A 144,179-nucleotide genomic window follows, 5' to 3' on the forward strand; every position below is an offset into this window, starting at 1 on the left:
ATGTCTTTGTCCGACGGCTCATTAGTCTCTGAGCTGGACTGGCCTGAAAGCCTTGTGCTGGGGTGTTTCTGTGAGCAAGTATGGCCAAGTAGGGGTCTGACTTTGCCTGCAGTGCTTTCCCCATCAGCCTTTTAGCAGTCTTGACAGCAGACTCTGCTTTTCCATTGCTTTGAGGATAGGTAGGTGAAGATGTAACGTGTTCGAATTCCCAGGCCTGGCTAAATCTTTTGAATTCCTGTGAGCTATATTGTGGGCCGTTATCAGAGAACACCACGTCAGGCACACCATGGCGAGCGAAATGTGCTTTCAGCTTATGGATAACCGTGGTGGACCTGGTATCAGGTAGATAATCAACTTCCCAAAAATTGGAAAAATAGTCCACTGTCACTAAGTACTCTTTGTTATTGAAGGTGAATATATCTGTGCCCACTTTTGCCCATGGCCTTAGTGGGAAGTCATGGCTCTGTAATGGTTCTTTCTGTTGCCGTGTGTCTTTTTCTCTGCAAACTTGGCAGTTTCCCATCCCACCGCTGCCACCATGTTTTAATGTTAGATATCTTATTAAATGAAGACGCACACACAGAGTTGCCGTTCAGTCATTTTACCGAGTTACTTCCGACTAAAGTAAACATCCTGGTGCACCCCTCAAATCCCACCGGGTGAAACCCATACATTGTAACAAGGGGCAGTACTTTCAACTCCTTTTATTCTCTCCGCCCCTCAACTTCTCCTTGACCTTCTATGCCTTACCTTTGTGTCTTACCTTTGTGTGGTTCGTTGTCCACCTAATCGCCTATTAGGAGCCACATGGAATCTATAGTCTTTGTAAATTAGATCCTCCACGTAATCTAACCTCTAACAACAGACGCTCCGTGCCCTGAACGCACCACGCCTGCAGTTCAATATGTACACTACTTCTTACTACTCGGTCAAATCGACTGTGAGGACGATTACTTTTTTAAATTATTATTAAACCAGCAAAAATGTTGCACCAGTGAAGCTACCAGAGGAATAAAAAACTTTTTTTTTTGCCACGGATAAGGTGAGCATGGAGGTAAGGATTTTCTCCAGATAAAAAAAATATTACATGACAGCTCAGAAGTTAAAAGAGCTTGTCAGCCATGTATCCATAGATATTTATAAGCAGCTTGCCAGATTGTGTGCGTGTGAGCATGTCAATGCTCTCTCTCTCTCTCGCTCTCGCTCTCCCCCCTCCCATCTCTCACTCTTTCTCCCTCCCCCTCTCTCTCTTAGAGATTCACTAGTGTCCAAATATCCCGTCAGACGTGTGCATCCTCTGACTTTCTCTCATCCTGGCAGCCTGCACGCTGCTTCCTGTCACATAGTAGTAGGCTGCTTCTTTTTAAGGGGGGGAAATATTATAAATCAACAAACAATATATTGTGCGGGATTAAAACGTGCGCCGGGTCAATGTATATAGACGCGTTCAAACGGATCCTCTTTGAAAGGCTCACCTGCTTGAAAAGAATGTGTGTGTGTCAGCGCCAAGGCAGGTCAGTATTTCCCTTTCGTGTGAGAAAAGTGTGTGTGCGTGTGTGAAGTGGCATGCACTGAAGTCTTGGGTGTGTGTTTGCTGGTTGTGGATGCTTTTGGCAGATGCTGGGAGTGATACGAGTCACGTGTTTATGGGAAGTTGTTTCAGAGCAGGTGATGAAAAAGTTAAAAGTTAGTCTGCATCAGGCCTGTGTAAAAATCAGAATGGATTTAAGCGTGTCTTCCAAAATTCCAATTCAATACCACTGTATGTGAATTCTGCAATGAGGTAGCGACTTGTCCAGGGTGTACGCCGCCTTCCGCCCGAATGCAGCTGAGACAGGCTCCAGCGACCCTCCAAGACTCCAAAAGGGACCAGCAGTAGAAAATGGATGGATGTGAATTGAGGTTGAAAACATGAATCAGCATTGAAAGTCCATGAACATTCCAACTGATTATTTTGCTGTAATCCAGAATCATGCTTTACACAGTATGCTGTATTCCATACATAAATGGATTATACTTGTATAGCGCTTTTCTACCTTCAAGGTACTTAAAGCGCTTTGACACTATTTCCACATTCACCCATTCACACACATTCACACAATGATGGTGGGAGCTGCCATGCAAGGCCCTAACCACGGCCCATCGGGAGCAATGGTGAAGTGCCTTGCTCAAGGACACAGCATATGTGACTAGGATGGCGGAAGATGGGGATCAAACCAGGAACCCTCACATTGCCGGCATGGACCCTCTAGCAACCGAGCTACGCCACCCTTCATGACTGATTTGCATATTTCACATAGAAATATCATTACTCTGACCCTTGTGTACATACTTTAATTATGGCAAAAACATTTCTTAGATACGTTTTTAATTTGATGTAGCCTATTACATTTCAAATGATGGATAAAAATGGAAAAATACTTAATTTCCCAGAATGCTTTTGTTAATCCAAAATGGAAGGGTTTTGTCTTACATTTTAGTATCAAACATGACACATTCATCCTGTTACTTGGCGATAAATAATTTTTCTGAATTCATTTAATTGCACTTCCTGTGTAATTCCATTTCAAATTCCATTCATTCATGTGAAGTGAATTGAATATCCACATTTCCTAATTCTGCACAATCCTGGTGTGCTCCTTTTTAGAAAAAAGTATGTTGTATTTTTCTTGGGAGAACATGCAAAAAATACTTAAAAGGTACATGTGTGCTTTTCTGATTTGTTTAGGGTGTGTCCCTGTATAATACAACAGCGTGATGGATGAGTATGCATGGTCCTGACTTAACACCAGTCGAGGATGCTGTGATGAATTTGTTAAGAAAGAAGAAGAACACAAAGTTTTGTAAACACTCCCATGTTGCACAATCAAAGCAAATCCTGCTTTTGCCCTCCGATGATACACAGCATTCACTCAATTTTGTATCATTAGTTGGTATATTTATGTGGTTGTGGAACATGACTGTGCTCTTATTGCTAAAAAGAGGGGAGACTGATGTGAGGTGTATTTATCCTCCATTGCAGTAATGCACATGGGAGATGTTGATTGCCTTATTATGTACCTCCGATGTCCTTCGGCTTCATGCATATTCATGCTGCTTTATTAAGGTGAGGCAAAAACAGCGTGTTTGCACGTGTGTGTGCAAGGCATTTTACCCTTGATAGGGCAGGGCTATGCGGGCACATTCTCCCATCTGTGGTCTAAACCTTTGCTCCCAGCCACTGCATTTGGATTCTGCACTTGTAGTCTGCGCTATTCTTAGTCCACTCAACACTTGATGAAATTCCAACAACAACAACAACATTCCTTTGCTCATCTCCATGCCTTCAGTAAGGTTCAATTTGGATTAGATAAGCTGTTGTAAAGTGATTGGAGTCTGACGGAATGAACACATCAATAAGAAATCAATGGCACAGTGTGGAGTTACAATTTACACAGGGCCCTATTTGAAATGTCAAGATGGCTATGAATCTGTGTATCCTCCAGTCGGATGTGAGTTGGATAAGTGGGATCAATATTAGGAGGTGAGACACGCAGCAGGAGGAGGCGAGGGGTCACCTTCAACCATCCCTACTGAATCAGCATGCTGGTTTTACCCACACGACACCCAAAGAGGTCCCCTGTAGGTTGCAAAAGTTCGACATCATGAAACGCTCATGAGCAACCTGCCCATAATTCATAATAAATAACTTTGTGTTTGTCGTGATGTAAGCAATTATTTCCACAAGGTTGCCACACCTTTCTTTTTCTCACATGTGTTGATTACACATTTTCTATCACTAAATTCTCAGCTGTTTAATTAAACTGCTTGTCCTTCCTGATGAGAGCTCCTTTCTGGCCGCAGCAGTGTTTGGTGTTATGTGTCATGGCAGACTGAATGAGAGGACCTGTTGTCTCAGCGGTATTCTTCACACGAGCAGGATGTACACAGCATTGACCTTGATCCTTAAAGATATAGTGTACCCTAAGGGAGCATCACACTGACCCTGGGCTCATATCTCATGTGTGACTTTACTGAAGTCACTTATACTGTAGGGGAAAACAGGGTATATTGTCACACTTTTTACTCTCGTGTGAATTGTTCATCATCAAAACATATTTTAATAATCATCCTTACTGTCAAAGTTATTTAGTGACGAACCCCAAGATGCAGAGATGGAGGCAGGCATGGAATGGGAAAACATGGTTTTAATTTAAAATACTACAACTACAACAAACAAAGGGTACAAACAAAAAGCACGCACGTGGGCGGATAGAACAAACTAAGGGCTATGAACAAACAAATCGGAAGCAGAGAACAAAAAACAGTAAGCTACAAACATTTACCAATTATAAATTACCGCTACGCTGCAATCACAGGACCAGTAGGAATGACAAGTAGAAAATGACATTGACACGACAATACAAATGACAACGATCCAGCACTGACTGGAGGAACAAAGCAGGTGAAATAGGAGCTGGCCGATTGACATCAGGTGTGACCAGATGCCAATCAGCCGCAGCTGAGTGAGAACAGGACACAGGGAGACAAACAGGAAGCTGAACCAAAATAAGAGCACTAGACAGGAACTAAGGACAGGAAATACTAAACACACAGAGGAGAAACTAAAACACAAACAAACTGTCAGTGGCAACTCTGACACTTACATTAAATTAAACTGCACGGGGATGGTTGTCACAATGTTTTTAGTGGGAAAAATATTTTCTAAAAGGAGAAGAAGAAGATGTGTTTATTTGATTAGGGAACGTAAAACCTTTTAACCAAGCATTTGCCTCCTGGTCTGCAGTGTGAAGGACAAAAATTCCCCCCCTAGTCTGTGTAGTGGACATGCCTCGATAATGTGGTCTATTGTGTATGTTTCTCCACAAACACAAAATGGGCTTGGCTTGCTTCCCCATCTGTAAGGGCAGGCCAGGCAGGGGCCTTGTCCAGTCTTGAATCTATTGAGCATTGCCCACTGTCTCCTTGGGTGATTGGTGCCAGGGACCTGTTGGGTAGGGTCTGCGCTGACCAGTTGTTATATCATGCTTTCTTTCACGTATAATCTCATTTGCAGTTATTATATAGCAGACTCTGCATGCATTTACAATTCCAAGATGTTACATGGCAGTCATTGATATATGCTCTTGTGTGTCACTTAATCAAGGGGGTCGTCTTTGCAATTAATCTGAATCAAATATTTAGTTGTGCCCTAAAAAGTGTTTGTACAGTAAGTATTGTTTTATCATACACCAGCTGTTTGTAATGTGCATCTTAGTTGTAGTTTTTTATTACAAAATGTGTAGGCGTCGAAATTAACATGCAAAACACTGTATGCTAATCCAGGATGTCAAACTCCTTTTAGCTCAGGGGCTGTGTGGAGGAAAGTATACTACCACGCGGGCCAGACTGGTAACATCATGGCATTGAAAGTAAAAAATAAAGACAACTTCAGATTGTTTTCTTTGTCTTACTTTGTCCAAAAATAGAAAAAGCATATTATGATAATGTACACATTATAAATAATCCTCTTGGCAAAAGTCAGTTGAAAATTCTGAGGGAAAAGTTGGTGCAGTTTCAAAAACACTGTGAAGAACACAATGAACTTAGATTTTGTCTCAGTGTTTTTACAAAGCCATTAAACTTTCACCATTAAAATGTTTAGAAAAGCAATTGTTTCCTCAAACCACTGCATTGGTAAAATCCACAACTACCGCAACGATTGCAAGTACCGTCATTCAAATATTACAAATATAATATAAACACACCAATTATGAAAATGACATCTTATCTGAAATCAAGGTAAGATAACTACAAATTTAACCAATGTGAACATAGTAGATTTAGCACAAAATAAAATAGAACAAGGAATGCAGAAACACACATTTTTACAATGGAGTTCAGGGTCCGCATCGTGCATTCAACCAATTGCAAGCGCTGCACGGAAACCAAACTACAAAGATGGTGGTCAGGTTTACCTAAGTCTTTGCATTTGACCGTTGGGTGGATAATTTACTATGAAAGGTTTTGTGTGTCGATACTGCCGCCATCTGCTGGCAGCCACAACAGAAGCAGCTGATTACTTGAACCTGTGCTGAAAGTCAGCTGACACTTCATCTTTTAATACTGACATGTGTGAAGTGGGTTACACTTGATTTGCTAGTGCGACATCCAATGGACAAACTGAGAACAGCAGTTTCTTTCATTAGAAAATGCAGCTCATTTTTATGTTTAGCAAACTGATCTCGCGTGCCGCGGGCTGGGTTAAATCTGTTCGCGGGTCGTACGTTTGACACCCCTGTGCTAATCAGTAGCACGTCTATTGCAAATGCAATGTAAATTAGCATCGAGCTGGTGCATTTTAAAAAGGGTAGTGTTACTGTATATTAGATTTTTTTCTACCAGGCATACCTGCTTTGTTGGCATGGAAAATTGCAACATTACCTATGGTGTTAGTTTGACAGAGTCTGCTCTGAGTGCTGCATAAGTGCTTGTTTACCATCCGAGTCTGCAACCAGACACGTCTTTGCATGCTAAATTTTTCAGCTCAAGACCCAAAAATGTATATGTATTTGTGTAACATTGAATATAAATGTAAAATAATGCTGAAATTATATTTATTAATTCCTACTGTGTGAAAAAAATGAGCTTTCAGCATTCTGCCAATTGAAACTGACCAAAAATGTTTGGGAAAGGCTGGTCCATGTATTTATTAAATCATCAATATTTCTGGTACAAAAATACTGGAACAAAAGCTGGATGCTTGTAATGTGCGTAATTTGATTTCAAGTCTCAAATGTTTCTGATGTAGAGTATGTAAGTCGCTCATTGGCATAGATTTTAGATTCTTGGTTGGTGAGCAGAGACCTGCCAATGTACATTTTCATTCCACATATTCTTATCAGCTTTTTGTGTACTCAGGGGTTATTGAGTAGGTAAGATTGCGCCAATGGTTTCACCGAGACATGTTGTTTATGTTTTTCAAGCCACAAGCATTTAATCTTCTATTCTTAAATCGGCCACTGGTGTTCGTTTTGTGCGTGGCACTCATGTGCCCTAGATTTGGAAGTAAGTGAACAGGACAGAGATTTAGTTCACCCCGTGTGGCTTTCACAGTTTGGTAGGAATGTTGCTAGAGAAATGAAGGACAAGTCCAAGGTGTGTGAGGATGATGTTGTGCACCTTCCGTCACTCTATGAGTAGTTCAGATGATCTTAAGGTCACTGCTTATTTAAGATGCTTTACTTGGATGACCTCCAGTCACCCATGAGAGGATGCTGCAGGAAGATTAAAGGCAGCATGTTTTAATACAGTCATAGTGAAAGAGAGTATTTCTGTTTGGATGAGAATGTCTTCAGCTGTCTGATGTTTTGCACTATTTAAATACTGCACATCATGATATGCTTTTCCTACTTCCTGTTTTGTTGTATTCAAAATAGCTTAATTCCAAATATTCTATACATCTAACTTGTCCAGGGTGTACCCCGCCTTCCCCCCGAATGCAGCTGAGATAGGCTACAGCACCCCCCTGTGATCCAAAAGGGACAAGCGGTAGAAAATGGATGGATGGATGTATCGGATTATTCTTGACATGCCCACTGTAATTTATCAGTGTTCATTTACAGCTACTTTCATAGGATTCTATATGCAAAACCAACATTTCTTACCTGTTGGTGCCTGTTTTTGTGTATTTGGGAACCCCATTAGTCCCAAAAATTGTAACTAAAATCTTGGAGACATGGCAGAGATATTTATAAAACAACATTGCTCCAAACAAGCCGTTTAACAATTTGAGGCTTGACTGACGCATTTTGCCTTACCTCAGCAGATATCTCCATACATGGTAGAGGTTTGCCCAAAGAGCTTTGTGCGAGTTCGCCATTTTATCCAGTTTTAGTTCAAAGTTGTAGTCAATGTATTCCTTTTTTTATATCCTCCTGTTGTGGGGCATACTTGCTTATACATCCACATGCATGCTAAAATCCTCTGCTGTAAGCGTATATTTCCAATTCATATCTCTCAGTAGACTCGATATGGAAGCGCTAAAAACTACAACATAGCTGACCAGGTGAAGACAAAGTTGAAGGAGGCTTGGCATGTAAGAGGACTTTGGCATGTAATTTAAGACCACTCATAAAACGTGTTATCCTGAAGAGACGGTCAGAAATTAGCTTCAAGATGGTCTTAAACAAAATCTATGCAACATTTCTGACCAAAGCACCACCATTACATATTATGTAGCCCACAAGGACGTGTTTTAAATGTAGAAAAATTATCATAACAAAACCTCTCGAAGAAATACAGCAGGGTTTCTAAAGGGTAGCACAATTAAATCAATTATGAATAATTATAATCAATTTCAACATCAATCTGCATCACAAAACCTTTTAGACTGTACACAGACACTGTTGTATGTAAAAAAAAAAATCTTAATTCCCTTGTACTCTGTTTGAAAACACATTTCTGGCAAAGTTTTTACTTTTATAGGTAGTATCATAGCATGAGGTGCCGCATGTGCAAAATGGTATTCCACAACTACGGGAGTGCATTGTAATACCTGACATTTGTTATGCCCTGTTGGACCAGTTTTGTATACCACACACCCAGGCACTAACACAGATAGAGCCGGAGAGGTGGTTTGCCCTTTTGCCTTGAGCCCAATTTTCTTCCCATCCATTTACAAATAAAAATTATGCTCTGTCATCAATTCCATCAACCTTTTATTATCTAACGGAGCATATACTTGGGGATTCTTCCCCAAATTGCTGGATCATCCACCCCAAACACTCCCCCTCCTCATATAATGTGAGCACAAATGGCTGCAGACAGGTAATAATGGCTTTTGTTGAATGTCCTGAAGCTGTTTGGTACAACATTAACCACAAGATTAGTGCCGCGGAAAACGTTATGTTGTTACTGGTCCAACACTTCCTATAAATTAAACAAAAACAACTCAAAGCCTTGTCTAGTTGTTACTGACGTTTGTAATGTTCAATATATGTGAAATTTTCCGGAAAAATGGGACCACATTGTTTTTTTAAATTTTCTTCACAAATTGCTTTTCAATCGGCCAAAAAAAAGTCAAGACCTCGCCTGTTCAGAGTTAAAAAAAAAAAGTGCCTCTACCACTGGGAGGAAAGTAGCTGAGCAGGCAAATAATTTAACAATGAATTGTTCTACAAATTAAACACATTCACTAGTTTTGTTTCATTTGGAATTGTAATTGTTAAAACTGAGTTTGCATTGGTTGCTGTGTGAGTCGAAAATATCCTGCTGAGATTTTTATTAAAATTAATAATAATTTTATGAATGATTTTTGCAATGCATCACTTTTCAATTGCACACAACGTCTTGGTAGATTACACGCAATACGCCCAGAAATAGTACACACTATTTTGTTTTTTTTGCACATGCTGTCCAGCGCGTGATATTTGCAATTCGTTAATCAGGCCCATACTGTACAATGTCTGCTTTCACTGATGGGGTGTTTATATCTTTCTGCACTAGGCTTGTACTCCCCGTTAAGGTGATGAATTAATCATAATCATCGCTCCTCAGATTAAAAAAAAGGTGGGAGCATACCAGCATCTTGTCGTGTTTTCTTCGTGAAGCCTCCAGGTCTAAATCAAATGTCTACGATGACTAACTTCTCTGCAAATGACCACAACTTTCTATTATACAAGTGTGAGGCATGATCTTTAATCCACCAAAAACTTTCACCAACTCAATGTCGATGCAGCAGCTCATCGCCTCAGTGTGTCAAGAGTTGCATAAGCTACGGTACCTCTCTGTGATCGAGGTGCCGTGTTACTAACTTTTCCTCTGTGTGAGCTCTTACAATACCAATGTCACCAATACTTGGTTAATATACTGGTCATTACATGTAAATGGAGTATCGTTGGCGGTTTCTATGTGTTTTTTTAAAAGGCTTTATTGGCGGAATAGATGACTCCCATTAGCTGCATTGTTAGATGTCTACTATGAGCCATATATTACACACTAGACTGCATGAAAAGAGGAAGGCATATGTGTGGTTGTCAAACATAGGAATTGTGAATGATAGACGAAATTCCTCGCAAAAAATGCTCTTCGCCAATAAAGAAAATAATAAGTGAATCTTGAAAAAAAATAAGTAAAACTATTATATATATTCAATCAACTCTGTTAATTGTGTTATTTCATACAAAACAAAATATTGAACAATTTGACCCCCCTTCGTATTACTCTAAAACATGCATCTAATCACTTCAAACCACACCCCTTTTATGCAAGCCACTGCTGATATCCAATTTTTTCCACTGGTTGGATGAGATTTGAGCAATGGATGCAAGTGGTAAACACTAGACAAACATTTTCATCAGCTATGAATAATGTGATTGTTAATGCACTTCGGGTGTTGCCTGGCTGACTCACCAATATTATAGATGGCAAAAGTAAGTGATATGGGGGTTCCATGGCAAGCACATATATATTGTTCTCTTCCTAACAAGTCGATATACAATTATATTTTTAACAACAGGAAATGAGGACAAATGGCACTCAGTGGAAGTACAGTATGCTGTGTTATGTTAAAAGACATGTGTTTGCATCTATTCATGACTTTTATACAATATATAGAGAGACATTGGCTGCAAGCACGGATGGAAAAGCTGCATGTCTGTATTTGCAGTTGATCTATGTTATCACCCCTATCTTCTCATGCTCCTTTTCCTTCTGGTAAATGTGGTTTGGAATGATGTCACCTACACAATGATAATCAAATCAGGCTATTTTTAGTACTAAGTAGGTCTGTTTATAAAGATAAGAAATAAAGCCTAAATTATCCTTTTTTTTAATGTACGATCCAAAACCTAATTAACAAAACGACAAGCACTTGTTAGTTTGATTGTCTGTTGATGACCCAATTTGTGGTTTCAGCTCTCATGTGTTTGAAAGATTTGCATTTTTTCGGCTTGCCATTTTTCCTCCTATTAGATGATGTTTCACATTTCCAACAATATATTGTTGTTTCCTGTGTTCACTTCTATGTGATAACTCAGTGACTATGTCAATCATCTAGATGTGTACTGATAACAGCTGTCTTTGTTTACCTCTGAATGTGCAGCAACAGTGGTCTGCAATAATTGTATTATGTAAGCATTGCTCACGCTGACTTTGGTCTGGCTTATTCAGTCATATAAAAAGCCCTCAGTTGTTGGTCGTTTGCAGTGAGTGCACCCATCCAGAGAGACAAAAGGGCTGTTCGACATGCCGGTCACATTCGAGCTGACAAAACACACTGCCAGGCCATCAATATTCGCCGAAGTTCACATTTAGGAATTTAGCGCTATGAACTTCAGGGAAGGAGGCATAAAATATCCAGTAAGCTTACATAAATTAATTGAGCATTTTAGCTGCGCTAATTGAACAGACTAATTTTATTATCATAGGAAACATTTAGAGCGGAAACACAATACGGACAACCACATAAGAAGAACGGGAGGACTTATTTATAAACATGTGCAACTCACGCAGGACAAAAAAAGTGCTAAACTTCATTAGGACCATCAGAGTTAGATCAGACATGTTGAAAGCTGTTTGCGTAAAAGTGTTGGGTCGTTTGCAGAAGTTGAACAACAACTGTGTTGTGGTCCAAAGCGATTATGTCAGAGAGCCATGTACAAGCAAAGGTTGGCTTTGATTAGAATGGAGGATGAAATGTGGACAGACAGGAGTGTGGGGAAAATCAGAGGAGCTGACAGCCGCAGTCCAGACAGCCTCACTCGTGTCATTGATACACAAGGAGCATTACAATAAGTTGTGCTGCTAAATTTGGGAATGTCTTAGTGGTGCACGTGGGAAATGATTACATTCACTGCTTAAGAATGTGTTACGTGTACAGACAGCAGCTCTATATTTATTAAATATAGAGCTATATATTAAATATATAAATGGGGCGGTATTGCTCGGTTGGTAGAGTGGCCGTGCCAGCAACTTGAGGGTTCCAGGTTCGATCCCCGCTTCGGCCAACCTACTCACTGCCGTTGTGTCCTTGGGCAAGACACTTTAGCCACCTGCTCCCAGTGCCACCCACACTGGTTTAAAAATGTAACTTAGATATTGGGTTTCACAATGTAAAGCGCTTTGAGTCACTAAAGAAAAGCGCTATATACAAACCCCGTTTCCATATGAGTTGGGAAATTGTGTTAGATGTAAATATACATGGGATACAATGATTTGCAAATCCTTTTCAACCCATATTCAATTGAATGCACTACTAAAACAAGATATTTGATGTTAAAACTCTTAATTTTTTTTTTTTTTTGCAAATAATAATTAACTTAGAATTTCATGGCTGCAACATGTGCCAAAGTAGTTGGGAAAGGGCATGTTCACCACTGTGTTACATCACCTTTTCTTTTAAAAACACTCAATAAACCTTTGGGAACTGAGGAGAGACATTTTTGAAGCTTTTCAGGTGGAATTCTTTCCCATTCTTGCTTTATGTACAGCTTAAGTTGTTCAACAGTCCGGGGTCTCCGTTGTGTTATATTAGGCTTCATAATGCGCCACACATTCTCAATGGGAGACAGGTCTGGACTACAGGCAAGCCAATCTAGTACCCGCACTCTTTTACTATGAAGCCACGCTGTTGTAACAAGTGACTTGGCATTGTATTGCTGAAATAAGCAAGGGCGTCCATGATAACGTTGCTTGGATGGCAACATATGTTGCTCCAAAACCTGTATGTATTTTTCAGCATTAATGGTGCCTTCACAGATGTGTATGTTACCCATGCTTTGGGCACTAGAACACCCACATACCATCACAGATGCTGGCTTTTCAACTTTGCACCTAGAACAGTTCTGTTGGTTCTTTTCCTCTTTGGTCTGGAGGACACGACGTTCACCGTTTCCAAAAAACAATTTGAAATGTGGACTCGTGAGACCACAGAACACTTTTCCACTTTGCACCAGTCCATCTTAGATGAGCTCGGGCCCAGCGAAGCCAGCGGCAATTCTAGGTATTGTTGATAAATGGCTTTGGCTTTGCATAGTAGAGTTTTAACTTGCACTTACAGATGTAGCGACAAATTGTAGTTACTGACAGTGGTTTTCTGAAGTGTTCCTAAACTCATGTGGTAATATCCTTTACACACTGATGTCGCTTTTTAAAGCAGTACTGCCTGAGGGAACGAAGGTCCGTTATATCATCGCTTACGTGCAGTGATTTCTCGAGATTCTCTGAACCTTTTGATGGTAGTACGGGCCAATGATGATGAAATTCTTAAATTCCTTGCAATAGCCCGTTGAGAAATGTTGTTTTTAAACTCTTTGACATTTTGCTCACGCATTTGTTCACAAAGTGGTGACCGTTTCCCAATCCTTGTTTGTGACTAACTGAGCATTTCACGGAAGCTGCTTTTATAGCCAATCATGGCACCCACGTGTTCCCAATTAGCCTGCACACATGTGGGATGTTCCAAATAAGTGTTTGATGAGAATTCCTCAACTTTATCAGTATTTATTGCCACCTTTCTCAACTTCTTTGTCACGTGTTGTTGGCATCAAATTCTAAAGTTAATGATTATTTGCAAAAAAAAAAAAGTTTATCAGTTTGAACATCAAATATGTTATCTTTGTAGCATATTCAACTGAATATGGGTTGAAAATGATTTGCAAATCATTGTATTCCGTTTATATTTACATCTAACACAATTTCCCAACTCATATGGAAAAGGGGTATGTAAATATAATTCACTTCACTTCAAATATTTACAAGGGAAATGAGACGTGTAATTATTCCAAAATTATGTATGGTGTGCGACTAGTGAGTGTTACCCGGAGTGTTGAGTGAAGTTCGGAAGTCCAAGAGGGGAAAGGCAGGCTTAAAGGTCCGTGAGCAGGCATGAGATCAAGGACAGGAGCGAGGCGTCAAAAGTCTGTGTCCAGGCGGGAGGTTGAAATCCAAAAGGAGCAGCCAGGGAACTGGAGGGGATATGAGGAGCCGAGACACACTTCTCGTAACGTGGGAACAGAAGAAAGGCTGCTGGAACGACAAGGGACACTAGACAAATGAACACGGAGGAGGAGAAACACATAGAGAGAGAGAGAATGCATAGAGCCAGGGTTTGTCGGCTTACTGTACGGGAACAGGTCGTTACGTTCTGGCACGGAACGCAGGTCTGCACTGGCTTAAGAAGCCCAGGGATTTCATACGCGACAGGTGTGCAGATTGCTGATTGATTGCAGCTGTCTGCTGCAGCCGGAGTGGCACGCTTGTGTGCTCTTGAAGGTGCGCCCAGCGCACAGATGAATGCGCACTGAGGTGCGCCCAGGCCGTGACAGAATGCTCTATTTTCACCATGGGATTATCTACGACTCTATTTTCAGAAGTTTTCTTTTTTTAAATGAAATAAATGCAGGGACACACTTTGAATCAGACACCAACCAGATTTAAAAATCTATAAAAAAAATAAATAAATTGGTTATCAAAAATAAAGAAACATACATAAACGTTGTATGTTTTTTACATGTTATGTGTGAATGGGAATGGAGAGACAAGTGTCTCTAAGTAAAGAGTGTCCAAACTTTTTCAACTAAAGGCTGCAGAGAGAAAGATGTTGGGGCCATTTTTATATTATTCACTTCACTTTCAAACCCAGTGCAATATACGGATATTTTAAACAAGAAAATCAGCCTGCAGGTTACTAGCTTTGTGTTATAGCGTCAACATTTAAACTTTTACTAATTACATTACAACTGTTTGCAGTTTTATTCAATTATTTTTTCCCCTAATTGTACTTTTAGAATGTGCCGCGGGTCTGTTAAAAAAATTAACTGTGGGCCGGAAGTGGCTCTTAGGCCGCACTTTGGAAACCCTTGCTCTAGGTGAATGGAAATTCGTACATACATGCATGTTTTAATTGTGTACTGTACTGTACATGTCAACTATAAGATGATGTTTATAAGATGATTTACGCTTCATTCACTTGGTCCGCATTGCCGGCAGTAAGACGGACACGTTTCCAGTGAGGGTTGAACTCCGCCAAGGCTGTCCTTTGTCACCGATTCTGTTCCTAACTTTTATGGACAGAATTTGTAGGCGCAGTCAAGGCGTTGAGGGTATCTGGTTTGGTGGCCGCTGGATTAGGCCTCTGCTTTTTGCAGATGATGTGGTCCTGATGGCTTCATCTGGTTGGGATCTTCAGCTCTCACTGGATCGGTTCGCAGCCGAGTGTGAAGCGACCGGAATGAGAATCAGCACCTCCAAGTCCGAGTCCATGGTTCTTGCCCGGAAAAGGGTGGAATGCCATCCCTGGGTTGGGGAAGAGACCCTGCCCCAAGTGGAGGAGTTCAAGTACCTAGGAGTCTTGTTCACGAGTGAGGGAAGAGTGGATTGTGAGATCGACAGGCGGATCGGTGCCGCATCTTCAGCAATGCGGACGCTGTATCGATCCGTTGTGGTGAAGAAGGAGCTGAGCCGGAAGACAAAGCTCTCAATTTACCGGTCGATCTACGTTCCCATCCGAATAGCTCTTGCTGCTGGAGGCTCACATTATAAACAATGGGAGGATGTCAGGAGCCCTACAACCCGTGACGTCACGCGCACATCGTCTGCTACTTCCGGTAAAGGCAAGGCTTTTTTATTAGCGACCAAAAGTTGCGAACATTATCGTGCATGTTCTTTACTAAATCCTTTCAGCAAAAATATTGCAATATCGCAAAATGATCAAGTACGACACATAGAATGGACCTACTATCCCTGTTTAAATAAGAAAATCTTATTTCAGTAGGCCTTTAACATTAATCCTGAAACACACAGGGAGCCAATGCAGAGATTTAAAAACTGGTGTAAAGTGAGCCCACCTTCCGGTCTTTGTCAGGAAATGTACCACTGAATTTTGTAATAATTGCAAAGGTGTAGTAACCTTTTAATGAACACCAGAAAGCAGGGCTTTACAATATTCTATAGGACTTGTAATAAAAGCATGCATTAGCATTTATATTTTGCCCTGAGAGAGAAAGATTATTTTTTGTCAGCCGCTTTCTGACCATTTCTTCTCTTTTGTTAGCAGTCTTATCTACGTGCCTCCACTTCGACTGCGTCCTCTCCCCGTCAGCCATGTTGTAGTTTTTAGTGCTTCCAAATGGAGTGTGCTGACAGATACAAGTTAGAAATATACCCTACTTTGTATTGGAAATGGCAACAGTGGAGGACACATGTGCATATAGGAGCCAGTCTGCCCCACAACGAGAGGATATAGAACGAGAGGATATAGAAAAAGAAGGAGCTTACTGACTACAACCGTACAATCTTCAGGGAAATCTCTACCATACATTGAGATATCCACTGACATCACATGTGGGAAAAATTTCACAAATTGGGTAAAATTCCAAACAGCTGGTTTGAAGGAAGTATAAAGAAAGGCAATTTGTTTTGTAAATATATCTGACATACTTTCCTGGTTTAATTTTACATTTTTGACATTTTTGCAGATCCCAAATCCAAAAAAAACAGGTACCAATCGGTAAGAAAAGTTTTGCATTATAGGTTCCCTTTAAAAAAACAATACATACAAAGTTGAATAAAAGGGCAAACAGGTGTAATGAATTGAGAAAACGCTAATATGTTGACGCTAATAAGAAAAAACACAAAAAAAAAAACAGCCACACTAGTTTAAATGTAACTTAGATAATGGGTTTCACTATGTGAAGAGCTTTGAGTCACTAGAGCAGGCGTGCCGAAACTTCTTCTGCAGGCGAGCTACTTTTCAATTGACCAAGTCGAGGGGATCTACCTCATTCATATATATCATTTATATGTTTTTATTTATGAAACATACGTTCTTGTTAACATATTAAAGGTTTTTAATGATAATGCAATAAGGTTTAACACATATAGACTCCTTTCTTTCATGAAGACAAGAATATAAATTGGAGTATTACCTGATTCGGATGACTTGCATTGATTGGAATCCGACAGAAGTGCGGATAACAAAATTCCTCCTTTCTGTCCAATACCACATGAAAGTGGTTGGTTTTTGGCATCTTGTTTGTCCAGCTTCCATACTCGTTTTTATACACTTTACAAGAAATCCATTAGCTCCGTAGCTTGCTAGCTTGTGCACGCCAGCTTTTTGAGACTCTTATTCTGTTAGCGTAGGCAAGAGGAACCAGCGCTTTTATTGTGAAGGTAGGAACTATGCAGTCGGTCTTTAGAGTTTTGAAAGCAGGTACGGCGCGAAAGTGTTGAAATAAAAAGTGTTTCTCGCCTTCCTGTCTATCACTTTTTCTTAATAATGAGCTCGCAGCAGCCAGTGTCATCTCACAAGACCCCAGGTGTCGTGAATGTCAATCAAGTGACGAAAGTGACGTTTTGGGGAAGATTGATGATCGCTAATTTTTGGGTCTATTTTTTTAAATGCCTGGCTGGCGATCGACTAACACATCCTCCGCGATCGACTGGTAGCTCGCGATCGACGTAATGGACACCCCTGCACTAGAGAAAAGCGCTTTACAAAAATATAATTCATTTCACTTCAAAGTGGACATTAGTATTGTGCTGGATAAACAATAAAGACAATTTGATGCTTTCTTGCCAGGATGATTTCTCAGCGAGGAACTCGATTATTCATTCAACTTAATTGATGTGTTTGACTTACAACGTTCTGCTACAGGATCTTTCAAGACTCTTGTGTTTGTGGCTATTCCCTCGTGGGCTTGTTTCGGTGCTTTGGCTGGACTTTGAATCAGTGAATACTGCGGTGGCAAAACTCACCTGAAACAGCATTCAACAAATCAACACAATCCAAGTCCAACATCGAAATAACTGCTTGGATAATAAGTCAAACATTTCAGATGATATTGTACACATTTTTGACAATGGGGCAACTGTACAACTCCTCCAGATGTTGTTTTTCCAGGACGACGGTGTTGCAGTAATAATGCGCCATTGGGGGCATAATAGTCCTTTTTCAAACAACTGTGCGTGACACAGCTGTTTTTTCTCCCCTCTGTACTATTACCGCCTTGAGCTTTCTCTCGGAATAAACAGAAATCATGTAAATATATATTTCCAAGAATAGATTCCACATGATGTGTATTTTTCCACCGACTGATTGTTGTGGTCTGAACTTTCACTGTGGTACGTTTGGAAGGGTCTCAGGCCGCAGGGACCCCGGTAGAGAGGAAGTCAGTGAAACGGGATATGTATTGGTCAGCTCTTTCATGAGCTGAAGGTTACGATTTGCTGCACTGCAATGTTTTCATAAGGATAAATAGACTCTGTATTGTCTTCTCTTTTGGACATTTCATTTGAATATGATGCATTATAGTTATGTCACATTGCACATTACAAAATAATAACACAATAATTAATTAATCAATTCATTGATTGTACACACACACACACACACACACACACACACACACACACACACACACACACACAAACACACACACACACACACACACACACACACTATTCCTGTTGTTTCATTACAGCACGTCCGATAAGGAGTAGGAAGTAGCTGAGCTTATTTAATCCTAGCCCTTTTAATACCATAGTCATTTTATCCAAATTCCTCTGTAACAGAACAATGAACAAATAAATGATGAATACATAATATACCAAGGTAAGCATACAAATATTAAATACATAAATAATCTTTGTTTCAATATAAAGAAAAAAAAAAGATTCAATATCCAACCATCCATTTCTACCGCCCGTCCCCTTCGGGGTATGCAGTGTTAGAGCTAGGGATTTTCAAAATGGGGTCCCAAAAGTGGGATCTGAAAAAATTACTGTGGGAACCCATCTATATGACTTGATAGGGTCCCACAGTAAATTTTTGAGGTCCCACGTTTTTGTAACCGTTTTGAAAATAAATGGTAAATGTATGCATTGTCCTGTTATATCTCACAATCTAGATCAGTGGTTCTCAAATGGCGGTACGCATACCCCTGGGGGTACTTTAAAGTATGCCAAAGGGTGTGTGATATTTTTTTTTAAATATTCTAAAAATAGCAACAATTCAAAAATCCTTTATAAATATATATATTGAATAATACTTCAACAAAATATGAATGTAAGTTTATAAACTGTGAAAAGAAATACACAATGCAATATTTAGTGTTGACAGCTAGATTTTTGTGGACATGTTCCATAAATAAATATTGATGTTAAAGATTTATTTTTTGCGAAGAAATGTTTAGAATTAAGTTCATGAATCCAGATGGATCTCTGTTACAATCCCCAAAGAGGGCACTTTAAGTTGATGATTACTTATATGTGAGGAAATCTTTATTTATCATGGAATCACTTGTTTATTTTTCAACATGTTTTTGGTTATTTTTATATCTTTTTTTCCAAATAGTTCAAGAAAGACCACTACAAAAGAGCAATATTTTGCTCTGTTTTACAATTTAATAAATCAGAAACTGATGACATAGTGCTGTATTTTACTTCTTGATTTCTTTTTTCAACCAAAAATGCTTTGCTCTGATTAGGGGGTACTTGAATTAAAAAAATGTTCACAGGGATTACATCGCTGAAAAAAGGTTGAGAACCACTGCTATAGATAATAAAAACATTTTTTATCTGATAAGTCTATCGATAAAAAGTATGTGCATTTATCATAACGCACAGTCAGCATCTCTGCTTCAGTAAACAATGAGGGTGATTACGTCACTGTCGGCGATGCGAGCGACACTTAATAACTTTTCTGCCACTTCTCCTAAAGACTTCCTTTGAACACTCCTCGCACATTAACACTTCAAAAGGCACATTTTGCCCCGTTTGTTGACTTGCAAAGTATGTATTTGGGGTGGAGAAGTCCGGTCTGGTGCTGGTTAGCTTGAAGCTAACAGCTAGCCTGTCTCCATCGTCGAACGATGTCGCTTCAGCGGAAGATAAAAGTAAAGTTTCCATGGACTCACAAAGACTAAAACAACTCATTTACTGGCGCAGGATGAAGTTAAAGGTTGACTTTAAACTCACCTTAGTGCATACTTGACAACCCTCCCGATTTTCCTGGAAGAGTCCCGAGTTTCCGTGCCCCTCCCGAAAATCTCTAGGGGCAACCATTCTCCCAAATTTCTCCTGATTTCCACCCGGACAAAATATTGGGCACTGCCTTCAGCGTCTTCTGCAAGTCGTCACGGCCTGCCTGCCCAGACACATGACATGTGTGGCTTTTTCACATACTTAAGTAAATGCAATGCTTACTTCATCAACAGCCATACATGTCACACTGAGGGTGGCCGTATGAACAACTTTAACACTGTTAAAAATATGCGCCGGCCCTGGGATGAGGTGGCGACTTGTCCAGGATGTACCCCGCCTTACGCCCAAATGCAGCTGAGATAGTCTCCAGCACCCCCCGCAACCCCAAAAGGGACAATCGGTAGAAAAGGATGGATGGACAAATATGCGCCCCACTGTGAACCCACACTAAACAAGAATGACAAACATATTTCACAGTAACACAACATAAACACAGCAGAACAAATACCCAGAACCCTTTGCAGCACTAACTCTTCCGGGACGCTACAGTATACACCACTTAGTGTTTACCATGAAGTCTTTCTTTTGACAGCTCCTACCGGTAAAGTTGTCCGAGTGCCAACTGAGGCAGAAAATATAAACAAAACAAAACACAGGCGGAAAGCAATAATCGATAAAATAAAATAAAAAACAAGCAAACCGGGTAGTAAAAAAAATAAATAAATAAATCTGCGTCCGGGAAACTCACGGGCTTCCGGAAATGCGAGTCCTTTCGGATTTCAATGCGTAAAAAGACGCAAAAAAAACGTTAACGCCAACATTGTGTATATATATATATATGTATATATATATATATATATATATATATATATATATATATATATATATATATATATGAATATATACATACATTTTCCTAATCAATTGCTGTCCTGGTATGCGTGCTGTTTTTAATGGAGAATTTAACTTTTTCCAAGTTACTGTAGCCTTGTACAGTAGTTGGCATATTGGATGAGGTTTTTTTTTCCTGGTACTGCGGCTTCTGCAGCCCCCATACCAGAAAATGTTTATGTTGGGTTAATGAACAATATTAAATCCGGAGTACCTACACTTTTTGCCTACAAGGCCATGAGTGAGGAGTTTAATCCCATACTGTCATACATTATATAAATTGGCGGAGATGATCAAATTTGCTAGATGGCAAATATTTAGCTTTGCCATCTATGATTGTGTGAGTTTGAACAAGATCAGTATGAATCTGTAATAGTTGATTCAACTATTCAACTTAAATAGAAAAATCAGGTGGCGAGTTGTCCAGGGTGTACCCTGCCTTTCGCCTGAATGCAGCAGATAGGCTCCAGCAACCCACTACCTCCAACCCCCCACCCTGTGGCCCCGAATGGGACGAACGGTAGAAATGGATGGATAGAGAGAAAAAAATGATTGAATGAATGAATTGAATTACTTTTTCCCTTTATTGCATGTGTTTGCAGCAGGCTCCTGATATCAAATATATAAAGATCAATCATGTTATTATGACTGACATCCACTGGATTTTGCATCGTATGTCTTCCCACTACTAAGGGCATCCGAGCGCCGTGTTTTTAAGTGCATCCTGGTGAGTGTGGAGAGAGTGGAGCAATGGCATGGTGTGTGTCAGTGTCGGGATGAGTCTGGACTTCAGCGGTCCTGACAGCCTGTGGCTCATTAAAGCGCCATCAGACACACGAGGTCAAGACAACAGCAACTGCTCGTGCGCATGCGTGTAACGTCCACACACAATGTGACTAAGTATGCTCAACAAGATCTGGATATAATGCCACGAACCAATCATTTTTTTTTTTTTTTTAGCATTTTTATAATGACCAGCAACTGCACGGATGTTTAGAGAACTCTAAAGATAAATCATGAAATAAGCAGCGGTTTATGAACATATGACATCACGCACACCGGAATGCTTTAATTGTGATTAATGCATGGAGTTGATAGTTAGTGCAATGTTTTATGTGTGGGTGGACGGCTGGTGAGCTTTAGGGAAGCAGGTCAACAATGTTGCTGCAGAAGCTCTCACAGCAGGGTAGAGCCACTCAGCTTCAAGGTTGAAATGATAAGCATAATTTCAGGTTTGAAGGCGTCACAGTAAACTGTGCAATTTGTTTTTGTTTTTAATGTTTTTTTTTTTATTCTAATGTGCTAAAAGAGTTATCACCCCTGAGTCAACTGAAAAGAGGTTTGTGTATTTGGCTTTTTGAGTAAGCTGCTCCTTATCCTCAAAGTAGTGTTGTAAGGATACCAATATTTTGGTACCGGTACTAAAATGTTTTCGTTACTTTTCTAAATAAAGGGGACCACAATTGCATTATTGGCTTTATCTTAACAAAATATCTTAGGGTACGTTAAACATATGTTTCTTATTGCGGTTATTGCAGGACTGGTACATTTCAGAGACGATATTGTACCGAAAATGATTCAATAGTATCGCGGTACTATACTAATACCGGTATACCGTACAACCCTACCTCAAAGTCTGACCAATGTTGCCAGAACAAAAGTCCCACAAGGTGAAAGAGTAGTTGTCGCCATCTCGCTCTGACCTCTGCACTGCTTCGTTTTCTCTCTTCATCTCTATCTGTATTTCACAGAGCTCATTCGCATTTTCATTTTTTGTCTCCTCAAATGTTTTAAATGATGCAAAGAGAAGAATCTCTATCACCTTTGTCCATTTAGTAGAACATATAAGCTACTGTATATCCTTCTGACTCTTCAATTGAACCTAATTCAGCATGCAGGCCCAGAGGGTCAAGGGGTGCCAATGCAAAGGCTTATCTTGCCAAAAAGTACTGGCCTTGTTATCTTTCTAATAGCTGAGGGTCAGCTGAGTCTAACATTTGCCTAAGAGGATTGGAATGTGGAGAAGTGATGTATAATTACTAATCTTCTGGCTAAAACAGAAGTGGAGTTATGTTAATAAGTGAAGAAACTTAATTACCCTTATACATCAAAATAGTCATTCTTAAAATATTGTTCGGCTTATGTGGGCTTGGGAGGGTAAAAATATGGTCAAAAGGGAACTTAACTCTTGTTTGGGGAACTCAAATGATTTACACTAGTGTTTTAGCAGTGTGACACACACGCTCCATTTTGAATTAATTTGGTCTGCACAGGTGCAACTAATCTTAATCTTTTTCTTATTTTTAAATGTAATTATTTTTATAGCACATTAAAAAACAACTTCAGTAGACCAAACTGCTGTACAGACATGAATGAAATTCCAAAATAGTGCAAAACGGTGTAAAATGTATACATTTTAACACAGCAGGATGAATAAAATTGTTAAAAGTGTGGGTTGGCATTGTTTGGCATGATCCCAAGATGCAGAGAAGGCAGGTGGTGTATGAGTAGAAAGTCCCTTCAGTACAGTGCTCCTCAATTATTGTCTGTTCACCCCTCTAAGCACACCTCTGCATAACATTGTATCCTTATTAACATTAAAGAAAAAAAAGAAATATAGATTAACTTACAACAAAGAACAACGCTAACATAGTTATTTAGTCTGTAACAGAAAATATTTAAAGTGCATCAATTTGCATGAAAGAAAATCCGATAAAACACGTTAACTTACAAATAGGCCATTAGGTGAACCAGGAAAAAGTGTCTAGAAAGTGATTTTTGTTCCCACGTCTGGGCACTACTCTTTTTTTGCATTTTTGCATAGACAATGACATTGTGGACATGAGGTTAAAAGTTCTCCGCAAAATATCCTGTCAGTTTTTTTTTAGAGCCATGAATGTATAAAAATAGGAATGACAAAAAAAACAAAATCTTATGCAGCTGTTTTTTCTTGTAAATGTATTTACCTTCATTCTGGAAACAGAATATCTCTAACAAATTGACATTAATGCATATACCTAACTGTCAGGCTTGCCCCTGACAGTTTGTCTATGTTTTAGTTTTTTCCTCTGCATTTGTCTGTTACCTGTGTTTAGTATTTCCTATCTTTTAGTTCCTGTCAAGTGCTCTTAATTTGTGAGCTTCCTGTCTTGTTCCCTGAGTGCTGTGTTCCTCTCAGTGTGTTTAGTATTTCCTGTCCTTAGTTCCTGTCTAGTGCTCTTATTTTGTCAGCTTCCTGTCTTGTTCCCTGAGTGCTGTGTTCCCTGAGTGCTGTGTTCCCTGAGTGCTGTGTTCCCCTTCAGCTGCGGCTGATTGGTATCTGGCTACACCTGTTGCCAATCAGCCGGTTCCAATTTGTACCTCCTTTGTCTTGTGTCATTTGCTGGATCATTGTATTGTCATTTGTATTGTTGTTGCCTCATTTCACTCTTGTGTCTTTGCTACCTGTCGTGTCTGGCATTATTTCAGCTATTACCTGTCATGCTACATCTTGTCCTGGTCGTCGTAGCGGTAAGCTGTTTTTGATAGCCAGTAGCTATTTCCAGTTTTTCTGTTTGTTATCCTCTGGCTTCCATGCTAAAGTTCCTTTTTGTTTCTTGTTAGCTTCTATGCTAAAGGCCTTTTGTTTTTTATCCGCCCACGTGCGCGCTTTTGGTTTGAACCCTTTGTTTGGTTTTGTCTTAGTCTTTATATTAAAATCATGTTTGCTCACTCCATGCCTGCCTCCATCTCTGCATCTTGGGGTTTGTCAACAAATAACTCCGACACTAACATTTGATACAAGTATTTTAGCATTGGTATACTTTAATTTGAATTTAAACCATGAAACATACAAAACAAATGAAAAAAAAACTCTTCAAAGTAAGTGAATAGCAACCTGTACAATTGAACATAAACATGGTACATTTTGCTTAACAATAATGTTTTATACATTAAAAATTTCAGTAGATACTGTGTTATGAGAGGAAGTAAAAAATAAAATGAAATGAAGAAGACTTTGGCCCAAAATGGCTGACAACAATCAAAATATCGAATAATGCCGAAAAATGGAAATACAACAAAAACGGCATTACAGTTTAGGATCTGTACACAATATGGTATAAAACAATATTTACATGAACAAAACAATGTGTTGATGTCACAGCAGGTCTTGGGTATTTTTATATATATATTTTTTTGTTATTTTGTCTTAACTTAGCACATTGTTAAAGCCATATCTCAAGAATTATTTGATAGATTTTCCTCAAATTTGGCACAAACTCAAACTATGATTATTACATTTTTATGGTCAAGTACACTGTAACCTCACATTCTATTTTGAAAGTATTTAACTTAAGTAACTAAAAAAAGACATAGTGAAATACTCTGAGGGATTTTCTCAAATGTGGAAAAAACTCAAATTTTTATTAGAGAACTAACTGATTAAGTGTGACTTTGCGTATTCTGAAGGAGGGAGACAATTTTCATCTCTTAGCTATCACTATCATCAGAGCCATCTTCCCAGGTTCTTTATCCTCCGTTTCCATGGAAATATTGGCACAATTTTGGCACCAATGCAAATGAGTACAAGACAGTCGTACAGACATACAGGAAATCTTCCTGTCTCACATTTGTTCTGCTTTCAGCTGCAGTGGACTACCTTTAACACACGATCAGGGGCAGGATTTGTAGTCATCCATGTAACTATTAACCATCCATCCACAATGTGCCATCCATTGCCATTGGGTGATTGAGCAGACATTATACCTTTGAGATTCTCATTATTGCAGCCTGGTAGTTTGCCCTTTTGCAATGTTGGTGCAGGGCGTCACTTGTAGGGGACATTGAGAGTTCTGGCAAAGCTGATGATGCCATGCAGAATGCTCTGGACCTTGCAGCGTTGACATTTTCTGCAGATGAATGGCCTTACAGGTGGCACACATATTTCCTTAGCACATCAAATGTTGACTGGTCCAATTCAAAACTGCTTCCCAGATGTGTAAATGCAGACAGGTACAGCATTCGTATGGTGAGTAGTTCCACGACCTGACAGTGTCTCCTCCTCAAAGTCAATATTGTCCCACACCAGTATTGTAGGAGTCTTCTTCGAGAATCCAATTTTGTCTCTGCCCTGTAGTAGTTGTAGTTGGGCAAGGCTAGTGTCTAGACTGACGACTGTGTCCCATGAAGAAAAACACCAGTTGGGAAAGCCCAGAGTCAGTCTTCTCTTCAATTTATCCTGCCTGCAACATAAGAACACAGGGAAATAGGAGCACAAGGGTGTAAATAAAGATATATTCATATTGAAAAGTATTAGTAGTTTAAATATATTATCAAAGCTTTTTTTCAAATTATGTATTATTATTTTGATATTTTCCAGCATAAAAGTGTTTTACATCACTGCCAAAATGCCAAAAAAAGCTTCTGTTGTTACCTGTAATTCGAAGGATCACAATCTTCATGTTTTTGCACCGTATTTAAAAACATTCGTCATAGTTGGTTCATTCTCAGCACCTTCTGATTAACAATTATCTTTTGGCATATGATCCTCTCTCAGAATATGTTGTAGTTGGCATCAAAGGTTGGTTCACTTCTGAAAAGAAAAAGAAAAAGAAACACACACACACACACACACACACACACACACACACACACACACACACACACACACATTTATTTTGTGCCAAAACGTATGCAGTCAAGATTGTAGCTACATACAAACAGCCTTTACAAGTGCATTTAAAACAAATATAATATCATGGAAAAGTCAATTAAAAAAGTGAAACTTGTATTTATTCTATATTCATTTCATTATTATTGACACTGTATCTGTCATGCATCTATAATCCATCCATCCATTTTGTACCCTACCGCTTGTACCGTTCAGGGTCGCTGAAGTCTATCTCAGCTGCATTATGAATTGTAATTTATAGTGTGTATATAATTGATAATGCATTTTAATAACTCACACTTCTTCATCTGCGGTTCAGTAACTGCTACATCAGACTTTGTCACGAACCTGGTGTACTGTCTGGAACAGGACTTGTGGTACCGCACTTCCATGGCCACACAGTCTCTGTCTTCAATATGCAAGAGAATGCTACTGTCTTGCCTTATCCTGGCAGCGTTCATCAACTTGCCTAAAAATAAAATATGATTAAATGGGCAGCATGGTGGAGGAGGGGTTAGTGCGTCTGCCTCACAATACGAAGGTCCTGAGTAGTCCTGACTTCAATCCCGGGCTCAGGATCATTCTGTGTGGAGTTCGCCTGTTTTCCCCGTGACTGAGTGGGTTTCCTCCGGGTACTCCGGCTTCCTCCCACTTCCAAAGACATGCACCTGGGGATAGGTTGATTGGCAACACTAAATTGGCCCTAGTGTGTGAATGTGAGTGTGAATGTTGTCTGTCTATCTGTGTTGGCCCTGCGATGAGATGGTGACTTGTCCGGGGTGTACCCCGCTTTCTGCCCGATTGTAGCTGAGATAGGCTCGAGCGCCCCCGAAAGGAATAAGCGGTAGAAAATGGATGGATAAATGTTTCGTATGTGTGTAAGTGCTACGTGTAGAGTGTGTGTTTACCTGCTGAAAGCGTTTCTGCCTGTGAAAGATGGTCCTTCTGCCGGTTGCCTCCCACGGTAATTCTCTCGTTGGTTTTCTTGCAAATGATAGAAATGGCAGGGAGCACAGGGCCAGCAGAACCGATAGGCAGGCCTGTCTTCGATCTTAGTTTTTTCTTTGGAATGTCACTTGTCGAGACTGAAGCGTTGTCCGATGCCACAAACTCATTTTGACCCACATCCAACCGTTTGGCCAGTTTTTGGCAGAATCCAAACGCTTCTTATCAACGGACCACCGGTAACAAGTCGGGTGAAGCCTAGCGTCATCAGGAATAACTTTAAATTCAACACCGATACAGGATTTCAATATCTTGGCTACTTCATAAGACTCGCCATCACAGCAAAGCCACCGTTTTTAACAATTCCTGTAAGTATCCCACCTTTTGATAGTGAAATCATTCACCTCTTCTTTCCAAACAGACGTAACATCTATGTAGCATATTTTGTTGTTCTTTTTTCGAACTTTTTTAAGGTGTTTTAGCTGATTGAGAGTATTTTCCTCTTCATCGCTCGACGTTGTTGACATCTTGGATCTGCGCGGCTACCCGATTGGTCGAATGTCAAGCACGTGACAATAACGTCACCTCTTGAGACGAAAATATTGTTACGCCAAGCAAGAAATAGTCCCAACCTTAAACACTAATTTAAAAAATGTGCCTGCATATCCAGTAGAGAACTTTTCTTCTCATTGAAAACCAAAATATATTTTTCAAGAACCAAAAATTATTTAGTGCCCCAACATGGGAACGAGGTTAAACGAAAAACAGGTTCACCTTACGGCCTAAAAACAAAAATGAATAATAAAAATTGTGCAGATTTTTTTTTTTTTAATCTATTTGAGGAAGATCACAGTTTTTCCATTTGCTTACACACAATTGTACGAACTGTGTGTCTTTTTTCAAAATATATACAAACTTTTCCAAACACCACATTGAATTTTCTTGATTCCTAGATTACAAACACCGTTTCCATATTGAATTGAATTGAAATATGAGTTGGGAAATTGTGTTAGATGTAAATATAAATGGAATCCAATGATTTGCAAATCATTTTCAACCCATATTCAGTTGAATATGCTACAAATTAAGACAACATATTTGATGTTTAAACTGATGAACATTTTTTTTCTTGCAAATAATCATTAACTTTAGAATTTGATGCCAGTAATATGTGACAAAAAAGTTTGGAAAGGTGGCAATAAATGGTAATAAAGTTGAGAAATGCTCATCAAACACATATTTGGAACATCCCACAGGTGTGCAGGCTAATTGGGAACAGGTGGGTGCCATGATTGGGTATACGAGCAGCTTCCATGAAATGATAAGTACTTCACAAACAAGGATGGGGTGGGGGTCACCAATTTGTAAGCAAATTGTTCAACAATTTTGGAACAACATTTCTCAACGATCTATTGCAAGGAATTTAGGGATTTTACCATCTACGGACTGTAAAACCACCAAAAGGTTCAGAGAATCTGGAGAAATCACTGCACCTAACCCATGATATTACGGACCTTTGATCCCTCAGGCGGTACTGCATCAAAAAACCGACATCAGTGAGTAAAGGATATCACCACATGGGCTCAGGAACACTTCATAAAACCACTTTCAGTAACTACAGTTGGTCGCTACATCTGTAAGTGCAAGTTAAAACTCTACTATGCAAAGCAAAACCCATTTATCAACAACACCCAGGAACGCCACTGGCTTTGCTGGGCCCGAACTCATCTAAGATTGATGGATGCAAAGTGGAAAATTGTTCTGTGGTCTGACGAGTCCAGATTTCAAATTATATTTGGAAACTGTGGACGTGGTGTCCTCCGTAACAAAGAGGAAAATAACCATCCGGATTGTTAGAGGCGCAAAGTTCAAAAGCCAGCTTGTGTGATGGTATGGGGGTGCATTAGTGCCCACGGCATGGGTAACTTACACATCTGTGAAGGCACCAATAATGTGAAGGGTCCAAAAAGGTTTTGGAGCAACATATGCTGTCATCCAAGCAACGTTATCATGGGCGCCCATGCTTATTTCAGCAAGACAATGCCAAGCCACGTGTTACAACAGCGTGGTTTCGTAGTAAAAGAGTGCGGGTACTTTCCTGGCCCGCCTGCAGTCCAGACCTGTCTCCCATCGAAAATGTGTGGCCCATTATGAAGTGTAAAATACGACAGCGGAGACCCCGGACTGTTGAACGACTGATTCTCTACATAAAACAAGAATGAGAAAGAATTCCACTTTCAAAGTTTTAACAATTAGTTTCTTCAGTTCCCAAACGTTTATTGAGTGTTGTTAAAAGAAAAGGTGATGTAACACAGTGGTGAACATGCCCTTTCCCAACTACTTTGGCGCATGTTGCAGCCATGAAATTCTAAGTTCATTATTATTTGCAAAAAAAAAAAAAGTTTATGAGTTTGAACATCAAATATCTTGTCTTTGTAGTGCATTCAATTGAATATTTGTTGAAAAGGATTTGCAATTCATTGTAGTCCGTTTATATTTACATCTAACACAATTTCCCAACTCATATGGAAACGGGGTTGGTATTTGTAAAATGACACACTTCAGTCAAAACATATGCAAATTCATCAAAATAAAGCAAGCATTTGTTAAATTGCAGTTTTATTTTTATCTCACTCACTCAGACTTCAAATTATAATATACTATTGGAGTGAGTTACCCAGAACAGTGATAAATACAAAACATATTTATAAAAAAAAAACAATTTTACTATAAGAAATCACGTTTGGGGCATTTTGCTCGACCTTTGAAGCATATGCATCATCCATAGCAATCTTAATTTTGGTAACACTTTAGTATGGGGTTCATATTCTAATTAACAAAGACTTAATTTACCGTAGAGTTATTTGGTTAGGGTTAGGGTTAGGATTAGGGCACTTTATTTGTTTTAAACTATTTTAGTGGCGTTCTGTACAAGAAGTGCACTTTAATTTAGTGTTGTTTTGAATATGTCATCTTACGGACATCATGCACAAAAGTGCACTAATAATTTGTTTTAAAATGTATCTGACAAACTTGCATTTTCGGTTTTGGAAATGACATGAATGTTTGTGCAATTGCTTAATAGCGGTTTAAAAAATACAGTTTTGGTCAATTGACTTAGTTGTGATTTCCCTCAATGTATGAAAGTTCAAATGAGCATATAGTAATGCAGTATGAAAAATAATTTTTTAAGGCAAATTATCGAGACATACATCGTGTATCGTGACATGACCTAAAAATATAAAAGGCCATATCGTCCAGCCCTACTGTAACTTGACAAAATATAATGAAAAATCCATAGCAATCGTCATTGTTTACTTTGAAGTGGGCCTATACGTAAGTACCTAAAGAGAAAGCAAAAATATCCCGTAATTTTTTCCAGAACTGCTCAACAATGATGCTGCAAACAGAAACTATTTATTTTTACTACAGTTAGGTAAAGTAACATATCACAGTAGTCAACAATGATAGGCAGTACAAATTAAAATGTGAGACGCCCCCCGCGACCCCAAAAGGGAATAAGCGGTAGAAAATGGATGGGATGGATGGACAAATAAAAAGGTTTGAAAAAAAATCTGGGGATAAAAATTTCAAATGGAAAAAAATTGTATAGCTATAGCACCCACTTGAAAGCTGTATTTTCAATGTATCGCCTGTGTGTCTTTACACCTGGTGGATGTGATTATCCAATGTGTTGAATTGTGTGGTTGTTTACAAAGCCATCCCTTTTGAGTGACCAGGAAGTAACTTCACAATCCTTTTCTTTGTGTAAGGTGTAACAATGTGTGTATCACAATCATAGTGTGTGTGTAACACATGAAGATGTTTGTATCACAATCATAGTGTGTGTGTAACATGTGAAGATGTGTGTATAAAAATCCTCATATGTGTGCGAGATGGGAAGGTGTGTGTAAAGCATTGTGTGTAATATTTCGCAAAAACTGTGAAGCAGAGTCTATGCCTAATATTAGGCAAATCTGCACAGTGGTTTTTCTTAATGTGTGTAGACTTTTGTTAACTGTGTGAACATTTCAAATTTTTTGGGTAAGCAATTGGAAAAAACTGTAACGGCAACAATGAGCACAGTTTGTAGGGAACAGCTTTTCGAAGCGGTGTCACATGTGGGAGGTCGGATCGAGGTTTGTTTTCTCGGAATGCAGAACGGACAGCTCCGGACAACAGCGTGAGGTAGGAAATGATTTATAAATCATAAATCATACACGTACCAAAAAGACAGAAACAAGCAAAAGAAAAACATGCCGATCGCACGGGAAGCTAAGGCAACAACTTTGCACAGGAATCAAGAACAGGAATACACCAACGTGACAGTTGCATACCGCAAACAATGAAGCCACACCGACTGTGGCGAGTAACGTGAATAAATAGCTCTCTGATTAGTGCTCAACAGCAGGTGAATGTGCCGAGCACTAATGAGAGGCAGGTGAAACCAATTAGCACCCATGGTAACCAAAACAAACACCCAAAGTGCACAAAACAGGAACTAAGGGAGTCCAAAACTAGCAGAACATAACTAAAAAAAACATGATCCGGACCACGGATCATGACAAGCGGGGTTTGAAGCATGATAGTGCATGACACTGATAAAACATGTCGCTTCCCCCCTGTCCCAAGCATCGCACTGCGCCCCCAGGGGGGGCCTGCACCACTGTTTGATAAGGACTGCTTTAGTAGGCACCAAGAAATAAAACATAACAACTAAAAGCTCGGAGGTGAGAAGAGCTGTCAACTACAGGTGAAAATGCAAAAGGACAACTGTTAGCAGAAGCAAAGTTACAATTTGATTGATTGATTGATTGGACTTTTATTAGTAGATTGCACAGTACATTACATATTCCGCACAATTGACCACTAAATGGTAACTAAATGGTAACACCCGAATAAGTTTTTCAATTTGTTTAAGTCGGGGTCCTCGTTAATCAATTCATGGTAACTTGCAGGTGTGTATTTAGCAATGTACCAAAGCTGTCTGAAACGTGGCGATGGCACGCGAAGCCATCACATTGTGAGTGTCCTAATCACCAAACGGAGGCAGGTGTGTCAATTAGCGCTCCACATCGGCTGTGATGAGGCAGAGGAACCGCACAGGAAGTGGAAAAACCAGGAGGAGGGAGCGCTGACACTGAAACTAACACAAAACACTGGGAAATATACAAAGGTAAAACAGTTGTTAATGATCATAACAAAAGTACTACATTAGCAATTGCATAAAAAAGATTACACATAAAAATACAAAAATAATGAAATATATTTACAAAACAGGAAATTCAACGGTATCTGTACGGAAATTCTACGGTATTCTCTGGAAAAATCTATGAATCTACGGTAACCTAACTGGTTTGCCCATTGTCTTTCTTAAGCATATTACCGGACTATACCTCTTTGGTAGTGTATTCTATGCTTTCATGTGTACACCCCCACTGTCACACTTCCCTGTGTGGCAAGGTGACACAGGAGTGCCGTCTGTTCTCTCCGGACATCACAGCTGTCACGTCACTGTCAGCTTAAAGAAATCCTGTCAGCAACTTTCTCCATGTTTACTCTTGCCACTGTTTAGTATTTGCTCTCCTCACCTTAGCTGTGGAACAAATAGAAGAAAAACATGTTGTGCAGCACTGCATTTGTTAGAATGCAAATGTCTTTATTTTTGATGTGTTTTCAACTCCCCACAATCTTTCTGGTCAGCTTTTTCCCATGTGACCTGGGAAGAACTGCCGTGTGTTGTCATGTAAACACAACGTCAAACCTGCTGCACACATGAGGGATAGATAGCGTCCGTGTGCCAGTCATTGTTCTGGTCTTTGTGTTAAACACACAGGTGAAGACAACATTCCCATATTCCTTTTTGAGTAAGTGTTCATTCAAGATTCTAAATGATCAGCTAACAAAGGTGCATCATCTTGACACTTTTTTTCTTTTTAACCGGATCACACTTTACGCTCAACTTTAATCGGTGTTTCCTTTTTCTTTGCAGCTCATTTGCCATGTCTAAGACGGTGGCAAAAAAGCAGCACTGGCGTTCTAAGATGCAGGACACCTTTGTCCCCTTGATAGGCTCATCTGGGGATCTCGGCATCGCCATTGGAGGAGGAGCAGATTATGGAGAGTTTCCTTTTGTCACAGTGGCTCCTGGGGACACAATCACAGTGGGCGACATCATTCTGGAGATTGGTGGAACACCCGTATTGGGCATGACTTTAGGAGATGTACGAGGTGTCCTCAACTCCTGTCCACACCCTGTCCGCATCAAAACAGCATCACCAGGTATGACTCAGCAAATTGTCAGTTAAATGCGCCAAACAAACGCACAATTCAGCAGTTCGCATTCATTTTAATAAAATGTCTCAATTTTCTGGTAACGCATACAGGCTGAATTTATATGTGATACAGTTCTGCTCATGTATTAATGTTCAGGTATACACCATGGCAGTTTGAACATTGAAAAATATAACCCAGATCAGATCATCAATCATATACCATGTGCATCGAAATACCCAATTTTCCTCAAAACCGTATTTTGTGGACTATAGAGCGGTATACAAGCCGCACTCACAACATTTTAGAAGAAAAAACTTTTTTTCCCACAAATTTGCTGAACCGGACTATGAGCTGCAGATACATTGTGAAATTGGTTAATTGCACATAATATTTTTTAAATATTTATTTGTGGCCCATTTGCAACCTTGAAAACGGCTGATCTAACAAAACAAAAGTCAGTGTCATGGACCCAATAGCTATGGAAGCTAGCTCTCCAATCAGCCAAACAGACTCAATAACTCCACAGTGAAATTTTGGTAAATTTACAGGAGAATTTGTGAAACTGAAACAATACAAAAATAATTTCATTTTAAATTGATATTACTAAAACACACATTTATAAACGTTTTAGCATATTAGCTAACGCTAACGATGTTAGCTTGATTACATTACGATAGCCCTTACAAATGCGCATGAAAACACCACTAAATATGTGAGACTTAGGTAAGTTTGAATGGTTTGCTTGGAGTGATGAGTGAAGAACCTGCGATGAGGTGGCGACTTGTCCAGGGTGTACCCCACCTTCCACCTGATTGTAGTTGAGATAGGCACCATCGCCCACGCGACCCCAAAGGGAATAAGCAGTAGAAAATGGATGGATGAGTGAAGAACGACACTGTTGACAAATAGTAGATGGAACAGCACATTTACTTCTGGTTTAAGGCACTAAACAGAATGAAATACTCTAGACCCGGGGTGTCAAACTAATTTTAGCTCAAGGGCTTCATGAAGGAAAATCTATTCCTACATGGGCTGGACTGGTAAAATCATGCCATAATAACTTAAAAATAAAGAAAACCGTATTTTCTCTGTCTCACTTTGGCCAAAAATAGAACAGGTAGATTCTAAAAATGTATATACTACAAATAATCCTCTTGGCAAAACACTTGACGTTTGAAAACTCTTGGGAAAAAAATGGTGCAGTTTCTAAAACACCATGAAGAACACGATGAACTTGTGTTTTTACAAAGCCATTAAACTTTTAGCACTTCCTGTTTGGCATTCTAATGTTGGCAGTTTATTAAAAATGTTTGGAAAAGCAACCAATTGTTTCCACAAACCGCCGCATTGGGGAAATCGGCATACTGCCACAACACATTCCTTCATCATCATTCAAATATTACAATTATAATTAAACATGTTGTCAGTTATCAAAAGGACACCATAGCTTTGTGATGTAGCTTTTGTGAACAGAGCCTGCCTGGACTTAAAGACCTCGTTTTAGTTCTTTCACCTTCTGTAGCCTTTGGTCCGTGTCTATATTTTTGTCTTTGTCTTTGTGTTTCTTAGAAGCTTCATAGTGCCTTCTTAGATAATATTATTTCATTACAGCCACACTTTGTCCACACAGTCTTGCATTTTACCTCCATGAACATGTACTCTGCCTCCCACCTGGCTTGAAAATCCCCTGTTCTCACCGTCCACCTTCTGTTTAGCCATTATTGGGGAGGGGGTTTGCTGAAAGTTGACATCTTCCCTGAATGCTGATCAATAATGAAGCCGAGTTCGCGGGCTACCATTGCATTGTGGGGAATGGAGTATTGGTGCGTGTAAAACAGCAGCAGGCGGCTGTGGCCTGTGGGCTGGTTCTAATACTAATCAAATATCATCTCGGCCATGGGTTATAAATTTGATAATTCATTCCAGATCCGTCCCTTGACTTTGACACCTAGGCTCTAGACCAGGGGTAGGGAACCTATGGCTCTAGAGCCGAATGTGGCTCTTTTGATGACTGCATCTGGCTCTCAGATAAATCTTAGCTGACATTGCTTAACACGGTAAGTAATGAATAATTCCGCTGGTAATCACAGTGTTAAAAATAACGTTCAAAATATAAAACATTCTCATGCATTTTAAACCATACATCCAGTTTCTACCGCACCTGTTCAAGAAGTTGCATTAATGGTAGGAAGTATTTTATTTATTGTTGGTTAGCTTCAGAATAACAATGTTATTAAAAAGAATAAGAGACTTATTATACTCTAAAAAGGTTGGTCTTACTAAAAATGCACACATTTATATGTATTCAGTCTTTAAAAAAAAATGATATGGCTCTTACGGAAATACTTTTTAAAATGTTTTGCTTGTATGGCTCTCTCAGCCAAAAAGGTTCCCGACCCCTGCTCTAGACCTTCAACCCACAGCACCTACAGTGAGCAAACTCCTCCAAAAGATGGCGGAACAGCATAAACAATTACAGAGATTTCCAGCGTCTCTGTCTGTGTTTTATGAAAGCTATTTGTTGAATATGAAACTTTATGACCATTAGTGAAGAAAAATCCACAAATTAGCTGCACCGTTTCATAAACCGCTGGGTTCAAAGAAACAAGTAGCGGCTTACTATCCAAAAGATACTGTAAATTATAAGTATGCTTTGCGGTGCATAGACCATTAAATATGTAGTGATGAACAGATGGATGATGGCAGCTAGTGGAGTAACACCAAGGTTCACTAAGGTGAATGATTTAGTCCAGGTCAAAGCAAACACTTATCAATCAATCAAATCAATCAATCAAAGTTTATTGATATAGCCCCAAATCACAAGTGTCTCAAAGGGCTGCACAAGCCACAATGACATCCTCGGCTCAGATCCCACATCAGGGCAAGAAACAACTCAAACCCAATTGGATTACAATGAGAAACCTTAACATACTGACAGTGTCACTCTGTCACTTGTTTTTCTTTCTTTGTATGATCTTTTACTACCATCATGGAGTATGTTTGTATGTTGTTTCAGGTGTGCAATAAATGTAAGGCCAACATTTTCAGATAGAGATCATTTGATCATTTCTTAGATTAACAACGTAGAAAATTAACAACTTTTAAGGTCTATGAATGTTCTAAACTTTTATATCCGTGTAGCGTAGTGTTGAGAGTGGATTTATATTGTAGTGGAGGTTTGCCAGAATGTAGCTCAACTTCCCGTAAAGCTTTTTCAAATAGTGGGGCATTGTAAGGTAGAGAGGAGATGGCGTGAGAGACAGTGTCTTATTCACGCTTGAACTATATACACTTCTCCAGCTAGGTGGCAGCAGTGCTCGAATGAATCAATAGGATGACCAGTAAATTTGGCCAAGTATACATAGCCTCTTTACCGTGAGTATGCTAGGTGATGAGTAAATGTAATATATAATATCTTTAGTTAGAATATTATCTTTATTTGGAGCAAGTGTGAGTTAACAACTACCTTGACACATACATATACAAAAAATAAAAGACATCAGATTCTCAATAGTATTTAAATTCAAGTGCAGAGGTGCCAATCAACATTTCTGCCAGTGGGTGCTCCACTAGCATCAAAAAAAAAAAAAAAAATAGACGTTCAGCGAAGTTATATTGCTCAGTGGCTGAGTGGTTTGAGTGTCCGCCATGAGATCGGTAGGTTGTGAGTTCAAACCCCGGCCGAGTCATACCAAAGACTGTAAAAATGGGACCCATTACCTCCCTGCTTGGCACTCAGCATCAAGGGTTGGAATTGGGGATTAAATCACCAAAAATTATTCCCGGGCACGGCCACCGCTGCTGCTCACTGCTCCCGTCACCCCTTGCCCCAACACCCTCACCCCTCACCCTCACCCCTCAGGGGGAGAGGGTGATGGGGCAAATGCAGAGGATAATCTCTCCACACCTAGTGTATGTGTGACAATTAGTGGTACTTCAACTTTAACTTTGTATATGATTTGTGGCTTTATTATTTTGTAAACCAGACACAAACTCGCCACAAAATTAACTACAACCAGATTGATTTTTCAAAAATTATTTTAAAGATTGAAAGTTGCCGTCTTCCATTGTTACCTATGCCACAGCGGATTTAATGTTGTTCTTCTAGGAGTGCAAACTGCAAATAATAGTGCCTCAGGTGGCTACTGCCAATTAGTGCGCTCCCTTTTAGCTTATTTACAAACCCCGTTTCCATATGAGTTGGGAAATTGTGTTAGATGTAAATATAAACGGAATACATAATTTGCAAATCCTTTACAACCCATATTCCATTGAATGCACCACATAGACAAGATATTTGATGTTCAAACTGATAAACTTGATGTTTTTTTGCAAATAATAATTAACTTAGAATTTCATGGCTGCAACACGTGCCAAAAGTAGTTGGGAAAGGGCATGTTCACGACTGTGTTACATCACCTTTTCTTTTAACAACACTCAATAAACGTTTGGAAACTGAGGAAACCAATTGTTGAAGCTTTGAAAGTGGAACGTTTCCCAATTAGCCTGCACACCTGTGGGATGTCCCCTATAAGCGTTTGATGAGCATTCCTCAACTTTTTCAGTATTTATCGCCACCTTTCTGAACTTTTTTGTCACGTGTTGCTGGCATCAAATTCTAAAGTTAATGAGTATTTGCAAAAGAAAAAAAAAGTTTATCAGTTTTAACATCAAATATGTTGTCTTTGTAGCATATTCAACTGAATATGGGTTGAAAATGATTTGCAAATCATTGTATTCCGTTTATATTTACATCTAACACAATTTCCCAACTCATATGGACACGGGGTTTGTACTTTAAAGACAAAAAAGAACAGTAAATTGCACAGAATTGACCAAATTCTCAGTGACTTGATTGCTACGGCTATCCCTAACATAGACCGTCAAAAATAATCAAATACTGGTACTTTGAGATAATTGTTACATTCCCTTGAAAAACGTGTATTGCAGTGTTGCCTAAAATAATTAATTTGTTTTAAATCAATTTAATCGATGCCTATAGGCCCCAACAAAATGCCATAATTTTAATATGTAACAGACCGAATGTCATTGGCCGGACTTACATCGACTCATTCCGCTTCAATATGGTGCAGACGAGCAGTGATGTATGCTCCAACTGCTTTGCAAACATGGTTGGTCATGTTTCTGATGATTTATTTTTTTATTCAATGAATATCATCCACTTTTTCTCTTCAGCACTGTCCTCGACTCTAACTTTCTTCGGTCCCATGGCTGGAAAAACATGGTTTTGTCGATCTCTAGCTAAAAACTAAACGGGGTGTTTTGGTCAGATCTTACAGGTTGGCATTTAATATGGCAACTAACTAGTGGGGAGGCTTGTAACACCCAGCATGACAATTAGATCTTGAAAAACTCAAACCGGGGAACTCGTATTCCAAGGTACTCCTGTGTCGTAGGCGCCGATCCCGTGGGTGCTTCGGGGCTTGAGCACCCACTGAGGGTTGACAGAAACTTTTAATCCACTAATAATTTATGAAAAAAAAAACAGGGACAAGCGGTAGAAAATGGATGGATGGAAGTCTTGTTGTTGTTAAATTTTTGGCGAGTTTAGTCCGGTTTACATAATAATTAAGTCGCAAATCATATAGCCTATATTTCAAAAGCCTTACCGAGAAAATTCATTGTGCCCAATAGTGAATTAATGACACAATCATTTTGACTTTAAACAAAAGGATCACAAGGAATTAAGTGCATACTTACTCAACAGCCATATATGTCACAATAAAGGTTGCAATGCCAAGACTGTCATAAACATGTGCCATATAGTGAAACCACACTAAATAGCAACAACAAACACATTTTGAAAGAATATTTGCACCGCAACTCAACATAAACACTACAGAACAAATTCCCAGAATTCCCTGCAACGCCAACTCTTGCGGGACGCTACAATATAAACAAACGCAATTGGTGGATCTACACCTTACATCCATTGTGATGATACCACGTACAATAGCGTATCTAGTCGATACTACTATGATTAAATTAATATTTTTTAGCATCACAAAATCTTCTTTCGTTTTTTTAATAATGTGTATTATGCTTATAAACTCAGGAAATATGTACCTGGAACACGAGGACATTGAATATGACCAATGTATGATCCTGTAACTCCTTGGTATCGGATTGATACTCAAATTTGTGGTATCATCCAAAACTAATATAAAGTATCAAACAACTGAAGAATATGTGATTATTACATTTTAACAGAAGCGTAGATAGAACATGATGAAACAGAAAATAACCATGCAGATATTAACAGTAAATGAACACGTTGCTTAATAATTCATTTTCCACCACTTGTCCTTAATAATGTTGACAAAATAATAGAATGATAAATGATACAATATGTTACTGCATACGTCAGCAGATTAATTAGGAGCCTATGTTTGTTTACCTACTACTAAAAGACATGTTGTCTAGTATGTTCAGTATTTTATTCAAGCACTAAATTGCAATAACATTGTTTGTTGTTGTTTTCTCCCATTTTATTTATTTATTTCAGGCAATGACATAAAAAAATAATAATAACAAAAAAGTATACAGTATAGTGCAAAAGGTAATGTATAGTATGTAATGCATGTAATGTTTTATGTATTGTAAGATTTTGTTAAAATAAAGCCAATAATGACATTTTTTGTGGTCCCCTTCATTTAGAAAAGTATCGAAAAGTACCAAAATACTTTTGGTACCAGTACCGGTACCAACATATCGGTATCTGGACAACACTAATACACACACACCGAGCACCCACTGGCAGAAATGTAGATCGGCGCCTATGCCCTGTATCGTATAGTACAGTGGTTCTCAACCTTTTTTCAGTGATGTACCCCCTGTGAACATTTTTTTAATTCAAGTACCCCCTAATCAGAACAAAGCATTTTTGGTTGAAAAAAAGAGATGAAGAAGTAAAATACAGCACTGTGTCATCAGTTTCTGATTTATTAAATTGTATAACAGTGCAAAATATTGCTCATTTGTAGTGGTCTTTCTTGAACTATTTGGAAAAAAAGATATGAAAATAACTAAAAACTTGTTGAAAAACAAACAAGTGATTCAATTATAAATCAAGATTTCTACACATAGAAGTAATCATCAACTTAAAGTGCCCTCTTTGGGGATTGTAATAGAGATCCATCTGGATTCATCAACTTCATTCTAAACAGTTCTCCACAAAAAAAGAAATCTTTAACATCAATATTTATTGAACATGTCCACAAAAAATCTGGCTGTCAACACTGAATATTGCATTGTTACATTTCTTTTCTCAGTTTATTAACTTACATTCATTATTCAATAAATATATTCATACAAGATTTTTGATTAGTTGCGATTTTTAAAATATTTTAAAAAAAATCTCATGTACCCCTTGGCATACCTTCGAGTACCCCCAGGGGTACGCGTACCCCCATTTGAGAACCACTGGTATAGTAAATACATCAGAAATGAGGTATAAAGACCTGCAGTGTAAATCCAGCCTTTGTTTTCAAAGCCCTTTACTTTCCTACTCTTGATTGAGTTTTTCTTCATTGCACTTGCTTCACTACACCCAAACAATCACTCCGGTCATTCACAACAATCACTCCGGTCGTTCACAACAATGTGGCACAAACACGCCACAGCTCCCCTGCAGCCACCCCCACCTCAACTCTCACAAACCACATCTGCTTGCTGTAGCATTCAGATGTTGATCTGCACTCGTCGATTAGTGTGGATATGTCAAGGCAATCTTGTCGGGCGCTGCGTGGGGAGGAGGTCAGAATCTAATGACACATGACAAGAGTGTGGCCATATAGTTGTCCGTCAATTGCCGGGGACCTTGATGTTAAGAACACAGGGCAGGGATAACGGATGTCTTGGTTGGTTCAGAGCAAAGTAATATGTCAGTCAAGTGTCACCTGACCACGGTTCCCCATGGCCTTGCCTTCTTGATTGATAGCTGATCTGGCCACGGTGGTGTAAGTGGGGACCTTTGCTCCTGGTCCCACTGCCACTGGTGAATCCATATTATTTGAGAAGCCTCCCCCGTCAGAATGAATGCATGTTACCTTGACGGTGATGGATGAGCTAATGCACCCAGTCGCAGTACAACGCCTCCTTTTCCTACCATGTCATATCCTGCTGTTCACGCCTTGTTGTCTGTCTATCTGTGTTGGCCCTGCGATGAGGTGGCGACTTGTCCAGGGTGTACCCTGCCTTCCGCCCGATTGTAGCTGAGATAGGCGCCAGCGCCCCCCGCGACCCCGAAAGGGAATAAGCGGTAGAAACTGGATGGATGGATGGATGAGTTTTACCCACAACACTTTCCACTTCATGGCAGCATTAAGCCCACATCTTAATACTAATTGAGCCATTGTTCAATAATGGAGCGCTCTCATTCGGAATATTGGTTTAGCATACTTCTTATCATCCCCAGGTGTCACCCTTCTGCACCATCCAACCACATAAATATGCACACAGTGATAAAGTAGAGCAGTTCATTGCGAAAAACCCTTAACTATTTGCTTGAGTAAATCCTTGATGTTGGCAGGAATTAAAAAAGGTTACTCTGTAATAATAAAAAAAGGGCGATGGGATCTATAATGTTGAAATGCTGCACTATATTTTGTTTTATTGGGTGGTGAAAATGCTGCCCAGGGGAAGAGGTGTAGGTAATTGCTTGAAGAGCATTCAACCTAGTTTATTTACGCACAAACAATGATAATTAGTAAAGCAGTAATTGCAATAATACATTACAAATAGACATATGTTATATCTTATTAATCCCATTCTTTATGATAAACTGGTGTATATATGCACACATTTTAATTACAGTATACAGATAATGGAACTTTCTATAGATTAACTGAATTCCTGCTAAATAAGAAATACTGTTTTTTACTTTGAGTAAGACACTACACTTTAGATCAGGGGTCTCCAACTTCCATCACTTTTAAAGCTACTTAGAAAAAAAGAAAATATAATTTTTGATTTATTTATATGACCGGTAACTTTTGAATTGTACTTCATTTACAAAGCTAATCTCCACTCACAGTGAGGTATGTGGTGTGTTTATGCATATAACGAAGTGGCGCAGTAGAAGAGTTGACGTGCGCAACCCGAGGGTCCCTATTTCAATCCCCACCTAGTACCAACCTCGTCACGTCCGCTGTGTCCTGAGCAAGACACTTCACCCTTGCTCCTGATGGGTGCTGGTTAGCGCCTTGCATGGCAGCTCCCTCCATCAGGGTATGAATGTGTGTGTGAATGGGTAAATGTGGAAGTAGTGTCAAAGCGCTATACAAGTACAACCCATTTATCATTTATTTATATGTTTATGTGGTAATTTGTATTTGTATTTGTTATGTCACAAAGGTTTGTGTGTATTAAAACAAGTGCCAACTTGATAGTGCACACAGAGCTGACCTTCTAAGCTTGTGCGCAGAGAACGTGTGCAAAATAGAGAGCGCAATCCATTCAGCGTGTCTGTCCTAAATCACAGTGTGATTTATCAAGGCTAAAACTGTGCTTCTCTATTTAGCATGTTTAAAATGTGCATGCAGACCTACACGGTTACGCACAAGTGACTGTGAGAAAGGAGGCGAATGCGCTGCAAAGACAAACAATTAAGAGAAGATATCTCTGTGTGTGTGTGTGTGTGTGTGTGTGTGTGTGTGTGTGTGTATGTGTGTGTGTGTGTGTGTGTGTGTGTGTGTGTGTGTGTGTGTGTGTGAGTGCGTGAGTGCGTGCGTGCGTGCGTGCGTGCGTGTGTGTGTACATGTCGGCATGTTTGAGTTGCCCAATGAAAATATTAGACATATCGTCTATTTAGCAATATCATTTTATAATTTTAAAGCTGCTGGACGATTGAAAGGGGTTATTAAAACAAAACAGAATTAATTCATTTTGGTGTCTGCTCTTTTGTAAATGCAGTTTGTTTTTTCATATGGGAAATATGTTATTAAAAACTTCTTGCAATATGCATGTTCTTGTGGTTGGATCATTCCATTACTGCAGCGCTTTCTAGAGTGCACTTTTAGCATGCTAAAAAAGTTTATGTTGTCTAGATCAGGGGTTCTTTACCTTTTTGACCTCAGGGCCCAACTTTTCCACTCAAATATTAACACTGAATTAGTAATCACACTCTTGATTTTATTCATATTCAATGAATTCATATAACCGGTACACAGTTTAACAGGATGAACATTGTGAAATTATTTGAAATCAAGTTTTAATCACAAAGATCATTATCACGGCTTATGTAAGGCTGATTGCAAAAATAAATACTTATCAAATATACCGTAAAAGAAAGGACTCATAAAAACTGATGAAAAATATATGTACATACAATTACACAGTGCTAAAATAAATTAAATCGAACTAAATAAATAGAGGGCTTCACGGTGGCAGAGGGGTTAGTGCGTCTGCCTCACAATACGAAGTTCCTGCAGTCGTGGGTTCAAATCCAGGCTCGGGATCTTTCTGTGCGGAGTTTGCATGTTCTCCCCGTGAAAGCGTGGGTTCCCTCCGGGTACTCCGGCTTCCTCCCACTTCCAAAGACATGCACCTGGGGATAGATTGATTGGCAACACTAAAATTGGCCCTAGTGTGTGAAAGTGAGTGTGAATGTTGTCTGTCTATCTGTGTTGGCCCTGCGATGAGGTGGCGACTTGTCCAGGGTGTACCCCGCCTTCCGCCCGATTGTAGCTGAGATAGGCGCCAGCGCCCCCCGCGACCCCAAAAGGGAATAAGCGGTAGAAAATGGATGGATGGATGGATAAATAAATAGAAACATAATGTTATGTATGTTTGTTAGATAAACTGTCAACAAAAATTGGATTTAATGAACAATGTAATATAATTGAAATACAGCTCTCCCACTTTTTTCACCAGTTAAAAAACTTCTCTATGACTTTAGCTCCAGACTTCTTATATTTGTTTGATATTGACCCCAAATGGGACAAGCCGTAGAAAATGGATGGATTGTCATTAATGCCACAAGTGGTGGAAAAGTGACTTACAGGCGAGTAGGGACGGCGTGGCGCAGTGGGAGAGTGGCCGTGCGCAACCCGAGGGTCCCTGGTTCAAATCCCACCTAGTACCAACCTCGTCACGTCCGTTGTGTCCTGAGCAAGACACTTCACCCTTGCTCCTGATGTGTGCTGGTTGGCGCCTTGCATGGCAGCTCCCTCCGTCAGTGTGTGAATGTGTGTGTGAATGGGTAAATGTGGAAGTAATGTCAAAGCGCTTTGAGTACCTTGAAGGTAGAAAAGTGCTATACAAGTACAACCCATTTATCATTTATTTATCATATATTTTTTGGCGGCCGTCTACGGGGCGCTCACAGTCCAACAATGGGCCTCGGCCCTATGGTTAAAAAACCCTGGTCTACATCACGCTTCATTATAGCTTATAAAAAGTTGCTATATATTATATTTGTGCAATATGTATGCTGCATGTTAATAACATGACAAAACACCACTGGTGGTATTTAAGATGCAATTTATGTGGAAGAAGTGTCTATATCAGTGGTGTCCAACTCATTTTAGATCAGGGGTCACATGGAGAATAATCTACTCCCAAGTGGACCGGACTTGTAAAATCAAGGCATGATAACTTAAAAATAAGGACAACTTCAGATTGCTTTCTTTGTTTAAAAATAGAACAAGCACATTTTGAAATTGTACAAATCATAATGTTGTTGTTTTTTTTACAATTACCTGTTGCGGTTAATAGTATTTATACTTTATTTGTCGTTATTTATATTTTCTAAATAAATTATGTGATCTTGTTCATCAGTCAACTCATTGGTGGTCATTTTCAATATATCAAGATAAAAAAATGTATATCAAAATCACAATGCAGTATGTTTTTCTCTATAGTTTGATCATTTTCCTCGACTGATGTACTTACATCATGTGGTTTATTTTGTACATATGTAGCATCATCTACAAAGATACAAAGAATTGCTATTGTTACATCCATTGAACACATTTAGAACAGTTGCTTTTTTCATAAAAACATTTCAGGGTAATTTTTATACTTAGCAAACCTATCCCGCAGGCCGGATAAAACCTGTATGCGGGCCTGATACGGCCCTCGGGCCTCACATTTGACACCCCTGGTCTATATAGTGACAGCCGGTATACATGGAACATCCTCATTTAAATAGGGCGGTCTGCACCATTTCTTATCAATGGTACACGCATTCGAGGGTCACCCACAACACGCCCACTAATCTTACACACAATTTTATAGTTTGCACATGTTGTTTAGCTTGTGGTGATTTGGATCTTCGTAGAGCAGGCCCCTTTTTGTTTCAATTGAACAGTTATAAGAATATCAAGAGTTTAGGAAAATATTAATTAGTGAGCTACCCCAAATCAGGTGTTCACCTACCTCTTAGGTAAGCAACAAACCAGTACAAGTGCATTCACCTTTTTAACATGACTGCCATATGCAGCCACTGCACATATGTATACAGTACAGTATGCAGATGACTTTCTCGACGACTAAACCTATACTACTCTGACATTTCTTTTAATAGCCCAGAGCTTTGAGTCTGCCACCTTTGCGAGCAGACGGCGTAGCCTACAGGGGAATCGTCGAATGGTCGTCTGTCAGAGTGGCAGGCCAGCAATGTGCTCAGTCCATCAATAACAGCAAGTGGCCTGTCAACAGAGCCTGTAAAGCACTGGAAATTATATTAAGAGATCAGAAAGATGAAAGCCAGCTCATGTGATTGGCTCTACCTCTCCGGCAGAAAACCTCACTTGTTAAGTCTGGAGCAATTAACATCAGGAGATTGTTTTGTATGCATGAGGGAGCTGAGAAAAAATGCATGCGATATTCAGGTGTGATGCGAGTTGATAGCGAGAGATTGGCAAATGTGAATATCAAATTGTAGCCAGTAAATTGATAAATCAACACAGGCGAGGTTAAAGATTGGATTAATTTCCGTCTCATCCGTCCAAAATTTTATGAGATGCAAATAAATCCGATCGTAAACATGCAAATCATCACTCTTGTTATACCATACCAAACCAACTGTTTTTAAAAAGCCCTTTAAAAACAACCAGAGTTGTAGAACAAAGGGCTTTACAGCACAAAAAAATAGAGGCAAAGGACAGACTAAAAAATAACATTTTAAAGCAAATGTAAAATAAACAATGAAAAAACAAATACAAATTACCTTAAGAACAGTTTGTTAGAAAAAATAAGTTACAAACAGTTAAAAAAGTTCAAAACAGTTTGTGCTGATTACCATGAATTGATTAACGTGGACCCTGACTTAAACAAGTTGAAAAACGTATTCGGGTGTTACCATTTAGTGGTCAATTGTGCGGAATATGTACTGTACTGTGCAATCTACTAATAAAAGTTTTAATCAATCAAAAAAAATAACTCTATGTGTGCCTTTTGTGCTGCCTTCTCTCCTTTTCATGCTTGCTTTCTGTGCCCTTCCCTCAGGCGCCACATTGTGCAAGGATCTCAGGTTGTATCTCAGTAAGTGCTTCACGCCCGGCTCAGTGGACAGCCAACTTCAGCAGGTCATCCGAGAGAACCTTTACCTCCGAGGTGTACCTTGTAAGTCCACATTTATGCTCCTCGTTGCATCTCTTTATTTACGGCGCCTTTTATTTAAGCCCTCTTTCAACCAAGCAGTTGAATTACTTAAGCTTGCTACTGAATCCCGAGTGTTTAAAAAACAGCCATTCTTTTCACCGTTCCACCTTTGCCCTTTTTCAGCTACAGCATAATGCCTCTCCTCAATTCCACTTAACATTTCCACTGACATAAGCAGACTATCGGGCGCCCATGTATTTTAAACACATTGATTAAAATGCCAGTATATTTACCGGTATATTTTATTGCACTATGGGGGGCCAGTTAGAGCACACAAGCCCAATCAAGCAAAGCCTTTTTTTAACCTCGTTTGGTATGATGCATTAGTGACATTGTAGCTTAACTATGGAACCTATTGTTCATTTACAAAGATAAACATGCTACGCATAAAACTATATTTTTACAGTGATGTACGTAGTCATTTCAATTAGGGAAGCAGACATTATAATAACATGTAGCCTGCATTATAGCTTTATGCCATTGAATAGTGATAAAATAATGCAAATACAGTACTCCCTCAACTTACAAGCTTAACTGGTTCTGTGACAGAGCTCTTAAATCTAGACATTGGTATCTGAAATCAACATCTCCCATTCAGACAAATTTAAATGAATTTAATTGGTGTTTGCTCCCTTCCTACCAACACAATAGCCACCTTTAAACACTCATTCTAAAAAGACAAACTACCTTTTAGATAAAAACATATTGTATACAAACAATACAATAAAATGTACTATGTGTTTTTATCCAATTTGATTTTATTGTTTTGATTTTGTATGGTGTCCTTCAGTGCCCAGAAAGGCGCCTTACAAATAAAATGTATTATTATTATTATTATTATTATTATTATTATTATGCACAACTACTGTATTAGTTTTATGAATTAATTTGATAATATTGTACAGCATTTACCTTGGCGAGTGTAGTCCCTTCTCCGTCAAATACACCGTCAGCAGCTTTTCCATGTTTTCATAGATACAGTACGTTAGCTATTTAGATATTATTTTAACATTATTGGCTGGTGTTAAAGTCATTCCGAATTGCTTTGTGACGTTGGTCACTCGCTTAGTTATGTTTTTGATGGTTTATTTCTTTAAGTCAATTCATATCATCTACTTCTTCTTCTCAGCGCTGTTCTTCACACTCACTTACTTCAAATCCGTAGTTGGAAAACAAAGTTATGTCGATATCTATCTATAAGCTAATGCTAGCAAGTAAGAACAAATGTTTTGGTGGGATCTTACAGGGTTCATTGTGGCATTTGCTGTGCCAACTAATGGCAGGTATGCTTCTAACTCAAATTTTAGCTTGCAACTTAAAGCATAACAATTAGTTGTGAGACAGCTCTTATATCAACACACTCATAAATTGGGGCACTCTTAAGTTAAGGTACCAATTTGTACAAACCTTTGAGGAAATTTTAATTTCGAGCACTGAAGTTGATTTTTCCTTGATTTCTTCTCTGGTCAGGCTCTGGCTCTGGCTCCTACATGTACGTTTGGATGCTAAGTCTGCTGCTGTTGATATTTCAAATTAGGGCTGCAATGATTAATCGAGTACTCTCCGACAGTGTGCATTTCTATTTTAGTTTGATAATGCACACCAAAAGTGCAATTTCAATGTTGATGACTTGCATTTATTAGAACACAAGAATACGTTTTTTGGCAAGCACAATCGTTATGCATTTCAACTATTTCCCCGACTATGCAATTAATCAAACAAACTAATCAGTTACTAAAATAATTGATGGCTGCAGCCCTATTTTCAATAATAAAAAGTAGCTTATAATTCTGATTTATTTAATTTTTCATTACCTTGCAAGAAGCGTGCCTCGAATGTCAGATGGGGCTGAGAAGCAGCCTCAGTCAGCTGCGGAGGGCGGAGCGCGGAGGGGTTCATTTGCATCTGAAATGACCACCCCATAAATTACTTGTTTTCAAGAGACTCCCAGAAAGTGGCTTTAAGATGGTCTGTAAAGCAACATTTTAGCAAAAATGTTGACCAAAGCATTATCATTACATATTATGCAGACCACAGGTGTCAAACTCAAGACTTGTGTGCCATATCTGGCCCGCCACAATATTTGATGTGACCCTCGAAATCTTGGAAATAGTAATACAAAGAGCCAAGCCCAATACACATATCGCTGTACTTTTTAAGCCCTATCCCTACATTTCGCGCATTCCCATCAGGGTAGTGGTGTTCCAATGCATGTAGGTTTAGTGGATATAATGAGGCCTTGGCGTATGAAACTAACTCTTCAAAATGAGGGGATTTCAGATCCTGACTCGCTCAGGTAAAGCCAGAGAAGATTTCCCAATTTTTACATACATTATATTATATATTACACGTTAGTTTGTACTGCGATGAGGAGGCGACTTGTCCAGGGTGTACGCCACCTTCCGCCCGATTGTAGCTGAGATAGACACCAGCGCCCCCCCGCAACCCCAAAAAGGAATAAGCGGTAGAAAATGGATGGAAGGATCGATGTTAGTTTGTAACGTTAGTTTGTAACGTTAGCCAGCTAAGCACACTAGCTAACATTAGGCTAAAATACTTACAAAAAGCTTGCGAATGTGAAAACATTAGTCTTCCATACTTACAAAAAATTCACAAGAGACAACAGTCATGGATGGCAGCTTCTTCTCTGTGTAGTTCTTCGTTTGTTCATTAACTGAAGCATGATGAATGATTTAAAAACAAAACTGTGACGTTTGGGTGGCATCGTGATGCGGAGTCGTTCTCTCAATGATGCAGTCGGGCTTCGAACACAGTGTGAAGGTAAGAAACAATGATTTATTTAAAATTAAATCAGACTATGAAAAAGAAAAACTTGCACAAGGCACAAAAGGCAAACCAAAAGAGCTAGCATGGGAGCTAGAAAAACAACTAGGGCTTAGCATGGACGCCAGCACAAACTGAACAAAACGTCGTCACTTGTTGTGAGAACACAAACTAGGAAGCAACAACCAATGGACAAAGAAGGCAGGCTTAAATCAAGACAGTAATCAAGAGGCAGGTGCGCGTCAAAAGCAAGAGGCAGGTGAATACAATGAGTAACCATGGTGACAAAATAAACAAGGAAGTACAACCAGGAACTAAAGAAGTCAAACACTAACAGAACATAATACAAAAAGACTCAAAAACCTAAACATAATATGATCCGGGCAGCGGATCATAACAAAAACGATCTTAGCCGTTAACTTCATTGCTGCCCAGTTTGTTGTGTACGAGTGGGACTAGGGTTGTACGTTACATTGCTACTCATAAAATACCGTGGTACTAAATCATTAAAAAAAGGTGCTACTGCCTTAGGGAAAAAAAATATCATGTACATATGCTGCCGTGCGGCGGTGACATTGCTGAGCTGGATACAAAAAAGTGCTGAAAGAAATAATGACATCTGTGTGTCAAAATGCACACACAGAGCACATACAAGCAGAACAAGTGTCGTATGGAATATTGACAAAAAAAACGGCAATTCCACTATTTAGTAAAGAGGGTGCGTGAAGTGCAATACGGAGGTATTTGGGCTTAAAAACTATCAACAAACGCAACGCTTTAATCATGGATGTGCTGCATTGCAAAATGATTTAAAAACTGTTCAAACAGCTACCGGCTAGTTGAAAATTATTAGCGCAGTGTAAACTAATGCAAGTGAATTGACTGAATTTCCTAACAATTTCCCACTATTTCATTTAAGTTTTATCTTTAAAAATGTGTGTTTTACTTGCTACATGCATACGTAGCAGTAGTTTTAACCTTACTGTTTTCAGTATATACTAATGAATTTTTTTTCTTAAAGCACAGATCAAAGTTGGCAACCATAAATCATGAAACATTTATTATAATGTCAATAAAACTTTATATTTTATTCTAACGTAATTCTAGATGATGACAGGCTATATCTGATATACTGTATAAAATAATTGTAAACTGTTTTTTGAGTGCAATAGGAAAAACTCCTGTGCTTAATGCGTCTTTCAATTTTAATTCCAATTTGTAAAATCTTTCTTTGAATGCAATAAAAAACATATGTTTAATCATAAGTTGTATCATTAGATTTTCTGTTAAAATTAAGCCAGTGATGACATTTTTTGTGGTACCTTATATTTTGAAAAGTATAAAAAAAAAAAATTAAAAAAAAATCACAACGATATACATTTTGATACCAAAATAAAGCTGTTGAGACAACTCTAGTTGGGACAAATGTGTAAACGTAACTATTCACCGTATTTTTCTGAGTAGAGTTCGCTCCAGAGTATAAGTCACACCTGCCGAAAATGCATAATAAAGAAGGAAAAAAACGTATATAAGCCGCATTTTGGGGGGAAATTTATTTGATAAAACCCAACACCAAGAATAGACATTTGAAAGGCAATTTAAAATAAATAAGGAATAGTGAACAACAGGCTGAATAAGTGTACGTTATATGACGCATAAATAACCAACTGAGAAGGTGCCTGGTATGTTAACGTAACATATTATGGTAAGAGTCATTCAAATAACTATAACATATAGAACATGCTATACGTTTACCAAACAATCTGTCACTCCTAATCGCTAAATCCCATGAAATCTTATACGTTTAGTCTCTTACGTGAATGAGCTAAATAATATAATTTGATATTTTACGGTAATGTGCTAATAATTTCACACATAAGTCGCTCCTGAGTATAAGTCGCACCCCTGGCCAAACTATGAAAAAAACTGCGACTTATAGTCCGAAAAATACAGTAGTCGCTTACATGCCCAAACATGATGTAACAAGTTGTGTCCCAATTCTTAGGGAAGATTACAAAGCTCTACCCCTTGTTGTTTCATTTTGAGGGTGTAATGGTAGTGAGTGAGGGACAACATTTGGATTGGGCCAATTTGTCCTTCTTACTAAATGTATTTAAATTCTCACAGAAAAAAAATGCACTGCATGAAGCTGCCATTCTCCTTAACTGAATATAGTTTCATTTAATTTGATGGAACAAGCTGTTATCTTTTTTGGTCATTATTACGTATTCAGTCCCCTTTAAATGTTTCATTCTTTGTTTCATAGCATCCATTTGTTAAAATCAAAAAAGTTATTTTTATTTCTCATTAATGTGCACTAAACATCCCATCTTGACAGAAAATATTTGGAATGTAAAACATTTAGTAGGTTTATTAAAAATAACAATCTCAAAAATCACATGTACATAAGTAATCAGACCCTTTGCTCAATACAGTACATTGCTGATTCACTTTTGGCAGAAATTACAGCCTCAAGTCTTCTTAACCCTTAGATGCACAACCTACCAATACCTACACTCTTCCACGAGTGAAGTCAAAAATGACCACAGTTAAAATAAATGCGTTTTGCTATAAACTATGCAACTGATAGCTGTGCCAATTTTGTGGCCTCGTATTCAAAAAGACTTGAGGCCTTGACTGCTGCTAAAGAAGCATCAACAAAATATTGAGCAAGGGGTCTGAATACTTGTGCACATTTGATTTTTGAGTTTTTGTATTTTTTTAAAATTTGCAAAAATTTCTACATTTGTTTTTTTCTGTCAAAATTAGGTGCTCACTGTACATTGATGAGAAATAAAATGAAATGTTTTTGATTTTAGAAAATGGCTGCAATGAAAGAAAGAGTGATACATTTAAAGGGGTCTGAATACTTTTTTGACAATTACAAGCGGTCCTCCGAGGACAGCCATAACTGCAATGTGACTTTCAAGGATGGAGACCACAAGGAAGTGTGTTGAGTGTAGATTGAAATCATAATATGACTCCTAATTTGAATATGTCTGAAGATCATGCACACAAACACAACAACCAAGTTTTCAAAAATGTAAATAAGAAATACTCTTTTATAAACAGTGATCATTCTACTAGTAAATATTGTAACCTACAGCCTTTATGTGTACATCACCACACATTGTGCCAACAAAAACAAGCTGAGATCGACTCATCATATACAAAATTAAGATATTAAAAGGGAACAGCACTTTTTACAGAATTTTTTTCAGAATCACTCACTATCTCTATTTGACAACACGTTTTTCTTTTTTTTATGTATTCTTATTTGTACGAAGTGGCTAACAATGTAGCTAAAGGGAGTCATATACTTTTTATTATGCCTATAACGGGGGTCGGCAACCCAAAATGTTGAAAAAGCCATATTGGACCAAAAAAAAAAAAAAACAATCTATCTGGACCTGCAAAAAACTAAAAGCCATATTACATACAGATAGTGTGTCATGAGATATAAATTGAATTAAGAGGCCTTAAAGGAAACTAAATTAGCTCAAATATAGCTACAAATGAGGCATAATGATGCAATATGTACATATAGCTAGCCTAAATAGCATGTTAGCATCGATTAGCTCACAGTCATGCAGTGACCAAATATGTCTGATTAGCACTCCACACAAGTCAATAACATCAACAAAACTCACCTTTGTGCATTCATGCGCAACGTTATAAGTTTGGTGGAAAAATGAGACAGAAAAAGAATTGGCATAAAACATGTCTTAAAAAGTCGGAGAAAGTTATACATCTAAACAAACTACAGTGAGTTCAAGGACCGCCAAAATTAGTAGGACAAAACGGCGCTCACCAAATACTCAAATTAGTGAAGCATGTTTAATATAAACAGTGTGCTTTATAACAATTAGGGAGGTTTGTGTCATGTTTGTCCTCCTACGAAACCAAATTAAAACAAAAAATATGTTTTTTTTCCCTCTTCATTTTCATATATTTTTGAAAAAGCTCCAGAGACCCACTAGGGCGGCGCTAAAGAGCCGCATGCTGCTCCAGAGCCGCGGGTTGCCGACCCCTGGCCTATAAAGTCCTCTAAAAACATCTGAAACCCACCCACCATATTCCATTTACCCAGTATAGTAACCAATTATTAGCAATACGGTTACTACAAGTGGCGGGCCTTGCGTATCCCACCTAGGCCGTCAGTGATGTCCGACTTCAATGACTACCTCTCAAAATACTATAATCTATGTCCCCACATGACCATTGCTGGAGAAATACTATACAAAAACACATTCACGCCTTCAACAGTGTACAATCCGGGTTATTTTCTGGCGCATTTAAGAATCAATAAACCCGCATCAGTAATTAAAACATCTTATGTGGTACTCCCATCCATCCATCCATTTTCTACCGCTTATTCCCTTTGGGGTCGTGGGGGGCGCTGGTGCCTATCTCAGCTACAAACGGGCGGAAGGCTGACTACACCCTGGACAAGTCGCCACTTCATCGCAGTGCCAACACAGATAGACAGACAACAATCACACTCCCATTCACACACTAGGGCCAATTTAGTGTTGCTTATGTGGTACTGTCAAAATTAAAATTGCAAAAAACATATTAAAAATCAAAAAATAAAGAAATCAAATATTTAAACTCACAATTTGTAGCCCCCATTAGACGCCGTATAAGCCAGTGTTGCCACTCGTTGTATGGTGGGCATTTCCCCATTTTATCGCCGGGACAGCTGAGCTTGCTTCCTGGGATGGCCGACATGGTCTCACAAGATGTAGTTTCTCTTTAAATATCCTTCTTGAAAATGGTCTTGCAATTATATGTGTTTTCTTGTCTAATCATAAAATATGATTAGACAAGATGTGTTGGCTGAGTTCTTAAAGTTTACCCCACAGCGTGCTCATCAATAACATTCAGCAGCCGGCGTGGCTACATTCAAAAACCTAAACGGTGCTACTGCACATGCTCTTCACTACTGTGGCATGCTGGGTAAATGAGTTCTTATGTTACATGGCTCATAACATCACTATATAGTAGCTGCCTTAGGCCATCTCGAAGGCCGTACTGACAACAACTCGTGATATGATTGGCTATCGCAGTTATCTATCAACTGTATGTTCCCGTTCGCTTACAGTGCACAGACGTTGTGGATTCTGAATGTCCCGGGCAGGTTTGGTACAGCATGGCAACATAAGCTAGCTGAATTCTGATTGTATAAAAACTCTATAACCTAAAAACAACAGCGCTGGAAGGAGTATAATATGACATGAAGAGAATATATATACTTATAGATATTTAGGGAAAGTAAATAAAAAATACTTTTATCTTCAATTATGATCATGATTTCTGGTTACGTTAGGCCAGCAGAGAAGGCCTTGCTGGCCCTGACGGCACACCACAGCTATAAGTTCTAAACTACTTTTAGCGGCGCATAGAGAGGTAACTAGTTTATGCAGTTATATTGCCATACTGAGCCGGTGAGCTGCTGCATCGCCTCTGAGTTGGTGAAAGTGAATTCTAGATTATAAATCATGTCTCTCACTGATATAGTTGAAGGTTGTGTTCATAAACCAAGAAGTTGGTCAACTTTGCAGCTTGGAGATTGCAAAAAAGACACAAAAAGACGCTCGTTTGTGCCAACTGTTTTTTTGTTTTTTTTAACCTGCATGAAGATTCTGATTAATTCTGTTTATAAAATAAAGTATGAACATACAATCAGTCGGCATCCTAGCGAGAGCATACAGATTGTTTTATTATTTTCATAGTTTGCATTTCTTGTTCAGCAGATCAATACTTGCTGGATCTACTCATCACTCAGCTTGTAAAAGTTGTAGATCACCCTCCATATATTCAGGCTCAAAAATACAAGTTTTTAGAACATCATTTATCCAGTAAAAGTCGTTTTTGGGGCTCATGAAGTCTGCCATGATTAGTAGTAGTTGATGTTACTGTTGAAACGTTGTGTTGCATCTGTTAACTGAATGCGCTGCTGTATACTTAAAATTACCAAAATATGTGAATATTCAATATTATTATGAATGTGCCGGATACTACATTATACATATACTTACTGTGCATATAAAATGTCTGTGGAGGATTTTGGATGTTTTTCAGAGCACTTTTTGGCAGAACAGAGCGAATCCCATTAACTGGTTCAATCCCCACCTAGTACCAACCTCGTCACGTCCGTTTTGTCCTGAGCAAGACACTTCACCCTTGCTCCTGATGGGTGCTTGTTAGCGCCTTGCATGGCAGCTCCCTCCATCAGTGTGTGAATGGGTAGATCTGGAGGTACTGTCAAAGCGCTTTGAGTACCTTGAAGGTAGAAAAGCGCTATACAAGTACAACCCATTTATCATTTATTTAACTGCGTTGTTAGCCAACTAGTACTTGCCGTATGTTACAAATAATAAAAAATAAATACATTTGTATGTGTTCCTGTCTCACATTAGGATTGTGAATGTTAGGCAAAATTCCCAAAAAATACATTTCCTCAATAAGATAAACTGATGCTAAAATACATTAATTTCTGTGGCGACAGTTTATATTTTCACCAAACTGAGTTTATTCTCAGAGGCTGTCTCCCCATTTCAGTCTTCACCCTGCAGTGCTCAAGGCTGTGACTTTTTTGGTCGGATGATTGTAAAGCTGCATGAACTATCTTGTGTATAAGCCCCCTGAGAGAGAGGGCGTGCATGCAGTTTAATTTTGATGCTCATAAATGAAATCATGTACAATGGCAGCCAAAGGCAGCTAGTTGAAGTACATCTGTTGCTATCTTAATCTCCTCTAACATGACGTCACTGGGAACGGCCAGAGGATATAACAGCAGAGTTGGGTTTTATCTCCTTTTTTTCCCACATTTAGCTTGCCAGCCTACACCTGTTTTTTTCCCTCCTCTTTAAGTGGACAAGACAGAACAACTAGTGTGTCAGTGGTCTTAACCTTTCTGTGGTAACGTAGAGTATCTGATAATCCTCGGCGTCAGAACAGGAAGTAGGTCATGTGAAGCAGTCCCCTACACGACGCATCATCTCTGCTGACGTACAACACACACTCTTCTTACTTTCTAAACACATTACTTTGAAGCAACATATTAGGAAGGACCAAACAAAGGTTGGGCCCTCCTCCACATGCTGACCCTTCACCTCTGAATGCTTTTATTTAGTGACAAGGCGGAAAGCTGAGCCCCCGAGTGTGTAATCCTCTGATCTGTTGAGATGACACTGTAAGATTCTGTTGTTGGATGCTCCCCTGATTCCGAGACACCTTGGAAACTTTTGCGTCTTCTTGTAGAACGCTCATAATGATGTAAAATGGACTTAGTTTTTCCCTGAGGATGCTGCTGAAGAGGATTCATCGCTGGCTCATTGTGGCCCCCTTCAGGACCTTCTGTACGTTCTTCCTATTTTAGTACATGTTTAATTCTGTGTTTTTCTAAGACACTGGACTGGACTACGTGGCTTTTTCGGAAAAATAAATACATCCAGGCTTCAGTAATGAGATTCTTCAAATAATGTTTTTTTTTCTGCTAAAACTGTGGTTGTATACCTTTGTGCTATTTTTAAGGAGCATCTCGTTTCTTGAAAGCTTGTCATGACACAATGTTCTTTGATGTCAGAGCTGCCATCGTTACAAAGTCTCTGTGGAGATGTCTGTGCATAAAAATGAAAATGAATGATGGATTTAAGTAAATACATAGTAAACTATCAATAATCGAGAGGGGGGATTAAGATAAAAACACGTGTGAAAATGGGCTGTCTGCACTCTAAAGTGCATCATGATATTGATGGACAAAGGGAGGATGTTAACTGACAAGATACAGCAAAAAGCTGTAATGTACTATCACTTGGCCTGTCGAAAATATTTCATTAATTATACTTAAACACACTTTCATGTTTTGTTTTTTTTTGTCCTGTCCAGCTACTCAGGCAAATCATATTGTTGATGTAGATGCCCATATTTGCTGGACAGACTTAGTTTACGAAAAATAAGTGTGGGATACTTCTCTTGTTGCCTTATTTGTATCTGACTGTATTAAATGGGTTTGTATTGTTGTTTGGTGCTGCCGTAACGCAGCAGGAGGGACTTAGACAAACTTTACTAATCCGCATAGGAAGTTGCTTAAAATGCAGATAAATCCATCATAATTATTAATTTGTTTAAAACTTATAAACGCCACTGACCCACCACAGAATGACTGAAAATCCCCGAAACGTCTATGGCAACACATTTCTGTCGCATATGCACAAATGGGCGGCAGTGACAGACTGTAGAACCAAACAAGTCAATATGGAAGGCAATGATCAGCACCTTGTCTTCTTGATGGAAAATTTGAGTATAGATAAAAACGGAAGAGTTGACCAACATAAAGTTCACTATATTGCCAAAACTATTTGGCCATCTGCCTTGATTCATATGTAAACTTGAAATGCCATCCCATTCCTAACCCATAGGGTTCAATATGATGTTGGTCCACCTTTTGCTGCTATTACAGCTTCAACTCTTCTGGGAAGGCTGTCCACAAGATTGGGGAGTGTGTTTATAGGAATTTTAGATCATTCTTCCAAAAGTGCATTGGTGAGGTCACACACTGATGCTGGTCGAGAAGGCCTGTCTTTGGTCTCTGTTCTAATTCATCCCATAGGTGTTCTATCGGGTTCAGGTCAGGACTTTGTGCAGGCCAGTCAAGTTCATCCACACCAGACTCTGTCATCCATTTTTATGGACCTTATTTTGTGCACTGGTGCACAGTCATGTTGGCAGAGGAAGGGGCCCGCTCCAAACTGTTCCCACAAGGTTGGAAGCATGTTTTGGCATCCTGGAGCATTCAAAATTCTTTTCACTGGAACTAAGGGGCCAAGCCCAACTACTGAAAAACAACTCCACATCATAATTCCTCCTCCACCAAATTTCACACTGGACACAATGCAGTCCAAAATGTAGTGTTCTCCTGGCAACTTCCAAACCCAGACTCATCCATCAGACTCCCAGATGGAAAAACATGATTCATCACTGCTCTAGTCCAGTGGCGACGTGTTTTACACCACTGCATCCAACGCTTTGCATTGGACTTGGTGAAGTATGGCTTAGATTCAGCTGCTCGGCCATAGAAACCCATTCCATGAAGCTCTCTGTGTACTTTGCGTGGGCTACTTGGAAGGTCACATGAAGTTTGGAGCTCTATAGCTACTGACTGTGCAGAAAGTCGGCGACCTCTTTGCACTATTCGCTTCAGCATCCACTGACTCCTCTCTGTCGGTTTACGGGGCCTACCATTTTGTGGCTGAGTTGCTGTTGTTCCCAAACTTTTCCATTTTTATATAATAAAGCCCACAGTTGACTTTGGAATATTTAGGAACGAGGAAATTTCACGACTGGATTTGTGGCACCGGTGGCATCTTATGACGGTTCCACGCTGGAAATCACTGAGCACCTGAGAGCGACCCATTTTTTCACAAATGTTTGTAGACACAGTCTCCATGCCTAAGTGCTTGGTTTTATACACCTGTGGCCGGGACAAGTGATTAGGACACCTAATTGTGATCATTCAGATGGGTGACCAAATACTTTTGGCAATATAGTGTATTTACATAAATAATTTTGTATTCACCAAATCACTTGCATCTATCACACAATATTAACACAAAGGTAGTAACAAATCCACATTTAATATGAATAAATGTTTGATTAGATATTTTTTTGTTAGCATGAACCTGATATGAAAGGTGTTTAATAAACATGCCAAAGTGACAGTTTGCAACTTTCTTTGAATTCGAATTGATCAACACCACATGTTAAAGAAAATTATATATTTTTTATAATGTCTAATTATATCGAATAACTATTGTTTGTCACTGTCACTCACAACTGTTTTGTGCACACATACATTCCCGAATCTTGTCTATATACACAAAAGTAGTCCAAGAGGAGCAAGTAAAATGTTGTTGTTCTGATAGAATATTAAAAGCCTACTGAAATTAGATTTTCTTATTCAAACGGGGATAGCAGGTCCATTCTATGTGTAATACTTGATCTTTCGCGATATTGCCATATTTTTGCTGAAAGGATTAAGTAGAGAACATCCAGAATAAAGTTCACAACTTTTGGTCGCTAATAAAAAAGCCGTGCCTGTACCGGAAGTACAAATGTGCGCGTGACGTAACGGGTTGTGGAGCTCCTCACATCCTCACATTGTTTACAATCATGGCCACCAGCAGCGAGAGCAATTCGGACCGAGAAAGCCACGATTTCCCGATTAATTTGAGCGAGGATGAAAGATTTGTGGATGAGGATAGTGAGACTGAAGGACTAGGAAAAAAAAAAAAGACAGGGCAGTGGGAGCGATTCAGATGTTATTAGACACATTTACTAGGAAAGTTCTGGAAAATCCCTTATCTGCTTATTGTGTTACTAGTGTTTTAGTGAGATCATACAGTCGTACCTGAAAGTCTTAGGGGTGTGGCCACGGGTGTGGTGACCGCCAGTGTCTCTTAGGGAAGCCACGTTTCTGGACGAGGCGAAGCGAAGGCAGCCGATCGGGCCGGGCTGGGCTTTTTTTTTCTCCTCCATGGTGGAAGCATCCCACGTTCTGGGGCGGACGGTCAGAGGAGGCAAGAGAGTCCGCAGCTGCCTCTTTGACAGGTGCACGAGGAACGACGCAAGCTCTACTCATGTCTACGGTAACAGCCGACTTATTACCACAATTTTGTCACCGAAACCTGCCGGTTGACATGTGGTAAAGAACCATGCTCGCTTGACCGCCCTGTTCCATAGTAAAGCTTCACCTATGGGAGTGTAAACAAGGAAACACCGGCTGTGTTTGTGTTGCTAAAGGCAGCTGCAATACACCGCATCCCACCTACATCTTTCTTCTTTGACGTCTCCATTATTAATTGAACACATTGCAAAAGATTCAGCAACACAGATGTCCAGAATACTGTGTAATTATGCGATTAAAGCAGACGACTTATAGCTGGGATCGGGCTGGAGCAAAATGTCTGCTACAATCCGTGACGTCACGCGCACGCGTCATCATACCGCAACGTTTTAACTTTGTGCGAAATTTAAAATTGCGATGTAGTAAACTAAAAAGGCTGTATTGGCATGTGTTGCAATGTTAAGATTTCACCATTGATGTATAAACTATCAGACTGCGTGGTCGGTAGTAGTGGGTTGTAGTCGGCCTTTAAATTAGCGACCTCTAGGCACCGACTTAAAGAAGCCACTATTGGTGTGACGTCATCGACAAGACTTGAAACAATTTCCCAGCAGAGACCGTTTGGATAAAGTCATATAAAACTATTACTTTGATTTATCAATTGCATGTATTTGTCACCCTCAATGATTACTTCAAAACTAATATACTGTACAACCCCTGGAAAATATTATGGTATCACCAGTCTTGAAGGATGTTCATTTAGTGGTTTAGTAGAAAATAGACATGACACACAACGATAGTCATTTCAAATGTCATCTCTCCGGATTTAAGAAACAAATAAATCAAGAATATAAATTGTGGTGGTCAGTTACAGTTTCAATTTTAGATCAAGCAGTGTAAACAACTTGTAAATTCACTCAATTCTGAGCCCAAAAAATTATGGAATTATGAAAAACAAACAAACAAACAAAAAATACTGCAACACAACACGACTATTACTTTGCTGCACTTTTTTGGCTTTTATAACAGCTTGTGGTCTTCTATGCATGGACTTAACGAGTGACAAGCAGTACTCTTCATCAATCTTTCTGTAAATTTCTCTGCTTGCTGTTGTCAGATCAGCTTTGTAGTTTGGAGTCTTTTCGTGGACCGTTTTCTTCAATTTCTACCACAAATTTTCAACTGGATTGAGATCCAGACTATTCGCAGGCTATGATATTGACATCATGTTTCTTTCTTCAAGGAAAGTCAGTTGTTGCTCTATGACAAAATGCATTTTCATCTTGAAAATGATATCATAATCCCCAAACATCCTTTCAATTGAACCTTCCATGTTGTTTGTACCAGATTTCAGTCACAGCTCACTGTGAACAATCAACATCGTTTGCAACATTGCGTGTACCTTCTTGAGGAAGTTTGATAATCTCCTCCTTTGTTTAAGTTAACATCTCTTGCGTTGGAGCCATGATTCATATAAATCAACCTGGTGCAACAGCCCTCCAAGGAGTGAACACTCCTTTTTAACTGCGGACTAACTAACACATTTAATCTAATGCGGATGTTAGCTTTGGAAATAAAAATTAAATGGTTGATTCCATAATTGTTTCCTCAGATTTGAGTGATTCCATAATTTGTTCACTCAGCTTGATCCAAAAATTAAACTGTTACTGACTACCTAATTTATATTCTAATTTAGTTTTATGTTTCTTGAAGGTAGAAAGTGGCCATTTGTAATGACTATGCATTTTTTAAATAGTTTTGTGTCATGTCTGTTATCGGCTCCTTTTCAAAATAAAACAAAAAAAACAGCTGAAAGAACATTTTTCCAGGGGGTCTAGGTAACATTATAAGCGGAAAATAAATATAAAACATCCCCAATTCCAGACTTCCCTGCTCTTCCATAACCTCTTCCATAGACACCCAAGTCATAGTTTCCTCACACTCTTTTAGCCTGTCCTCAAGCATCTTGAAGAAAATACTAGCAGCTTACATTTTTTCCGCTTTTTTTCTCTGTTCTTCCGCAGTTTCTGAATCAGTCTTTCTTCACTCCAAATTGCTACTCATTTTTGGGATCGCATTTGACTCCAATCAATCAATCAATGTTTACTTATATAGCCCTAAATCACTAGTGTCTCAAAGAGCTGCACAAACCACAACACAAACCATTACGACATCCTCGGTAGGCCCACATAAGGGCAAGGAAAACTCACACCCAGTGCGACGTCGGTGAAGATGATGACTATGAGAAATCTTGGAGAGGACGAAAGCAATGGATGTCCAGCGGGTCTAACATGATACTGTGAAAGTTCAATCCATAATGGTATTTAAAATGTTTTCTATAGAAATATCCACTAAAATCCTGGTTTTTGAAGTCAGAATCATTAAAATTATATCTGCAAATTGTACTCCTCTTTGCTAGGGCCGTCCAATTTTTTTGTCAGGGGGGATCCACACGCATAATCCCATCATTTGAAAATGACTGCAGGCTAATCTTTCTTTGCCTGCACTGCTACAACCTGGGACAGTACATCTGTCAGACATATTTGATATTTCCTTCAAATTCTGTATGAAAATAACAAATTCTGGATGAAGATGCTACAATACCAAAATATACTACACAATATGACATTGCGTCCAGTATTTTGTAGGTGACGTCAGCAGGCTTTTAACTCGATGTTTGGAGTTAAAAGTGGGCTTTCCAAAATGTGCTAAATTCAATAAAACACGCCTAAAATCCCTACTGTGTCTAGTTTGGGGGATTCTACCTGTAGACTTATGTTTTAGGTAAATATATGTGAAATAAGTGCCAATGTTATCAGCATTAGAAGGGCCCTTTAATGTTTCAAACAGTCACTTTAAGTGCGTTTATATTCCGTTCTTTTTTTTTAAATTTCTTGTTCATGCAAGTGTTGTGTTTCCCTCTTGTTTTCATGTGTTATTATATTTTTTTGCCTTTTGGTCCGGGACCCTTTGGGACTGTGTGACAAGGGGTGGCACTTTCGTGACCTCTGTGGTGCTTTTTTTGTGGACTTTTGGATCTGCCTCCCGGGAGCCTTTTGGCCATGGAGACCAGCTGCTGGGTGTCTGCCACATCGGAGTCGGTTTGGAGGGACTGGAGGAGATGCGGATGAGGGGACAGGGCTGCGGAGCTGGCACTGAGCGCTGGGACGGAGAGGCTTCGCGGTGTCTTGGCTGAGTGAGCAGGTGTCGGACACGTCAGTCTCCTTGGACGTATCATCGCTCATCCATGCGGACTGGACACTGGCCAAGAGTGGAGTCGGCTGTCTTGGTTGCTTTGATGGGTCTGCTCCTGTCTTTGGCCATGCTCCCTCCACCCTAGCGGATGATGGCGTGGAACACCGCAGAGGCCACCGCAGTGGATATGTTTCTTTTACTTTTTATTCATAGCTGTATGTAGAAGTGTCTGGTTGTATCTTCTGCTTTAATGTCTTTAATGTCCTCTGTGTTCTTTGATGTTTGATGTTTCCCTCTTACACACATGTAAGAGGGATGTGTACTATGGCAATGAATTGTTGTTTTTTTCCCTTGGCCTCAGTCTGCACCCCCTCTCCAGGGCCCAGGCTAAGACTGATTTTTTAAATCTTTTTTTAATCTTCTATTTTTTTTCTCCCATTCCCTCCCCCCCTGTTTACCTGTATCTCATCTTTTTTGTAAGGGGCGCTGGAAGCCGGCCGATCCGTCAGCGATCCTGTTCTGTCTCCCTGTAATGTTTGTTTGATCTTGAATGGGATTGTGCTGAAAAAGTAATTTACCCTGAAGGAACTCTCCTGACAGAATAAATAAAGTACTATCTAATCTAAATGAAATTCGATTACAAAATAGATTAAAAACAAATTATATCTAATAGTGATTATTCAAAATGAATCCACAGCAATTCGGAGATGGATCTGATTAAATATTGTAATCATTGGACAGCACTCATTTTCAGTCAAGCTTGTTTTAGCTTTACTGGTTGTTTCCTTCCCGTGCCTTTCTCCTGTAAAATAGATTCTCAGAAACTCACGTCACTCTCACAGTAGCATTTGTTTGTGTGCCCAGGGCTAATTCAGAAGCAACGTCATCGTTTCAAGGCTCTCGGCGTCTCCCTCTCCCCACAAAAGACTTCAGTAATTGCAGTCACAGATAAGAATCATCATCATTTAGTTATTTTGGTATGCTGGCTCCGTCACTGTGTGTGTGTGTGTGTGTGTGTGTGTGTGTTTGTGTCTGAGAGAGAAAGTATGTGGCCTTTTCAACATCATTAGCGGTTTGTGTGCCGTGATCTTGACAGACAGCTTTGTCTAGCCGTTGATAGGGACTTTTGTTTAATTACATGCTCCATCTTTATCTCACTCCAGTCCAGAGGGGGTTGAGAGTGAGACACCTACAGGGACAGCCAAGGAACAAGGAAGATGTCAATAATCATCTTGCCTCGTCCCCCAACCCCCTGGGCATGTCATCTATATCTCTTTGGAGGCTGCATAGATAATGATTACCAACCTCACGCCGTATCAGCTGGAGACATTTTGAATGCCCGCAGGCGAGGTGCAGAATTACTCACATGTCAGGTGTCATCATGAGATGTGATGTCGGAGCATAAAGGTAGAAGGACACAAACCTCAAATCTCTTCCGTTATTTGTGGAAAGCGCATATGGTTGTCACTTTTGACCAGCAGAAAATAACCTTGCCGCACTCTGTGGGGAACATGCCGATAGACAAGTCAGATTGCAAATATAATTGGCTACATTATCAGCAGGTGGATCAGGCAGAGTGTTAATAAGCCTGAAGGAGAGGTTCAGATTGAGATCATGTACGCTTTGTGTTGCGTCTGTCTCTCCTCCTTCCCTCAGTAACTCCATTCTCTCCTGCTTTCTGACTTCTCCTTGAGTGAGACCTCTGTTACATGGTAACGGAATGCGGCATGCAAATGTGGCTCTATTACAGGGCTGTCAAATATGCGGCCCGGATCAGGCCCACAAACAGGTTCAATCCGGCCCACAAGATGAGTTTGCTAAGTGTAAAATTGAATTGCATTTGTAAATTAAAGAAACAGCTGTTCTAAATGTAGCAGTAGCAAATCTGTTAGGCAAGCTAATGTCACGGACTCGCATGACTGCGGTAGTTTTGACCCCAAGATTCAGGAGACAAGAGACCTGCAGGTAAGCCACAGCTTTAATTATATTCAACCGAGAGACGAGCAGGCATGCACACAGCATGCAGCTAAAAGTCAATCAATCAATCAATCAATAGAATTTAATTTATATAGCCCTAAATCACAAGTGTTTCAAAGGGTTGCACAAACCACAACGACATCCTCGATAGAGCCCACATAAGGGCAAGGAAAAACTCACCCCAGTGGGACGTCAGTGACAGTGACAATAATGACTATGAGAAACCTTGGAGAGGACCGCATATGTGGGCAACCCCCACCCCCTAAGGGACCGAAAGCAATGGATGTTGAGCGGGTCTAACATGATATTGTGAAAGTCCAATCCATAATGGATCTAAAATAACGGTGAGAGTCCAGTCCAAAGTGGATCCAATATAGTAGCGAGAGTCCCGTCCAAAGTGGAGCCAGCAGGAAACCATCCCAAGCGTAGGCGGATCAGCAGCGCAGAGATGTGCCCAACCGATACACAGGCGAGCGGTCCATCCTGGGTCCTGACTCTGGACAGCCAGTACTTCATCCATGGCCAAGGGAGAGGGGGACAGAAGAGAAAAAGAAAAGAAATGGCAAATCAAATGTTCTAAAAAAGGGGTCTATTTAAAGGGTAGAGTATACAAATGAGTTTTAAGATGAGACTTAAATGCTTCTACTGAGGTAGCATCTTGAACTGTTACCGGGAGGGCATTCCAGAGTACTGGAGCCCAAATGGAAAACGCTCTATAGCGCTCAGACTTTTTTTGGGCTTTGGGAATCACTAATAAGCCGGAGTCCTTTGAACGCAGATTTCTTGCCGGGACATATGGTACAATACAATCGGCAAGATAGGCTGGAGCTAGACCGTGTAGTATTTTATACGTAAGTAGTAAAACCTTAAAGTCACATCTTAAGTGCACAGGAAGCCAGTGCAGGTGAGTTAGTATTGGCGTAATATGATCAAACTTTCTTGTTCTTGTCAAGAGTCTTGCAGCCGCATTTTGTACCAACTGTAATCTTTTAATGCTAGACATGGGGAGACAGAAAAATAATATGTTACAGTAATCGAGACGAGACGTAACAAACGCATGGATAATGATCTCGGCGTCGCTAGTGGACAAACTGGAGCAACTTTTAGCGATATTACGGAGATGAAAAAAGGCCGTTTTAGTAACGCTTTTAATGTGTGACTCATCACTGATGTGTGACTCATTACTCAGTAACATTTACAATCCTCGAGCCCTGACTGGAGGGCGAGGCAGGCATAAATAACATCAATCAATCAATCAATTAATCAAAGTTTATTTATATAGCCCTTAATCACAAGTGTCTCAAAGGGCTGAACACGCCACAACAAGATGCTCGGCTCAGATCCCACATCAGGGCAAGAAAAAACTCAACCCAATGGGATTACAATGAGAAACCTTGAAGCCAAACCCACCCCCCTTCCCCCCACCCCCACCACTCCCCCCGTCCTGTTGGAAATGACCAGAATCTCTTTCAATATGATTCTGGTGCATGAAAACTTTTAAAATAGCTTCTGTAGGCAGAATAAAGAATTGATTAAAAAAATGGTATACTGTAGTTAGTGTTTTGATAAATATCACTACGTGCCATGATTGCACATGACAGTTTTGGCTTTGTTTGCTATTTTTCAGAGTTTTCTATCATTTCCTGTCCTGGTGCTTCTATTTTGATTTCTTTGTCTTCTTTGCTCTGCATCCTGTGGTCCAAACCAACAACACCAACACCAGAACATAAGTCTATAATCTGTGTGTCGTTGTGTCCACTGAGCAGTTTTTGTCGCAAAATCCATTTCTTGCATGTGCCAATGCTATTCATGCTCTAGGGAAAGGGTACTCCATTAATCATTTTTATAGGCCACCTGGGTATGACTGGGCATACCAACACAATTCTGACATCACATGTGCCCCCTCCCAGGAACACAGAGAAGCTTCAGGGGGATTTTGTCTTGAGAGACAAATGACTTCAGATGAGGTGCTTGGCAGGTCAGGTTGCAAATCCAAAGGATGTTGACCAAAAGTAAACTTTGCATTGTCAGAAGCCTGGTCAAATTGAATATTCATGAAGTGGATTTTTTGGGCCTTTCTCATGTGGATCTGTAATGATGCTTTATTGTTGTTTCCTTGCTCTTTTGCAGGCCAAGGTCAATGTGAATCAATTATGATGACAGATCATTGATCATCTGAGTGCTCTGTCCTTGCAATGGCAATAGAAAGACTCTCACAGTGCCTCATTAATATTTCATTCATTTTGTATTGATCTGGCCAAAACAAAACAGCTTTGGTAAAATGCTTGCATCATCGTGATATTGCAAAAACAAAGCGTTTTTGGTCATTGACCTGGCATTGCAATAAATCAGGTCCATTCTGAATGCTTGGTGTTTTGATCATCAGTAAGTTAAGTCGGATCATAGACTAACTGTAGGGACAAAAGAAAATCAGTTTGTTTGTTTAATTTATAACGTATACACTCAGTTTGCCAACTGTGAGTGTTAGCCTTCGTGGGTCACACATATTGTCATCTTGACTATTTATAGCTTGCTGAGTTGCTATTTTGTTAAAGACTGAGCTCAGTGTCTCCGTGAAACTAATGATGATTTATGATACCCAGATACAAGCAGACGGCTTTGATTAATTGACATATCATCCACTTAAGAGCTTACAACATTTATAGCCTCCTTACGTTGATGTACGACTCATATTGCATGTGCTTTTCCTTTCCTAGGTACAACAAGACCGCCCAGAGTTGGAGAAATTTCTGGGATCGATTATAACTTTGTCTCCATCGAGGAGTTTTTTTCTCTGGAGGAATCAGGAGCACTGCTTGAGAGTGGGAAGTTTAAAGGTACACACCTACAAGATCTATTCAATTAATCATTGTTGCACATGTTCTCACAAGGATTTAGTTGGTAATCTCATAATTGCACTCAAAATGATTCCCCACTCATAAATGATCACTCTCTTTTTCTAAGTTGCAATAAAACAAAACATACTAGCTAGACTTTGACATATGTCAGAAGTTGTGCATTTTAAGGATAAATAAAATTTACGATGGGGTTTAAATCATACTTGCCAACCTTGAGACCTCCGAATTCGGGAGATCGGGGAGGGTGGGGGGCGGGGTTTGGTGGTAGCGGGAGTGTATATTGTAGCGTCCCGGAAGGGTAAATGCTGCAAGGGGTTTTGGATATTTGGTCTGTTGTGTTTATGTTGTGTTACGGTGCACATGTTCTCCCAAAATGTGTTTGTCATTCTTGTTTGGTGTTGGTTCAGAGTGTGGTGCATATTTGTAACAGTGTTAAAGTTGTTTATACGGCCACCCTCAGTGTGACCTGTATGGCTGTTGATCAAGTATGCCTTGCAATCACTTGTGTGTGTGTAAAAGCCGCATATATTATGTGATTGGGCCAACACGCTGTTTGTTTGAAGGAAAAGCGGACGTGACGACAGGTTGTTGAGGACGCCAAAGCAGTGCCTTTAAGGCACGCCCCCAATATTGTTGTACGGGTGGAAATCGGAAGAAATTCGGGAGAATGCTGGCCCCGGGAGATTTTCGGGAGGGGCGCTGACATTTGGGAGTCTCCCGGAACAATCGGGAGGGTTGGCAAGTATGGGTTGAATAATTTTGAGTGCAATTGTAACATTGGCATTGTGGCATTTTATTTCACAAATTTCATAAGGATTATTGAATAACATTATCTAGTCATTTAATGCTAGGAAATCACCTATTTGTCAATCTGTGTTTTGTAAACAAAACAAAACAAAAAAATCATATCATGCCTATTTAGGGAACAAAACATATACAGTATTCTCTTGATTAGGTGGACTTGAGCTATTTTTTTTAAGCATTAGCTAAACACTGGCAAGTTAAATATCATTCAAATGCCATCCACATCTGTGTAGTGTAGTCTTACATACATTTATGCTCGTATCAAACTGTGATATTTCCCATAAAAAAAAAAAATTACTATTTTAAAATTATGACACTGGGAATGTCTGGCAGAGTCTCCTGTCAGAGAGAGTTTCTATTCCCACCGCGGGAAAAACTTTGAACATGTCACGAGGGAGGTGCTGGATATTGAGTCCGAGTGGACCATGTTCTGCACCTCTATTGTCGAGGCGGCTGACTGGAGCTGTGGCCGCAAGGTAGTTGGTGCCTGTCGTGGCGGTAATCCTCGAACCCGTTGGTGGATACCGGCGGTGAGGGATGCCGTCAAGCTAAAGAAGGAGTCCTATTGGGTTCTTTTGGCTCATAGGACTCCGGAGGCAGTGGACAGGTACCGACAGGCCAAGCGGTGTGCAGCTTCAGCGGTCGCAGAGGCAAAAACTCGGACATGGGAGGAGTTTGGAGAAGCCATGGAAAACGACTTCTGGACGGCTTCGAAGCGATTATGGACCACCAACCGCCGCCTCAGGAAGGGGAAGCAGTGCACTGTCAACACCATGTATGGTGCGGATGGTGTTCTGCTGACCTTGACTGCGGATGTTGTGGATCGGTGGAAGGAATACTTCGAAGACCTCCTCAATCCCACCAACACGTCTTCCTATGACAAAGCACTGCGTGGGGAATCTGTGGTGGGCGCCTATTTCTGGGGCTGATGTTGCAGAGGTAGTTCAAAATCTCCTCGGTGGCAAGGCCCCGGGGTTGGATGAGATCTGCCCGGAGTTCCTTAAGGCTGTGGATGCTGGTCTGGTTGACAAGACTCTGCAGCATGGCATGGACATCGGGGACGGTACCTCTGGATTGGCAGACCGGGGTGGTGGTCCCTCTCTTTAAGAAGGGGGACTGGAGGGTATGTTCCAACTATCGTGGGATCACACTCCTCCCGGTAAGGTCTATTCAGGTGTACTGGAGAGGAGGCTACGCCGGATAGTCGAGCCTCGGATTCAGGAGGAACAGTGTGGTTTTCGTCCTGGTCGTGGAACTCTGGACCAGCTCTATACTCTCGGCGGGGTCCTTGAGGGTGCATGGGAGTTTGCCCAACCAGTCTATATGTGTTTTGTGGACTCGGAGAAGGCATTCGACCGTGTCCCCCGAGAAGTCCTGTGGGGAGTGCTCAGAGAGTATGGGGTATCGGACTGTCTGATGGTGGCGGTTCGCTCCCTGTACGATCAGTGTCAGTGCTTGGTCCGCATTGCCGGCAGTAAGTCGGACATGTTTCCAGTGAAGGTTGGACTCCGCCAAGGCTGCCCTTTGTCACCGCTTCTGTTTATAACTTTTGTGGACAGAATTTCTAGGCGCAGTCAAGGCGTTGAGGGGTTCCAGTTTGGTGGCCACGGGATTAGGTATCTGCTTTTTGCAGATGATGTGGTCCTGATGGCTTCATCTGGCCGGGATCTTCAGCTCTCACTGGATCAGTTCGCAGCCGAGTGTGAAGCGACCGGAATGAGAATAAGCACCTCCAAGTCCGAGTCCATGGTTCTCGCCCGGAAAAGGGTGGAGTGCAATCTCCGGGTTGGGGAGGAGACCCTGCCCCAAGTGGAGGAGTTTAAGTACCTCGAAGTCTTGTTCACGAGTGAGGGAAAAATGGATAGTGAGATTGACAGGCGGATCGGTGCAGCGTCCTCAGTAATGCGGACGTTGTATCCATCCGTTGTGGTGAAGAAGGAGCTGAGTCTGAAGGCAAAGTTCTCAATTTACCGATCGATATACGTTCCCATCCTCACCTATGGTCATGAGCTTTTGGTCATGACCGAAAGGACAAGATAACGGTACAAGCGGCCGAAATGAGTTTCCTCCGCCGGGTGGCGGGGCTCTCCCTTAGAGATAGGGGGAGAAGCTTTGCCATCCGGGAGGAACTCAAAGTAAAGCCGCTGCTCCTCCACATCGAGAGGAGCCAGATGCGGTGGTTCGGGCATCTGGTCAGGATGCCACCTGAACGTCTCCCTAGGGAGGTGTTTAGGGCACATCCAACCGGTAGGAGGCCACGGGGAAGACCCAGGACACGTTGGGAAGAGTATCTCTCCCGGCTGGCCTGGGAACTCTTCGGAATCCCCCGGGAAGAGCTGGACGAAGTGACTGGGGAGAGGAAAGTCTGGGCTTCCCTGCGTAGGCTGCTGCCCCTGCTACCCGACCAAGGATAAGCGGAAGATGATGGATGGATGGATGGATGAATGGATGAACACTGGAAGACTGATCTGTTGAATATGTTTCTTCAACCAGGAAATAGAAAATAGTTTCAATTTGTTTGTCCGAGTTTAGCTTGGTTTGTTTTAGCTTAATTTAGCATAGCATAGCATAGCATAGCATAGTTAACTTTATTTTAGATAAATTTAAAGACTCTTAAAAGGTAAGATACAGTTAAACATTACAGTGCTCAAAAGACTCATTAATAATATTGATCCTAAACAGCAAGTAACCCTGCATACCTTCTAATAGACAATTATATCTTATTTATCAAAAAACATGCTCAATCTACTAAACTAGGCTAATCCGCCCTGGCTTTATATTTAGCATTACACATAATTCAGCATGAGAAGGATTTTATCTCTGCTCACAGAAAGATAAAAAAAATGCTAGATTATTCAAATTGGTTTCTGTTAAAACTTAGATTACAGTCTACTGTACATAACTAAAATTAATGAGACATGCAGCTTGAAAGGCATATCTCAATACACAGACGTCCCATAGGTCCCACTTCCAGTTAGGGTCAGAATGCTGTGTCTGATTAAAACGGCTGCATGCATTAGCATCCATTATTAATGCGAGTTTAATGGGAGCAATATTCTGTGTCCTCGTACCTGCCTCACATGTGACATTGACAGACACACCGCGTCAGCAAAGTAAGATGTGGATGATTATGTTGCCTTGTGCATTAAAATGAGTTTTCTTCATGAGCTGATTGATGTTGCATATACTGTATTTATAAATATTCTGCATGCTGTGCTAGTTAACATGTAAATATCCTATTTCCTGTATTTGCAAAATAAATCAGCATTGGTCGATTATACTCAGTGAATGCAGATCAGGGCGCAACTACATACTTTTTAAGGGGTATGCAAACACATCACAGTGCTGCATAGTGCATACCGTCTCTTTGCACCACTGAAGCAGATGACACTCAATCTTTTCTTTCTTTGTCTCAGGGAATTACTACGGCACACCTCGGCCAGTCCACATCAGCCCAGAGAGCCCCCCCATCACCTACCAGGAACACCGCAACCTGCTCAGAAACTTTCGCACACGCAGCAAGTCGCTCAGCAGCCTGGAGAAAGCTGCGGCGGAAGTAGAAAATGGCGAGGACGACCTGGGCCTCTCAGGCAAGTATCAGCAACTCTCACACTTTAAGTTCAGCCCTGCACTAAAGCCAAGACGTGAACAGCGCATCCGTAGGTTCGATGTGTGTTTTAAATTAAATCAATCAATCATTGGTGTGATTGGTATGCTTCAAAGTCTCAGTGAGGTTGTGGCTTTATTGATTGCTGGACCACTTCCAAAGCAAAGTCAGAATGCCTGTGGGGCAAGTAGGCATGAGGGTAATCATGTGACCACTTACAGAAAAAAGGGCAAGGGGGAAATCAAATGAAAAGTCACCTTAAGAGGTAGCAGATTAGATAAGATCCTTTTCAAACACAGAATATATTGCTGTTTTTTCCCCTGTTTTACAGTTTAGGGCCTATCAGTCATCTCAGTTTCAGTTTTGCAAAATATATATCTCCGGCTTTCTCCCACCCCTGAAAAAATGCACCTGGGGATAGGTTGATTGGCAACAGTAAATTGGCCCTAGTGTGTGAATGTGAGTGTGACTGTTGTCTGTCTATCTGTGTTGGCCCTGCAACGAGATAGGCTCCAGCACCCCCCGCGAACCCGAAAGGGACAAGCGGTATAAAATGGATGGATGGATATCTATGTCGGATGTGGTAAGAGTAAACACACTTTTTTTTTAAGTCCCTTGTTTTGTGCGATGAACAGATTTCCATGAAGCAGGATAATTATGAATGAATCGAGCATAAAAACTGTTTGCAACCTTCAAAATATTTATTTTTACATTATTAAAGCCTTCCACACATAAAATAACACTCGTAAAAAGTAGTCACAGTTACACTCTTTTCACCCAATATAGTAGTCGTCAGTCTCTTCTCTTGGAGGCTACAGTACTCAGTACTCAGTACTATAGTAGCCCGGAGAGTCCTTCAAGTGTCATTGCTATGGCCGTCACCCGGCCACTACAGGACGTGGGAAACACTTTGTCACATCCTGAGTAATTTTGCTCAGTTAGAACTGGACTTCTCTGAGTGAAACCACCAGCGTGTGTTCTGCAAAAACTTGGTTGCCTAGACAGTCGCAACTACGGTTAGTTAGTTAGCTTTGATGTTGGCATTCTGTGTTGTTAGCATCATATGTCTGCATTGTCATTCCACATTGCTCAAGCCAAAGGTGCAATATTGATGCCGAAGAAAGTGAATCAAAAGAGTTAAATTCCACTTTGGACAGCTGTTGATAGCTGATAGCAGTCTCAGTTAGTCTGATATGCCACACCAAATGGCCGATGCTATCTCCAGCTGTGTGAAATCACTCTCGTCAAAAGCTTACCAATGTGGAGATGGGTTGTGTTGAAGATGAAATTCATCAAAAAGTTGTCTTGCCAAAATGTGGTCATCATGAGATTGCCGCGGTGAAGAAAGTGTAGTGCCAAGGTGGAAATAGAAACGGTAGTAATGTTTAGAGAATTTTTGTCAATCGGCGTTACATAACACTAAGAGAAAATAGGACAAATTCTGAATTATAATAGAAATAATACATAAACACAACTTAATTTAGGCCAAAAACTTTAACGGCACGGTGGGAGAAGGAGACGACACGGAGGCAGCGTCCATCCATCCATCCATTTTCTACAGCTTATTCCCTTTGGGGTCGCGGTTGCCTATCTCAGCTACAATCGGGCGGAAGGCGGGGTACACCCTGGACAAGTCGCCACCTCATTGCAGGGCCAACACAGATAGACAGACAACATTCACACCCACATTCACACACTAGGGCAAATTTAGTGTCGCCAATCAACCAATCCCCAGGTGCATGTCTTTGGAAGTGGGAGGAAGCCGGAGTACCCGGAGGGAACCCACACATTCACGGGGAAAACATGCAAACTCCACACAGAAATATCCCGAGCCCGGGATTGAACCCCAGACTACTAAGGACCTTTGTATTGTGAGGCAGATGCACTAACCGCTCTAGCTTGCAGCGTGTTTATTAAAATACATATATATATATATATATATATATATATATATATATATATATATATATATATATATATATATATATATATATGTGTGTGTGTGTGTTTGAAGTGTGTGATTAACCGAAATGTATATGGTGTGACTATGTGTAGCAAGTTTGTGAGTGTTACCAGTTGGTGTTGAAGGTGTGTGTTGAGAATGGTGCGGAAGTCCAGAAAGAGCAATGCAGGCTCGGAGGTCCAGGGACAGGCAGGAGGTCAGGGGCTGGAGCGAGGCGTCAAGGTCCAAAGGCAGGTGTGAGGTCGAGATCCAGGAAGGCAGCGGAGAGTCCAGAGGGGATCCAGGGAGACAAGACACACAGCTTGAAACAAGGGGATGACGAAGGGTTGCTGGATGATGACACAAGACAAGACACAGTGAGCATGAAACAAAGAGCAAGGAAGCACATGAGCAAAGAAACGAGAGACGTGAGAAGCTCACTGAACAAGTACAAACCCCGTTTCCATATGAGTTGGGAAATTGTATTAGATGTAAATATAAACGGAATACAATGATTTGCAAATCATTTTCAACCCATATTCAGTTGAATATGCTACAAAGACAACATATTTGATGTTAAAACTGATAAACATTTTTTTTTTTTTTTTGCAAACAAATCATTTACTTTAGAATTTGATGCCAGCAACACGTGACAAAGAAGTTGGGAAAGGTGGCAATTAGTACTGATAAAGTTGAGGAATGCTCATCAAACACTTATTTGGAACATCCCACGGGTGTGCAGGCTAATTGGGAACAGGTGGGTGCCATGATTGGGTATAAAAGCAGCTTTCATGAAATGCTAAGTAATTCACAAACAAGGATGGGGCGAGGGTCACCAATTTGTAAGCAAATTGTCGAACAGTTTTAGAACAACATTTCTCAACGAGCTATTGCAAGGAATTTAGGGATTTTACCATCTACGGACCGTAAAATTATTTAAAGGTTCAGAGACTCAGAGAAATCACTGCACGTAAGCGATGATGTTACGGACCTTTGATCCCTCAGGTGGTACTGCATCAAAAACCGACATCAGTGTGTAAAGGATATCACCACATGGGCTCAGGAACACTTCATAAAACCACTATCAGTAACTACAGTTGTTCGCTACATCTGTAAGTGCAAGTTAAAACTCTACTATGCAAAGCGAAAGCCATTTATCAACAACACCCAGGAACGCCGCCGGCTTCGCTGGGCCCAAGCTCATCTAAGATGGACTGATGCAAAGTGGAAAAGTGTTCTGTGGTCTGACAAGTCCACATTTCAAATTATATTTGGAAACTGTGGACGTGGTGTCCTACGGAACAAAGAGGAAAATAACCATCTGGATTGTTATAGGCGCAAAGTTCAAAAGCCAGCATCTGTGATGGAATGGGGGTGTATTAGTGCCCAAGGCATGGGTAACTTACACATCTGTGAAGGCACCATTAATGCTGAATGGTCCATACAGGTTTTGGAGCAACATATGACGTCATCCAAGCAACATTATCATGGACGCCCCTGATTATTTCAGCAAAACAATGCCAAGCCACGTGTTACAACAGCGTGGCTTCATAGTAAAAGAGTGCGGGTACTTTCCTGGCCCGCTTGCAGTCCAGACATGTCTCCCATCGAAAATGTGTGGCGCATTATGAAGCGTAAAATACAACAGCAGAGACCCCAGATTGTTGAAAGCTCTACATAAAATAAGAATGGGAAAATAATTCCACTTTCAAAGCTTCAACAATTAGTTTCCTCAGTTCCCAAAGGTTTAGTGAGTGTTGTTAAAAGAAAATGTGATGTAACACAGTGGTGAACAAGCCCTTTCCCAACTACTTTGGCACGTGTTGCGGCCACGACATTCTAAATTAATTATCATTTGCAAAAAAAAAATAAAGTTTTTGAGTTCGAACATCAAACATCTTGTCTTTGTAGTGTATTCAATTGAATATGGGTTGAAAAGGATTTGCAAATCATTTTATTCCGTTCATATTTACGTCTAACACAATTTCCCAACTCATATGGAAACGGGGTTTGAACAAGTAGCTACGTTCTGGCGCTGGAACGCAGGACACGCTGGCTTTTAAAGGCAGGAGACTCATCAGTGTCGAGTGTGTTGATTGCTGAGCGACTGCGCGGCTGCAGCAGGACAGGAACGGTCGTGGGCGTGTCCGGAGGTACGCTCCATGGAGCGCACCGCAGAGTGAGACGCGGCAGGTGTTTGAATCGTTACAAAAACATGTAGCATATGCGTTTTTGATTAAAAAATATATTCATATATTATTATATCTGCGATGTGGTGAAGCTGCGACATTCGAAGTGTGATGTAGCAAGGGATTACCACCTTTAGTACAACTGTATGATAAGCCACCAGAGAGCCAAGTAAAGCTGTAGCAAACAGTAACAGCTCAATCTGTCACATCCTTGTGACTATTTTGGACCTGACTTGTTTCTTACCATTTGTGTGGTGTTTAAGTTACTGTCCAATACTCTTATTTTGTAGTTTCACTTCCACTGTCTGTCCACTGAGTGCTTGTTCCCACACCTGTCATTTAGTTTTCTTGAGAGCGAAGCTATATTGTGTATGAGCATGTGATGTAAACAAAGTTGTGCAAGCACACAGTCATTGTGAGTCTGCTTTTTGGTATAACAAGAGTGACAGCACTTTGATGAGGAAGGTGGATAACACTATTGAATTAAAGAAAAAAGTACAGATGTGGTATACTGTGGATACTTGGTTCATATGATTTGGTTTTCAACAGACCCTTTGAGATGAATTAATAACCACTGTATATCCATGATACCTGAGAGTGGCACAATCATAAAATAATGTGTGATCATTTGGTTGGCCTGAATGAAAGTTTTACAATAGAATGTACTAAACCAGTGTTTTTCAACCACTGTGTGCCGGCAGATACTGTCTGGTGTGCCGCAGGAAATTTTGCAACTTCACCTAATTGGTCCAAAAAATGTTTTTTGCAAATCAATCATTATAATCTACAAATAATGTGCCGTTGTGCTGTATTGAGCTCGGCAGGTTAACCATGTAATACTCCATATCAGTAGGTGGCAGCAGGTAGTTCATTGCTTTGCAGAAGTCGAAATGCGTCGAGGATGGTTTGCCGTGATCCCAATATGCAGAGCACAGCGGGAGACGGCATGCAAGTAAAAATAGTATGTAATGATTAAACCAAAAATGAACAAAAAGGAAAGGAGAAGGCACTGAAGCATAGGGATGACTATGCAAAACAAAAGTAAAACTGATCTAGCTACAAAGTAAACAAAAACAGAATGCTGGACGACAGCAAAGACTTACAGCGTGTGGAGCAGAGATGGCGTCCACACAGTACATCCGTACATGCCATGACAATCAACAATGTGCCCACAAAGAAGGATAGCGTACGGACAACTTAAATAGTCTTGATTGCTAACACGGAGCATACGCACAACATAAATAGTCTTGATTGCTAACACAAAGCAGGTCAGTCAATACCACTCAAAGGAAGGTGTGAAGCCGCTACAGGAAAACACCAACAAAACAGGAAGCGAGGGTCACCAAAATAACTGCGCAAGACAGGCACTAAAGTACTTCACACAGGAAAACAACAACAAACTCAAAATAAGGCACAACAACCTGGAGGAGTTTCGTTTTTTCTAACTTTTGCTGTTGGTGGTGTGCCTCCGTATTTCCTTTATTAAAAAATTGTTCCTTGGCTCAAAAAAGATTGAAAAACACTGTCCTAAACGCTGCATTTGTGTATTTTGAAAGAGTCATCCCTTTTGGCTTCTGCTGAGTCATCTTCTTGAGTAATGCTGTGCAGGATAGTGGAGTGGGTTGGTGTTGACCTGCATCCAACATCACTCAGATCCACCTTGGAGCTCACGGCTGAAAGACATCAAGGACAATTAGTCCCCCCCCCAAAAAAAAATGCTTGCTATTCTTCAGCGTGTGCTACACATGCACAGTCACACTCCTGAGAGGAGGACAAAATCAGCAGAAATGCTGACCTCAGGTCTTTTAACCCAGTGCAGAAATGCCAGCATCAGGTCATTACTGTCCTTTTGCAGCGTAGGCTGCATCTGTTTAATGACATTTCACCTTTCTTCTCATTTTCAACACATCTTCCGTTCAGAGAGACAATGCTCACCAAGTCGGCGGAGGGCATCGAGTGTCATCGAAAATGGGATGGTCTGCAATATGGGCGGAGCCAGAGGTAGAGGGATGCTGCCGGACCACTGGGAGCAGGCGTTTAGTGATCCAGGAGCGTGTCGCTACAAAGAGTGAGTGTTTGGATTTGAATTCTCAGGAAAAAACTGAAAAATACAATGAATCCATTAAAAAACATTGAGTAGCTATATCGGGATTTGTGTGGACACAAAAGCAAAGGTATGGAAACATGTAAAACCAAGGTCTTATAAAGGAGTTAACCTATGGAATAATTTAGAAATGGAACACTCAATAGAATTAAAAACATATCAAAAAATATACTATGATGACACTCACAATAATACTTTGCAGTTTGAAATAACCTTACTGACGGTGCACCTTGCTTTTTTAACGAGAGCAGCTGTTCCTCTTCCCCAAGGCTTGTTGCTGAAGTTTAAGATGAACATTTGCCAGTAGTATAACCGAAAGAGTTATACTACTGGTGGGTCGTGAGTTCCACCGCAGTTTTTTTATTATCTTGTTGTCGTTTGTTGCCGTGGTCCGAGCGTCTGGTTAACATAGCATGCTAGCTCTGTAAAGGACTTCAGCCTAGCTGGGTCAAAAAGTAAGAAATTACTGTGCTCTCTCAGCTTTATCAAGGTCACCCAATAATAATAAACTTTGTCAGAGTATTTTCTTTGAGCTCTGCACAAGAATCCAGGAAAATAAGTAACAATTCACTTGGACAACTCCCCGACTCCCCCCTCAGGAGAGCGCCAACTTGGATATTTTAGCATAAAGTTTACAATCTTCAATTATTTCAAAAGTGCTAAAGCAACTTTATACAAAGTTTGCTGTTCTTAAAGCCAATGTTTTCTTTTGTAGTATCGATAAAATACACAAATTCCCTTTTAAATTGATGTTAAACTGATATTTCTTCTGGAGGGCCAAATAATCAAATCAAACCAAATCAACTTTATTTATAAAGCACATTTAAAATTTACCACAGGGGTAGCCAATGTGCTGTACAATGGGCAGGTTAAAAGATAATACGAGGACCGAGCAAACAAGACAACACAACCAGAACATGATAAAAAAATAAATAAATAAAACATAAAAACAGGTTCACTGTAGGTGTATAATGGGGCGCCATTGCAGGGTGGATATCACTCAGTGTTAAAAGCCAAGGAATAAAAGTATGTTTTTAAGAGAGATTTAAAAACAGGAAGAGAGGAGGCTTGTCTAACACTCAGAGGTAGGTCGTTCCAGAGCACAGATTTTACAGTACGTATTATTCGCAGACGATACAAATTTATACTGTTCAGGAGATGACTTGAACATTATAGCCAATAATATTAAAGAGGAAATGGTTAAACTAAAATTGTAGTTTGATATAAATGAATTATCTTTAAATTTGGAAAAGATTAAATATATGGTATTCGGTAATAAAAGAAAGATAGAAGTTAGTTTATCCATAAACAATGTGAAAATTGAGAAGGTGTCTGAAATCAGATTTCTTTGGGTCATCTTAGATGAAAAGTTGACATGGAAAGCTCATATAATGCATGTGAAAAATAAGGTATCTAAAAGCTTATTTATTTTGAACAAGGTTAAATATAGTTTTCCATACAACACAATGAGAATGTTATATAGCTCAATTATTCTACCTTATTTCAATTATTGTGCAGAAATATGGGGAAATACATATCATAGCAACATAATGCCTTTATTTCTTTCACAGAAAAGAGCAATTCGAATCATTTTTAAAGTAGGATATAGAGACCACACAAATCCACTCTTCATCAGGTCACAATTACTAAAACTAAAAGACATTGTAGAATTTAATACTCTATTAATGACGTTCAAAGCGAGAAATAAAGTTCTTCCGAAGGACATACAAAAGTTATTTGTGTTCACATCTGAAGATGAGAACCACAGAAGGCCGTATGACTTTAAACATCCAAGAGCGCAAACAAATTTGAAACAAATGTGCTTGTCTGTTGTTGGTGTGAAAGCATGGAATTCTCTAAAGAAAGACTTAAAAAGCTTTAAGAATATCTTTGTATTTAAAAAGAGTTATAAAAAGAGAAAACTGGAATTATATCAAACTGAGTTTTGATTTAGATTGGACGTGTCATTGTGAAAATGCTTAAAGGAAAATGGAAAAGTATGTTGGAGTTTGGGTGTTGGTGGAGGGAACAGTTATAAAGTCATCTAAAATACTGTAATTTGTGTTAAAAAGGGGCAGCTAAATATAAGAATATTATTCTTCCATCTGCTCCTTTCTGATCATGGAAATGTATAAGAAAAAAAAACAAAAAAAACAATGAAAGTGTCAATTGTACGTGGCTTGTAAATATGCATTTTCATGAAAGGAATAAAAATAAATGATGATGATGATGAACAGAACATGATAAAAAATAAATAAATAAAACATAAAAACTTAAAAACAGGTTCACAGCAGGTGTATAATGGGGCGCCATTGCAGGATGGATATCACTTAGTGTTAAAAGCCAAGGAATAAAAGTATGTTTTTAAGAGAGATTTAAAAACAGGAAGAGAGGAGGCTTGTCTAACACTCAGAGGTAGGTCGTTCCAGAGCTTGGGAGCAGCAACAGCGAAAGCTCTGTCACCTCTAAACTTCATCCTTGTGTCAGGGACCGTCAGTAGCAGCTGATCGGCTGATCTTAGGGATCGAGTGGGGCAGTAAGGCTGAAGGAGGTCGGAGAGATATGTTGGCGTGAGGTTGTTTAGGCATTTAAAAGCAAATCGAAGGAGTTTAAAATTGATTCTATAACGCACATGGAGCCAGTGAAGGGACGCTAATATAGGGGTGATGTGCTCACGTCTGCGGGTCTGTGTTAGCAGACGAGCAGCAGAGTTCTGTACGGGCTGCAGGTGGGCGAGGGAGGCCTGGCTATTGCCTACATACAGGGCATTGCAGTAGTCTAAACGATTCGAGATAAAGGCGTGAATTAATTTCATGAGATCATGTCCTGACAGAAGCGGTTTCACTTTCGCTATTTGGTGTAGTTGTTGAAAGCTTTTTTGAACGACGATGCTGATTTGTTTTTCGAATTTAAAATCTGAGTCGAACTTTACCCCCAGGTTTGTGACACAGTCGCTGAGATACGGGGTCAGAGTGCCGAGGTCAACGTTGGGGGAGGGGGAGCGACTTGGACCGAACAACATAACTTCTGTTTTGTCTTCATTTAGATTCAGGAAGTAAGCTGAAAGCCAGGCTTTTATGTCGTGCGGGCAGTCAATGAGACCTTTAATTGTGTTATTTTGTGCCATGGGAAAATAGATCTGGCAATCATCGGCATAAAAATGAAATGCAATACTGTACTTCTTAAAAATAGAACCAAGGGGGAGAAGGTAAAGCGCAAATAGGATTGGGGCAAGGATTGGGGCAAGGATTGAGCCCTGGGGGACCCCATGTGGTAGAGGAGCTGTGGAAGACATAAAACTGTCTATATATTTTTACACAAAAACCCCTGTCGTCTAGGTACGACCGGAACCAAAGACAAAAACTTATTGCCCCCTTAGCCACTCAGAATTAAAACCAGTGTGTACTATTTTCTTCCAGTGCAATAGGTCCTATTTAATGTTCTACTGTCATCATCACATTTTCAGCCGTTTTCACATAAAAGGTCAGAGACAAAGCAACACACTTGGGGAGTCAGTCTTTCAGATGCTTCCCGAGTTGAATTATTCTCCTACGTTACATAACAAACATGTATTTGTTCTCCTAAATTATATTTCGTGTTACATTTCTCGAGGTTTGACTGCAAAATTACCTCCCTTCTTGGCACTCAGCATCAAGGGTTGGAATTGGGGGTTAAATCACCAAAATGATTCCCGGGCATGTCCACCGCTGCTGCTCACTACTCCCCTCACGTCCCAGGGGGTGATCAAGGGTGATGGGTCAAATGCAGAGGATAATTTCACCACACCTAGTGTGTGTGTGACAATCATCGGTACTTTAACTTTAACGAGTTTCAATACAGTAAATATTTCTCTTAATTTTTTTGCTTGCAGAATTGTAAACTTTCCATATGCTTATCTCCTACACATATCAGTGTCTTTGTATGCCCCTTTTCTTTTGATTTGCTTTTGTCTCCAAAAGCCACAAGAGAACCAGCTGGCAGAGTCCTCGAGCTCCAAGCAGAGAGTCGATCTACAAAAATGAATGTGAGCCTCTTTGTTTCTTTCTTCCCTCATCCTCATTTTGCATGTTGTCATTATCGGGACATGGGTGGCATGTGAAACTGCTGCCTGGGCCCAAAATAATGCTACATATTTGTCAAGTACGGAAATAACAGCCACAGCCAGCTGGTTAAAGTCAAATGAGATGGAATGAGCTTTTGGCTGAACTGAGACGAGTAAGTGATTAAGGCCTAAAGCTCGGCACCAATGGCACAACGCCATGCTTGTGAGCCGAGGCCGGCGGGCTCGACACATGTATGTCATGTGACTGGCAGTGGTATTTCATGAGTTGATCACATGATTTGCTGCAAAAAGAAGAAATACATGCTCTGGTTTGTTGTAAGTGACTGACATAGCTGATTACTCACCTGAGATTGGTAGGTCGTCAGTTCAAACCCCATCCGAGTCATACCAAAGACTATAAAAATGGGACACCTCCCTGCTTGGCACTCAGCATATAGGGTAGGAATTGACCATTTTTGGTTGCCCCGTTAAACCAAAAATGATTCCCGGGCGCTGCCACCGCTGCTGCTCACTGATCCACTGCTCCACTCACCTCCCAGGGGTGAGGGTGATGGGCCAAATGCAGAGGATAGTCTCGCCACACCTAGTGTGTGTGTGACAGTCATTGCTACTTTAACTGTACGGCAGGCTGCATTACCTTTTTGCAGCCAGCAAGCGGTGCTACAGTTCCCTTAATTTGAAAGCAAAGTACTGTCAAATGTGTACTCAAAAGTTGAAGTTTTTATCAGACTATAAAACAAACAAACAAAAAAAAAAGATAAATATGAATGTTCAAACATTGTTATTAAACCCAAATATGTGAGTAAAAGAAATACATTTTGGGGGTATACTAATAAATGATCAAATGAACTGGAAATCTCATATAAAAATAAACAGAAAGTGATGATGTGTATTCCTGGTCTTGTCATCCTTGTGCGGACCTGATTGTTGAATAAATGTTTTTATTTGGTAAGGCAAGCCCGCACAATTACAGGTGCTGAAGCAAACCTGGCGGAGATGTTAGCCAAATGAAAATCTTTCTCCCTATCCTTATTCACCTTACAGGCAGTCTCTTTCTATTTGTTGTTGTGGTCTTGGAGCCAGCCAGTGTGGACAAAGCCCAGTTTGTAAAGCATCAATGCGTGGTCACTTTGATCCCTTGATTCGACTGACCTCTGATCCCTGATTTATGGGTGGGGCCTCCTGTCAGATGTTGCTAAGATATACTCCCTCCTTAAATCCAAACCCTGCGTACCTTTAAGGTCCCCAATGCCCTTGGGCAAGAGCAGGCACTCTCTGGATGAGCTGTGATTGACATCTGAACCTATCTAAGGACGTCTTCCCTTAATGGAATAGTCCCCTAACAAATTCTCTTACCAAGCTCACAGTATTATAAGAAAAATGTACACACTACAGTTTACAGACACTTCAGTGACAATAAATATTTGAAACGTGAACAAAGCTAAATATGTTCTGCACCAAAATTCACTCCATATTCTCTACTGCTTGCAAGTGTTAAGATGTCTATTTTTTGTGTAGAAATATGGGGAAATAACCAACGAAGTACATTTCATTCCTAAACTGTGTTACAAAAAACTTTGTTAGAATACATAATGTTTTTTTTTTTTTTCAAAAACACTCAAACCCTTTATTTAATAAATCAAAAATATGGAATTTCAAAGACCTAGTGCTTTTGCAAACAGCTGAAATTATGAATGAAGCACATTGTAACCTGCTACCCAAAATGTACAACAGGTCTTCTCAACAAAAGAGGAGAAGTATAAACTTACAGAATATTGAAAGTTAAAATATATGTATGAATGTACAAGACTATCAGTATGTGTAATGCAATCATGTAATGGATTAATCAAAGAAGACAAACAATGTCTGCGATGAGGTGGCGACTTGTCCAGGGTTTAACCCGCCTTCCGCCCGATTGTAGCTGAGATAGGCTCCAGCGACCCCAAAGGGAATAAGCGGTAGAAAATGGATGGATGGACAAACATGTGCTGATATGATTCAGTTTAAGAAATTGTTCGAACTGAAAGTCATGTTTACAAAGTACAAAAAAGGGGAATACTGTTAAAAATATTAAACCTGATCAATGAATGACACATAATCTATCACCTCTTCAGTAAATGATGTGAACCATACAGTAAATTAACGACCTATCCATGTGAACTGTATTGATAATTATGAATATATTCATTCACTCATTGTTGTATTTAAGATCGAAAAATGAAGTGAACAATTGTGTAAGAAATGATCTCCAGACAAAAAAAGGGGTAGCATTAAAATAAGCTCTCCTTTTTTCTTACCCCTTTTCGTGCATGTTAGAATGTGAAACTGTATGTAATCATGTTAAAAATATCACTATTATTACTTTATTACTTGTTATTGTTTTGTTTTGGGTTTCTTTCTTTTCTTGTCCTTTTTGTGTCCGAAATAAATATTCACAAAACAATACAATTATACATTACAGATGGTACTGTAAGTATAATTACATGGGAAGTAGTCTGCTATTGATTCAGCTTTCAGTTTGTGTGCATGTCAACTTAATATAGTGGTAAAGTATTTTTGGGAAGGACCATCTGCCATGTTTTTACTTTATCTCCCTTCTCACTCCTAAAACCTGTCAGCGACCATTAAATCGTACAAACACACACACAACAAACTGTTTCACTGCTCTTTTGCTCCAAATCTAGCCAGGCAGTAATCCTTTCACTCATGCCACTTTGGGCACTTTTATGACTTTCCTCAGAGTGGAATGTCCACACTATCTTATGTTCCTTTTTCTGTTGCTGTATATTTTTTGTCAGGGTTCACCGAGCACCCTGAGGATCTTCGGGGTTTTCTTGTGCGCACACATTTGATCAAGGGCTCCAGGGGCTTTGGTTTTAATATTGTTGGAGGCAGCAAGCCAAGAGAGTTCCTGCAGGTCTACAGTGTGACTTCAAGTGGACCCTCAGCTCTCAAGACAGGTGACAATACACGTTACAGTCGTTTCATTCGCTACAACTGTGTGGATTACTGTACTGAATCATATTTAATAACTGCCTCATAGTGCTATTTACAACACCACAAAATTCACCAACAATCAATACAACTCTATTTATATAAGCTTTTAAAGGCCTACTGAAATGAGATTGTCTTATTTAAACGAAGATAGCAGGTCCATTCTATGTGTCATATTTGATAATTTCGCGATATTGCCATATTTTTGCTGTAAGGATTTAGTAGAGAACATCGATGATAAAGTTTGCAACTTTTGGTCGCTAATAAAAAAGCCTTGCATGTACTGAAAGTAGAAGCCGATGTGCGCGTGACGTCACCGGTGTGAAGGCTCCTCACATCCACACATTGATTACGATCATAGACACCAGCAGCGCGAGCGATTCTGACCGAGAAAGTGACAATTTCCTCATTAATTTGAGCGAGGATGAAAGATTTGTGGATGAGGATAGTGAGAGTGAATGAAGAAAAAAAAAGACGAGGGCAGGAGCGATTCAGATGTTATTAGACACATTAACTAGGATAATTCTGGAAAATCCCTTATATGATTATTGTGTTACTAATGTTTTAGTGAGATTATAAAGTCATACCTGAAAGTCGGAGGAGTGTGGTGACCGCCAGTGTCTCTGAGTGAAGCCATGGAGGAGCCAAGAATGTGGCAGCTGCCTCTTTGACAGCTGCTGCAAGAAGAACGACACAAGCTCCGCTCATGTTTACGGTAAGAGCCAACTTATTACCACAATTTTCTCACCGAAACCTGCCAGTTGACATGTGGTAGAGAAACATGTTCGCTTGACCACTCTGTTCCATATTAAAGCTTCACAACAAACAAAGAAACACCGGCTGTGTTTGTGTTGCTACAGCCGGCCGAAATACACCGCTTTCCACCAAATGCATTCTTCTTTGTAGTATCCATTATTAATTGAACAAACTGCAAAAGATTCAGCAACACAGACGTCCAGAATACTGTGTAATTATGCGATTAAATCGGACCACTTTTAGCCGTGAGTGGTGCTGGGATAAAATGTTCGTTACAACCAAAAACGTCACAAGCACGCGTTGTCACGCCTGTAAGTTTATGTTTTGGTTTTTTGTCAGGTTATGTTTATTTTTTTGGACATTTAAGTTCTGTCTTGGCACTTCCTGGTTTGTTTTCGTCTCCATGCCAACTCATTAGTTTTCACCTGTCATGTCACGTCCCTGTCCTCAGCCGTACACCTGTTTTCACTAATTATCATAGCTACTTAAGTCACTCTTTTTCTTGTCTTCATTCTGGGATCTTCACACACGCACGCACCTTACCCATGCTGCGCTACCTTCATGCCCTCGAACACCTGTCTATCAATGCCCCTTGTTTTGATCCACGTAAGTTTTGTATTTATGTCTTTAGTCTTGCCATTGTGCTAGTTTTGTTTTGATTAGTCTAGTTTATTATCCGCCATTGGGCGCGTTCCTGGTTTGCCTTGTTGTAGTTTGCTTGTTTATTAAATAAATATCATGTACTCATGTCCACGCCTCGCTTGTGCTGATCCTATTCTGCGTTGAAGAAACAATCCAAGTCCAAGCCCAATTGTGTCACGCGTCAACATAAGCGTCATCATTCTGCGACGTTTTCAACAGGACACTTTGCGGGAAATTTAAATTGCAATTTAGTAAACTAAACCGGCCATATTGGCATGTGTTGCAATGTTAATATTTCATCATTGATATATAAACTATCAGACTGCGTGGTCGGTAGTAGTGGGTTTTAGTAGGCCTTTAAAATGCAGGCAAGTGGTAAAACAAAGGGCTTCGCAGCAGTAAAAAAAAGAAGAACAGAAAAAAAACATACATGTACGCACGCACACACAACACTGTTGACAATAAAATAACATGACATGGCACTGAGGATTAAGGAAAAAAGCCATCTTTGAGATGTTCACACTGGAGAATAACTAAAAGTAACGGCATCTAAAAAACAATTTAAAGCCTTTTAAAATATGTGTAAAAGTATAAATAATAAATTGATAAATGAATTAAACAGAAAATAATAAGAATAATAACAATGTTATCAATAAAAATAATATCAACAATAATAATAGGTATTATTTGTAAATAAAAAAACAATAATAAACCATGTCAAATTAATACCCTTTTGTTAGCTCTTCTTTTGGCTGTCAATCTTTTTAATGTTTGGGGTTTGAAAAGGAAACAAAAACAATACAGTAATATTTTAATGGTAAATGTTAATTGCTCGGGTGCTGCTTCACAGAAATCTTAAATAAATAAAAGATAAAGAAGAGAGCAGGTACATTTAAGTGTTGTATGACCATTTAAGTATATTGCGGTATAATGTAAGACCACCACATCGGTGCCATAACAGCAGACGGTGACATATTTTTTATCGCTCTACTTTTCAGTCCAAACTCTTTGGGATTAAACATAAAATTCCTGATTTCCTGCATAGAGTATATTGTAGTCAGTTATTAATCCCCCAGGGTAGCACACTCTAAACTGGCTATGATATGACATGCATATGCAGCTCACCGATGTAAAGACTCCAACAAAAATGTCTATGAGCTGCTATCACCACTGAAGCATATCCTGTTTGTAAGGATTGTTCTAGTTTATATTTTTTATTAGGCTGCTGGTTTTCCGGGATTAGTAATTAGGATTAGTCCATACCCGCACAAAATAAGTATACTCTTGAGCACACTTCAGCATTACGTACATTCAACAAGAGCACTTTAATGCAGCACATGCAAACTCTTGCCAAGGCTCAGACATTCTAAAAGTCTGTCAGTCAAAATATCCTAGACATTTACAATCACATCATATTCAACGTTTATGTAGTAATCTGAAAATATTAACGTTTGTGTACCTGCATGCACATAGCAAATTAGGTTTTTCAAGATTTACTGTACAAAAATGTTGGTCATTTAAAACCAATTTTGAAGATAAATTGAGGCTCTTCTATATCTGTAGCCAGGATGTTGCATGTTAACCAATTGCATTAAAATAATTATAGAGTGCAAATACCAAAGCCTATACTAACAGTGTGCCTCTGTACTTTTAACAGCGGACATCTTGGTATATGTCAATGACATTTGTGTGTTGGGAATGTCTCACAAAGAGGTGGTGGAAATGCTCAAGTCAATACAAGTGGGCCACAGTGTACAAATAGCAGTCAGAAGAGGATACCCCATGCTATACAACCATGAAGGGTGTCTCAAGCAGTCCGCTCAAAGGTTACAAGACAGTGAAGACCCCATCTTATTGCCTACCACCTTCCAGCCTCAGTCTCTTCACCAAATACCTCGACGCCTAACACCAACTCCCCAGACCCATCACTTTAACGGCTTCCACAGCGATTACATGGAACCTGGCATGATCCTTGACGCTAATGGAAATGCCACTTCATTAGCCAGCAGACAATCCCCATTCAAACGCTCCAGTTTGAGCAATACTGCCTCTCCGCCGCCTATGCACCCACCTCGCTCCCTGAAAAGTTTGGCCCGACTGCAGTCACTTGGTCCAACACTGGCAAGCCAGAGTGACAGTGAAGTGGTCTCTGCAATTGGTTCACACAGGTAACACTATACCCGATAAGATAATCGACTGACATTCTTTCCTTTTAGAAGTCAACATTATATTCTATTATACTGTATATAAATAGGATTGGCTTCTTTTTGTGTGTTTAATGATCTTATTTAGTCCTTTATAGGGAAAAAAGTATTTGCATACCTGATGTTGAGACGAAAAAAAACATGTGATTTTGCCCAAATTATTACTTTGCTAATAGTTTGCGCTAAATCACATGGATTATCATGACATCATATTCTGTAGATTAAAACACCAAAGAAAAATGTATAATGATAAAAATAACAAAACATCATTTTGGTGTTAATAATAAAACATGCGTTATGTAGTTTATTTTTCAGGACGTAGAATGTAGTGAAAATTGAACAGTGGCCTGTGGAGGCCAATTGACTTTGCATTCTCCAGTCAAACAACATTGGGCCTGATCTACTAAAATCCAAATAACCACATGCTAAACAGCGTGTGCAAAATAATAAAATAAAATTGTTTGTACTAATAGTGGGCGTGTGGCAGGTGATCTCCTAGGACTGCGTGTTCAATTATTAAGTGCTAAAATGGAGCATGCCCTTCTCATTGCAACAACACATCATCAGTAAGGTAAACTAACCTGTCCGACGACGATCTAAACCCAGCTCACGTTCCCTACTAGTAAGTGAACAATCCGACGCTAGGTGAATTCTGATTCACAATGATAGGAAGAGGCGACATCGAAGGATCAAAACGCTTTTGTGTATTGCCCAAAGAAACACTCATTTACCTCCACATTTATGACATCATATATGCAGCAATGGTCCAACAAACGTTGTTTCGTCATGATGTGGAATGTGCAGCACACACCACATTTTCTGAACAATATACTCTAGAGCATGGGTGTCAAACTCTGACCCGTGGGCCAAATCTGGCCCGCCGTGTAATTTAATTTGGCCCTTGAGGCAATATCAATTTAGCATTAGAGCTGGCCCGCCGGTGTTATACAGCGTCGGTGCCTCTGTAACACCGCATTCACCGCTAATACTCATACTTGCCAATCCTCCTAATTTTCTCGGTAGACTCCCGAAGTTCAGTGCCCCTCCCGAAAATCTCCCGCGGCAACTATTCTCCCGTATTTCTACCGATTTCCACCTGGACAACTATATTGGGGGCGTGCATTTAAGGCACTGCCTTTAGCGTTCTCTACAACCTGTCGTCACATCCGCTTTTCCTCCATACTATGAGCGTGTCACATAATATTTGTGGCTTTTACACACACACACGCACAAGTGAATGCAATGCATACTTGGTCAACAGCCATACAGGTCACTCTGAGGGTTGCCTGTATAAACAATTTTAGCACTGTTACAAATGTGCCACACTGTGAACCCACACCAAACAAGAATGACAAACACATTTCGGGTGAACATACGCACCGTAACACAACAGAACAAATACCCAGAAACCCTTGCAGCACTAACTCTTCTGGGAAACTTCCAGCAAACTTACCAATAATTAACGTTTTATTCATGCATTTTCTCTTGCTAATTCAAGGTTTGAATTTTATGGTTCATTCATTATTATTTTATTTTCAAATGTATTATTAGCCTGTGGAAAAAAATTGATATTTACCTCAGAAGATTGCAAATAGAAAAAAAGACATAAAATGTTTATTTACATTTTATTTGATATGCCATTGATATTCTTTTAATTATTATCGTTATTATTTGAAACTGGATTTTGCAAGTCACTAAAGTTATATAAGCCTTGCTTGTTCAATACTTAATAGCTCGGTTGGTAGAGTGGCCGTGCCAGCAACTTGAGGGTTGCAGGTTCGATTCCCGCTTGTGCCATCCTAGTTACTGCCGTTGTGTCCTTGGGCAAGACACTTTACCCACCTGCTCCCAGTGCCACCCACACTGGTTTAAATGTAACTTAGATATTGGGTTTCACTATGTAAAGCGCTTTGAGTCACTTGAGAAAAGCGCTATATAAATATAAGAAGAAAAAAAACTTATTGGGGTCCCTATTAAAAAGTTAATTAGTTCAACCTTGGCCCGCGGCTTTGTTCCGTTTAAAATTTTGGCCCACTCTATATTTGAGTTTGACACCCCTGCTCTAGAGGTACGATCTACTCGACGGAACCTATTTTTGCCACACCGAAGGAGTGGTCTGAGAGGCGCCGGTGTTGTGATAGTGCGTCTCGAATGATCCAGAAATGCATGGAAAAATGCATATTGCAAAATATTTTTTATACAGGATATATAATGATAGGCAGCACAGTGTGTGTGAATGTTGTCTATCTGTGTTGGCCCTGTGATGAGGTGGTGACTTGTCCAGGGTGTACACCGCCTTCCGCCCGAATGCAACTGGGATAGGCTCCAGCGACCCAGAGAGGAACAAGTGGTACAAAATGGATGGATGGATATGTAATGATATATTTCTTATATGAAAAAAATAAAGGCAAAATAAATGCCAGTAGACATCAAAACTAATCATTACAATTAGTTTTAATCAGCCCCTTAAGTAATTTAGCAGCTGTAAAATTATAAAACTATATTGCTGAATAGACAATAAGTCTATTTTTAATTTATGTTGATGCAGATGTAGGATGGAGGATTCTTTCGCCATTGCTGTCTTTTCAGTGCCATCACCGCCTATCTAACAAACATTTATGCGTAACGGTGCCAATTTGCAGACTCATTTTAAACATGCTAAATATAGATGCAAAACAGCGGCTGCATAACAATTAGTCTTGATAAATCATATTGCAAGAGTCCATGATTATATTTGCGTCTCCTCATATTGTTGGTGTTGTATGATTAGCATATATTCGCATATACATCAAGACACACGCTAAATTGATGGCACTCTCTATTTTGCTCATTTATGAGACACAATCATATGCGCATGAGCTTAGTAGATCAGCTTTGTGTGTGCTGTGAAGTTTGCACGTGTTTTGATGCACACAAACCTTTAGTAGATCAGGCCCTAGTGCAGTTCAGGGATCTCACCTGGTAAAACGTGATTTTAACTGAATACTATCCCAGACTTACTTTTCCTTCAACTAACCTAGGGTAAATTGAGTTTGAGACCCCAGGTGTACTGCATAGTGGCAGAAAGACACTTTCATTCATTTTAGGCAATACTGTAACTGAAACAAAAAAATGTTTGACCCATTACTTTTTCTTTCTTCTTTCTTCTCATTAGGGCATCAGTGATACGTAATCACAACAATAACTCCCTGTCCACACAGCCCCATCATTTACGTTACAGTACATCCAAGTCATCTGAGAGTGACTTGTCAACCTATACCTTGCCCGTGTCCCACCTGCCCCTGCCTCAGTCACCCAAGAGGCCCTCATCCTCCCCAGGTGGGCATCGCAGTGCTCACGTCCGCCTCTTCAGGCCAGAGTCCTCCCACCTCAGACCTCCATTAACACCTGACAGCCCTCGGCACCGCAGCTTCAATGGTTTTCATAGCAACACCAGCAGTCCTAACAAGATGTCATCTCCTGGTGCAATGAGTATGGGTAGTGGACTTAGAGGATTCAGCGGAGGGGAGTTGGTGCCGGTGGCTTTGGCCCAGAGTGAAGGAGACAGGGGCCTGGGGTTCAGCGTGATGGCTGGCGGTCCTAGGTGCAGGATGACCGTCGTGAGGAGAATCTGGGATAGGAAGCAGTGCAGTACTTTACAGCCAGGAGATGCTATTGTCAAAATCAATGGAGCTGATGTTCAGAGTCTTAGTTTTTCTCAGGTAATGTTTTCAACACCGCAAGCAGGATAATAAACCACTATTTATTGTAAATACTGTACAGTAAGTGCTACCTCAACTTATGTTCTGTATTGGTTTTGTAACAGAGCTCTTAACTCAAAACACTTGTATGGCTAATCATTGTCTCCTACTGAATTGAATTGATTTTTTTTTAATTGGTGTTTGATGCCCTCGCATCCGAAAAAAAACACCACCATATGTAACATGCCTTTAAAAAAAACATTTACGTCAAAAATATTGTATAAAACAATACAATAGAATGTACCATTAACAACTACAATAGTTTTATGAAGTAATGTAATAATAATGTACAGCTCTTGCCTTGGAGAGTGGACTTCTACGGTATCTCTTTCGAACTGCTTCTCTGTTAAACAAACCTTCAGCAGCTTTCTCCAAATTTTCTTGGATAAATGTTCACCATTTAGATAGTTTAACATTCTTGCCTGTTGTTAGGCTTAGTATTGTGCAGACTAGCAGTGATACACTCACACTGCTTCGCCAAGTTGACTCCACACAATTCATCGGATATCAATCAGTTCTTCTCAGCACTGTCCTTTCGCATCCAATTGGATCTTACGGGGTTCATTGTGACCTCACATTAGTTATGTCAACTAGTGATAGCAATGCTTGTAACTACAATTTTAGCTTTCAACTTAAAGCATAAAAATTAGCCAAAAGACAGCTCTTACCTCAAAACACTCTTGAGTTGGGCACTTTTAAGATGAGGTACCACTGTACTTCAAAACCAAACTAGTATGATCTACTGTGTTTTGTTAAAAAACTATTCCATATCTCCCCTGTCAAATGTCATGTGTGCTCTCCTAAAACAGAGTTTTAATGGAAACCCTTTCATCAAGGAAAATGTGTTAAAAGTGATTGACCCTTATTTAATACAGCATATTTTTTTCTCAGGTACAAACAGTTCTTCAGGAACATACCAAACAAGGAGAAGTCATCCTGTTGGTTTTCAGGGGAGGTAAAAACTTTAAAGTCAGGGTTCTTTATAAGACTTATATCTCACATTTTTCTTATTGTTATCATCAGGCATCTATCATTCAACTATTTCCCCCAGCTCCGTTCGGAGACTTCCCCCTCCTCTGCTCCACCCTCCTCCCCCACCTGGTGGCTCAGAAAATAACGTCATGCTCATCGATTCCTTTGATTCCTTACCCATGCCCCGTACTTCATTCAGTACCCCTCCATCCCCGGCCCGGACAAATTCTTCGCTAATCCAGAGCACCAGTTTCTTGGAGTCAATTCCGGTCACTCTGACTATGGAGCCCAAAGACTGGATCAATACGGGTCTGGAGGAAGATGCCGGCAGAGTTACAGAACCAGATTCAGGTCTCGAAATGCGAGAAGACGAAAGAGTCCGACCACTGAGAGGGTTTGAAGTTGAGTTGAAGAGAAAGCCAGGGGAAGGGTTTGGATTTGTCATCGCCTCCCAGGATCTGGAGAACAAAAAAGGTGAGAGACCACTATACCAACTCCTATTCTGTCACATATTTTTAACTGTCTTCTGAAATACTTAGCATGAAAAGAAATTCTAAAAATGATTGGCAGTACCGACATTGAAACTCCCACAATAGAAGTGCGTACTGTGCTCCTCTAATGTGGCTCTGTTTTAAGTGCACCAATCACTGTTTTTCTTAGATTTTAATTCTTCTGCATGCAAGTGTGCATGGTCCATGTTGAACAGTAACTAATTCCTATTTGGAAACTTACTGACATTTTCTGCTTCATGTTTTTACCTATTAACTGTCTCATATAAAATGACCTTTTGATTGTCCAACGGGCTTCACGGTGGAAGAGGGGTTAGTGCGTCTGCCTCACAAGACGAAGGTCCTGAGTAGTCCTGGGTTCAATCCCGGGCTCGGGATCTTTCTGTGTGGAGTTTGCATGTCCTCCCCGTGAATGCGTGGGTTCCCTCCGGTTACTCCAGCTTCCTCCCACCTCCAAAGACATGCACCTGGGGATAGGTTGATTGGCAACACTAAATTGACCCAAGTGTGTGAATGTGAGTGTGGATGTTGTCCGTCTATTTGTGTTGGCCCTGTGATGAGGTGGCGACTTGTCCAGGATGTACCAAGCCTTCCGCCCGATGGTAGCTGAGATAGGCACCAGCACCCCCCGCGACCCTAAAGGGAACAAGCGGTAGAAAATGGATGGATGGATGATTGTCCAACACCAATGTTTACTGCTGCTCCCATCAGTCAGGACCGTGTATGCCCTGTCTGGCATCTGGAAGTGCAACACATCCTGCCTTGAGTAGTTTAATGTACAGCTCATCGCTGTGATGAACGAGCCTGTTTCTGCATTCCTTGTCTTGTGTTGGCTGCCCTCTGTTCCGCTTTGATGCAGTCTGATTTACTGTATGGCCCAAGCAAACACACATTTATAAAACAAATTGTCATTGCCAAATCGATGTCATAGGTGCACCTGTCCCCCGAACCTCCATCTTCATTGTGTCCTTACTCTCCCTTTCATTTCTCACTTTTCATGTCACAGAAAGAAGTCCTCTCTGTCACTCGACATCACACTTTTTCTTCATCGCCCTCCACCCCGACCCCCCATCCTTTCCCATCTCCTTTTATCGCCTGTGCTCTTCCATCATTCTTCCTCACCGGCCCTCTCTCTCTTTCTCTCGATCTCTCCCTCGCCACCCCTTTACTCTGCAGTAAAAATGTCCCGTCTGGTTTTTCGAAAGATTAAAACTCAGCCTCCCTCCTCCTCCCACCCACCTCCTGCTCTCTCCATTGCTGGCTGAATGCTTAAGAGAAATGTTACTCTCGTACAGAAGAGAAAAATACACGATGGGACAGCCTCTGTTTTAGCTCCATTTAACCATTACGTTTGAGCATCAGCACCTTGGAGAGCGATCCATCTTGGAATCGAGGAGATATTTTTTCGTCTTTTTTAGCCCATGCTGTTAGGAGAGCCATGCTGGAGAGACTACAGTCCGCTTTGAGGACTGTCAAGGAGTCTAAACGTAATTATTTGCTTTGTTTGCTTCTCTTATCTTGATTTTGAGCAGACGGGTGAGCTTGTTTGGTGTTGGTTTGCTGCAGTGTTTTGTCTGTTTATTCAGTTTTACGCATCAGCTGAGAGCTTTTCATTGCAACTCAGAAGTTTGCTCTGTCAGATGTGTTGACTGCGGCCATGTGGAACTTGGATCCACATGCCGACATGTTTCTGTATAGATATAAGTATAAATGATGTTACATGCTACTGGCCTTCAGGAATGTATTGGGCCCATTAGTGGGCAATGAAATGAACAGCTTTAACAGATATGACAGATGCTGTTCAGTGAAGATTAACAGGCACTCTCTCATCTGGGATGTGTGGTTAGCATTAGCAGACTGCAAGACACCGCTTTATGGAGAGTATGTTTTTCCATAATGGTTGGAGATGGTGGTACCTCTTCTGAGCGGTGGTCATTGCAGCAGAGCGCTGTTGGTGTTTGTGCTACTGGGCATGATGCAGTGGGATTACTCTGGACAGGACAACATGGACTGCCAGGGGGAAAGACAATTTGATATGAAGCAACCCTTTTGGATGCATCTGTGTGTGTGTGTGTGTGTGTGTGTGTGTGTGTGTGTGTGTGTGTGTGTGTGTGTGTGTGTGCGTGCGTGTGTGTGTGCGTTGTGTGTGGGTGTGTGTGTGTGTGTGTGTGTGTGTGTGTGTGTGTGTGTGTGTGTGTGTGTGTGTGTGTGTGTGTGTGTGTGTGTGTGTGTGTGTGGCTGAGCACATGTGTGAGTCATTATACGAGCACGTGAGAAAGGCTTTCGCATGTGCGCTTGTGTATTTGGCAGAGGTCAACGTTCCACTGTTGTATTATACGTGGTAAGAAGACTATTTGCAAAGCTGCCTCTGCTCTGATTTAACCTGATTGCCATTTCTGCCCATGCCACTCGGATGAAGCCCAGAATGAACAGTTGTCTCACGGGCTATGAATTAGAGGCAATGAATGGCTCGAGAGACATAGATCTCTTCTGACACACAGCTTACTAACAACCATTTACAACAACGTGTGCCTAAAGTCTGGACACAAAAGATGTGTTGTTTCATTGAGTTGCCCTGAATTTTGCAAAGTGCACAAAGTTGAAGGTGTTTTTAAATCAATATTCCAATTGAATAAAATGTAAAAATAATATTTTTGGAAACATTTTTGGTACATGCGGTAGATCTGCAAAGAAGCGATAAAACTGGCAATTTTAATAATGTAAGCACTTTGGGTAAGGAGGTGATTTGTGCCATATTGAAATAAATAGTTCATGCTGCTCTATAGGTTAAACAGGGACTTGAGAAGGGCCAGCTGTTGCCAGCAGGAGGTAGTACAGTTGCTAAAAAAGTATGTGAACCCTTTGGCATTACTTGGATTTTTGCACAAATTGGGCATAACGTGTTCTGGTCTTCATCTAAGTCACAACAATAGACAAACACAGTCAGCCTAAACTAACACTGCACTAATATGTTTTAATTTTTCATTAAACACAATATGTAAACATTGACAGTACAGGTTGGAAAAAGTATGTGAACCCTTAAGCCAGTGGTTCTCAAATGGGGGTACGCGTACCCCTGGGGGTACTTGAAGGTACAGTATGCCAAGGGGTATGTGAAATTTTTCAAAAATATTCTAAAATTAGCAACAATTCAAAAATCCTTTATAAATATATTTATTGAATAATACTTCAACAAAATATGAATGTAAGTTCATAAACTGTGAAAAGAAATGCAACAATGCAATATTCAGTATTGAGAGCTAGATTTTTTTGTGGACATGTTCCATAAATAAAGATTTCTTTTTTTGTGAAGAAATGTTTAGAATTAAGTTCATGAATCCAGATGGATCTCTAATACAATCCCCAAAGAGGGCACTTTAAGTTGATGATTACTTCTACAGGTATGTGTAGAAATCTTTATTTATAATTGAATCACTTGTTTATTTTTCAACAAGTTTTTACTTAATTTTATATCTTTTTTTCCAAATAGTTCAAGAAAGACCACTACAAATGAGCAATATTTTGCACTGTTATACAATTTATAAAATGCTTTGCTCTGATTAGGGGGTACTTGAATTAAAAAAAAATTCACAGGGGGTACATCACTGAAAAAAGGTTGAGAACCACTGTGTTAAACTACCGACTTCTCTAAGAGTCTATAGGAGCCAGGAATCAGCCAACTTTCAGTGCAACCAATGTGATTAGATTGCAGGTGTTCGGGTCTGTAGGACCCGTTTTCATTTTTTTATTAAAAGAAAAATGATACAATTAATTATTATTTCAAACTGAAACTCACTGACTTTGGCTCATTTTCTGTGCAGAACATATATCAGAATACATATTTAATGACCACACACCATACACCCCCCTACACATTTCTATTACATATAAGATGTCCGGGTCCACTGGACCCAGGGCTAATAGAAGTGTGGAAATTGATGTTCTGTGGGCCACACACACACACACACACACACACACACACACACACACACACACACAGTAGGCCGAGACAGGAGGAGGACAGAGTGTAGGTATACAGAACATCAGAGGATCAAATGTGTGAGAAAATGAGAGCAGACAATGTTGACAAACAATGTTGCAACCTTGTGTGGGAACTGCAGGTGCAGAAACACAAAAGATGAATCTCTGTGAGATGCGGAAACTGGCAGAGAAATTTTCTGTGCAACGTTCATATTATTGTTACTCAGCCAGTGTTTGTGGGTCTTATGGACCCGTTGCATTTTGTTGCTTTTAATGCCTCACAATCAAACACTTTTTTGTTAAAATACTGAACAGATGTTTATTGGGATAAGGTAAACATTTGTTCAGTGGGTCTGATGGACCCGTTGCATTTTGTGGCTTTTAATGCCTCACAATCAAACACTTTTATGTTAAAATACTGAAGAGATGTTTATTGGGATAAGGTAAACATCTGTTTATTAATTCATAAATACATGTGACTGGTTTAAAAATCTGACAAACATAATTTTTCTGATTAACACAACACACATTGGAACTGAAAACCCCGTTTCCTAATGAGTTGGGGAATTGTGTTAGATGTAAATATAAACGGAAAACAATGATTTGCAAATCATTTTCAACCCATATTCAGTTGAATATGCTACAAAGACAACATATTAGATGTCAAAACTGATGAACATTTTTTTTGGTGCAAATAATTATTAACTTTAGAATTTGATGCCAGCAACACGTGACAAAGAAGTTGGGAAAGGGGGCAATAAATACTAATACATTTGAGGAATGCTTATCAAACACTTATTTGAAACGCCCATGGTGTTGCGATCTGCTGCTCAGATCTACACTATTTATTTTTCCATTTTGTATATTTCTCCGACTCCTTATTTCCTGTTTGCTTTGTCACCTTGGTCACTCATCAGTCCACCTGTTAGTCTCGCCCCGCACACCTGCTACTAATTATCACCCACCTATTTAAGCCAGTCTTCTCTGTTCATTCGGTCTGGGTTCATAGTTTGCTTTCACACCACTGTACGTCTGGATTTTGATCATTCGCTTTCTCGCAAGTATTTCTATTCTCGCTAGCTTCTCACGCTAAGCCACTCGTTTTGTCCAGTTTACATACTGATGATTTGTTTTCTCTTTTGTGCCAACGTGCTATTTAAGTTTGTCTATTTTTACTTCCTAGTTTTCATACTAGCGTTTTTGGTTTGCCTTTTTATTAGCTCCAGTATTTCTGTTCAGTGCTTCCTTTTTGTTAAATAAATATTTTAAGATCCTACCTTTGTTGTGTTCACGTCAACGCATCCTCGAGGGAATCGAACCCGGCATCACAATGCCCACCAGTCCTCACAGTATGAACCCAGCAAGAGATTCCTTCGCGATTGACAGCTGGAAAGAGAAAGCCTTTGATATAGGCACGTGGAAAAGGCTCCGAGCACGGGAGGCAGAGATCCGTCATTACGGTGATGTGCCTTCCGAAGCGGCTCGAGCTGCCCAATGCAGTGACGCTTCTACTCCACAACTGTCTTTCAGCGAACACAGCAAACTTCAACCCATCCAGGATACTCCTCACAAGCCTGGTAATCCCTTTAGTTACATGTCCACACTTTCTTTCGACCGCCATGTCTCTTTCACAGACGGCAGCGGTGACGTCATGTCGGTAACGCCTTCCGGTGACGTCATCAAAAGGAATTTTTTGGACTATAATTCTCAGCCTTTTTCTAATTATATTGACTTTAATTTTCTGGACAATATTGATAAGAAGGATCTCCATAAGGACGTGTTTTCCAGATACAAGTCTAGTTCTAAATTTTCACCTTCTTGTTCATCTCAGTCACTAAGTCCTCAAGCCCAGCCCAAATCTATGGGGTTTTCTCCTTTTTCTAAGGGTTCTTCTAGTAATTCTAGTAGGGAAGAATCTGCCTTCCTCCTAACCTCCCTCCACCCACCCTTAGATACCTCTTCACATGATAAGGAATACGTCTGGCAGCCACTGTTTGAAGAGGGGGCTCAGGTTAGCAGCTGTGCTACGGAGGTAGCACAGTTGCAACCTGCTAAGCCACAAACTCCAGCGCGTCCTCCACCACCTGTGTTCCGTCCATGTCTTAGTCGCTGTCCTAGTCCATGTAGTTCTGTCCCTAGCCTGGTTCTCGCACCAGAGATGGACTCTAGCCTGGTTCTCGCACCAGAAATGGACTCTAGCCTGGTTCTCACACCAGCCTCCAACCCAGAACTGGTTCTCACACCGGTTTCAGACTTTCACCTGGTTCTCACACCAGCACCTGCTCCTAGGCTGGAGCCCACTCCAGCACCAGTCCTATTATTGGAGTCCACTCCAACACCATCCCTATTGCTGGAGTCCACTCCAGCACCAGCTCCAGAGCTGGAGCCCACACCAGCACCGACGACGGGGCTGGAGCCCACACCCGCACCGACGACGGGACTGGAGCCTACACCAGCGCCACCGACGACGACTGCACCTGCCTCCACGACGGCGACGACTGCACCTGCCTCCACGACGACGACGACTACGCCTGCCTTTACGACACCGCCTTCTTCGTCTGCAGCACCCGCACCTGTTTCCGCGCCGACGATGACTCCGCCTCCAGCTTCCTCGACGATGTCTCTGCGTCCTCGAGTTGGCCTGCTGCGTAAGCAGCAATCTGGGGCCTGCAGTCTGCCTTCTCAAAGGTCAGTAACTGGACGCCAATGGTGCAAACAGCAGCAGCCCTCAAGACTTTCCCTAAAAACCCTAAGGCTGCTTAACTTTTGGCGCCACGCACGCCCACCTTCTCAGCGGCCACCAATGTGGCCTTTTCGAGGTCGCCCACCAAGACTTTTGCGGCACCGGCGTTTCCGTCCGCCACTGCCACATGATTTGTCCCGGTGGATTCGGGGACACACGACTTGGCGACCCTCCACCGTGGCCTCCCTCCGCCCTCCCTTCGTTTGTGGACTTTCTGTTTTGGGGAGGGGGTTCAAGTTTTGTTTTTTCTTAGTTTTTTTTTTTTGAGACATCTGGTATCTGTCTTTTGTTGGGGGGGAATACTGTTGCGATCTGCTGCTCAGATCTACACTATTTATTTTTCCATTTTGTATATTTCTCCGACTCCTTATTTCCTGTTTGCTTTGTCACCTTGGTCACTCATCAGTCCACCTGTTAGTCTCGCCCCGCACACCTGCTACTAATTATCACCCACCTATTTAAGCCAGTCTTCTCTGTTCATTCGGTCTGGGTTCATAGTTTGCTTTCACACCACTGTACGTCTGGATTTTGATCATTCGCTTTCTCGCAAGTATTTCTATTCTCGCTAGCTTCTCACGCTAAGCCACTCGTTTTGTCCAGTTTACATACTGATGATTTGTTTTCTCTTTTGTGCCAACGTGCTATTTAAGTTTGTCTATTTTTACTTCCTAGTTTTCATACTAGCGTTTTTGGTTTGCCTTTTTATTAGCTCCAGTATTTCTGTTCAGTGCTTCCTTTTTGTTAAATAAATATTTTAAGATCCTACCTTTGTTGTGTTCACGTCAACGCATCCTCGAGGGAATCGAACCCGGCATCACAATGCCCACCAGTCCTCACACATGGGACGGCATGGCGTAGTGGATAGAGCGGCCGTGCGTGCCAGAAACCTGAGGGTTGCAGGTTTGCTTCTCACCTATTGACATCCAAATCGCTGCCGTTGTGTCCTTGGGTAGGACACTTCACCCTTGCCCCCGGTGCCGCTCACACTGGTGAATGAATGATGGACTGATGCAAAGTGGAAAAGTGTTCTGTGGTCTGACGAGTGCACATTTCAAATTATATTTGGAAACAGAGGACGCTGGGTCCTCCAGAAGAAAGAGGAAAATAACGATCCGGATTGTTATAGGCGCAAAGTTCAAAAGCCAGCATCTGTGATGGTATGGAGGTGTATTAGTGCCCAAGGCATGGGTAAGTTACACATCTGTGAAGGCACCATTAATGCCGAATGGTCCATACAGGTTTTGGAGCAACATATGTTGTCATCCAAGCAACGTTATCATGGATGCCCCTGCTTATTTCTGCAAAACAATGCCAAGCCACATGTTACAACAGCGTGGCTTCGTAGTAAAAGAGTGCGGGTACTATTCTGGCCCGCCTGCAGTCCAGACATGTCTCCCATCGAAAATGTGTGGCGCATTATGAAGCGTAAAATACGACAACAAGACCCAGGACTGTTGAACAAGTTAAGCTGTACATCAAGCAAGAATGGTAAAGAATTCCACTTTCAAAGCTTCAACAAATAGTTTACTCAGTTCCCAAACGTTTATTTGGTGTTGTTAAAAGAAAATGTAATGTAACACAGTGGTGAACATGCCCTTTCCCAACTACTTTGTCACGTGTTGCAGCCATGAAATTCTAAGTTAATTATCATTTGCAAAAAAGAAATTAAGTATATGAGTTATAACATCAAATACCTTGTTTTTGTAGTGCATTCGACTGAATATGGGTTGAAAAGGATTTGCAAATCCTTGTATTCCGTTTATATTTACATCCAACACAATTTCCCAACTCATACGGAAACGGGATTTGTACAATACTACAGTAATGAAAACAAGAATGAGAGTATGATTACTAAATGTCTCAAAAACCGCTGTAATTATTCCTTTATGAAATGTACTCTTATAGTTTAATCTATCATCATTTCTAAATGTAATGGGTAGTAAGTCTGCAACTATGAATTAATACATTGATTAGAAAAAAGCTTTGATTTATATGCTCTTACTTCAAATAATGAGTGTAACTAATAAGAATATATTAAATCCGATCCACATTGAACGTTAAGTATGCGGACATATTTTCCACACGACCGCTGCAATAGAGCACACATGGAGCGGTGGTGTGTGGTTGCTTTGAGTTGTGTCAGCAAAATGCAGAGATGTTTTGATTTTTTATCTTTATTAATGCAAACATGTCAAAAGTGTGTTTATTTAAAAAAAGAAGAAGGTTGTGGTGAGCAAAAACTTCATTGTTTATATCCACTATTTTACTTAAAGTACGCATTGAGTCTGTAATGTGTTTTATCTGATTACTGGAACTAATCGATAGACGACTCGATGACTAAAAAAATCGATCGCTGCAGCCAGAGCCGGCCCAAGGCATAAGCAAACTAAGCGCTTGCTTAGGGCCCCGCAGCCACCAGGGGCCCCCCAAAAGCTCTGCGGATAGCCTGCCCTCTTCCTGTGACTGTTGCATCTGCAGAGCGGAGCTTTTCCAAGCTCAAATTAATAAAAAACTACTTGAGATCTTCCATGGCTCAAGAAAGACTGAGTGGACCGGCAGTGATTAGTATTAATAACAAAGTCGGCCATCAGATTTCTTACAATAATGTCATAAATGAATTTGCCTCCTTAAAAGCCAGAAAGCACAGGTTTTAAGGAGTGGGTGGAGTGGTGTGGGTGGTGAAGAACAGAGGAACAAAACTGTGATGTGATGGTAAAATGTGTGAATTAAGGTAGTTTATTTTGATCCCCCCCCCCCCAATTTTTCCACATATTTATGTACATTTACATAGTTTTAATATGTAGTAACTTTATATTTGTTTAAAAACCGTTATGTTACCATGTTTCTGGTAACTCTGTTCATTAATATTATTTAAGTATTTGCTTGATATTTAATTTAATTATGTTGGTTTTTGTACAATGGAATTTGTTCCTTTTTATATATATTTAAGTGATTTTATTGTTGCATTTTATTGTTTTTCTCGCACTACGCACTATTATTTTTGCACATTGCTGTTTCAGGTTTTTGTTACCAAAAAATAATAAAGTGAATCAGAATCAGCTTTATTGTCCAGTTATGTTTAACACACATGGAATTTAACTTCAGTAGACTGCGCTCTCTTTGTACAAAGTAAACATTAAATATGAACAATTAACTAAAAATATAAACTAGTAATTAAAGACTAATATATACAAGACTGATGAGACAAGATGACACTTTTACTGTAAATACAAAGCTTTATCACTTGAACTGTTCAACCCCAGGCCACTCTTGTAGCTGAATGTTTTCTACATTTTAAGATTAGGAACCATATGTGGTACTCTGGACATCATTCGTTCATTCATTGGTATTATTTGTGTTCTTAATTGGGCCACCCCCATATGTTTATAAATGACATGTCATTTGTAAAGACATGCCAGGCTGACAATAGGATAATGTAAACAACACTGCCAGAGCCGCAATGAGTTTATAGTAGGTGTGTGAATGATCAACAATAAATATTATTGGCAGAAATAGAGGGCCCCAAAATGAAATTTTGCTTTGGGCCCCATGGAGGCTTGGGCCGGCACTGGCTGCAGCCCCAGTGGCAAGTAATGTCAATCTTTTAAGATACATGAAGATCTTCCCACACAAAGAAAGAGAGAGGCAAAAGCTAAATAAATAAATATATAAATAAAACAGATTTTAGCTGGTACTGCAGCAGATAAATAAATAAAAAAATGTTCTCCTCATCCTGTAAATATCAAATAATTAATCTGCAATACAAATGATCACACAAATAATAGGACACATTGAGTTTGTGGTACATGTAGTGAATTAGGACCGCCCCACTTCTTATCCATGCTGAGAGATGATGGTGCATGCACATTATCTCAAACAAAAGAAAATACATTTTGTGTTGCCAACACGTAACTGCAGTGGCTTACTAATGGGGGAGCTGCTGGTTGCAGCATCCCATAAGAGCTGAGCACTAAAATAACCAATGTGATTAAAGATAAAAGTAAATATCAAAAGTCTGGCACTCTGACAGATTTGGGGTATGATAAATTATCACAAGAAAGTTAGTGTCCTGTGGCAGTTTGTACCTGAGCAGCAAGGCGGTGTATATGAAGGCTGCTGTGTCAGCCGTTGGAGAGATTAGTTGACGGATGGGCTGAAAAAAAAGATGTGAGTGTTTCAAGGAGACACTGTGGGAGGTGTGGAGAAAGAGAAGTCATTTAATGTAAACCACCATGCGCAGCCTAACTGCACTTCAAATCAATTTCAAATAGGAATCCAGTTTTATGTACTAAAGCTGATCATATCAAGGTAAAAGACATTTCAACTCTTTGTACGGATGTTTTTCATTCCCCCTATAGCTGCATCTCTCCTTCCCCACCGTTTTGTGACGGTACGCAGAGGTAGCCCAGCATCTAAGAGCGGTCAGATTCGGCCCGGAGATCGATTGGAGGCCGTAGAAGGACGCTCGGTAGTGACCCTTCCTCATCGAGAGCTAGCTCAGATCCTACGGCGTGCAGGAAACAGTTTGCGCCTCACCATTGTCCCCCGGCCCAGCACCTGTAAGCCCCAAAACACTTTCACAGTCTCTTTACTCGAGATTGAACCTTTCCGGTATGACACTCTACAGATTTATCAGGGCTTTCGGAACCCACTGAGTATGATCCTGGTCACAGAAGCCGAAAGGGTCAGCGTTCACGACCGAAAGTGAGTGCTGCGTAGGGAAGACATGTTTGATTTTATGATTGAAGTCCACATTAACACTCTTTCGATTCTCTCTTCCAGCGGGACTCCAGGTATTACAGCCTCGACCTGGATCGCGGCGCCTCTGGCTTTGGGTTCAGTCTCAGAGGGGGAAGTGAGTACAACATGGGCCTCTATGTCCTGGGACTAATGGAGGGAGGGCCAGCCTCACAAAGCCAAAAGATGCAGGTGAGTGACCTAGCAGTAGTTGGAGACAGTCTCTGAAATAAAACTAACAATTGCTAATAACAACAGATCATGGCTCGTACGTAGGGCCCATGATCCCCAAGGGACCTCTTTTTGTGTAAAGAAGCGCATTCAAAATGTCAGCAAACAAAATCCTTGTCAATTCTTGATCCGCCACTTATAACATAATGGCAAATTTGACTTGCTCACCCGGGCAGCACGTTGAAACAGGGGTTAGTGCTTGTGTCCTATTATATGAAGGTCCTGTGTTCGATCCCCGGGCTCGGTCTTTGTGCGGAGTTTGCATGTTCTCCCCGTTACTGCGTGGGTTCCCTCCGGGTACTCCGGCTTCCTCCTCCTTCCAAAGACATGCACCTGGGGATAGGTTGATTGGCAACACTAAATTGACCCTAGTGTGTGAATGTGAGTGTGAATGTTGTCTGTCTATCTGTGTTGGCCCTGTGATTAAGTGGCGACTTGTCCAAGTTGTGTACCCCGCCTTCCACCCGAATGCAGCTGAGATAGGCTCCAGCACTCCCCGCCACCCCAAAAAGGACAAGCGGTAGAAAATGGATGGGTGGATGGACTTTCTCACCCTTCTCCTTGGCGCACAGTGCTAGTGCTCGTATTGTAGTGGTACTGATTTCAAGTCCCTTTTAGATATGTGTCAGCAAAGTTTACAAATTTATGTCAAAAGTGTTATTTTTCACAAAAAAATATTTATTATTTAGCATTTTGTTTGTTGTTTTACAACAAAATGTGCTTTCAAGTAAACTTAAGTTTGATTAAAAATGCACATTTTCACATCAATAAATTAGTTGCGAAAAATAAAATGCCCCAATATATTGAGGGATGGCCCTGACAATCAATCATTGATGTTTTCAATTTAAATTTAAACACTTTATTATGGTCTATAAGATGTATTAGATATTCTTTGGTGTACATTTTGCATACATTTTTCTCCACAATTATATTCCATACCTACTTTCAGCATATGTACAACATTTTTGTTTGTGGAGGCGTTCCTAGATTGCAAACAAAACAGCGCCCCATTCTCTCCAAAGGTATCATAATTTATCTTTTGAAAATGTACATTGTTGACTACATATATTGAAGAAAAAAATCATTGTTATTTTTTCCCGGATGAGTTTGAAAATGAACATCATAAACATTAGTCTATATACAGATTCACCTTGTCACAACAGTAGGTACACCTGCCCACATATAGCAGCATTTACGTCATTGTATGTCACACGTCGGTGTTATTGTGCCATTGTGCCAAGATCAGATGCAAATAATTCTTCATCTTACCTTTTTTTGTGTTTCCTCATAGCCTGAAGCCCTCAGGCTGATAGCTTCAAGTGTTTTTATTCTTGTGCAGGTGAGTGACCAGCTTGTGGAGATCAATGGTGACAGCACAGCAGGGATGACCCACAGTCAAGCTGTGGAGCAGATCCGCAGAGGAGGCCATCGTATTCATCTGGTCCTCAAGAGAGGAAATGGATACGTCCCTGACTATGGTGAGAAGGAGAGGAAGGGTTTGGGATTATTGTTATTGGGATATAAATTATATTAAAATTCTTGCATGAGATTTCAAACTGCTTGTTCTTTTATACTGCTTTCCCTTTCCTATCTTTAGTTCACCCACAAACTAATTTTCCTCATTTCCTGTACATATTTTCTTGTCCAAACACCGCTGCTCTTTCTATTTTCCTTCTCTTTCGGTCTGTTTCCCAATTTCTCTTTCTCTCAGTGGAGCTGTCCAGTTTGTCTCTTTGTATGACCAACTCCAAATCAGGCGAGCCTTGCTTCTATGTCATTGGACGGACAGAGAATACGCGGTTGGTAATGGTTCCTGTTAGTTCTCCCATTTTCTGTCTCTCTACATCCCTATGCTCACTAATCACTTTTGTTTTCACTGACAGAATCTTCACAATTGTTTTTATACACCTTATTGAAAAATTCTAAACAACTTGTCTACTTTACCTCCATACTTAATTATAGTTTGAGGAGATACAATATGGTAGAGTAAGTACACCCTTCACATTTCAGCAAACATTTTATTACATCCTCTAAATAGACAATATTATAACAATAAAACATGGATATACTTAGAGTAGTCAATGTGCTGCTTGTATACATGTATTGCTGTCTAAATTTAAATAAAAACACCGCCATTATTGTCTAACTATAGTTAGCAACAAAAGTGAGTACACCTTACAGTAAACATTGTAACGGTACAGTGAGGAAGGAGAAGGGCACTGAGATAGGGACGTCGTTCCGCTTGCAGCGTGTTTATTTGCACGAATGTGTGACGTGTGTTATTAAGCCAAATATGAGGTGTTGAAGGTGCGTGTTGAGGAAGGTGCGGAAGTCCAGAAAAAGCAAGGAAGGTTCGGAGTTCCGTTGGCAAGCAAGAGGTCAAGGGCAGGAGAGAGGCGTCAGAGTCTGTCTCCAGCCGAGATGTCGAGATCGAGTAAAGCAGCAAGCAGACAAGAGGGACTCTGAGGAGACGAGACCCACAACTCGAATCCAGGAAACGAAGAGGAGCTGCAGGGTGACAACACAGGACAGGACACAATGAGCACCAACGAAAGGAAACACAGAGAGCAAGGAAGCACATAGGCGAGGAAAGCTGGAGACGTGTGAGGCTTATTGTACTGGTACAAGTAGCTATGTTCTGGCACTGGAACGTACGATCCGCTGGCTTATGAAGGCAGGGGAGCTTTCATCAGCGTTAGGTGTGTTGATTGTAAATTATGTGCAGTCGCGTGAAGGAGCGGCTGTAGCATGAGAGGAACGCCCGTGGGCGGGCATGACCAGCGGTCCGAGCGCACAGCTGAATGTGTGACGGCAGGTGCTTGAGCCGTAACAAACATGTCCAAATTGTGTCTAAAACAGTGGTTCTTAACCTGGGTTCAATCGAACCCTAGGGGTTTGGTGAGTCGGCCTCAGGGTTTCGGCGGAGCCTCTGCCGCGGAGGTCAAGACACATCCGACTTATCGTGTAAATAAAAACTTCTCCCGATAGAGTATTATAGATACCCACAAACAATGTTCCCTCTAATTTTTCATATGATTTGTAGGTGTGTAATTTGTTGTGAATCATGCACTGTTGGTTTTGTTCTTTGAACAGAGTGATGTTCACACACGGTTCATTTTGTGCCCCAGTAAAAAACATACAACTTTGATTTGGGGAAGCACGGTGCAAGGGGGGTTAGTGCATCTTCCTCACAATACGAAGGTCCTGAGTAGTCCTGGATTCAATGCCGGGCTTGGGATATTTCTGTGTGGGGTTTGCATGTTCTCCCCGTGACTGGTTGTAAAGTACTGGCTGTCCAGAGTTGGGAACCAGGATGGACCGCTCGTCGGGACCCAGGATGGACCGCTCGCCTGTGTATCGGTTTGGGACATCTCTACGCTGCTGATCCGACTCCGCTTGCAATGGTTTCCTGTGGACGGGACTCTCGCTGCTATCTTGGATCCGCTTTTAACTGAACTCTCGCGGTTGTGTTGGATTGAACTTTCACAGTATCATGTTAGACCCGCTCGACATCCATTGCTTTATGTCCCAGGGTGTACGCCGCCTTCTGCCCGATTGTAGCTGAGATAGGCACCAGCGCCCCCTGCGACCCCAAAGGGAATAAGCGGTAGAAAAAGGATTGAATATGTTAAGAACCTCTGTTGCATACATGAGTGCTTCTCCTCTGTTAAATATATTAAAATCCTCTTACCTGCTTGTCGTTCTCCTGGTTCCTGTATCTTGGGGTCAGAAATATCGTAGTCATGTGGGTTCCCAACACCCGTGATGCTTCCACCACCATGCTTGACTGTAGGCAATCTGTTACAGTACAGGGGGGAAGAAGATGGCACAGAATGCAGGGACGTAGTTTTAGCTCTATTTATTAATATTTACAATAGTATGGAGTGTGAAACTAATCCAAAATGTGAATGTGAGACTATGTGTAGTGAGTATGTGTTGAGTGTTACCAGGAGTGTTGAGCGAGAGGCGGAAGTCCAAGGGGGAAAGGCAAGCTCAGAGATCCAGAGACAGGAAGGGGGTCTGGGGCAAGAGGGAGGCGTCAAAGTCCGTGTCCAGGCGGGAGGTCGAGATGGAAAGAGGCAGCCAGGGGAACCAGAGGGAATACTGGGAGACGAGACACACAGATCGTCATCAGGGAACGGAGGAATGCTGCTGGAACGAAACTGGAAGACGAGACAAATGAAACACGGAGTAGGAGAAGACACAAAGAGAGCAAGAGCATAGAGCTTGACACAAATTGGCTTACTGTACAAAACAGGAAACTACATTCTGGCCCGGAACACAGGTTTACACTGACTTAAGAAGCCCAGGGAGCTCATCAGCAACAGGTATGTAGAGTGCTGATTTATTGCACATAGATTGCAGCTGCCTGCTGCAGCCGAAGTGGCACGCAAGTGCGTGCTTGGAGGTGCGCTCAGCGCAGCGCACAGATGAAGGCGTACTGGAATGCGCCTGGGCCGTGACACAATCAGTATTTAACTATTTAAATGTTAATGGCTTTGTTGAGTTTCTTTCAGTAAATAGTGATGTTATACTGCTATACGAGCTGTACACTGACTACTCTAATTTATATACCGCCTTCCCTTGAGAACATGTACTGTAACAAACATGTTGCAATGTAAGGGGTGTGCTCAGGTATGGATTATGTAGAGTTACATACATGAATACATTAAAAGAAGCTGAGCGAAGCATCTCAATGACAAAGCATTAAAACACGAATTGCACACTTTGACATCAAATTGCACATTTTTCAAATATGAGTCTGTTACACTGTGATACTTTCGTATTTAAAATGTTTTGACCTTCATTCATTCCCCAGGCCGTAAACACAGAATCACCTCCCCCTCCCACCTGCGTCACCCCCGGGAGCAGGGTATGGCTGCAGTAAACTCTACCAGGCAGAGGGGGCGCCGCTCCAAGCAGAAGCGGAGAAGCAAGTCTTTGGACGCACGGGAGAAAGGAACAGGAAGGAGAAGAAGACATTCAGGAGGTCGCTCGGGGTTACATAGCCCCAACCTAGACCCGGTGGAGGATGAGGGGGGTCAGCGAGAGAACCCTCGGAAAGTCAGGAGGAAGAAAAGAAAATCTCAGAGTTTGCCCAAGGACGCCCTGTCGTTGTCTGATAGTGATGCTGAGAAAGTGACAGAAGGGGGCAGAAAAGGTGAGCGAGGAAGGAGCAGAGAGAGGCAGGGTAGGGGAGAAGAAGTACAGGAACGTCTACAGGTGGAGAGGCAGGATGTTACTCCTGTAGAGGAAAGGGTCGCTGAGAAGGAGGAAGAAGTAATGGAGGAAGTGAATCTGGAGAGAGGAGACAGCTCGGAGGATGTTGTGCTGTCAATTCCTAGTCATTCCAAAAAAATTCCCCGGCCCAAAGAGAAGTCTGAGGAGGAGCAAAATGAAAACTGGGAAGTGGCAGCAAGCTACCATGAGATGAAACACCTGCAGGGATGGCTGGATGATGAAGAGGGTGAAGATAGGCTCCTAGAGGTTGAGGAAGGTCAGAGAAGAGATGATGCACACAACAGACCTTTGTCAAGTGATGCTGTGATCCATGCACAGAGGAAGCCATTCTTCTTCCTCACTTCCTTGCTTTCTTTACATCAACTGACGGATGATGAGTCAGAGTCCGGCGGCAGCCAATCAGACGACAGTGTGTCCGCCGCCAGCATCTCTGGCCTCTTTCTGGCCGCCGAAAAAGCCGGCGGGCGCAGGGCCGTGGTGCTGCCAGGTGGCTGGCTCATGCCCAGCCAGCAGAGGGTGGCTCGTGACCTGGATGAGAACTCTTTAAAGCAGACGGGGCAGGGTGGAGACTGGAACAGGAAGTAGAGAAGGCTGCAGCAGGGATGTCATTTGTCATTTCTGCAACAATCACCTTTCTTTTAGACTGATGGAATTTGTATGTGTTATTAAGACCAATGCACTTATCCATTCTGCTTAGCAATCCAGTTGTTTATATGTTGAGTAATTGTGAGTGAGTGACTTTAGCAGTCTATAAATAACTAAATGAAAGAATATTTGAGCAAGATACATTTCTATTTTTATTTCAAAGAAAAGATGAGACTACAGACTATTTGCCTTGATGAGTGTGTTAGCTCATTACAATATTTATTTGCCATTAAATATGATGGACACATTTCTCACTTGTGAGACGGCATCTTTTTCTTTTTTTTCCCTATCATTCACAACCCTTAGGTAAGACAAGAACACATATGGTTTTCCTTTTTTTAATGCATTCTAACTGGTAAATGTATGCCAGCAAAATTCTGCTTACAATGAAGCCTATGTGAGTCGCTCAATTCTGCCTATAAAGCTCCTAAAAAAAACTCTTAACACCTCCAAAGTTTGTATACACACTGTAAGTCTTGTAGTAACAGACACACTCATAATAAAATGTACTATTGACATATTTTGCTTATTTTAAGCACATGTGGCGCATTCATTTTACAAACACATCAGAATGTTTGCTTTTTCCCTCGACATCATCGAGTACGACCTACTGCAGACTTCATGAACGTCAACAAACATAATATAACATCACCTACAGTACAATGCATGCTGTCATTAGGATGCCAGCTGTTAGGATGTTGATATATTCTCATTTAGGTAATGAATGACTCATAATTCTCGCAAAGGAAAAAAGAGGTGGTACTAAGCATCGGATTGTGTCTTTTTAGGAATTTTCTGGGTGTAAATTGGATGCCAACGTTGACCAACTTGTCGGATTAGGTCCTCATCCAAGGTGAGAGGCTTTACTTATTAACTTTCACGAGCTCCAAGGAGAGAAAGCCGCTCACCAGCTGATGATGTCAATATAGCATTACAGGCGAGTTAGCTCTATGTGATCACGGCGCAGCTGAAAAATAGTTTATGTTAGCACTTATAATAACAATATCACTAATTCTTGGTTAATATTCAGGTCGTAAAATGTCGATTATGTATTGTAGGCAGTTTTTGAATGGTTATTCATTGTTATGGGCGGAATAAAGGACCTCCTATTGGCTCCATTGTAAGTTAACTTTTATTTATCTTTATTTAAGAGATAGAATGCATTTAAAAAATATATATATCTGTCTTTCTTTCTGTCTTTCACAAGGATGTGAATAATAGGTAAAATTCCCCCCAAAAATGCAGCTCTCCTTTTTTTGCCATATGTTTTTAACAAATGTTTTGCAGAAATATATGCGTCCCGATTCCCAAGTTCGAAGTTAAGTTCATTGTTCCTCTTTACAGCTGATTTGTAGCTGATGTTTCAAGTTGTAAATGGCCGGGTTTTTTTTTCTTTTTTGTCTGTCACTGTTGCCCTCATTATTGTTGCACTTCTATCTATAGTGAATTCTATTTGATTCATTTGTGGTATCGTTTGAAAATTATTTAAACACCAAATCAAACACTAAACGCTGACCATTACTTTTTTATAATTGGCATCTATTCAACAATACAATATTTACCCATGCGGCTGGACAGGACAGGTTTAAATCAATAAAAAAAAAAACAACTTAAAATTGGCATTATAAATACTCTTACTTTTGTCAAGTGGGTCTATATCGCGACTGTCTCTCTGCAAGTCACTGGTGTGTGTGTGTGAGTGACAGGAAAATAAGTTCCAACTCGGTTGGTGCCACAAAATGTGCACAAAACAATGGCTTCTTTAGAAGTAAAATGAAACAGATAAAAGGGATTAACCGAATCAATTAAGCGTTTAATTGGCCCAGTAAAAGCCCAAAACGAATCAAATTAAAAAATTTGAGGGGTGGTCTAAAGGTGGTAACAATGTGGCAGATTAGAAGTGCTAAATATATCCATGTGCCATAGACCTTCTGTATAGGGAAAGGTGCTTCAATTCGACACTTATAGATGTACACACAATTCTGCTGCCGTGTTATTTTGATTTTTTGAGTTTATTTTCAACCGAGCTGTACAGATAGTTTAATCTCAACCACATCACAAAAAACTTTTTTTGTATTATAGGTATCTCACATTCCTTGATGTAATTTGCTTTCCATCTGTTATTTTCTCCTACTATACAAAGCCTGCATAAACGTTTCACGTATACCTCGTGAAGATGCCAAGCAATACCATTGAATAACTGTCAGCCATCTGTTTGTGTGTCAGTCTGCTCTGTGCTGTGCAGACACTACTATATTGTTGTATATCTGTGATCATGCGAATACCCTTTATATCGCAGCTGTGATATTCTACAGCCATGTACTGTATACACCAGTTTATTCTGTAAATGTTTGTTAAGCAGTTTATGTGTATATACTTATATATACTTCACAGGACAGCTATCCACTGATATTATTTGTTGCGTGATAAAACAATAGGATACATATAAATGTGTGTGTGTGTGTGTGCGTGCGTGCATATATGTATATATATATATATATATATATATATATATATATTCTGTATATATATATACTGTTTGTATATATATATACATATATATATGTATATGCAAACCCTGTTTCCATATGAGTTGGGAAATTGTGTTGGATGTAAATATAAACGGAATACAATGATTTGCAAATCCTTTTCAGCCCATATCCAATTGAATGCACTACAAAGACAATATATTTGATGTTCAAACTCATAAACTTTATTTTTTTGCAAATAATAAATACTTAGAATTTCATGGCTGCAACACGTGCCAAAGTAGTTGGGAAAGGGCATGTTCACCACTGTTTTACAATACCTTTTCTTTTAAGAACACTCAATAAACGTTTGGGAACTGAGGAAACTAATTGTTGAAGCTTTGAAAGTGGAATTATTTCCCGTTCTTGTTTAATGTAGACCTTCAGTCGTTCAACAGTCAGGGGTCTCCGCTGTCGTATTTTACGCTTCATAATGCGCCACACATTTTCGATGGGGGGCAGGTCTGGACTGCAGGAGGGCCAGGAAAGTACCCACACTCTTTTTTTACGAAGCCATGCTGTTGTAACACTTGTCTTGCTGAAATAAGCAGGGGCGTCCATGATAAAATTGCTTGGATGACAACATATGTTGCTCCAAAACCTGTATGGACCTTTCAGCATTAATGGTGCCTTCACAGATGTGTAAGTTACCCATGCCTTGGGCACTAATACACCCCCATACCATCACAGATGCTGGCTTTTGAACTGTGCGCCTATAACAATCCGAATGGTTATTTTCCTCTTTGTTCTGGAGGACACAACATCCTCTGTTTCCAAATATAATTTGAAATGTGGACTTGTCGGACCACAGAACACTTTTCCACTTTGCATCAGTCTATCTTAGATGAGCTCAGGCCCAGCCAAGCCGGCGGCGTTTCAGGATATTGTTGATAAATGGGTTTGGCTTTGCATAGTAGAGCTTTAACTTGCACTTACAGAATGTAGCGACCAACTGTAGTTACTGACAGTGGTTTTCTGAAGTGTTCCTGAGCCCATGTGGTGATATCCTTTACACACTGATGTCGGTTTTTGATGCAGTACCTCCTGTAATATCATTGCTTATTGCAGTGATTTCTCCAGATTCTCTGAACTTTTTGATGATTTTACGGACCGTAGATGGTAAAATCCCTAAATTCCTTGCAATAGCTCGTTGAGAAATGTTGTTCTAAAACTGTTTGACAATTTGCTTACAAAGTGGTGACCCTCACCCCATCCTTGTTTGTGAATTACTTAGCATTTCATGGAAGATGCTTTTATACACAATCATGGCACCCACCTGTTCACAATTAGCCTGCACACCTGTCTTTGATGAGCATTCCTCAACTTTTTCAGTATTTATTGCCACCTTTCCCAACTTCTTTGTCACGTGTTGCTGGCATCAAACTCTAAAGTTAGTGATTATTTGCAAAAAAAAAATGTTTATCAGTTTGAACATCAAGTATGTTGTCTTTGTAGCATATACAACTGAATATTGGTTGAAAATGATTTGCAAATCATTGTATTCCGTTTATATTTACATCAAACACAATTTCCCAACTCATATGGAAACGGGGTTATATCCATCCATTTTCTACCACTTATTCTCTTTGGGGTTGCGGGGGGCGCTGGTGTTATGTAGAACATAATGTTATGGCTTTCTTGAATTTTCAATAATTTCTACAACTCCAATTTTTTTTGTGATAAAGTCATTGGAGCACATACTTATTGGTCACAAAAAACATTCCTGAAGTTTGGTTCTTTTATGAATGTATTATGGGTCTACTGAAAATGTGACCAAATCTGCTGAGTCAAAAGTATACATATAGCAATATTTGGTTACATGTCCCTTGGCAAGTTTCACTGCAATAAGGCGCTTTTGGTAGCCACCCACAAGCCTCTGGTTGAATTTTTGACCACTCCTCTTGACAAAATTGGTGCAGTTCAGCTAAATTTGTTGGTTTTCTGACATGAACTTGTTTTTTCAGCATTGTCCCAAAGTCAGGACATTGGGAACGCTATTCTAAAACTTTAATTGTAGCCTAATTTAGCCATTCCTTTACCACTTTTGATGTGTGTTTGGGGTCATTGTCCTGTTGGAACACCCAACTGCGCTCAAGACCCAACCTCCGGGCTGATGATTTTAAGTTCTCCTGAAGAATTTGGAGGTAATCCTCCTTTATCATTGTCCCATTTACTTTCTGTAAAGCACCAGTTCCATTGTCAGCAAAACAGGCCCAGAGCATAATACTACCACCACCATGCTTGACCGTGGGAATGGTGTTCCCGGGATTAAAGCCCTCACCTTTCTTCCTCCAAACATATTGCTGGGTATTGTGGCCAAACAGCTCAATTTTTGTATATACATACATACAAATGTGCGTGTGTGTGTGTGTGTGTGTGTGTGTGTGCAGTGTATGTGTGTGTGTGTGTGTGTGTGTGTGTGTGTGTGTGTGTGCAGTGTATAGCTCCTGTGAAGGACCTCAATTTAAACCCCAGATTTGAGGATACCAGCCCTGTTTGTTCATGAATGTTTGGAATATGCTGCCTGGCTGTGAATTAGGATGCACACTTTGTACCAGAAATCAGTGTGAAATGCCAAAAGTAAGCAGCAGGTGTATACATTTCAAGCATTGACAGTGATGTGCCCTTTGTGCCACGTACAGTTGCCTTGGCAATATAAAATGTTTTATCCTGACCTGATCTGTCTTACTATGGAATTCCTAGAGTGGAGGTGGTAACTTCTGTCAGGCTAAATACGGCCCTCACAGTGTAAATTACTGGGAAATCATTCATGAGCCTCACTGTTGTGTCTGAGATGGATTTATTTTGTTTTTAATTGTGTTACGGCAATACAAAAAACTAGGTTGACGAGATACGGTGAGATATTATTTTTCTATGAAATTATCTTTTTTGAATTACTCAGGTTTTCAGATACTTTATAAGCCATTCGGGAAGGAGAGTGACAGATTTCAATAACATAAATTATTATATAATTTATGAAGAGGCGATTTATGTACAACATCTGGAGGTACTGACTGTTATTTTTTTCTGGGAGAAAAACATCAATACATTCCTGGATTAGTTCTCAACATGGCTAAAGCTGAAAGAGTGTGCTGTGTATAGTGGGAGCATACTGCCAATGTCCATGCAGTGTCACTCCACTTTTATAAGCAATGCTATTTTTTGGGGGGCTGTTATTCCCCAAAGGAGATTATATGTCTGAACTGTCAACACATTCTAATAAAAGTGCAAATAAGCTGCTGAACCAATATCATCATTGTGTTATTGCTTTTGCAACACCAGAAAAGATCACAGGAACAGACAGCAGGTGGCAGCAAAACCCCAGACTATTAAACGCATACAAGCCATGGGAAGCCTTTAAGATGTCCACTGGTCCCAAAATATCCACAAAGAGACATGCTAATGTCTTGCCATTCACTGCATGCTAACACACACACACACACACACACACACACACACACACACACACACACACACACACACACACACACATACACACACAAACATATACATATATATATATATATATATATATATATATATATATATATATATCCATCCATCCATTTTCTACCGCTTATTCCCTTTTTGGGTCGCTGGGGGTGCTGGCGCCTATCTCAGCTACAATCGGGCGGAATGTATATATATATATATATATATATATATATATATATATATATATATATATATATATATATATATATATATATATATATATGTCTTAATTGGATTATCCAGAAAATAGTGCTCGACACCGTGGTAGAGCGCAATATATGTATGTGTGGGAAAAAACTCACAAGACTACTTCATCTCTGAGAGATGAAGTAGTCTTGTAATTTTTTTCCCACACATACATACATATATATATATATATAAATATATATATATATATAAATATATATATATATATATATATATATATGTGTGTGTGTATATGTGTATATTAATAAATGCATATATATGTATATATATACACATATATATACATACATAATACATTACAGGCCAAAAGTTTGGACACACACTCTCATTCACTGTGTTTTCCTTATTTTCATGACTATATACATTTTAGATTGTCACTGAAGGCATCAAAACTATGAATGAACATATGTGGAGTTATGTACCTAAACAAAAGGTGAAATATCTGAAAACATGTTTTATATTGTAGTTTCTTCAAAATAGCCACCCTTTGCTCTGATTACTTTTTTGCACACTCGTGGTATTCTCTCGATGAGCTTCAAGAGGTAGTCACCTGAAATGGTTTTCACTTCACAGGTGTTCTTGAAGCTCATCAAGAGAATGCAAAAAGAGTGTGCTAGGCAGTAATCCAAGCAAAGGGTGGCTAGTTTGAAAAAACTATAATATAGATAGATAGATAGATAGATAGATAGATAGATAGATAGATAGTACTTTATTGATCTATAAAACAAGTTTTCAGTTATTTCACCTTTTTTTTTGTTAAGTACATAATTTCACACGTGTTCATTCATAGTGTTGATGCCTTCAGTGACAATCTACAATGTAAACAGTCGTGAAAATAAAGAAAACGCATTGAATGAGGAGAAGGTGTGTCCAAACTTATGGCCTGTACAGTGTATATATATATATATATATATATATATATATATATATATATATATATATATATATATATATATATATATATATTTATATATACATATATACACACACACACACACACACACACACACATAGGATATATGTATGGTGTCTTGGTCCAGATATACAGTGTGTAAGTCCTGCCTGCCACTAAATACAACATTACTGTGAGGCCTGCTTGTCTTGTGCAAAGATTAGTTGATTTGTTTATTCATTTTTTTGGTCTTACTGCTAAAATATTCAAAATAAAGACATTTGAGCACATTGGAATTTTTTGGACAAAGCTTTTTGCGGATCAACCCCACCCAGACTCGGCCTCTAGCAGTCCCCCCAGTAAATTGAGTTAGAGACCCCTGCTCTATAGACAAAGCAATTAGTAATATTTTATTTTTTGTTGTCTATTTGTGTTGGCCCTGTGATAATGTGGTGACTTGTCCAGGGTGTACACCGCCTTCTGCCGCTAGTGCAGCGGAGATAGGCTCCAGCGTCCCCGGTGACCCCGAAAGGGACAAGCGGTAGACAATGGGTGGATGGATAGATGTTTACAATATGCTTAAGGCTGATTAAAATCGAGCTCCTGGCCAAAATTGGCCCCTGGGCTGCACTTCGAATACCATAGCCATTTTAGGGGACAGCTTTCTACAACTGCACTTTTTTCTGTTTGGGACTTAAAACTGCTGTAGTTGTTGTTAACTTTGTCATCTATAAAAAATAGAAATGTTTTTCAAACATGCTCTTCCTCTAGAGATTCACAGGCTCCTGAAGGTGTAAAGCTACTTGATGAGGAAAGAAGCTGGCTGTGGATACATCTTCAAAATAAAATACCATTTTATACAATTATATTATATCCAGTTTCCTCGCAAAAAAGAAATTATAATATTTGGATGTACTACACACAACACATATTGACATACGAACTATTGGTTAAATTATGATACACTGATGCATGAAATGATCATGGTTATGGTTAGGACATTATATACATCTTCCCAATATCACATTTCAACATGTCCGAAAAGAGTAGGAAAGAGCAGAGTTAATTTAATCCTACTCTTTTTTCTGTTTCATAGCAATTGCGTGTTTTCTTCACTTCCTGTAACACAAACGAATAGTTAGAAACGTCCATCCATCCATTTTTACAGCTTATACCTTTCGGGGTTGTGGGGGGTGCTGAAGCCTATCTGAGATAAAAACAAATAAGTAAATAAATAAATGATCAACAAAGTTCCCATGCATAATTAGTTAAGGAAGTTGTGATTGACGTAATGAAATAATAATAATAACAATAATAATACTTTAATATTGATTTAAATGCATAGGTTGATTGGCAACACTAAATTAGCCCTAGTGTGTGAATGTGAGTGTGAATGTTGTCTGTCTATCTGTGTTGGCCCTGTGATGAGATGGCGACTTGTCCAGGGTGTACACCGCCTTCCGCCCGAATCCAGCTGAGATAGGCTCTAGCGACCCTGAACAGGACAAGCGGTAGAAAAATGGATGCTTGGATGGATGATTTAAATGCATTTGAAGAAAATATGAATCAGCAAATAACAATTAAATGAATAATTATAACTATTTATATATAATAAAGTAAACTAAAATGCTAAGAAAGTAAATAAAACGTAAGTTTCACACAATAAATAAATAAAAACAATATTTTGACACATTTGGTTTATGTCCCGTGTGAAAGAAAACGTCCAAACTGGATCAAACGTAAAAATACTTTCAAAACAAATTCTACAATATTAATAAATCATGTGATAAAATATAATAACACAATGTAACACAGCACAGCTAGCATGAAACCAACCATTCATGTCTTGTGTTATAATAAAAAAATAAAAAAATAAAAATAAAATAATAATAAAAATTAAAAAATAAAGACTACAACACAGCCAGCATGAAACACACATTTCAACCCTTTACTTCTGTGACAGTGGACTCTAAAACAAAACGTCTTATTATTCAAATAATACATGCTCTTTATGTCTTTATCTGAGTTTTCTGTTATAAATACATTCAGCGCCCTACTCGTTTTATTTTGAAAGTCGGGACCAGAAGTTCCACATCACGAAGAACTTGACGCTGGAGCCAGCGCTGCAGAGGCAGAAGCAGACAGTGATATATCGGCGACACACAGTAATATAGCCGTCCTGACGCGCAAACAACCGACCCGCAATGTCTTTCAAACTCTTTCATCGCGGATTAGCGGTAAAACATCTGTTTTACTAGTAACAAAAGACGCTCTCTGTTCGTGTTTGAGCACCGCAGGCGCAAACAGAGGCGCACTTTCGAGACTTGCTTGTGTCCTCTTAGACTTTTGGACAGTCGCTGAAAAATTATTGTCGTTTCTGATGAGCTTTCTCCCCTTCGAGACGAGTAAGTAATTAACCGCTGCTGGATGAACACGACCACGGAGTCTGGCATTGGGGGGGCGGGTGCAAGACTTCAAGGATGTAGTTTGTGAGGACCTGAGAGGAGCATCCGGATCTGAAGAATAAACTTCGTAAGGCAACTTTGCTTACTTTCTACACCGCGAAAACGCATCGAGCCATGGGTTGAAAGAAACGTTGTGCTCGGTGGGGATCTTCAGTGTGGGAGGGAGAACCATCTTCTGAGTTATGTAATGATTGACTCTGCCTGATCATTACTGATAGATCTGAATCAGAGAGGCCACAGTGCGTGTGTGTATGGATTCATTTAAATCTTAGACATCCTTCAAAGTACTTTGAGATACCTCCTTCGTAGAATTGCATTTGATTATTTTCTTCAGTGATGGCCTGCACTAGTACAGCATTCCATGCTGATTTGGCATGCTCCTGGCTGCAAGAAATTAGACGATCTACTGTTTCTTCAGCTCACTTATCGGCGTTGTACCTTCTCCTCCGCATGGCAACATCTCAAAGGGCTTGTAAGATGCTCTAAGGTTTACGTTTGCCCTCACATTCGACACTATGTAGTCATCCTGACATATTACTTTGCTGTCATTGCTTCTTTCTGAACACCTGACGCTAAAAGTTCATCTAATCCAGAGCCTCCGTTGGTCCCTCCCTCCCCCCCACTCATTAGGGCTGGTGGGGGGGGTGGATCGCGACCCCTTGGGGTTGAAGCCGCGGTGGATACTTCCACCGCCAAAGGCAAGGCTTCCGCCATGGAGGCCGGCCCGGAGAGCCCCAACCGGGCTGTGGAGTACCTCTTGGAACTCAATAACATAATTGAGAGCCAGGCCAAGCTCCTGGAGACCCAACGGCGACGCATCGATGAGCTGGAAGGCCAGCTAGACCGGGTCAAACAGGAGAACCATGGTCTGAGGCAGGATAGCAGCCCTCGCACGGACACCCTGGAACAGAACCACAATCACAACCAGCCTCTGTCGCTTCCCATCCATCATGACGGGGACGGCGGCACCTCCTCAGCTCAGACCAAAACAGGATCCGCCACAACACCTGCAGGGTCCAGGGAGAGAAGGACCCACACCAGGCTGACCCGTGGCCTTTCCTGTGGCTCATCCACCGCTGAGAGAGACCGCCTTGAACGCACCGACAGCACAGACACCAACACCAGCTCCACCATTCGCAGAAAGTAAGTGTTTTTCACACATTTAGGAAGCTGCTTTTCAATGATCCATGTCATGGACTTTTAACAGTAGGAGACTGTACTGTTTGACAGGAGTTCTTAACCTTTCTTGCTTCGGGGCCCAACTTTTCCACTACAGAGGCGAAGGGGGCACCGAATCAGTAATTTTTACTCTTGGTGTTATTTGTATTCAATAATTATGTCAGAATCAGAATTACTTTATACTCTTAATAATTATATTTAACCTACATCTAACCTGCTTAAAGTTGAAAAGGGTAAACCTTATCAAGCGATATGAAACCCTGTGTTAATCATACAGATTATTATCAAGGCTTAGGTCCAATTACAAAAATGAATACTTAATACTTAATAATACAAAAAGATGGGACTCATTAAAACTGATGAAAAATACATTTACGTATAGATGTTTTTAGTGCATGTTCCTCACAATACGAAGGTCCTGGGTTCAATACCCGGGCTTGGGGTCTTTCTGTGTGGAGTTTGCATGACCTAGCCCAGTGGTTCTTAAATGGGGGTACGTGTACCCCTGGGGGTACTTGAAGGTATGCCAAAGGGTACGTGAGATTTTAAAAAAAATATTCTAAAAACAGCAACAATTTAAAAATCCTTTATAAATATATTTATTGAATAATACAACAACATTTGAATATAAGTTCATAAACTGTGAAAACAAATGCAACAATGCAATATTCAGTGTTCATAGCTGGATTTTTGGTGGACATGTTCCATAAATATTGATGTTAAAGATTCCTTTTTTTGTGAAGAAATGTTTAGAATTAAGTTCATGAATCCAGATGGAGCTCTATTACAATCCCCAAAGAGGGCACTTTAAGTTGATGATTACTTCTATCTTTATTTATAATTGAATCACGTGTTTATTTTTCAACAAGTTTTTAGTTATTTTTATATCTCTTTTTCCAAATAGTTCAAGAAAGACCACTACAAATGAGCAATATTTTGCACTGTTGTTCAATTTAATAAATCAGAAACTGATGACATAAAGTTTTACTTCTTTATCTCTTTTTTTCAACCAAAAATGCTTTGCTCTGATTAGGGGGTACTTGAATCGAAAAAATGTTCACAGGGGTTACATCACTGAAAAAAGGTTGAGAACCACTGACCTAGCCGTTACTGCATGGGTTGCCTTCCGGGTACTCCAACTTCCTCCCAATTCCAAAGACATGCACCTGGGGATAGGTTGATTGGCAACACTAAACGGGTCCTAGAGTGTGAATGTGAGTGTGAATGTTGTCTGTCTATATATGTTGGCCCTGCAATGAGGTGGTGACTTGTCCAGGGGGTAACCCCGCCGCTATTTTAATCTTGTAGTTGGTTTTTTTTACGCTGTCCGCCATCTTTGTTGTAGTCTAAAAGTCATAATGATTTATGATTCCTAAAGGCTGAAAGGTGTTTTACAACTTGTAGTTTTTAAGCTATCCGCCATTTTAGTTGTAGTACTTTCAACAGTTATACCGTTTTAAAGGTTTATTCCACCCTCTCAAATATATTATTTAATTTAATTACAGTGATTTCCTATTGATTTAAGTCACTTTATTAATTTTATTTAAGGTAATTACTGCATTTTTAGCCAACATTTCACAACATTTTAATTAATTTACAAAAGTCTATTTTTATGCCAAGCTAAACCCACATAGAGTATTACCTTATTTTTTCAAGGCTGCTTTTGTAACTCATTTGAGTTATGATGGATATGTATAATTATATAACTTCAATAGAATATTGATTAACGATTTGTTGTTATATTACAAATATTGTCCACTTTTTATCTTAAATACAAGTTAACTGATGTCCCATATGAAAAGTATTACATTGTATTATTTTTATCTTAGATAAGTGTATGTACTATGTATTAAATGAAAGTTTTTCAACTTTTTTGTTTCTTAAAAAAAAGGGTTATATTTTATAAAAACTGTTTCCTCTTAAAATTTTATGAGCTCATTGTCTAATTTGAAAAAAAAGTTAAAGTTAAGTACAAATGATTGTCACACACAAACTAGGTCTGGTGAAATTTGTCCTCTGCATTGACCCATCCCCTTGTTCACCCCCTGGGAAGTGAGGGGAGCAGTGGGGAGCAGCGGTGCCGTGCCCGGGAATCATTTATGGTTATTCAACCCCCAATTCCAACCCTTGATGCTGAGTGGCAAGCAGGGAGACAATGGGTCCCATTTTTATAGTCTTTGGTATGACTAGGCCGGGGTTTGAACTCACAACCTACCGCTCTCAGGGCGTACACTCTAACCACTAGGCCAGAGAGTAGGTAAAAGAAAGAATACTTCTGTCTGCTCGTGTCTAAAATTAAAGGTGATAAACCAACTTTTTTTATTTTAAAATTATAATTGTGTAATGTTGTCTTAAATAAAGGTTTCTAAAGTTGTATCAATAAGATTAATGTAACAATTTAAACATCATGTCTATTTTTTAAATTAAATATAACTCAAAAGTATACAGACTATTTTTAAGGCACACCATTAGCTAAAAGACCAAAGAAACAATCTACACACTATCTGTATATCTCTGCTACTGACTGTAAGACAAATGAAACAATTTAAACATAATTTGTAACCCTATATGAGTACCTATAAAACTAATGAAACAATCTAAACAGTATTTGTGTTTGTGTACTATTAGTCATTAACTTTAACGATATGCAGTCAAAGAACATGCAAAAATATGAATACATAAAGTACATACTCACATTTGGTTGGTGTATTTTGCTCAAAGTTGAACCATACTGTCAGCTCTTTGCTTCTCCTCAACTGTGTGGGTGATATCAGGAAAACCCACACGCAATCCCCCATTTCCATGGCCCCCCTCCCAGCCACACACATTAACACACTGTATTTTAGTGTATTTTTTTTATCAAGTTAGTCTAATTTTTTAAATCAAAAATAGAGACAGATATTGTTTTTAAGAATTTTTTAAGCTAACTTTAACCCACCAAAGGTTGTTTTGTAACAGTTAGCAGAGAATGAAAATCCTCTAATTAAACGGATCGCTTTAAAGGACCCCTATTTTCCACAAGGTGATTCACATGCTTAAACATCCATCCATCCATTTTCTAACGCTTATTCCCTTTGGGGTCGCGGGGGGCGCTGGTGCCTATCTCAGCTACAACCGGGTGGAAGGCGGTGTACACCCTTGCCATCTCATCGCAGGGCCAACACAGATAGACAGACAACATTCACACTCACATTCACACTCACTTTCACACACTTTGTCCAATTTAGTGTTGCCAATCAACCTATCCCCAGGTGCATGTCTTTGGAAGTGGGAGGAAGCCGGAGTACCCGGAGGGAACCCACGCAGTCATGGGGAGGACATGCAAACTCCACACAGAAAGATCCCGAGCCCGGTATTGAACCCAGGACTAATAAGCACCTTCGTATTGTGAGGCAGACGCATTAACCCCTCTTCCACCGTGCTGCCTATGCTTAAACATTTACCTTTTATTAAACTTTTGTATTTTAGCTTTATTTTGAAACTCATTGTTTTGGTACAAGGTGACCTATTGCTCAACTGTCCTAAATGAAAGCTCTATAAACATCGTAAACACATACGCTGCAGTTTTCCGATCAAAGTGACACTATCACAATTCTTCTTATTCAAATTTCAAAGGATTTTTCACAGGTAGGAATCGGAGGGACCATCAAAGTGACACTATCCCAGTTGTTGTTATTCCAAATTTCAAAGGAACTTTCCCGGCAAGGAATGGCAGGAATGGCGATATTATCATTTTGTATCTTAGCTTTATGTTTAAACTTATTGTTTTGTTGCAAGGTGACCTATAGCCCGACTGTCTTAAATAATTCATCTATAAACACATACGCCGCAGTTTACAGATCAAGGTGCCACAATTGTTGTCATTCAAATTTCAAATGAATTTTCACAGGAAAGAATTCCATCCATCCATTTTCTACCGCTTGTCCCGTTCGGGGTCGCAGAGGGTGCTGGAGCCTATCTCAGCTGCATTTGGGCGGAAGGCGGGTTACACCCTGGACAAGTCGCCACCTCATCGCAGGGCCAACACAGATAGACAGATAACATTCACACATGAGGGCCAATTTAGTGTTGCCAATCAACTTATCCCAAGGTGCATGTTTTTGGCAATGGGAGGAAGCCGGAGTACCCGGAGGGAACCCATGCAGTCACGGGGAGAATTCAGACTAAAAGTTTCTTTAGTCTTCTTTAAGCACTTTGTATACAATGGTCTACCATTGCATTTAATACTTAGTCAGAAATCGTTTAAAAGCATAACTGACAAGTTAGGGATACCATACTCATTTACACATAGTTTAAATATGTTTTACTTCCATATCATGCTATATTCATGTAATTTAATAATATAAATGACAATGAGAAATTCAAAACTTAAACTAAAAGGTTAGAACAAATATTTCCAACTTATTAAGGAAAAATTGTTAGCAATTAAGAAAGTTGACAGAGAAGGGGCACTCAAAAATAAAATGGTTAGAACACATTTTTACAACTTGTAAAAGGGAAAAAAATGTATGGTTAGCATAATTCAAACAATGATCTAATGAATGAGATAAATAAAATGATAAAGCTACTATAAAAATAATAGAATTGGACTAGGAGCTGTATTTAGTACATCATATAATATATTTAAGGTTAACATAATCAAAAAAATGTTTACAACTTATGAAGGAAAACATGTTATGGTTAGCATTAAAAAAAACATGTTATGGTTAGCATTAAAAAAAATAATTACAAATGGTTTGGGTTAGGATTATTGTTTAATTTATTCAAACTTAATGATCTAATTAATGAAATTATATTAAAACTACTACAGAAAAATTTTTATAAAAATATCATGACCGGACAACCATGAGACCCTGTTGTCATATAGATTTTGTTGTGCTTTCAAATCACTGATTGTTTGTAATGATGTTAACTGTGCAGTAATGTTTACAGGTATGGAATTGTGTATGCAATATCTCACAAGATTGATAAACAGTGCATACACAGTGAACATGTGGGCTATGTGAAAATGGTCTCTATTACAATCCATTAATACATTTTTTAAAATGTCAGACAGTGTTGTTTTAGACATGTGAACGACAATAAGGACCAATAAATCCCAAGGGACAGTCGATGGTGCCAAAGTTAGGGCTTTTAGCAGAAATGTATCCATGATTTCAATGTCCTTGTCTTTGGGTGTTTTGGACATGGAATGTATAGTCCTTGACAGAATGTCCATCCATTCGTATGTGACCATGCAGTGTTCAAGTCCATCCTGCACCCATGCTTGTTTTACTTTCATTGATTCCTTTATACCACCCCAGTAATAGGATGAATAAAAACAGGCTTTAAAACTGTATGGCATGAGAAAATATATATTCTCTATTATTGGTAAGTGTATTTTTAGGACTGACCAGCTGAGTTATCCATACTGATTTGGATCACGATGGAAGTTCTTTAGCCTCATGTTGGTCTCTGGACATTAGAAGGGCTTGTGAATAGTATGACCGTGAGGTTCTAACTATCTGTTCAACGTGGGTGTGTCCTCATTCGGACCATTAGGCCTGATGGCGGCATGTTCATGTGTAACTTGTAGTTAAGTATAATCTTACTGATGTAAACAGTCTGCAATATTATTGTTGTTAAGGCAATTAACATACCCCAACATTATATTGTCCTCGTACAGAAGTTTAGAAGAAAATAAAAAAAGAAGTTTGAAAATATTAACGGACAGAGATAGTTGACAAAAGGTTTCAAATTACAAATCTCCGATAAAAGTTTTTTTGCTGATATCCGATATTCCGATATTGTCAAACACTCAATTACCGATTCCGATATCAACCGATACCGATATATACAGTCTTGGAATTAATACATTATTATGGCAAATTTTGTTGTGATGCCCTGCTGGATGCATTAAACAATGGAACAAGGTTATCCAAAATAAATCAACTCAATTTATGGAAAAAAAATGCCAACATGGCACTGCCATATTTATTATTGAAGTCACAAAGTGCATTATTTTTTTTAACATGCCTCAAAACAGCAGCTTGGAATTTGGGACATGCTCTCACTCAGAAAGCATGAGGAGGTTGAGGTGGGCAGGGTTGAGGTGGATGAGGTGGGAGGGGAGGGGGCAATGGGTAGCGGGGGGGGGGGTATATTGTAGCTTCCCGGAAGAGTTAGTGCTGCAAGGGGTTCTAGGTATTTGTTCTGTTGTGTTTATGTTGGGTTACGGTGCGGATGCTCTCCCGAAATGTGTTTGCCATTCTTGTGTGGTGTGGGTTCACAGTGTGGCGCATATTTGTAACAGTGTTAAAGTTGTTTATACGGCCACCCTCAGTGTGACCTGTATGGCTGTTTACCAAGTATGTATTGCAATCACTTGTGTGTGTGAAAAGCCTAAGATAGTATGTGACTGGGCCGGCACACAAAGGCAGTGCCTTTAAAGTTTATTGGCGCTCTGTACTTGTCCCTACGTCCGTGTACACTCCGTACAGCGGCGTTGTAAAGAGCCATACATTTTACAATTTGAAACCGATACCGATAATTTCCGATATTGCATTTTAAAGCATTTATCGGCCAATAATATCGGCAGTCCGATATTATCGGAGATTTCTATTTCAATTGTAGCATTATAACTTAAATACTGTTTTTACTTGAAGGAATGGTATTACATTTATTCTCCATAAGGGTACAAACCACACATATATATTTTACTAACAAATATACTTTTGTAAATGGGTTAAAATGCTGTGAAATAGTGGCTGAAATGCACTAATTACCTTAACTAAAAATAATGAAGTGAATTAAAAATCAGTGTAATCAAATTTCCATTTTCTACCGTTTGTCCCTTTTGGGGTCGCGGGAGGTGCTGGAGCCTATCTCAGCTGCATAAGGGGGAAGGCGGAGTACACCCTGGACAAGTACTGTAATCAATTAAATAATACATTTGAGAGAGTGGATTAAACCCTTGCAACGGAATAACTGCTGTAAGTACTACAACCAAGATGGCGGACAGCTTAATAAGAAAATACAAAATTAAAATCGCGGGCAAATATGACGTATACTTCTTGATTCCAGTTCAGGCCATGCCCACTTCCCTTTTAGAGGTATATTATCTTCTGGTGGTTTATTGATATTGTCCACAATGAAGTCACTGTAAAACTAAAGAAAATAAATGTTTTATGTATATATATATATATATATATATATATATATATATATATATATATATATATATATAAATAAATAAATAAATGGGTTGTACTTGTATAGCGCTTTTCTACCTTCAAGGTACTCAAAGCGCTTTGACACTACTTCCACATTTACCCATTCACACGCACATTCACACACTGATGGAGGGAGCTGCCATGTAAGGCGCCAAGGAGGAGCCATCAGGAGCAAGGGTGAAGTGTCTTGCTCAGGACACAACGTGACGAGGTTGGTACTAGGTGGGATTTGAACCAGGGACACTCGGGTTGCGCACGGCCACTCTCCCACTGCGCCACGCCGTCCCTATGTATATATGTATATATATATATATATATATATATATATATATATATACATGTATATGTATGTATATATATATATATATATATATATATATATATATACATGTATATGTATATATATATATACACGTATATGTATATATACATATATATATATACTGTATATGTATATATATATATACACGTATATGTATATATACATATATATATATACTGTATATGTATATACATACACATGAAGTGCACAAGTATACATCTCAGTAAATTAATGATTTAGTTTGCAATAAAATGACAGAATACAATTACTCAGGATAAATGTTTGCTCTAATGCTGCAAGCTTAATGCAAATATATAGTGTAGCAGCTCATTGACAGGCTAACAAATAATAGCAGTGCCAATCGCAGGGCACATGTAAAAAATCAATCACTCACCAAACACTCACATGTATACCTCTGGGCATTGTACAGTCTCCAATGAAGCTTATGTTTGGAATGTGGAAGGAGGCTGGAGTACTTGGAGAAAACCCACGCACGCACTGTAAGAACTTGAAAACTCTACACAGAGACGTCCAAACGGAGGTTCGCAGACACACACTGCGTAAAGTTAGACGTTATTGTCGGTAGTAAATGTCAAAATTAGGGTACTTTACTCAGGCTTGTACAAATGCATACTTTTCTTTTCAACTTTCTCTCCTTACTTTTACCGGGTGTCAACTCCGTTTAGGTACACCGCCAGCCGTAGAGCTGCTCACAGGCGATTCAGATGCATGAAGCATTTTTATGTTTAAGATGTTCTTCAAACCTATCATGTGTATCATATGTAGTAGACTATATAATGTGTACCAATCATACATTTTACTTAATTTTGTTTTCATGTAAAAAACAACAAAAAAACTATTTTTTAATGTGTGTCAGCTTTTATTTTGCCGTGGCGGTGCGCCAGCATTATTTCCATGTATGGGAAACCCTGTATTGGCAGGTGGACTTTATTTATCCCGCATGGATTAATTGAGGCCATTGAAAACATCTTGAGTTGTTTTCATAGTACCGGCATGTTTGAGCTCATGCATCTGCACTGTGAAGTTCTCTCATATCACTTATGTATCAATATGTGTGAAAAAAACGTGTTCAGTCACATCATCACTGAACACCTTACATGGCCATGCCAGCACGGAGCTTCCACCATGTGCCACCACCATTTTGTCTTCACAGAGTAAAGGATTCTGCCATTTTTTGTGGACGACATTAGTTGTGCTAAAATTGTCTAATCTGATAATTTGGTGATATCTATCTCTGATATAGAGGGGCAGCACGGTGGAAGAGGTGTTAGTGCATCTGCCTCACAATACGAATGTCCTGAGTAGTCCTGAGTTCAATCCCGGGCTCGGGATCAGGATATTTCTGTGTGGAGCTTGCATTTTCTCCCCATGACTGCGTGGGTTCTTTCCGGGTACTCCGGCTTCCTCCCAACTCCAAAGACATGTACACCCTGGACAAGTCGCCACCTCATCACAGGGCCAACACAGATAGACAGACAATATTCACACTCACATTCACACACTAGGGCCAATTTAGTGTTGCCAATCTACTTATCCCCAGGTGCATGTCTTTGGAAGTGGGAGGAAGCCGGAGTACCCGGAGGGAACCCATGCTGTCACAGGGATGACATGCAAACTCCACACAGAATGATCCCGAGCGCAGGATCGAACCCAGGACCTTTGTATTGTGAGGCAAACGCACTAACCCCTCCAGATGTTATACATTTTTATTACTTACACTTATTAAACAAATAATCAAACCAACTGAATATAAATTAAAGCTTTTTTCCAATTGAATTAATGGTTGCACCCCTGAGTATTTTCACAAAAGGCCATATGTTTTTGCTAAGGTGTTTAATGGTCGTTTTGTACAACAGCATAGCGCCTTAACAGGTTATAGTTTAAAGTTTTTTTGTGTCTGTCTTAGCCATCCAACTCAGACCCGAGAAGCGTATGACGTGTCACTCCAACCCAAGGCTGACCCTAAGTTTGAGTGCTGCAAGCTTTGGCAAACAGCAAGTGCATCTGCCCTCATTTATCACAAACACACACACGCACAAACTGGTAGAAGCTGCTTTTGTGTTGGAAGCATGAAGGTTTTTGAGTAGGCAGCAATTCATGTAGAAAAAAAGCCAACAGTGAAAAGGAACGTGTCAGTCGTGCATGATACAATAATGTTCATTTTTATCTGTTTACACAAGGTTCCAATCCTCTCATCAGTCTCTGATTCAGACTCTACCAAATCCCTTATCAACCCAGGATACCTCCTCTCATCCCTGGAGGTTTCTTAGTCATTAGACAGAAGCATATATTAGTTAGGTGGGCTATTAAATAAAGGCCTGGAATTTTAACATTTTAAGGTCAGTCTAAGTGTTGCCTTAAAGGAGGGTTCATATTTTAGGGCACCAAGGCAAGTTGGAAAGGCACCAAGGCCAACGTTATTTTCTTTCGAGGTCGCAGTAATTTTAAATGTGCTAAAAATTTTCAAAAGCAACTTATACTGAAATCCTTTAAACACTTTTATTTTTTTTTTGAAACACACATTCAAAATCTATATCTGTACCTCAAGTAGAAAGTTGAATGTGCATATGAAAGCAACACAAGCGTTATTAACAAAGTAATATGGAAGAAACAAAATATTACTATAAAAAAATAAAAATAAATGTGAAAAATCTGCAAGATGGCACCTTATGAATATAAGACGTAACTGTACTTTTTGTCCATATAGATAAAAATAGGTTTCATATATGAGGTCAAATCTTATACCTAGAACTGCATGATTATGGACAAAATAATAATTAAGATTATTTTTTATCAATATTGAAATCAAGGTTATTAATCATTACTATTCACTGTAGGTAAAGCAGTGTTGGGGTGGCAACGCAACACCATCATGTGATGTGTAATATCTAATAAAAATGCTCTACATTCTGGATCTGTATATTTAAAGACAAATACTCGTGTTTTCGTTCAATAATTGTATCAGCGTATCAGATTTTTTATTACATGATGCCTTTAGTTTTAGTTTTACATTTTCATATATGCGGTCCTCTCCAAGGCTTCTCTTAGTCATCATTGTCACTGTCACCGACGTCCCACTGGGGTGAGTTTTCCTTGCCCTTATGTGGGCTCTACTGAGGATGTCGTTGTGGTTTGTGTTGTGGTTTGTGCAGCCCTTTGAGACACAAGTGATTTAGGGCTGCATAAATAAACATTGTTTGATTGATTGATTGATTGATTGATAGCTGTTTGCAAATGCACCAAATCATTGAATTTCAATAATTGTGATTCATTAAATAAAGGGTTTGTATGTTCTCTATATCCAACATTATGTATTATTCTAATTGATCTTTTTTGTAACACCGCTAGTTGTTTACCCATATGTCTACACAATAACTCAGACACTATAGATCTCAGTATTGTGTATATGCTGAAGGCTTCATTTATGATTGCTGCCTTTGGTAAAAACTCAACTTTTTTAGGTTTTGCTTACATTTGATAACTTTTATTTAGACTCGCTGAGTTGCTGCGTTACGAAACACTCATAGCAACAATGCTTTTTGAGAACACCGAAACAAGATAAAACACAAATAATAGAAAAATACTAAATTGGAAATACTAATTGTTAAAGTATATCAAACAAACCTTTTTTTAAAAAGTGGTCACTGAAACTCGCGTGTTTTTCGACTGTGCTCTTTTTGGACTGGAGTGCGTGCCACTTTTCTCGTCGTCTTTCGTAAAATGTTGCAGTCTTCCGTCCTTGATCATCTCTCGAGGAACTCTGACAAAACTTTTATACCCTTTTTCGCGATTTGATCGTCTCGTACACCCGAAAACTATGCAAGCATTGGGCATTTTTCTCAGAGAAAGACTAAATGGCGCCTACTACCCATTGAGAACAGGCGCTGGCTTGACCACCACGCGTATTAAATGACCCAGGCATGAGACGGACTTGACGTCATGTAAATCCAAGCAATAGACACTGAGGAGGTGGCGAGCCACTGACTGCAAAGTATTTGCCTCTTTGATTTTTTTTATGTCCTCCAGTGGGCATGCTGATGTCTGCCCTTTTCCTCTCTGCCCTCGCATCACCCAGAATTCATCATATTCCCTTTTTTGGCTCTTTGTTGTCATGCGTGCAGCAGCTGCATCCAAACAAAGTGTCTCCTCTGCTTATTTGTGTCCCTGTGGCTCTTTTGCAAACAGCTGTCCTGAGCCTGCCCCATCCCTCTCGCCCTGCTAATAGCTGTGAGAACAATGTGAGGCCTAAAGATGACATCATGTCCTCAAGCACCTTTTTGCTAAGAAATACATTTTTTTTTTTCATTTATGGTTTATTATAGGAGTGGTCACGCGATTGTGTCTCATGTGAGCCAGTATGTGAAAGTGTCTCTTTATATAACGTGCTGCTGTGAGCCTAAATGTGTGGAAAGGAGCAGGACGGCACCCACTGAGTGCATGAGATTAATTAGTGTGACTGCATTATAATTACCAGTGTCCCAAGAGTGATCATTACAACTGTGCACTGTAAGGCATCACCTGAGCGTCCGCTATTAGACACCCTCTAGTCCTCCTCCTCGCAGTCTGGCCATAATGCTTCCTGTTGTTACAGTGGCAGGAGAAGGACGAGCGTTGGGGTCAGCTAGAGGCTTCAGTGGCGCTGATACGGAGGCTAACGCTGTTATATAACACCAAAAAAGGACTCAAGCTTTCACAATGGGTTCTTCACGTCTCTTCAGCTGTCACAGTGGAATGCTTCAAGCTCCTACAAGCCCAGTGAAGGTGCTCAACTGCTGCCATCCATGCGCCTCTTTACACAGACCCTCGCGGCTATATGTGCTTGTCGCTCATGGAAATTGACATACATTTTTGGAGCGTTTGAGATCGCTAATGGGTTTTTATTTTAAAAGGAGCTTAATTTGCTGTATTTATTACTCCGCTTCCCTCTCTCACACATACACTCGCTCTCTTCCCCTCGCAATTTCCTCCTGCTGCAACGTATGAGTCAGACTAGCTGCACTTTTCAGCTGTTCACCTTCTCTTCCGCTTGCCATTATTCAGAGGCTGATTGAGTGACACGCTCCTAATAAGTGGTAAATATTTTACATCATATACTGTATGGATCTGCCAATCGATCGGCCAATTTATTTGAATTGCAGATTAATGCCTTTCAATGACTATTTCAAATGCCGACCCCCTCTGGCTGACACTATTTTTAGTCCCCGGCTAACAAGTTAGCAGCTAATTATGTATCTTAACACACACTGTGGAGTTGTTCCCCGAAGTTCATAATAATCATCTCCATTACTGTATATTAGGGCTGAGAATCTTTGGGTGTCCCACGATTCGATTCAATATCGATTCTTGGGGTCGTGATTCGATAATATATAGATTTTTTTCGATTCAACGCGATTCTCGATTCAAAAACGATATTTTTCTGATTCAAAACGATTCTGTATTTATTCAATACATAAGATTTGAGCAGGATCTACCCCAGTCTGCTGACATGCTAGCAGAGTAGTAGATTTAAAAAAAAAAAAAACTTTTATAATTGTAAAGGACAATGTTTTGTCAACTGATTGCAATAATGTAAATTTGTTTTAACTATTAAAAGAACCAAACATATGAATTATTTTATCTCTGTGAAAACATTGGACAGTGTGTTGTCAAGCTTATGAGATGTGATGCAGGTGTAAGCCACTGTGACACTCTTGTTCTTTTTAATTTTATTTTATAAATGTCTAATGATAATGTAAATTAGGTATTTTTAATCACTGCTATGCTGAAATTACAACTAATATTGATACTGTTGTTGATAATATTCATTTTTGTTCCGCTACTTTTGGTTTGTTCTGTGTCGTGTTTGTGTCTCCTCTCAATTGCTCTGTTTATTGCAGTTCTGAGTGTTGCTGGGTCAGGTTTCATTTTGGAATTGGATTGCATTGTTATGGTATTGCTGTGTAGTGGTTTGTTGGATTGATTAAAAAAATAAATACATTTTTAAAAAAATCGATAAAAAAAAAAAATTAGAATCGATTCTGAATCGCAAAACGTATTCGAATCGATTTTTCCCACACCCCTACTGTATTTAAACTGCATTTTTTAGTATCCTAAGTATCATAAGTACGATCACAATGAAGTATAAGAACGAAGCTTAACACGTTACAGACGGAGAGCAACCAGGAAGCTGGAATGGTAATAGCTAAGCTAACTATAGGGACGGCGTGGCGAAGTTGGTTGAACTTTCAGTAGCACTAACAAAAAATACATTAAAAAATATACATTTAATGCAGGTGATCGGTATTGGTATTGGCATGGGCTGATATCACTTGAATCGACAGCATAAATCGACATCCTTAATACATTGTCGTCACATGGATGCTCAAGATAAACAGACATGGGTGACTTATTCTCTTATGATTCTTAATGATTTGCCAAACATTCTCCTTTTCATTTTCCATTCAGAGCATTAGTGTTTATCTAGGGTTTAAATCAAAATGTTGCGACACTACTGGAAATTGCTGAGATGTCTTAAATAGAAATCATGCGTGTGTGTGTGTGTGTGCGCGTGTGCGTGTGTGTGAGCGTGTGTGTGTGCGTGTGTGTGTGTGTGTGCGTGTGTGTGTGTGTGTGGGAAGCAACCTGAATGTGGGTGGTATTTATGCCTTCTACTCTTCATTTTTGAGCATGCAGGGCTTTATGTTTTTTTTTCACTCAATACTGTACATACTCGATCGAAAATTCATGCAACTAACAACATCTTAGACTGTGGCACATTACGGAGCAGAAATGAGTGGTTTTATCTCAGTTATTAGAGAGAAGGATGGTATCAGCAACAACTGTGTGGATATCCCCAGGGAACCAAGCATCACAGCACAGCCAGTAGTGGTGTCCCGACTCTTAAGTAATCATTTTCCAAAGAAGCACATCACTTTTGGGTGTGGGATGTCACGCTTATGTTCTGTAGAGCAAAATAGGGAGACCGGTTACCGTGGGAACGCCGTGAGCTGTTCTGTGAAGAACTCTGTAGGCGAGAGAGAGACTGAATAGAAGGACAGAAGAAGGTGGGAGTAGGAGCAGGAGCGTATAGTGAAAGACAATATTGAATGATGACTTGATGAGACGTACGACATACAGTATGACAACTGCAGCATTATTGCCCGCACAGTATACAAGTTGGGCGTCTCAACTGGGATGCTCTTTGCCATCCACATTTAACCTGCACTATCGTGACACACTTCACGTGCATACATTCAATCATAACTGTAAGCATGCCCCTTTTTCTCCAATGCTTTTGCCTGGTACTCTTTGCCAAACGCCCACACAAGCAGTCAACACTGTTGCCAAGCAGCAGGAGACTTGAGCGTACAGTGGAAAGTGTGTTTGTGTGTGTTGGTGGGGTGGGCTGAAGCCAATGGAAGGGGAGGGGCAATGTGTTCAAAAACACCCCTAACTTTAGGCTACAAAGCAACGTGTATGATTATCAAACGTCTTTTGTCAGCAGGAGTCAGGCGGGTCAAAACGTTGGAGGTGGGATGACGCAGTGCACGCCCACTCTTTTTAATTTACAATGAGCTACACATGGTGAAAGCTTGATTTGATTGGATGGATAGATTATGATGGAAAATGCAAGCTAAGGAGAAGTCTTCCTCGTTGCTGGTCTATACATAGCCTCACCTACACACTGACACCCCCACACCAATCGTACACAGCTGACACCAGCACGCATACGCATCCTGTTCCCGGTTCACGTTTGGACGTTTCTGCCTCTCCTGATTGTGTTCACCCTTACCCTCCTTCGTGTTTGACCTCTCCCACTCTCATGTAGCTCGCTGTCCTCCCACTCCCGTGTCAACTTTTGAAGTACACACCACCTCAAACCTGTTTGTTTGTGTGTTACTTCCTGTGCCCTCCCTGAATTTTGCTTACATTTTCTTACCTTAATGTTGATTTCTATTGTGAGCTTGTGCGCCATATTCCTGCTCGTTGCAAAAGGAGAGTGTGAGAATCATTTGCTACCAACCAAGAAATGGTCTTGACTCATGTATGTGGTTTTAAAGGGGCCCTATCATGCGAAATTCAACGTTTCCTATATTTTGGTACCTGCTTATGAGTATTTGGGATCTGCATTAGTCCTGAAAACTTGAAATCAAACCGTGGAGGCATTACAGAGATATTTATAAAACAATTTTGCCTTCCTTCAGACTTTCTCAAAATGAGCGGTTTGGAATTTGCCCCAAGTGTGACGTCAGCCGATTGTCCATATGTAGTAGAAATGTACCCAGACATCTTTATGCAAGTCCGACATGTTTAAGGTATGCAAGACCAGTTGGGCAGCAATGATTAATTAGTTGACGTCAACAATACAATTTGTCGCCAACAATTGTATTTGTTGACAATAGTAGTGACGTCAGTTTTCCGCAAAAAGCCAGTGATAACATGAAAAGTTTGAAGATATTTCCTCTTATTGTTGTTTAAAAAAACATGAATACGTTGCTCATTTTGCAAAGCGGACCTTGTTTTTATGGCTGTGCATCCTTGTTACACAAGCATTTAAAACGGAGACAAGATGCCAGATGTCTGGAGGGAGGATGCGGCCCCAACCTCGCTAAAAGGGTTATTTTTTACATTGCTAGCAAGCTAACAAGAGTGAGACAAAGTTGTGTGAAAACTAACTTTAACCATCCTTTCAGCCAAAGTCAGCCAGTTTAAGTTTTTCTTCATAAATTCAAGTATGTTTTAAAGCAGCGTTAATTTGCAATGCCGGAAAAACAGGAACTTTAACAAAGCGCTCGCGCGCAGGCACACATACACACAAACACACAGAGAGAGACTGATAGGCACCAATGTGGAGGTGTCTTAAGATTAAACATACAATCTGTTAAATCGCCAACATTTTAAGAATTAATCAAAGATAGAATTCTACACACTGAGTCTATTAGAGTGCTAAAACTGCCAGGAGTTAATCAATAGTCAATATACAGTGTGCAGCTTTTTAAACATCACATCACATTTTGAGGAAGTTACATTTTTACTTTTATTAGTAATTTTAATTTTTGTAACAGCTGAATGAGCAGCGCAGTTACAGTATAAATATTTACAAATGAATTAGTCATCTTTGTTGTTTGTACGCACATGCCTAAAATAACTTAAGTTGCATTTTTAAGTCAATGGAAAAATTAGAGCCATTAAAAATGTGTACGCTTTACTCTCTGATTAGTCGACTAATCGTTAAGATAATTGTTTACTAATCAACTTTCAAAATAATCAATATTTTCAGCCCTATAGGCAAGCTGTGCTAAAACATCATGTCCACGATGAAATCCAACAAAGGAAAAATTACTCTGTTGTTTGGTGGCTTTAAGCATCACACGTCACTACACAATTAAAAAAGCTGCCTTACTTTTTTAACTTTCATAATTTGTGGCAATGTGCCTTCAACTGTGAAGAAGTCACTTTGAGTGTCTGCAAACAAGGGTCCTGGTTCACCCTCCAACTTTTACATTAAGATGGATTTTACACTAACATACTTTTAATTGTTTATTGTTCTTCGGTCAATGGTCAACAAAGCAAACAAACAGTTGTACATTCATAGATTGAAAATAAAAAATGTTGCAGACCGAAAGGGTTTAGGCTGAAGTTAAACACTTATTGCGCCTAACCCTATAAACAATGTCAAGTACAAAATAAACTTCCGAAAATTATAAAATGTCCTTTGTACAACTTATTATAAATACACATTATAAACAACATGAACGTAGTTCAATTTTATACACAGTACAGGCATGTAAAATATCCCGGTGTACATATTAAACCTTTGCACTAATTATATATGCAATATATACAAACAATTGTACTTCTGTTATTATTTATACCTCATGTTTACTTTTTAATTAACATTAATCATAGTATTAACTACTTTTAATCGCGGCCTGAATGTCTCCTATGTATGGCAATGGAGGAGACCATGCAACTGTAAATGATAATAGTAGGTTAGAAATGTGTGCATGATACGTCAGCTTTTTTAAGTCGATTTCTTGTGTAGCTGGCTTAACTTTCTAATGTAAATTGCGTCACTGTCCTCCAGCAAAATAAAGAACGATTTCCTTAAAAAAATACTTTCAATTGGATCAGTGTCTATGAGGTTTGTACGATATACCGGTACTAATGAATTAAAAATTGTACTATACTGCCTCTGAGAAGTACCGGTACGACTTTTTTCTTTATGGACTTTACGGCACGCGGTCATCACGTTGTGACATTGTGAAGCAGAGGCACATGTTCGGCAATGCAAACGTACGAAGAACTTAAAAGCAGACATGGTGTAGACACATAATAGGCAGACTGGATGCATTTTGGCTTAAAAACAAATGATAAATGTGAAGCTATAAACACTGAAGTGCAGCTCTACAGGAGGTGCTTTAAAACATAGCTAGATAGCAGGTGGCTAACAGGCATTCGCAGTTGACAGTGTTTAAGCTACGGTACTTCTAAATCACTAATCTTTGCTTCCACGGCAAAAAATAAAGTAAGTTTCTTACAAATATCATCCCTACAGGAAAAGGAGTAGCTATACATGCTACACTACACACCGTACGAGGATACAATAGCTCACTGCTAACAGCAAGCTGGCGCTCCTCAATGTAAACAAATGAGTGGATCTATACATACATCGATTGTAAAGATACTAAGTGCAAAAGCCGTATCTAGTCGATAATGCAGTGATTGTCATTATTTTTTATCATCAAAAATTCTTTTTTAATTTTTATATTGTTTATTACGTTTGGAAATATGTCCCGGCACATAAAAGAACTTTAGGTATTACCAATGTGTGATCGTGTAACTACTACTAAAACTAATGTTAAGTATCCAAACAACAAAGGAATGAGTGCTTATTACATTTTAACAGGATTGTAGATGGAACATGTTAAAACAGAAAGTAAGTAGATATTAAAAGTAAATGAACATGTAGTTTAATAATACATTTTCTACCACTTGTCCCTCACAATTTTTACAAAAATATAGAATGGGAAATGACACTATATGTCAGTGGTTCTCAAATATGGATACACATACCCCTGGGGGTACTCGAAGGTATGCCAAGGGGTACGTGAGATTTTTTTTTAAATATCCTAAAAATAGCAACAATTAAAAAATCCTTTATAAATATATCTATTAAATAATACTTCAACAAAATACGAATGTAAGTTCATAAACTGTGAAAAGAAATGCAACAATGCAATATTCAGTGTTGACAGCTAGATTTTTTGTGGACCTGTTCCATAAATATTGTTTTATGTTTGAAATATTATTTTTTTGTGAAGAAATGTTTAGAATTAAGTTCATGAATCCAGATGGATCTCTTACAATCCCCAAAGAGGACACTTTAAGTTGATGATTACTTCTATGTGTAGAAATCTTTATTTATAATTAAATCACTTGTTTAGTTTTCAACAAGTTTTGAGTTATTTTTATATATTTTTTACAAAATAGTTCAAGAAAGAATACTACAAATGAGCAATATTTTGCACTGTTATACAATTTAATAAATCAGAAACTGATAACGTAGTGATATATTTTACTTTTTTGTCTCTTTTTGTCAACCAAAAATGCTTTGCTCTGATTAGGGAGTACTTGAATTAAGAAAAATGGTCACAGGGGGTACTGTACATTACTGAAAAAAGGTTGAGAACCACTGCTATATGTGACTGCATACGCTAGCATCCATATTAGGAGCCTTTGTTTTCTTTCTTACTACTAAGAGTAGTTGCCTAGAATGTTCACTATCTTATTTTATGAAAAAAATCTTCATTGATTGCAATAAAAACACATGTCTAATGTCTCATAAGATTTTATGTTAAAATAAAGCTGTGAATGACTCCAGCCGTCACCGTGTAGGTTGCATGGACCATTTAGGAAGGACATCGCTGAGCAGGTTTGACTCTCGTTTTTTATTTCAATAAACAATGCTTCGGCGTCGATCGGGTCGCTTTTCAGCGGCGCCTCCTCCGCTGCTCGTCTCGGCTGGCTTTTCGGCTGCGGGTGACGTCGTCTTCCCCTAGGACTCATTCTCTGATCGCTCGCGTTGTTTTGGTTGCTCCTCTCGTGCTGCACTCCTGCAGACACTCCACCTCTCATTCCCGCTCTTTCCTCCTTCTCCGCTCTTAAAGGCTGTGAGGAGATAGGCAGATTGAGCACCGGTGTGTGTGTGTGTCACGCACCTGACTTTGATTGTTGCAGCGTCGCTCCAGGCACGCCTCGCCTCTTTGTTCCGCTGCATACTCCGCCTCCTGGCCGCCATCTTGAGCCGAGCCAAAGCGAGTCCCGCCCTGCCGTCGGCTATGTATCTCCACAAAAGCCAATAATAAAAATAAGTTTGTGGTCCGCTTTATTTTGAAAAGTATCGAAAAATATAAACACATGTTGGTACCGGTAGCAAAATATTGATATCTGGACAATCCTAGTATCTGCAGTGTTTTGCAATGGACCAATTAGTAACATAATCCATTAATACGTTCGCGATGTAGCTCTTAGCGTGTAGCTTACTGCGGTGGTTCTCAAACTTTTTTCACCAAGTACCACCTCAGAAAACACTTGGCCCTCCAAATATCACTATAATGACCAACACTAAAATACAATAGCGTATTAGGCCTAAGTATTCCTTACAACAAGGCAGAGGATTTTATTTAACAAGTACATTTTATATTTTTGGCCACTGCAACATTACACGCAGTATAAACAGTAACGTTGTTTTTAAATGGAGCCCATGTACCACTGGTAGTACACTTAGACTTAGACTTAGACAAACTTTAAGCCTAAGTACTACACGTACTCCCACTGGGGTGAGTTTTCCTTGCCCTTATGTGGGCTCTACCGAGGATGTCGTTGTGGTTTGTGTTGTGGTTTGTGCAGCCCTTTGAGACACTAGTGATTTAAGGCTGTATACAAACCCCGTTTCCATATGAGTTGGGAAATTGTG

The 144,179-nt window shown here is 39.9% G+C and overlaps 2 protein-coding genes and 1 long non-coding RNA gene across 5 annotated transcripts in view; 2 read left to right on the top strand and 1 right to left on the bottom strand.

Moving 5' to 3' along the window:
- The first annotated feature begins 1,311 nt into the window (after positions 1 to 1,311).
- On the top strand, positions 1,312 to 118,677 carry LOC133554867 (membrane-associated guanylate kinase, WW and PDZ domain-containing protein 3). The gene is made up of 17 exons (XM_061904103.1): positions 1,312 to 1,514; positions 33,444 to 33,733; positions 47,198 to 47,314; positions 68,657 to 68,776; positions 73,018 to 73,195; positions 79,264 to 79,407; positions 83,403 to 83,467; positions 86,305 to 86,466; positions 89,556 to 90,066; positions 93,257 to 93,803; positions 94,734 to 94,797; positions 94,866 to 95,288; positions 106,406 to 106,606; positions 106,675 to 106,751; positions 106,830 to 106,976; positions 108,355 to 108,493; positions 111,835 to 118,677. The coding sequence occupies exons 1-17, from the start codon at positions 1,432 to 1,434 to the stop codon at positions 112,839 to 112,841; spliced, it is 4,275 nt and encodes a 1,424-aa protein (XP_061760087.1). The 5' UTR covers positions 1,312 to 1,431; the 3' UTR covers positions 112,842 to 118,677.
- LOC133553958 (uncharacterized) lies at positions 24,684 to 27,986 on the bottom strand. 2 transcript variants are annotated; one of them, XR_009807025.1, is made up of 3 exons: positions 27,415 to 27,986; positions 26,270 to 26,428; positions 24,684 to 26,078 (listed from the first exon to the last, which is right to left on the bottom strand). It is a non-coding gene; the product is annotated as an uncharacterized LOC133553958 (long non-coding RNA). The 2 variants fall into 2 exon arrangements; XR_009807026.1 differs by lacking the exon at positions 27,415 to 27,986 and adding an exon at positions 26,855 to 26,994.
- A 3,427-nt stretch (positions 118,678 to 122,104) lies between the features above and the next one.
- iqsec2b (IQ motif and Sec7 domain ArfGEF 2b) overlaps positions 122,105 to 144,179 on the top strand; it is a 76,193-nt gene continuing 54,118 nt past the window's right edge. The window contains exon 1 of one of the 2 annotated variants that reach the window (XM_061904104.1): positions 122,105 to 123,631. In XM_061904104.1, coding sequence (XP_061760088.1) covers positions 123,201 to 123,631 — 431 coding nt within the window. In that variant the 5' untranslated portion in view covers positions 122,105 to 123,200. The remainder of the gene's footprint in view (positions 123,632 to 144,179) is intronic. The other variant, XM_061904107.1, reaches the window with a different exon arrangement.

This window comes from Nerophis ophidion, linkage group LG06, assembly GCF_033978795.1.
Source record: "Nerophis ophidion isolate RoL-2023_Sa linkage group LG06, RoL_Noph_v1.0, whole genome shotgun sequence".
NCBI classification, from domain to species: Eukaryota; Metazoa; Chordata; class Actinopteri; order Syngnathiformes; family Syngnathidae; genus Nerophis; species Nerophis ophidion.

What these genes read in the sequence shown, in the direction of transcription:
- LOC133554867 (XM_061904103.1), top strand. Translation starts at nt 1,432, where the DNA reads ATGTATATAGACGCGTTCAAACGGATCCTCTTTGAAAGGCTCACCTGC. An exon ending in GTCGATCTACAAAAATGAAT is followed by an intron (nt 83,468 to 86,304) that starts GTGAGCCTCTTT and finishes ATTTTTTGTCAG; the next exon opens with GGTTCACCGAGCACCCTGAG. An exon ending in CCTGTTGGTTTTCAGGGGAG is followed by an intron (nt 94,798 to 94,865) that starts GTAAAAACTTTA and finishes TGTTATCATCAG; the next exon opens with GCATCTATCATTCAACTATT.